The sequence below is a fragment of the Oncorhynchus kisutch genome, linkage group LG13, assembly GCF_002021735.2.
Source record: "Oncorhynchus kisutch isolate 150728-3 linkage group LG13, Okis_V2, whole genome shotgun sequence".
Lineage (NCBI taxonomy): Eukaryota > Metazoa > Chordata > Actinopteri > Salmoniformes > Salmonidae > Oncorhynchus > Oncorhynchus kisutch.
In genome coordinates this window covers 76,246,170-76,382,029 of record NC_034186.2, presented here as the reverse complement: position 1 = coordinate 76,382,029, position 135,860 = coordinate 76,246,170, and the positions used below count along the sequence as shown (strand labels likewise).

At 44.8% G+C, this 135,860-nt stretch overlaps 7 protein-coding genes and 1 pseudogene across 18 annotated transcripts; 1 reads left to right on the top strand and 7 right to left on the bottom strand.

Annotated features, from left to right (window-relative positions):
• Positions 1–4,668: 4,668 nt before the first annotated feature.
• On the bottom strand, positions 4,669–8,561 carry LOC109885769 (protein S100-A1-like). Its single transcript, XM_020477578.2, has 3 exons — positions 8,505–8,561; positions 5,390–5,555; positions 4,669–5,285 (listed from the first exon to the last, which is right to left on the bottom strand). The coding sequence occupies exons 2-3, from the start codon at positions 5,552–5,554 to the stop codon at positions 5,124–5,126; spliced, it is 327 nt and encodes a 108-aa protein (XP_020333167.1). The 5' UTR covers position 5,555; positions 8,505–8,561; the 3' UTR covers positions 4,669–5,123.
• Positions 8,562–18,426: 9,865 nt separating this feature from the next.
• Positions 18,427–26,378, bottom strand: LOC109901781 (protein S100-A16-like). 3 transcript variants are annotated; one of them, XM_031787442.1, is made up of 3 exons: positions 26,145–26,378; positions 19,810–19,934; positions 18,427–19,091 (listed from the first exon to the last, which is right to left on the bottom strand). In XM_031787442.1, exons 2-3 carry the CDS (start codon positions 19,927–19,929, stop codon positions 18,933–18,935), a joined length of 279 nt encoding a protein of 92 aa, XP_031643302.1. In that variant the 5' UTR covers positions 19,930–19,934; positions 26,145–26,378; the 3' UTR covers positions 18,427–18,932. The 3 variants fall into 3 exon arrangements, with proteins under 3 accessions (XP_031643302.1, XP_031643301.1, XP_031643300.1); XM_031787441.1 differs by having other exon boundaries at positions 19,810–19,931; positions 26,145–26,354; XM_031787440.1 differs by lacking the exon at positions 26,145–26,378 and adding an exon at positions 25,462–25,582.
• Positions 26,379–32,304: 5,926 nt separating this feature from the next.
• On the bottom strand, positions 32,305–33,707 carry LOC109901782 (protein S100-A11-like). 3 transcript variants are annotated; one of them, XM_020497736.2, is made up of 3 exons: positions 33,560–33,707; positions 33,133–33,263; positions 32,305–32,593 (listed from the first exon to the last, which is right to left on the bottom strand). In XM_020497736.2, exons 1-3 carry the CDS (start codon positions 33,690–33,692, stop codon positions 32,459–32,461), a joined length of 399 nt encoding a protein of 132 aa, XP_020353325.1. In that variant the 5' UTR covers positions 33,693–33,707; the 3' UTR covers positions 32,305–32,458. The 3 variants fall into 3 exon arrangements, with proteins under 3 accessions (XP_020353325.1, XP_020353326.1, XP_031643299.1); XM_020497737.2 differs by having other exon boundaries at positions 33,133–33,306; positions 33,560–33,661; XM_031787439.1 differs by lacking the exon at positions 33,560–33,707 and adding an exon at positions 33,396–33,484.
• Positions 33,708–35,874: 2,167 nt separating this feature from the next.
• Positions 35,875–42,355, bottom strand: LOC109901646 (toll-like receptor 13; annotated as a pseudogene).
• Positions 42,356–48,297: 5,942 nt separating this feature from the next.
• Positions 48,298–72,153, bottom strand: LOC109901425 (pre-B-cell leukemia transcription factor-interacting protein 1-like). Of its 3 annotated transcripts, XM_031787435.1 has the most exons (11): positions 72,005–72,153; positions 61,709–61,791; positions 61,472–61,562; positions 54,938–54,999; positions 54,396–54,834; positions 54,013–54,255; positions 53,735–53,758; positions 51,447–51,499; positions 51,216–51,332; positions 50,875–51,109; positions 48,298–50,066 (listed from the first exon to the last, which is right to left on the bottom strand). In XM_031787435.1, the coding sequence occupies exons 1-11, from the start codon at positions 72,147–72,149 to the stop codon at positions 48,442–48,444; spliced, it is 3,117 nt and encodes a 1,038-aa protein (XP_031643295.1). In that variant the 5' UTR covers positions 72,150–72,153; the 3' UTR covers positions 48,298–48,441. The 3 variants fall into 3 exon arrangements, with proteins under 3 accessions (XP_031643295.1, XP_031643297.1, XP_031643298.1); XM_031787437.1 differs by lacking the exon at positions 53,735–53,758; XM_031787438.1 differs by lacking the exons at positions 54,938–54,999; positions 72,005–72,153.
• Positions 72,154–72,398: 245 nt separating this feature from the next.
• On the bottom strand, positions 72,399–73,691 carry LOC109901786 (lens epithelial cell protein LEP503-like). Of its 2 annotated transcripts, none has more exons than XR_004212135.1 (2): positions 72,911–73,528; positions 72,399–72,689 (listed from the first exon to the last, which is right to left on the bottom strand). XR_004212135.1 is itself a non-coding variant. In XM_031838063.1 (2 exons), the coding sequence occupies exon 1, from the start codon at positions 73,207–73,209 to the stop codon at positions 73,018–73,020; it is 192 nt and encodes a 63-aa protein (XP_031693923.1). In that variant the 5' UTR covers positions 73,210–73,691; the 3' UTR covers positions 72,399–72,689; positions 72,979–73,017. The 2 variants fall into 2 exon arrangements, 1 of the variants encoding a protein (XP_031693923.1); XM_031838063.1 differs by having other exon boundaries at positions 72,979–73,691.
• A 1,339-nt stretch (positions 73,692–75,030) lies between these two features.
• Positions 75,031–105,326, bottom strand: LOC109901647 (SHC-transforming protein 1-like). Of its 4 annotated transcripts, XM_031787431.1 has the most exons (14): positions 105,053–105,325; positions 97,159–97,205; positions 87,535–87,699; positions 87,139–87,209; positions 84,918–84,981; positions 84,087–84,206; positions 83,747–83,800; positions 82,348–82,399; positions 81,077–81,203; positions 80,803–80,953; positions 80,470–80,527; positions 78,956–79,075; positions 78,439–78,683; positions 75,031–78,314 (listed from the first exon to the last, which is right to left on the bottom strand). In XM_031787431.1, the coding sequence occupies exons 2-14, from the start codon at positions 97,168–97,170 to the stop codon at positions 78,186–78,188; spliced, it is 1,368 nt and encodes a 455-aa protein (XP_031643291.1). In that variant the 5' UTR covers positions 97,171–97,205; positions 105,053–105,325; the 3' UTR covers positions 75,031–78,185. The 4 variants fall into 4 exon arrangements, with proteins under 4 accessions (XP_031643291.1, XP_031643290.1, XP_031643292.1 ...); XM_031787430.1 differs by lacking the exon at positions 97,159–97,205 and having other exon boundaries at positions 87,535–87,880; positions 105,053–105,326; XM_031787432.1 differs by lacking the exon at positions 97,159–97,205.
• On the top strand, positions 104,713–116,327 carry LOC109901649 (FAD synthase-like). Of its 2 annotated transcripts, none has more exons than XM_031787434.1 (10): positions 104,713–104,873; positions 107,729–107,946; positions 108,097–108,474; positions 112,547–112,660; positions 112,939–113,206; positions 113,330–113,477; positions 113,636–113,734; positions 114,385–114,574; positions 115,627–115,700; positions 115,805–116,327. In XM_031787434.1, the coding sequence occupies exons 2-10, from the start codon at positions 107,767–107,769 to the stop codon at positions 115,938–115,940; spliced, it is 1,587 nt and encodes a 528-aa protein (XP_031643294.1). In that variant the 5' UTR covers positions 104,713–104,873; positions 107,729–107,766; the 3' UTR covers positions 115,941–116,327. The 2 variants fall into 2 exon arrangements, with proteins under 2 accessions (XP_031643294.1, XP_031643293.1); XM_031787433.1 differs by lacking the exon at positions 104,713–104,873 and adding an exon at positions 106,330–106,459.
• Positions 116,328–135,860: the final 19,533 nt, after the last annotated feature.

The following is a 135,860-nucleotide window of genomic DNA, read 5'->3' as shown; positions in this document are numbered from 1 at the left end:
GCTGACTCTCTCCTCTCCTCTCCTCCTTCCGCCTCCTGTCCTCCCTCTCTCAGATTGTGTTGTGCTCTGTAGCTGACTCTCCCCAGTGTGTAACGGTGTGTAAGGCTGTATTATTATTATTGTCAGAACACAAGCCACCTATAATTATTACAGTAATGGGCCAGGTTCATTTACTTAATGTCCGATGTGTGTGTGTACTCATTGCCCACTGCATTATCATATCTGTCCGACGCAATGTGCAAGAGAGTTACTTCCCTCGCTGTCTCACCTCTTCCCTCGTTCTCTCTCTCCCTGGACATCTGTAGTATAGACATTGGGGTATGAAATTAGGGTAATGACCAGCCCAACTACACACTGAAGCACCACCTTCCTTCCCTCACTCCTGCTCTCTCAGCCCCCTCCTTTCTTTCTACATCTCCTCCTCTCTTCTCTGTCCATCTCTGAATGACAGATTCCTCATGTTATGTTCCCTCTGTCAATCTCTCTCCATCCCTCTGTTCCTCCTCCCTCTGAATCTGGCTATAACAGGTCCTGGTGGGGTGGGATTTGGACACGCACGCACGCACACACACACACACACACACACACACACACACACACACACACACACACACACACACACACACACACACACACACACACACACACACACACACACACACACACACACACACACACACACACACACACACAGAGCCAGCCAGCCAGCCAGCAAAATATACCTCCAGCTGAGTGTTAACTGCCATCCTGAGTGATCCCCTTCCATGACCTTGCGTCACTCTGTGGGACACAGGCTTTTCACAGTGGGGTAGTCCAGGGTATTCCCAGGTGAACCCCAGGACATCCCCAGGAGAACCCCAGGACATCCCCAAAAGAACCCGAGGACATCCCAAGGAGAGGCCCAGGACATCCCCAGGAGAACCCCAGGACATCCCCAGGAGAGGCCCAGGACATCCCCAGGAGAGGCCCAGGAGAACCCCAGGAGAGGCCAAGGAGAACCCCAGAACAACACCAGGACATCCCCAGGAGAACCCCAGGACATCCCCAGGAGAGGCCCAGGACATCCCCAGGAGAGGGCCAGGAGAACCCCAGGACATCCCCAGGAGAGGCCCAGGACATCCCCAGGAGAGGCCCAGGAGAACCCCAGGACAGGCCCAGGAGAACCCCAGAACAACACCAGGACATCCCCAGGAGAGGCCCAGGAGAACCCTAGGACATCCCCAGGAAAGGCCCAGGACATCCCCAGGAGAGGGCCAGGAGAACCCCAGGACATCCCCAGGAGAGGGCCAGGAGAACCCCAGGACATCCCCAGGACATCCCCAGGAGAACCCTAGGACATCCCCAGGAGAGGGCCAGGATAAGCCCAGGACATCCCCAGAAGAACCCCAGGACATCCCCAGGAAAGGCCCAGGAGTGTGTAAAGCCTATCAGAGAGCTGTGCAATCCTGTGGAGTGGAGTGGAGTCCTCTCTTTCCCTTCAGGACCTGGCTGTAGAGGTGTGATGCAAACAGAGTGCTGTCCATCCACTCCCTCCTCCCCACCTCTCTTTTCTTCCTTCTCCATCCTTCATTCTCTTGTTCTCTCTCTCCTCTGTCCTTTCTTGTTGTCTCTCTCTCCTCTGTCCTTTCTTCTTGTCTCTCTCTCCTCTGTCCCTCTCTCTTTGTCTCTGTGTGTTTCTCCATTCCCCACTCAGAGGAGAGCGTTGTCCTCCAATAACCGCTCACAGTTTTGTTCCTGTCCAATAAAGGTTGTAGGTTCAGTTCAACATTCAGTTTCTGTTGTATGTTCTTCTGACACACACACACACACACACACACACACACACACACACACACACACACACACACACACACACACACACTTGGAACAGTATTGGAATTACCCTGAGTTCACATAAAACACACAAAAGAAAACTTCATTTCCTGTCTTTCTAATATTAATGCTGCTGATGGCCAGTAACCTGATTCAAAGAGCCGTAGCTTTACAGTAAAACAAACATTATGGCCAGTAACCTGATTCAAAGAGCCGTAGCTTTACAGTAAAACAAACATTATGGCCAGTAACCTGATTCAAAGTGCTGTAGCTTTACAGTAAAATAAACATTATGGCCAGTAACCTGATTCAAAGAGCCGTAGCTTTACAGTAAAATAAACATTATGGCCAGTAACCTGATTCAAAGAGCCGTAGCTTTACAGTAAAACAAACATTATGGCCAGTAACCTGATTCAAAGTGCTGTAGCTTTACAGTAAAACAAACATTATGGCCAGTAACCTGATTCAAAGAGCCGTAGCTTTACAGTAAAACAAACATTATGGCCAGTAACCTGATTCAAAGAGCCGTAGCTTTACAGTAAAACAAACATTATGGCCAGTAACCTGATTCAAAGAGCCGTAGCTTTACAGTAAAACAAACATTATGGCCAGTAACCTGATTCAAAGAGCCGTAGCTTTACAGTAAAACAAACATTATGGCCAGTAACCTGATTCAAAGTGCTGTAGCTTTACAGTAAAATAAACATTATGGCCAGTAACCTGATTCAAAGAGCCGTAGCTTTACAGTAAAATAAACATTATGGCCAGTAACCTGATTCAAAGAGCCGTAGCTTTACAGTAAAACAAACATTATGGCCAGTAACCTGATTCAAAGTGCTGTAGCTTTACAGTAAAACAAACATTATGGCCAGTAACCTGATTCAAAGAGCCGTAGCTTTACAGTAAAACAAACATTATGGCCAGTAACCTGATTCAAAGAGCCGTAGCTTTACAGTAAAACAAACATTATGGCCAGTAACCTGATTCAAAGAGCCGTAGCTTTACAGTAAAACAAACATTATGGCCAGTAACCTGATTCAAAGTGCTGTAGCTTTACAGTAAAATAAACATTATGGCCAGTAACCTGATTCAAAGAGCCGTAGCTTTACAGTAAAACAAACATTATGGCCAGTAACCTGATTCAAAGTGCTGTAGCTTTACAGTAAAATAAACATTATGGCCAGTAACCTGATTCAAAGAGCCGTAGCTTTACAGTAAAACAAACATTATGGCCAGTAACCTGATTCAAAGTGCTGTAGCTTTACAGTAAAATAAACATTATGGCCAGTAACCTGATTCAAAGAGCCGTAGCTTTACAGTAAAACAAACATTATGGCCAGTAACCTGATTCAAAGTGCTGTAGCGTTACAGTAAAATAAACTATTACTGTACTAACAGGCCTGTTTCAAGGTAATTTCAAGTTCTTCCTACTGCCAACCAACTGTTGTATGTGCACATTTACAGGATTGTGTGTTTGCATGTGTGTTGTAGTACCATTTGTAATGTTTGATTAATGCATTCCTATCACATTACAATTCTGTACCACATCAGTGTTCATCGATAATGGAAATATGTCATATTTGGTATAGACTACCAACATCCTGAATATCTGTTTCCTGAGGGATTCTGTCTGTTCTGCTAATTCTAAAGGTTTAATATTCAGTAATGTTGGCTTTGGATTCAACTTTAGGAAGAACATCTTAAAAATGAGAGGACAGTCTAAGATGGGTCAGTGTGGAACACAGTTCTGAGATCTGTTGTTGGACAGATTATAGAGCTCATTGTAGAGCTCACAGATCTTCATAAGGTATGGATGAAACTGATCTGTCACTGTCAGGCCATCCAGGTACTATTGGTATCAGTGATAATGTAAAATATCAGGCTATTCAGGTAATATCCTTCAGAATGACCTCGACGGGACCGCAGTGGAGAAGGTGGAAAGCTTCAAGTTCCTCGGCATACACATCACTGACAAACTGAAATGGTCCACCCACACAGACAGTGGTGTGAAGAAGGCGCAACAGCGCCTCTTCAACCTCAGGAGGCTGAAGAAATTTGGCTTGGCACCAAAAACCCTCACAAACTTTTACAGATGCACAATTGAGAGCATCCTGTCGGCTGTATCACTGCCTGGTACGACAACTGCACCGCCCGTGACCGCAGGGCTCTCCAGAGGGTGGTGCGGTCTGCCCGATGCAAACTATCTGCCCTCCAAGACACCTAGAGCACCCAATGTCACAGGAAGGCCAAAAAGGTCATCAAGGCTGGGACCGAGAGACTGAAAAACAGCTTCTGTCTCAAGGCCATCAGATTGTTAAATAGCCATCACTAACACATTAGAGGCTGCTGACTATATACATAGACTTGGAATCACTGGCCACTTTAATAAATGGAATGCTATTCACTTTAATAATTTTTACACATTTTTCATTACTCATCTCGTATGTATATACTGTATTCTATTCTACTGTATATTAGTCTATGCCGCTCTGACATTGCTCATCATATATTTATATATTCTTAATTCCATTCCTTTACTTAGATGTGTGTGTATATGTTGTGAAATACTTGTTAGATATTACTGAACTGTTAGAGCTACAAACACAAGCATTTCGCTACACCTGCAATAACATCTGCTAAACACATGTATGTGACCAATAAAATTGGATTTGATTAAGGTAACGGAAGTACAGCACAGACACAAAAGTCCATCCCTGGAGAGTCTCTCACTCTGCTCCCATCTGGTGGCCAGACTGTGTTACTACTCCTCTCCATCAGAGAGACTGGGTAAAATGAGGAATATCCCAAACATACACACAAAGTATCCAGAAACCACAACAATACTCCACAACAAGCTTTGGTTAAATGTCAGGTTTATTCTATCGAGGAGGAACAGTTTAACAATGAATGAGAAATGAACAGGGAGTTTACAAAACAAATGAAAACATAGAGAAATTATATTCACATATTCAACAATGACTGTTATTAATGATGATTTAAACTCCACATTTTTACTCTGGAATAAACTTCTGTGTGTTGAGTTTGGTTTGGATTAAGATGGCACACACACTAAACACAAAAACACACTGCCCAGTGTGCCACGATGCATCTATGACCATCTCAGAGTGTGTGTGTGCATGTGTGTGGTATGTAATGGTGTGTGTAGGTCTCTGTTATTAAACAGTAGACATTAAGCCTAGCCAAGATTTGAGTGGAGATGTCTCATAAATCGTCCTCCTTTCCTCAGTGAGTGAGAGAGAGAGAGAGAGAGAGAGTATAGATATGTGTGAGTGTACGTGTGTGTGTTGTGTTCACTTCTTCTCCCCCTTGTCATTGTACTCCAGGAAGAAGTCGTTGCAGGCGACGGTGAGCGCCCCCACCAGGATAACAAACTCAGTGAAGTCCACCTCTCCATCATTGTTGGCATCCAGGTCCCCCATCACCTTGTCCACTGCTTCCTTGTCCTGGGCATTCTGGGTAAGGGAGAGAGGAAGACTTTTACGCTGTGTGTCTGTGCGTGTGTGTCTGTGTGTGTGTGTCTGTGCGTGTGTGTCTGTGTGTGTGTGAAGCTCCTTACCCCCAGGTAGTTGCCCAGCTCTGCAGAGAGCATCACTTTGAGCTCTGCTCTGCTCAGGGTGTATTTGTCACCCTCGTCTCCAGAATACTTATGGAAGGTCTGGATCATCAGCTGCATGGCAGTCTCCAAGGTGGACACATTCTCTGTTTTGGTAGGGTTAGACATACTACAGAGGTAGAAAGACAATAGACATGGTTAGGATAATGAGTAGGTGTTTCACATTGTAGTAGGACATCAAGTGATGTAGCCTGTGCAGAGTGTTTGTATTTTGTCATGGAAGCTGAGCCAGGATCAGATGGATCAGTCAAACACACTATAGAGAGCAGTGGAGGCTGGTGAGAGGAGGACATCTCACAATAATGGCTGGAATGGAGTGATATCAAACACATGAAACACTCCCCCAAAAATGTGTTTGATATCATTCCATTCCATTATTATGATCCATCCTCCCCTCAGCAGCCTCCACTGGTACAGTATCAACTGAGTTAGCAATCACCATGTCTGCTGAGCAGGGCAGGACAGATGCTGCTTGTTCCTCAACCCGGTCTAGTTCCTGAATTAGTCACAAGTATAAAGTCATCCTACCCAACACCTGAAGAACTACAAACCCCAAGAGTCCTACTACATTACTAAGGCCCCAGACAGTTAGCCATGGAGTATGATGATGATTGATGATTAGTTTCCCCACTTAAGGATAAGTTGATCCTGGATCTGTGGGGAGCCACATTGAGACACTGTACTGGAAAGGAGAGGTAATAGTGAGCAGGATATGTGAACCCCAGCCTTCTGATAAGAGTGAAACTCACACCAGGTAGAAACACACCTCGCTCTAACTCTAACCCTGTCTTTAACCCTATAGTCCTGTCCTGTCCAAACCAGTACAGGAGGAACTGGGACCATAGGAACCTGAGCTAGTCTCTACCTGAGCTGGACTGGATGGTTGGTAACAGAGGAGACAGGTGTATGTATCCCACCACCCTGCCTCCATCCCACCCCTCTACCTCTCTATCCCACCCCTACATCTCTCCATATCTCTATCCCACTCCTCTACCTCTCTATCCCACCCCTCTACCTCTCTATCCCACCCCTCTACCTCTCTATCCCACCCCACCATCTCTTTATCCCACCCCTACATCTCTCCATATCTCTATCCCACTCCTCTACCTCTCCATCCCACCCCTCTACCTCTCTATCCCACCCCTACATCTTTCCATATCTCTATCCCACCCCTCTACCTCTCTATCCCACCCCTCTACCTCTCTATCCCACCCCTACATCTCTCCATATCTCTATCCCACCCCTCCATATCTCTATCCCACCCCTCTACCTCTCTATCCCACCCCTCTACCTCTCCATCCCACCCCTCTACCTCTCTATCCCACCCCTCTACCTCTCTATCCCACCCCTCTACCTCTCCATCCCACCCCTACATCTCTTTATCCCACCCCTACATCTCTCCATATCTCTATCCCTCCCCTCTACCTCTCCATCCCACCCCTCCATTCCTTTATCCCACCCCTCCATCTCTTTATCCCACCCCTCCATCTCTTTATCCCACCCCTCCATCTCTTTATCCCACCCCTCCATCTCTTTATCCCACCCCTCCATCACTTTATCCCACCCCTCCATCTCTTTATCCCACCCCTCTACCTCTCTATCCCACCCCTCCAACTCTTTATCCCACCCCTCTACCTCTCTATCCCACCCCTCCATCTCTTTATCCCACCCCTCCATCTCTTTATCCCACCCCTCTACCTCTCTATCCCACCCCTCCATCTCTTTATCCCACCCCTCTACCTCTCTATCCCACCCCTCCATCTCTTTATCCCACCCCTCTACCTCTCTATCCCACCCCTCCATCTCTTTATCCCACCCCTCCATCTCTCTATCCCACCCCTCTACCTCTCTATCCCACCCCTCCATCTCTTTATCCCACCCTTACATTTCTCCATATCTCTATCCCACCCCTCCATATCTCTATCCCACCCCTCCATATCTCTATCCCACCCCTCCATCTCTTTATTCCACCCCTCAGCTCTACATCTCTTTATCCCCCCCTCCATCTCTTTATTCCACCCCTCCATCTCTTTATCCCCCCCTCCATCTCTTTATCCCACCCCGCCATCTCTTTATCCCACCCCTGAGCTCTACATCTCTTTATCCCCCCCTCCATCTCTTTATCCCCCCCTCCATCTCTTTATCCCACCCCTCAGCTCTACATCTCTTTATCCCCCCCTACATCTCTTTATCCCCCCCTCCATCTCTTTATCCCACCCCTCAGCTCTACATCTCTTTATCCCCCCCCTCCATCTCTTTATCCCCCCCTCCATCTCTTTATCCCACCCTTCAGCTCTGCATCTCTTTATCCCCCCCTCCATCTCTTTATCCCCCCCTCCATCTCTTTATCCCACCCCTCAGCTCTACATCTCTTTATCCCTCCATCTCTTTATCCCCCCCTCCATCTCTTTATCCCACCCCTCCATCTCTTTATCCCCCCTCCATCTCTTTATCCCCCCCTCCATCTCTTTATTCTACCTCTCTACCTCTCCATCCCACCCCTCCACCTTCCCTTCGCACCCCATCCCTTCCCCACCTCTCCATCTTCCCTGACCACTCTACTTCTTTCCCTACAATTACATTTACACTGTATCAAATTAACTTTATCCCAACAGAAATCTGAGCTCATTCTTGTTTAGGAAGAATCTAGATTTACCTCCTTTGAGCAAGATATTTACATAAACAGAAAAGAAAGAAGAAAGAGAAGAGAGAGGTCAGTCAGGACAGAGGAAACACAACAGGTCAGAAACTCTATAGAGGCTAACATCACACTGGAATAGACCAGGGAATAGACATGAAATCACCAAACACACAGAGTAGTGAAGTCTACAGTACAGGCTGTGTGCTTTCCCCTCTCTGGAAAAGTTATAATGACGTTGTTTAGGGTTACAGCAACGCAAACTTTGTATCATTGTCTCTAGATCACAAACAGCTGAAATATATTTCATCTGCTACACGTTTGACCGTGCTAGACGGAACTACCTCCTGAAGAGCAGAAGGGCTGAATTGTTTTGCCTGTTGCTGAAAAACTGCATTCATTCCAACCTTTCTTCCTTACCTGAGCAAAGGAGGAGTGCTGGCCTGCTGTTGGACACGTAGAGGGAGAGTAACGAAGAACGGTGAGGAGGGGGAGATGGACAGCCTCTTAAATACTTCTCTCCCTCCTCCCACTCTGCCTCTCTCCCTCCTCCCACTCCGCCTCTCTCCCTCCTCCCACTCCGCTTCTCTCCCTCCTCCCACTCCGCTTCTCTCCCTCCTCCCACTCCGCCTCTCTCCCTCCTCCCACTCCGCTTTTCTCCCTCCTCCCACTCCGCCTCTCTCCCTCCTCCCACTCCGCCTCTCTCCCTCCTCCCACTCCGCCTCTCTCCCTCCTCCCACTCCACCTCTCTACCTCCTCCCACTCCGCTTCTCTCCCTCCTCCCACTCTGCCTCTCTCCCTCCTCCCACTCCGCCTCTCTCCCTCCTCCCACTCCGCTTCTCTCCCTCCTCCCACTCCGCCTCTCTCCCCTCCTCCCATTCTGCCTCTCTCCCCCTCCTCAATCCCTCTCTTCTTCCACCTGTTGCTCCTCTTCTCTGTCCCATCCCCCCCGGGGAGCGACGTGGTGTAGCCTATTTATCCACTTGGCCACAATGGAGCCAAGGTGCAGAGAGCCACAATGGAGCCAAGGTGCAGAGAGAGCCACAATGGAGCCAAGGTGCAGAGAGAGCCACAATGGAGCCAAGGTGCAGAGAGAGCCACAATGGAGCCAAGGTACAGAGAGAGCCACAATGGAGCCAAGGTGCAGAGAGAGCCACAATGGAGCCAAGGTGCAGAGAGCCACAATGGAGCCAAGGTACAGAGAGAGCCACAATGGAGCCAAGGTGCAGAGAGAGCCACAATGGAGCCAAGGTACAGAGAGAGCCACAATGGAGCCAAGGTGCAGAGAGAGCCACAATGGAGCCAAGGTACAGAGAGAGCCACAATGGAGCCAAGGTGCAGAGAGCCACAATGGAGCCAAGGTGCAGAGAGAGCCACAATGAAGCCAAGGTGCAGAGAGAGCCACAATGGAGCCAAGGTACAGAGAGAGCCACAATGGAGCCAAGGTGCAGAGAGAGCCACAATGGAGCCAAGGTGCAGAGAGCCACAATGGAGCCAAGGTACAGAGAGAGCCACAATGGAGCCAAGGTGCAGAGAGAGCCACAATGGAGCCAAGGTACAGAGAGAGCCACAATTGAGCCAAGGTGCAGAGAGAGCCACAATGGAGCCAAGGTGCAGAGAGAGCCACAATGGAGCCAAGGTACAGAGAGAGCCACAATGGAGCCAAGGTGCAGAGAGAGCCACAATGGAGCCAAGGTGCAGAGAGCCACAATGGAGCCAAGGTACAGAGAGAGCCACAATGGAGCCAAGGTGCAGAGAGAGCCACAATGGAGCCAAGGTACAGAGAGAGCCACAATGGAGCCAAGGTGCAGAGAGAGCCACAATGGAGCCAAGGTACAGAGAGAGCCACAATGGAGCCAAGGTGCAGAGAGAGCCACAATGGAGCCAAGGTGCAGAGAGCCACAATGGAGCCAAGGTGCAGAGAGCCACAATGGAGCCAAGGTGCAGAGAGAGCCACAATGAAGCCAAGGTGCAGAGAGAGCCACAATGAAGCCAAGGTACAGAGAGAGCCACAATGGAGCCAAAGTGCAGAGAGTCACAGTGGAGCTAAGGTACAGAGAGAGCCACAATGGAGCCAAGGTACAGAGAGAGCCACAATGGAGCCAAGGTGCAGAGAGCCACAATGGAGCCAAGGTGCAGAGAGCCACAATGAAGCCAAGGTGCAGAGAGCCACAATGGAGCCAAGGTGCAGAGAGCCACAATGAAGCCAAGGTGCAGAGAGAGCCACAATGGAGCCAAGGTGCAGAGAGAGCCACAATGGGGTATTACTTACTGTCTCAGTCAGTGTGCTATTGTAGCAGTGGATTACCATGGCCCGGGCCTGTAGCCATATTGTACTGCGTGTCAAAACATAGGCCAGGAGAAGCAGTGAAAGCGTGTTTAGATAAACAGGAGAAGCCCTGGAGGAAGGTGAGAGGCCCTGCTATGGCGCCGACAATATTCTTTCAAAGATGCATGCCATCCACAAGATTAAAATACAGACCATCTCAATACTTATACTCTGAAATGGAAAATATTTCATTTACAGTTTTCCACAATTGTTTCCACATGTTTGCTGAATCATTGGGCCATTTTCCCAAATCTGTAAACACAAAACTCTACAAATCTGTAGCAATAGCAAACACTGCATTCAAAACTGTTATTGCTTTCCATGTTTGTTTTTTTTGCATCAAAATGACACACGTCATATGAATAGATCTGTCTACCAACCAACAACACACTGATGTGCTCAACACAAAACACTGAATATCCCAGCAGTAGGTTTATGATGTGCTCAACACAAAACACTACTATGAATATCCCAGCAGTAGGTTTATGATGTGCTCAACACAAAACACTACTATGAATATCCCAGCAGTAGGTTTATGTTGTGCTCAACACAAAACACTGAATATCCCAGCAGTAGGTTTATGATGTGCTCAACACAAAACACTGAATATCCCAGCAGTAGGTTTATGATGTTCTCAACACAAAACACTGAATATCCCAGCAGTAGGTTTATGATGTGCTCAACACAAAACACTGAATGTCCCAGCAGTAGGTTTATGATGTGCTCAACACAAAACACTACTATGAATATCCCAGCAGTAGGTTTATGTTGTGCTCAACACAAAACACTGAATATCCCAGCAGTATGTTTATGATGTGCTCAACACAAAACACTGAATATCCCAGCAGTAGGTTTATGATGTGCTCAACACAAAACACAAAACACTGAATATCCCGGCAGTAGGTTTATGATGTGCTCAACACAAAACACTACTATGAATATCCCAGCAGTAGGTTTATGATGTGCTCAACACAAAACACTACTGTGAATATCCCAGCAGTATGTTTATGATGTGCTCAACACAAAACACTGAATATCCCAGCAGTAGGTTTATGATGTGCTCAACACAAAACACTGAATATCCCAGCAGTATGTTTCTGATGTGCTCAACACAAAACACTGAATATCCCAGCAGTAGGTTTATGATGTGCTCAACACAAAACACAAAACACTGAATATCCCAGCAGTAGGTTTATGATGTGCTCAACACAAAACACTACTATGAATATCCCAGCAGTAGCTTTATGATGTGCTCAACACAAAACACTTACTATGAATATCCCAGCAGTAGGTTTATGATGTGCTCAACACAAAACACTACTATGAATATCCCAGCAGTAGGTTTATGATGTGCTCAACACAAAACACTACTATGAATATCCCAGCAGTAGGTTTATGATGTGCTCAACACAAAACACTACTATGAATATCCCAGCAGTAGGTTTATGATGTGCTCAACACAAAACACTACTATGAATATCCCAGCAGTAGGTTTATGTTGTGCTCAACACAAAACACTGAATATCCCAGCAGTAGGTTTATGATGTGCTCAACACAAAACACTGAATATCCCAGCAGTAGGTTTAGGATGTGCTCAACACAAAACACTGAATATCCCAGCATTAGGTTTATGATGTGCTCAACACAAAACACTGAATGTCCCAGCAGTAGGTTTATGATGTGCTCAACACAAAAAACTACTATGAATATCCCAGCAGTAGGTTTATGTTGTGCTCAACACAAAACACTGAATATCCCAGCAGTATGTTTATGATGTGCTCAACACAAAACACTGAATATCCCAGCAGTAGGTTTATGATGTGCTCAACACAAAACACTGAATATCCCGGCAGTAGGTTTATGATGTGCTCAACACAAAACACAAAACACTGAATATCCCAGCAGTAGGTTTATGATGTGCTCAACACAAAACACTGAATATCCCGGCAGTAGGTTTATGATGTGCTCAACACAAAACACAAAACACTGAATATCCCAGCAGTAGGTTTATGATGTGCTCAACACAAAACACTACTATGAATATCCCAGCAGTAGGTTTATGATGTGCTCAACACAAAACACTGAATGTCCCAGCAGTAGGTTTATGATGTGCTCAACACAAAACACTACTATGAATATCCCAGCAGTAAGTTTATGATGTGCTCAACACAAAACACTGAATATCCCAGCAGTAGGTTTATGATGTGCTCAACACAAAACACTACTATGAATATCCCAGCAGTAGGTTTATGTTGTGCTCAACACAAAACACTACTATGAATATCACAGCAGTAGGTTTATGTGCTCAACACAAAACACTGAATATCCCAGCAGTAGGTTTATGATGTGCTCAACACAAAACACAAAACACTGAATATCCCAGCAGTAGGTTTATGATGTGCTCAACACAAAACACTACTATGAATATCCCAGCAGTAGGTTTATGATGTGCTCAACACAAAACACTGAATATCCCAGCAGTAGGTTTATGATGTGCTCAACACAAAACACAAAACACTGAATATCCCAGCAGTAGGTTTATGATGTGATCAACACAAAACACTACTATGAATATCCCAGCAGTAGGTTTATGATGTGCTCAACACAAAACACTACTGTGAATATCCCAGCAGTAGGTTTATGATGTGCTCAACACAAAACACTGAATGTCCCAGCAGTAGGTTTATGATGTGCTCAACACAAAACACTACTATGAATATCCCAGCAGTAGGTTTATGATGTGCTCAACACAAAACACTACTATGAATATCCCAGCAGTAGGTTTATGATGTGCTCAACACAAAACACTACTATGAATATCCCAGCAGTAGGTTTATGTTGTGCTCAACACAAAACACTACTATGAATATCCCAGCAGTAGGTTTATGATGTGCTCAACACAAAACACTACTATGAATATCCCAGCAGTAGGTTTATGTTGTGCTCAACACAAAACACTGAATATCCCAGCAGTAGGTTTATGATGTGCTCAACACAAAACACAAAACACTGAATATCCCAGCAGTAGGTTTATGATGTGCTCAACACAAAACACTACTATGAATATCCCAGCAGTAGGTTTATGATGTGCTCAACACAAAACACTACTGTGAATATCCCAGCAGTAGGTTTATGATGTGCTCAACACAAAACACTGAATGTCCCAGCACTAGGTTTATGATGTGCTCAACACAAAACACTACTATGAATATCTCAGCAGTAGGTTTATGATGTGCTCAACACAAAACACTACTATGAATATCCCAGCAGTAGGTTTATGATGTGCTCAACACAAAACACTACTATGAATATCCCAGCAGTAGGTTTATGTTGTGCTCAACACAAAACACTACTATGAATATCCCAGCAGTAGGTTTATGATGTGCTCAACACAAAACACTACTATGAATATCCCAGCAGTAGGTCTATGATGTGCTCAACACAAAACACTACTGTGAATATCCCAGCAGTAGGTTTATGATGTGCTCAACACAAAACACTGAATGTCCCAGCAGTAGGTTTATGATGTGCTCAACACAAAACACTACTATGAATATCCCTGCAGTAGGTTTATGTTGTGCTCAACACAAAACACTACTATGAATATCCCAGCAGTAGGTTTATGATGTGCTCAACACAAAACACTACTATGAATATCCCAGCAGTAGGTTTATGTTGTGCTCAACACAAAACACTACTATGAATATCCCAGCAGTAGGTTTATGATGTGCTCAACACAAAACACTACTATGAATATCCCAGCAGTAGGTTTATGTTGTGCTCAACACAAAACACTGAATATCCCAGCAGTATGTTTATGTTGTGCTCAACACAAAACACTGAATATCCCAGCAGTAGGTTTATGTTGTGCTCAACACAAAACACTGAATATCCCAGCAGTATGTTTCTGATGTGCTCAACACAAAACACTGAATATCCCAGCAGTAGGTTTATGCTTTTTGCATTGTCAGTGTTACACTGTAGCCGGTTGTAAAATATTGTTACAGTAATGTATACGTACTCAAATATACATAAATAAACACATACAAATGCAATACAGTAACAAAAACATTGTCATTTATTTCCAAATTGCAGTATTTTTGAACACTTACTGTATGTAACACTTTCTGTATGTAACACTTTCTGTATGTAACACTTTCTGTATGTAACACTTTCTGTATGTAACAGGAGTAAAACAGGAAAAACATTCAGTAAGATAAAGGGTTTTCTGTACAAAAATGAAAGTGGCTCATTCTTTCAAAACTCTAAAGACAAAAACACATGCAAAATGTAAGAAAGAAAAACATTAGGCTACATCGTGCTGTAATGTCTGCTTCAAACTCACATCCTCAAACACGTAGATCCCCTGAACGCAGCTCACTCTCCAGATTCCAATCACCTGAATTCTAGTCACCTGTATGTCATTATCACACACTATTTAGTTCAGTTCTTTGCACCCCATCACTGTGAGGTATTGTTTGTTTTGTGACACACGGCTTGCAGAGCGCTGTGGTGCCAAAGATCGGCTTCTCCTGTGTATGATAGTTTTTGTCTGCCTCACTAACCACACCTTTTGCCTATTCCCTGCCTATCGGATTTCCTGTTATCTACCTACTGCCTGATCTCCCGGACTATGTTACTAGCCTTTTCCCCTGCCTGTACTGTTGCCCTTTTGGACCCCATGTGTATGACCTTCTGCCTGCCCCTGGACCCAGCTACCTGCCTCCTCCTGTGTGTGACCTTCTGCCTGCCCCTGGACCCAGCTACCTGCCTCCTCCTGTGTATGACCTTCTGCCTGCCCCTGGACCCAGCTACCTGCCTCCTCCTGTGTATGACCTTCTGCCTGCCCCTGGACCCAGCTACCTGCCTCCTCCTGTGGTCCTATGCAATAAACAACGCTTGAAACCAGCGCTGTCTCCCCTCGTGTTCATTACACCTGCCTCCTATTTTGGTCTGGCCACAGCACCTCATCCACATCACAAGCAATGTTCTCCCTGGCTAAACAGCATCTTCTGGAGTGACGGATCCAGCCACCAAAAGCCCCCACATCAACTTCACCACATGCATCATCCATTGCCTGGAGAAGAGGCATGTGAGGGGATGGCGGTCATACACCTTCCACCACCATGCCAAAAAAACCGATTCAATTGTGTTTAGGAATGGGGAATATGGTGGGAGGTATAGAACAAACTGTGGGTGGTCGATGAACCAGAGCAGCCCGGTGGAAACTCACGTTGTCCTAGATGACAACATACCTGGGCTGCTCTGGTCCACCCCTCTGCTCGGCTGGAATGAGGATGCCGTGTAGTGTGTCCAGGAATGTGATGAGAAGGGCGGTGTTGTAGGGACTAAGGTTGGCATGGTGATGGCTGACGCCTTGCTGGCTAACGGCTGCACACATGGTGATATTCCCTCCACGCTGTCCAGGGACATTCACAATTGCACGGTGGCCAATAATGTTCCGTCCCCTTCTTTTGGCTAGCATCCAACTCCATGACTCTCTGAAACAGACAAGACAATGTGACCTAGAGCAGTCAATATGGTGAGGCACAATACACTGGATTACAGTACTGTAATGTGTCTATACAGTGCTGATATGATAGTAAATTCACAGTATAGTACTTACTTGCTCATATTCATAGTGCTGTTCTTTAACCGTCTCTGAGTGTCGCTCAAATGGCGACCTGTAGACCTGTTTCATCAGGATTCAGTTGCACTGTAATACACGGTCCAATGTAGACAAGCCCACCTGGTGAATGTTATTGAATATTGTGTTGTCTGAATTGATGTGGTTCTGGATTTCTCGTAGGCTAATGGTATTGTTTGCCACCACCATGGTCTCTCAGTTCTGGAGTGAACAGCCGGTGTCTTCCACCATGGCCTGGCCGTCTCTCAGTTCTGGTGTGAACAGCCGGTGTCTTCAACCATGGCCTGGCCGTCTCTCAGTTCTGGTGTGAACAGCCGGTGTCTTCCACCATGGCCTGGCCGTCTCTCAGTTCTGGTGTGAACAGCCGGTGTCTTCCACCATGGCCTGGCCGTCTCTCAGTTCTGGTGTGAACAGCCGGTGTCTTCCACCATGGCCTGGCCATCTCTCAGTTCTGGTGTGAACAGCCGGTGTCTTCAACCATGGCCTGGCCGTCTCTCAGTTCTGCAGAAGATCCACAAATATATGATTGGTTACAGTAAGCTAAAATAATCTATTTTATTTCAATATCAAATGACATTACTGTAACGTTGGGTAACAATCACTGAGTAACAGAGGCCTACTGGTATGTCTGACGGCAGTATACATAAAGAGCATAGTGTAGATGGTAGGTAACTTACCGGTTGTTATTTCTGAATGTACGAATGATAGATGCAACCGTGTAGCAGCTCAGGTTGAGCTGAACTCTCTGCCCAGCATCCCTCATACTCAATCCATGGTTGAGCACATGGTCATCCAATGTGGCCCTGATCTCATCTGAGACAAATGTCCTTCCTCGTCCTCTTCTTCTCACTCCTTCAACTCTAGCTCTTGATTCACCATTGACTTCCATTTTCCTCCAAAACAGGAGCTCATCTTTGGCCTTTTATAGTGCTAAAGCTCTGATTTCCAAGTGAACAATTCAGCAACTAGTGTTTACACCTGTGAGGAGTGAGTATTGCCAATTGGTTTATAGAGCTTGGAATTGTTTATAGAGCTGGCAATTTTGCAGACCTGGTTTAAGGATTTGGTACATGAGTTTCAGGTTTTCCGTGATTGTGTTTCAAGTTCCAATTTTAGTTTGTAAACAATTGGGAAAAACGAATCTGTCATTCTCAAGCATCTGCTCAGTGAACTGTGTCTGTTCCCCTCAGGGTGTGTGGTGTGATGACCTTGTTGGCTGGGCCTGGTCCAACAGCTGCCCTGCTTGGCCTGGTAGTGTTTCCAAATGCTGTGTTGGACCCACTGATTGGTAGCAGCCTATTTCAGCTGGTGATTAGGTTAAGGCCTGAAACAATGGTTCTGTCTCCCAGTAGGTTAGATGGTAGTGGTTATTGAAATGAAGTGCAGAACATGTTGGAATGGCTTTAGGGTAATATAGGAGCTCCAGAGGGGGTTTATAATGTAAACAGCTCAGCATACTAGAGGCTGTGGTTAGCCTAGTGGGTGTGTGTCTGGCCTGAGGCTGTTTGAAAGGGAAGCTGGTACCTGATACAGGATCAGAGGGTACTAGCTGAATGGAGACAACACCCTTGACAGGCAGCCATGCATAGTTATCACTTCTGTAACACACACAAACGTAATTACACACAAATCCTACACTCATACAAATGCACAGCTATTGTAATAATGTATATTTTAATGACAACTGCACTCCACAAACCAAAACAGCAAAGTAAATATGTCTCCTTGTTTGTCTGTGCTGTTTCTTTGACCACGCCTCAGGCTTATACAACCACTGAATGTTAATGTAACATACAGTACTTACATCCACTACAGCTCTGAGGCTGCTAGCCCCGGGGGAGTGGAGAGTAGGACTGTAGTGTATAGATCTGCCTGTATTACAGTATAGACTTGTTATCTCTCCCTGGTGCAATGCAGCATTGTATTCTGTTGGCAGAAGATGTGTGTGTATCCTTGCTGTGCACAATAGGTGGTGTTGTATATTGGGTGTCTAATTTCAATATTCTGGTGCATCGTGGGCCACGGAGTGTGACATGACTAAATTTAGAAGGGGCTGCTGGTGGCCATGGAAGCAGGAATCAGCATATTGGTTCTATAAGGTGTGTGTCTTCATCATGACACAGGGCAACCTACAGAATGTTATTTAGAGATAATGTTCCTCATGACACAGGGAAACCTACAGAATGTTATTTAGAGATAATGTTCATCATGACACAGGGCAAACTACAGAATGTCATTTAGAGATAATGTTCATCATGACACAGGGAAACCTACAGAATGTTATTTAGAGATAATGTTCCTCATGACACAGGGCAACCTACAGAATGTTATTTAGAGAATGTTAGAGTAGTGAAAGAAGACATGACTTTAAAACATTGCCATGGCATTTATTTCAACATGATAACAAACCATTTACTGTAGAAGTGTTGATTTAGAGTAGTTATACTAAAACATGTGAACTCTTAAACTTAATGTAAAAAAAAATGCCTTCATAAACTATTTATAAAACCAGTAACATTGTTATATCCGAGATGAAGATTGGTAGTGTAAGCATATAAAATATGTTGAGATGAAGTTAAGTCTGATTATGTAGTGATTATGTAGTGATATACAGCCATGGGAGATCTATGGCCTCTATGAGCCTCTATAGGTACATGGGGCCTTATGGCAGTGTTCTTCAATTCTGGCCCTGTGGTCACACACACTGTAATCAATCCCATCAAAGCCTTCCCTAGTTTCCTCTGGTGTGTCAGTGCTGGAATGGAGCTAAAGCCTGCACACCCTGTGGGTCACTAGGACCAGGATTGAAGAACCCTGCCTTATAGACTGCATAAGACATCTTATAGAGTGTCTATGAAGCCATATGTAGTTCCTATGAGGCAGGTGTGTTGTTGGCTGCAGTCCTCTGCTCGCTGAGGGTGTTTGCAACGTAGCCAATCAGAGTCATGTATTCCTGGAAGCTGACCTTCCCATCTTGGTTCTCGTCCAATCCCTTACGCATCTCCTTCACTGCAGAGGAACTCTCTGTTCCCTATGAGGTGAGAGGGGGAGAGAGGAAGAGAGTGGGGATACAGAGTGAGAGAAAGAGTCTATCATTAAAGATTGCTTCCCCAATAACACCTGGTGCCGATTTGCATTATGACCAGGATTAAGGCTTGGGTTTAACCTGGACGCGGACTCGAACCTAGGGTAGTGGTTGAGGCTTGGGTTTAACCTGGACGCGGACTCGAAACCTAGGGTCGTGGTTGAGGCTCGAGTGTAACCGGGATGCGGACACGAACCTAGGGTCATGGTTGATGCTCGGGTTTAACCTGGACGCGGACTCAAACCTGGGGTCGTGGTTGAGGCTCGAGTGTAACCTGGACGCGGACACGAACCTAGGGTCATGGTTGATGCTCGGGTTTAACCAGGACGCGGACACGAACCTAAGGTCGTGGTTGAGGCTCGGGTTTAACCGAGATGCGGACGCGAACCTAGGGTCGTGGTTGAGGATCGGGCTTAAATCGGGACGTGGACAAGAACCTAGGGTTGAGGCTCGGTTTAACCGGGACGCGGACAAGAACCTAGGGTTGAGGCTCGGTTTAACCGGGACGCGGACACGAATCTAGGGTCAGAGTTGAGGCTCGGGTTTAACCGGGACACGGACACGTATCTAGGGTCAGAGTTGAGGCTCGGGTTTAACCAGGATGTGGACACGAATCTAGGGTCAGAGTTGAGGAGTAGTGATACAAGGATAGGATAGAACTTACAGTCATGACGTTGCCGAGCTGTTTATTGACGAGGCCCTGGAAGTCCTTATCTCCGAGACTGTCCTTCCCTTTGGCAGACTTCAGATACACTCCTACCACTGTCTGGATGGCCGACTCCATAGCTACTGGGAGAGAGGAGAGGATGGGGGGGGTGCAGAAAACTCAAACGTTTAGACAGTTGAATGCAGCAACTGTTTCACTGGAACTGTTAAGACAAGGTACACTCTTAGAAAAAAAGGGTTCCTAAAGAGTTCTTCGGCTGTCCCCATAGGAAAATCCTTTTTGATTCCACATAGAAAACTCTGTGGAAAGGGTCCTGCACGGAACGCAAAAGGGTTCTACCTGGAACCAAATGGTTTCGAACTGGAACAAAAAAAGGGTTATTCAATGGGGAAAGCTGAAGAACCCTTTTAGGTTCTAGATAGTACCTTTTACTCAGAGTGTAGAATAGAGGAAAGAATGGAAGAGGGGGATGGAGGGAGATAAGGAGAGCCTGGTGAGGTAAACAATGGAAACTAAGGAAAGGATGGAGAGAGAGGGGGGGGGTCTGAGGTAAACAATGGAAACTAAGGAAAGGATGGAGAGGGGGGGGGGGGTCTGAGGTAAACAATGGAAACTAAGGAAAGGATGGAGAGAGGGGGGGGGGGTCTGAGGTAAACAATGGAAACTAAGGAAAGGATGGAGAGAAAGGGGGGGGTCTGAGGTAAACAATGGAAACTAAGGAAAGGATGGAGAGAGAGGGGGGGGGGGTCTGAGGTAAACAATGGAAACTAAGGAAAGGATGGAGAGAGGGGGGGGTCTGAGGTGAACAATGGAAACTAAGGAAATGATGGAGAGAGAGGGGGGGAGTCTGAGGTAAACAATGGAAACTAAGGAAAGGATGGAGAGAGGGGGGGGGTCTGAGGTAAACAATGGAAACAAAGGAAAGGATGGAGAGAGAGGGGGGGTCTGAGGTAAACAATGGAAACTAAGGAAAGGATGGAGAGAGGGGGGGGTCTGAGGTAAACAATGGAAACTAAGGAAAGGATGGAGAGAGGGAGAGAGAAGGGGGGGGGGCGGAGGAGTCTGAGGTAAACAATGGGAGCTGTGATGTCTGATGGAGAGAGGGATACCTGATCACCATAAGCCAGCAGAAGGCTATGGGTTCACATTACTACAGCTAAGACCTGTCGGTTACACTCTCTAATATATATATATATTTCGCTACCCTACCCCCTCTACAGTATCTCTAACCCCTTCTCTTTTAACATTAGGGTGATGTCCTGAGGGTAGGTTGGGTGATGTCCTGATGAGGGTAATGATGATGGGTGATGTCCTGATGTGGGTAACCCTAGAGACTCAACCCACAGGTAAATCTCCAATCTGACACTGTCACACCTGAATGCACACACACCAAAATGTATGCACATTCCCACAAACACACACACACCTGTCCCCTGGGCCTAGGCCAATTAGGACTGCTCTTACATTAGCCTAATTAGTGGGTGAGTGAGAGCAGAACACACCCATGGTCTGATGCCAGGTGTAGGATTCTGTTTCATATCCCACCTTGATGCCACACATACACACACTATCCTGTTTGAGTTGCGCTGTAACTAACACATTAGCCAACCACAGACCCACACCGCTGGACATCTGTCATCATCTTCATCCCTCATCACTATTTCACCAGCCTGCGGGTGCCCCGAGCGAGACATCTTCTGCGCACATCGCCCATAATTAGGAGACGCTGTGTGCGGTCCTCTGTAGCTCAGTTGGTAAAGCATGGTGCCAGTAACGCCAGGGTAGTGGGTTTGTATGCACGCATGACTAAGTCGCTTTGGATAAAACAGTGCTAAATGGTATATATTATTATAATCAGGGATGGGCACCTGAACCCCTTTTGTAGGCCCGCGGATCAATTTCCACACACATTTTTCAGGAACTCAGTCAGGGTCTCAACTTACTGTTGAGAGTTACAATAGTAGAACAGACCAGGTGACGTTTCTAAATGTGGTTGTGCATCAGCAGTTTCTCTTGTTATGTCAGTCACTCAATTAGCCATGTCAGCTAAACATGTTATATTGGTCAATGAGTCTAGCGGCCAGCTATCTAAACGTGTAGTAATCATGGTCAAATTACCGACCCGGGACCCCCCCATGTATAATCAGATGAAATTAATATTAAAAACAGAAAACATTGGTCTCATGGCAAGTGTAGAATCGCAGGAAATTCACTCAAAGAATTTTGTTTAGGGCCCCCAAAAGGCTGGCTCTGACTGCATATGGATGTGGATACGCAGACCCGCAAGCTACTGTGGCCCCTCATGATGAGTTCTGATTTTTGGTGGCCCCCACCCCATCAGTTGCCCATCCTTGTTATAGTGTGTGTGTGCATGTGTATGTGTGTGTGAGCCCTTGATCAGAGTGATTGATGAGCAGATCCATCCAGGAGTATCCTTTTAGACCCAAATAGAGGATGTAAAGAGACTAACTGGTGTGAAACCAAGCTGCTGTACAGAATACAGAAACCAAGCTGCACCAGAATACAGAACAAACCCCTGGACAGGACTCGGTCAGCGGGAGGGAGGAGAGGAGATGAGAAGTTCAAAGAAGAGACAACAATAAGGTGACACTAGTTTGGTGTTTTATGTTTGTAGCAATGACTTGGGAAAACCAGGTCAGCTCAGGCTCCAACATAAAATATATATTTTTCAAATTGAACCTCTATTTAACTAGGCAAGTCAGTTAAGAACAAATTATTATTTACAATGACGGTCTACACCGGCCAAACCCGGGCGATGCTGGGCCAATTGTGCACCGCCCTACGGGACTCCCAATCACGAACGGTTGTGATACGGCCTGGAATCAAACCAGGGTGTCTGCAGTGACACCTCAAGCCTTAGACCGCTGTGCCACTCGGGAGACAGACATGTTTAATAAACCACGCTACGAATTTACTTTCACATCCAACTTGGAAGAAAAATTAGGAGTTACTTTCAACTATTCAACACAAATGAGTATGGAAGCTGAATAATGTTTATGTGTGTTGCCATGACATCTCAGTTGAATCTAACAGCTTGTTTCCATAGCTAAGCAGGGTACAATAGAGGTATGCATCTGGATTAGTGGTCGACCGATTAATCAGGGATTTTTTTTACCTTGACAGTTCCGGGATTCAATCTTGCAACCTTACAGTTAACTAGTCCAATGCTCTAACCACCTGCCTCTCATTGCACTCCACGAGGAGACTGCCAGTTACACGAATGCAGTAAGAAGACAAGGTAAGTTGCTAGCTAGCATTAAACTTATCTTATAAAAAACAATCAATCATAATCACTAGTTCACTACACATTGTTGAAGATATTACTAGTTTATCTAGCGTGTCCTGTGTTGCGTATAATCGATGCAACGCTGGGGGATGATTTAGCAAAAGCGCATTTGTGAAAAAAGCACAATCGTTGCACGACTGTACCTAACCATAAACACCAATGCCTTTCTTAAAATCAATACACAGAAGTATAAATGTTTAAACCTGCATATTTAGCTAAAATAAATCCAGGTTAGCAGGCAATATTAGGTGAATACCAGGTGAAATTGTGTCACTTCTCTTGCGTTCATTACACGCAGAGTTAGGGTATATGCAACAGTTTGGGCCGCCTGGCTCGTTGCAAAGTAATCTGCCAGAATTTTACGAAATTATGACATAACATTGAAGGTTGTACAATGTAACAGGAATATATAGACTTAGGGATGCCACCCGTTAGATAAAATACTGAACATTTCTGTATTTCACTGAAATAATAAACTTTTTGTTTTCGAAATGATAGTTTCCGGATTCGACCATATTAATGACCAAAGGCTCGTATTTCTGTGTGTTATTATGTTATAATTAAGTCTGTGATTTGATATTTGATAGAGCAGTCTGACTGAGCGGTGGTAGGCAGAAGCAGGCGCGTAAACATTCATTCAAACAGCACTTTTGTGCGTTTTGCCAGCAGCTCGTCTCTGTGCTTCAAGCATTGCGCTGTTTATGACTTCAAGCCTATCAACTCCCGAGATTAGGCTGGTGTAACCGATGTGAAATGGCTAGCTAGTTAGCGGGGTGCACGCTAATAGTGTTTCAATCGTCACTCACTCTGAGACTTGGAGTAGCTGTTCCCCTTGCTTAGCATGGGCCGCGGCTTTTGTGGAGCGATGGGTAACGACGCTTTGAGGGTGGCTGTTGTCTATGTGTTCCTTATTCGAGACCAGGTAGGGGCGAGGAGAGGGACGGAAGCTATACTGTTACACTGGCAATACTAAAGTGCCTATATGAACATCCAATAGTCAAAGGTATATGAAATACAAATGGTATAGAGAGAAATAGTCCTATAAATACTATATTAACTACAACCTAAAACCTCTTACCTTGGAATATTGAAGTCTCATGTTAAAAGGAACCACCAGCTTTCATATGTTCTCATGTTCTGAGCAAGGAACTTAAACGTTAGCTTTTTTACATGGCACATATTGCACTTTTACTTTCTTCTCCAACACTTTGTTTTTGCATTATTTAAACCAAATTGAACATGTTTCATTATTTATTTGAGGCTAAATCGATTTTTATTGATGTATTAAGTTAAAATAAGTGTTCATTCAGTATTGTTGTAATTGTCATTCTTACAAATAAATAAATACATTTTTTTTAATTGGCTGATTAATCGGTATCGGCTTTTTTTGGTCCTCCAACAATCGGTATCGGCATTGAAAAATCATAATCGGTCGGCCTCTAATCTGGATGGTAGACTTGATCTGACTGAAGTGAATTTCCTCCTGTATTCCACTAGGAGACAATGTTCAGGCAGGAAGTGTAGGACTGTGGCTTCACTTTTTATTTCAATATACCTCTATATTTAGGTTAATGGCATGACGTTGAAACAATGACGGTGTAAAATATGTCCAATCAAATATGAAACTCAACGTAATTTCATCCATATTGAATATGATGAAAACTATTATTTATGTTTTTAAGTGGAATTTAACAGGATTTCAACTTATACATAGTTCTGATTATTATGTTGGAATTAGATTGATGTACTGTAAACAACCTTTGTCAGGTTAAGTCAATGTATTTAGGTTGAAGTTTTATCCACATGTCAATGCTTCCAATGCTGGTTGACTTTTTTCAAAATGTTCCATGTTGATTCACGTCACAATATGTTGGCAAATAATGTTGAAACAACGTTAATTCAACCTGTGTGTGACAAGTGGGTAGTGTGTTCTATAAAGCATTGTGGGTTATACCTGGCTTGACCTGGGATGTCAGGGCTTGCAGGTGATCATCAACCTGAAAATGTAGATATCTTTCTCCTTTCCGAACACATTTAGGGGATAGATACAATCATGTGGCAGCCTGAATATGGCGGAGAACTTGCTTCAGTCTAATTAGGATACTTTACAGAGCGTTGGGTGGGTCACAGCAAAGTTTGAGAACCATTGCTACAGGCCTAACTACATAAATGGGCAGACTTTCACACAATAGCTTATTTAGAGCCACGTCTACTCACTCTCTCCATGCCTATGAACTGTGAGAAGCTCGGTTCAGTGGACTCGTTTCACCTGCATGAGCTTTGATTATTTCGATGGCCAACCAAAATCAATCAGCGGGGTTGTGATGTGTTCAATAACTTACCAGGTGTGACTGGCTCACTTCCGCAACCATACCTGTATGGTGCTGTCAACGCCGTTTGCCACAAGCCATTTCTCCCCGCGCTATTAAATACACTTTGGGTTGTCATTCGACTCACTATACCAACGTCTTACCGTTCGTTAATAATGCAGGGTGAAAAGACTAGAGAGCGAGCTGTTCTAGCTGCTGTTACACAGGGCCACGGTCGGTGTTGAGGTTGTAGACAGACTCGAACGAATGTCATTGTCCACAAGCTTGTAACTACAACTACCGAACCGTTCACTCTTCGGCTCGTGCATAATTTGAGACGATTGTGGGTAGCCTACCCACCGTGGTTTTGAGCCTCCCCCCTCGTCTTTAGCCGAACTAATGCGGTCGATTTGTAGAGTGGTCCGGAGGTAAGACTGACAGGGAAAATAAAGAAATAAAGACGCGCCTTCTGGTTTGTCCTGAATTGTAAAGGGGTTGAGGATTGGGTTACCGACAAGGAGAAGCCGATCCCTGTGCCATCATGCTAGGTGGGTTTCGGACAATAGATCCGCTCGCAAACTACATTATTAATGTTCGAACGGAGGAACATTTTCTGGGAGGCCCATTTGGATCCATCAACGCAATGGCCTGTTTGAATCAACGGAACTTTAGACAAACAGGCTAGGCTACATACTTCAGTTACTTTATCTACTCACCGTTAGATTGTGAATGAGAAAAACACAAATGTGCTCGATGTCAATTATCTTGTCCAGGCTCTCTCTGTGTCTCTCAGGCACTCTTCTCAAGGCTCAAACTTGATCAACTAGTTGCACTCAAAATAATCTCTTCTGTGCTAGAATTTTTCTTCACCAAACTTTTTTGTATTGTGTCACAGAAGGGCGTGTGCCTGGGAAAGGGGGCCGTGTGCCTGGGAAAGAGCAAGGGAGATAGACGAAGGGGGAAGGGCTGCCAACAGATTCATTTTATTGTGTTAATAACTACTCTTTACGAAATGAAACGTTGATTTGAACCTTCTGTACAACTAGTGGGTCAGGCGGCACCCCACGGTCTGATTAATATTGCGTGATTTCTGATGATTTTCTCGATTATATCGACTGATTGGTTCTGAATGGGGTTAATAACTACTCTATAGTTCGCTAGTTATTTTATTTTCATGTTTACAATAGATGGCTTATTGTAGACTATAGCCTATAGTTTGATTCTAAAAACATAATGCAATGTTGTATTTAGAAAAAATTTAACTATTTGTAGCCTTAATGATAAACTTGGGTATGCTATTATGAACCCTCCACAAAACGTTAAGTTACTTAAAAATTACTTTCCACAGATCAATGTTAGGGATGGCTCAAATATTTTAGCCACCACATTGCATCAACACCTTGAGTGAGCAAGTGTGAACAGGCAATAAGGTGTGTGTGTGTCTGTGCATGGTAGTAGACCGAGTCCTATTTCCACCACACCCTTAAAGTCAACATCAGTTCGAGTTTATTCAACCACATTGCTCAGAAACACAAACCATAATGTATAATTATTCACAAAGCAAGAGAAACTTAGTCATGTAGAACTCACAAACAGATTCATTAAGAACATATTCACAGCCATGTTTTTAGTCAGTTTATTTACACGTAGGCTACATTCTCCCGTGGCATTTATTCATGGATGCCAAGGGAAGCCAGGCTTCCCCAAGAAATTGACCAAAAAACAAGATAAAATAATGTATATTTTGTCTCTGTGTTTCATACGTTTTTTTTCTTCAATTCAAATGAGGTTGAATGGATCTCACCGGAGAAAGCAACCAAGCGAGTGAAACAGTGCCCCTCTGTCTCTGTATGTGTAGCCCATATATCTGATGCTGTCTCGTCAAAAAGAGAATATTGTTGCCGCCTGTAGCATTGAATGCAAGGGAAGCCAGTGAGCATTTGGCCTCCCTTGATAAAATTATACGCTGATTGGCTAAGTAAACTCAGCTGTGAATGATCCTGGTCCATCCTGAAAAAGTGTCAAGGGAAGCCAGTTTGGATTTGGCTTCACACCAATCACATCACACCAAAAGCCAAATGTCATTGACAGAAAAAACTTGAATTGTTGCATCTTGTTGTGTTGTTGTCCTCTGGTGGCTAGCTAGCCAGCTAGCTAAAATGGGCACTTTCCTAAAATAGCCATGGATGGAGAGGGATTTGGACTTGTGGTTTTGCTTACAGTGCATTTGGAAAGTATTCAGAACCCTTGACCTTTTGCACATTTTGTTACGTTACAGCCTTATTCTACAAACAGTACTTCATAATGACAAAGCAAAAATAGATTTTTTAAAATGTTTGCAAAAAAAAGATAAAACTGAAATATCACATTTACATAAGTATTCAGACCCTTTACTCAGTACTTAGTTGAAGCACCTTTGGCAGCGATTACAGCCTTGGGTCTTCTTGGGTATGATGTTACAAGCTTGACACACCGGTATTTGGGGAGTTTCTCCCATTTTTCTCTGCAAACCCTCTCAAGCTCTGTCAGATTGAATGGGGAGTGTCGCTGCACAACTATTTTCCGTTCTCTAGAGATGTTAGATCTTGTTCAAGTCCGGTCTCTGGGTGGGCCACTCAAGGACATTCAGAGACTTGTCCTGAAGCCACTCCTGCGTTGTCTTGGCTGTGTGCTTAGGGTAGTTATGCTGTTGGAAGGTGAACCTTTGCCCCAGTCTGAGGTCCTGAGTGCTCTGGAGCAGGTTTTCATCAAGTATCTCTCTGTATTTTGCTCTGTAAATCGTTCCCTCGATCCTGACTAGTCTCCCAGTCCCTGCCGCTGAAAAACATCCCCACAGCAAGATGCTGCCAGCAACATGCTTCACCGTAGGGATGGTGCCAGGTTTCCTACAGACGTGACGCTTGGAATTCAGGTCAAACAGGTCAAACAGTTCAACCTTGGTTTCATCAGACCAGAGTATCTTGTTTCTCATGGTCTGAGAGTCCTTTAGGTGCCTTTTGGCAAACTCCAAGCGGGCTGTCATGTGCCTTTTACTGAGGAGTGGCTTCCATCTGGCCACTCTACAAAAAAGTCCTGATTGGTGGAGTGCTGTAGAGATGGTTGTTCTTCTGGAAGGTTCTACCATCTCCATAGATGAACTCTGGAGCTCTGTCAGAGTTACCATTGAGTTCTTGGTCACCTCTCACAAAGGCCCTTCTCCCCTGATTGCTCAGTTCGCCCAGGCAGCCAGTTCTAGGAATAGTCTTGGTGTTTCCAAATCTTATTTAACCTCTATTTAACTAAGCAAGTCAGTTAAGGACATTCTTGTTTACAATGACGGCCTACCCCGGCCAAACCCGGATGACTTGAACCAGGGACTGTAGAGACGCCTCTTGCACTGAGATGCAGTGCCTTAGTCCGCTGCGCCGCTTGGGAGAACCATTTAAGAATGATGGAGGCCACTGTTCTTGTGGGCCTTCAATGCTGCAGAAATGTTTTGGTACCATTCCCCAGATCTGTGCCTTAACACAATTCTGTCTTGGAGCTCTACGGACAATTCCTATACGACCTCATGGCTTGGTTTTTGCTCTGACATGCACTGTCAACTGTGGGACCACATATAGACAGGTGTGTGCCTTTCCAAATCATGTCCAATCAATTGAATTTACCACACGTGGACTCCAATCAAGTTGTAGAAACATCCCAAAAATTATCAATGGAAACAGGATGCACTTGAACTCAATTTGGAGTCTCATAGCAAAGGGTCTGAATACATATGTAAATAAGATATTTCTGTTTTTGTAATACATTTGCAAAAATGTCTAAACCTGTTTTTGCTTTGTCATTATGCGGTATTGTGTGTAGATTGATGAGGAACGTGTTATTTAACCCATTTTAGAATAAGGCTGTAACGTAACTCTGAATACTTTCAGAATCCACTGTGATTCTGTGTTCTGGCCAATGATTATAATGGCCATTCTGATCCAACCATAAAGTCATACATTGTGCCTCTGGCCTGAGAGGATGGAAGTTCAATGTAGCTAGATGTAGTAGGCTAAAACAAGCTGGCTAATCATTGCCCATGAAGGGAAGTAAGGCTAGCAAGCAAGCATTTTAGCCAGCCTATAGGCCAATATAACTAAAAGCGTATACTGTAAGACAAAGTCATAGACAGTTTCAGCAACATGAGAGGAGGATAGCATTGGTGTGTCTACAAGTAGGGTGAGTCAACATGTTTTTTTCTCCTTACGCACGCACACACGCACACACACACACACAGATGAGGTTGATTAGACTAAATTGTTTTTGGTATCTTTTAGTTGTCACTGTATTAGACTAAGCATATGTGAGTTGATGATGTTAAAATGGTGCTGGAATAGTGGAGGCTCCTGTTTTCTTTGTGATTTGCAGTAACTCTCCGGTGTTCTACAGTGCCTTGCGAAAATATTCGGCCCCCTTGAACTTTGCGACCTTTTGCCACATTTCAGGCTTCAAACATAAAGATATAAAACTGTATTTTTTTGTGAAGAATCAACAACAAGTGGGATACAATCATGAAGTGGAACGACATTTATTGGATATTTCAAACTTTTTTAACAAATCAAAAACTGAAAAATTGGGCGTGCAAAACTATTCAGCCACTTTACTTTCAGTGCAGCAAACGCTCTCCAGAAGTTCAGTGAGGATCTCTGAATGATCCAATGTTGACCTAAATGACTAATGATGATAAATACAATCCACCTGTGTGTAATCAAGTCTCCGTATAAATGCACCTGCACTGTGATAGTCTCAGAGGTCCGTTAAAAGCGCAGAGAGCATCATGAAGAACAAGGAACACACCAGACAGGTCCGAGATACTGTTGTGAAGAAGTTTAAAGCCGGATTTGGATACAAAAAGATTTCCCAAGCTTTAAACATCCCAAGGAGCACTGTGCAAGCGATAATATTGAAATGGAAGGAGTATCAGACCACTGCAAATCTACCAAGACCTGGCCGTCCCTCTAAACTTTCAGCTCATACAAGGAGAAGACTGATCAGAGATGCAGCCAAGAGGCCCATGATCACTCTGGATGAACTGCAGAGATCTACAGCTGAGGTGGGAGACTCTGTCCATAGGACAACAATCAGTCGTATATTGCACAAATCTGGCCTTTATGGAAGAGTGGTAAGAAGAAAGCCATTTCTTAAAGATATCCATAAAAAGTGTTGTTTAATGTTTGCCACAAGCCACCTGGGAGATTACACCAAACATGTGGAAGAAGGTGCTCTGGTCAGATGAAACCAAAATTGAACTTTTTGGCAACAATGCAAAACGTTATGTTTGGCGTAAAAGCAACACAGCTCATCACCCTGAACACACCATCTCCACTGTCAAACATGGTGGTGGCATCATCATGGTTTGGGCCTGCTTTTCTTCAGCAGGGACAGGGAAGATGGTTAAAATTGATGGGAAGATGGATGGAGCCAAATACAGGACCATTCTGGAAGAAAACCTGATGGAGTCTGCAAAAGACCTGAGACTGGGACGGAGATTTGTCTTCCAACAAGACAATGATCCAAAACATAAAGCAAAATCTACAATGGAATGGTTCAAAAATAAACATATCCAGGTGTTAGAATGGCCAAGTCAAAGTCCAGACCTGAATCCAATCGAGAATCTGTGGAAAGAACTGAAAACTGCTGTTCACAAATGCTCTCCATCCAACCTCACTGAGCTCGAGCTGTTTTGCAAGGAGGAATGGGAAAAAATGTCAGTCTCTCGATGTGCAAAACTGATAGACATACCCCAAGCGACTTACAGCTGTAATCGCAGCAAAAGGTGGCGCTACAAAGTATTAACTTAAGGGGGCTGAATAATTTTGCACGCCCAATTTTTCAGTTTTTGATTTGTTAAAAAAGTTTGAAATATCCAATAAATGTCGTTCCACTTCATGATTGTGTCCCACTTGTTGTTGATTCTTCACAAAAAAATACAGTTTTATATCTTTATGTTTGAAGCCTGAAATGTGGCAAAAGGTCGCAAAGTTCAAGGGGGCCGAATACTTTCGCAAGGCACTGTAAATCAATAGTTGTTTAGTACTCCAAAAATGGCTAAAACATTAACTTGCTTTACCATGCTGTAGGTGATGTTACTGTACATGCAATATGCTTTGTGGACTTCACTGGACAGAGGTCGCTATCCGAAAAGAAAAACAAAAGTTTGGTTGAATTTATTCTGCACTGTATCTTCTTATTGTCTCGGCCTAAGGCCTATATATCACTGTGTCAAGGCATATGAACTAACAGGTTACAGAGCAAACAACGCAATTATCACAACACGGGTTGTAATATGGCTTTTATTTTTCTGTCTTGGCTTCCCCATTGATTTTACCCACTCACTGCTACGGATTCTCCCTAGCCTGGGAGCCAGATATTGTGCTGCTTTAGCCAACTCCTTCCCTGCTGCCATACCAAACATCATACCAAACATCATAGCAATCATCATTGGCTGAAGCAGTAAGACTGACATCCAGGCTATGTCCACATTTCTTTACTCCTGCCTAGTGCCTATACACTTAACAATGGTGTTTTTCTCTTTCCGTCCTACAGCCTCCTGTTCATTTGGCAAGAGGTACAACCTCCTGGAAAACACTAGCAGTCTCATTCACAACAGGGCCAGAATAAATTCTGCTTACACACCAAGATTCAAAATTTACACAGACACAGTCCGATGCCATCACTGCTCTGTGTGTGTGTGTGTGTGTGTGTGTGTGCAGTATTAGTTTGGCGAGATATAATTATACTTTCAAAACAAGGAGGGAATTCTGGCAGCGACAAAGGGAGAGAGAGAGAGAAAGAAAGAAAGAAAGAAAGACAGAGGGAGGGAGGAAGGTCAGGTAGTCATAGATACTATAGTTGTATGATTCATCCATGTTTTATTTTGCTGGACCAATCCTCCATAGCTTTAGCAAACACTTGACAATTTAGAAACACAACCTGGGGATAACCATACCACTAGAATAACTTATCATTGTAATCATATGGTAGTAACAGAACAAGACATGGAGACATCCTATTGGATAAAGCCGCCGTGTTGATTTGCTAGTCGCCCAATCAGCTGCCAGAACTCCAGGAAGGTGAGCTCTCCGTCGTTGTTCTCGTCAATTGAGTCCATGAGTCGGTCGATGACAGCTGGGTCATCAGCGTTCTACATGGGGGCAATAAGGGCCGTCAGAATCACTAGTTAAGAGGCTTCCTTTCCTCTTCTCAGATTCAGAACCACACTGACTGATCTGATTGTGCTTGTCAGAAAAGCCATGTGATGAGAAGAAACCTTTCTACCATCTGTGGTCATGAGAAGGGAACAAGGAAATTAAGCTATTTGATGGGTGTCACTATTTGGCCATTCTAGAAAGGATGGCGGTACAGCACTTTACAAGCACAAATGCAAATGTCTAATTTAGCATGGCCATACTGATATACCACAGGAGGCAGAGGTTGGAAGGACGAGAGGCATCTGTGCAGTCTATGTCCCCATCTAGAGGAAATGAAGTGGACCACAAACTGATGTTGTGGCTCACCAACCCTGCTCCTAGAGAGCTAAAGGGTGGATGCTTTTGTTACAGCCCAGCACTAACCATCAAGCTGAATCAGTTGTATTATAGCTGGACTGGAATAAAAGCCTGTGATCACTGGTTATTATAGTATTACTCAAACGTTACCACAGTATAATTAACATGTAATTACCTTAACGAAGTTGGGGAGTTGTGTTTTGACCAGGCTCCGGAACTCATCTCTGCTCAGTGTGTCTGAGGATCCATCACTTCCAGCAAACGCCTTGAACTGGGACACGAGTACACCAATGGCTGACTCCATCACTGACAGAGAGAGAGAGAGGAAGAATGGAGAAGAGGTAGTGTTCTAATGGGACGAAACAGAATACAATACAGACACAGAGGAGAGGTTATTGAACTGAAAAATCATAAATACGTAGATAAAATAATACAGACCAAGTCAGGTCAACGACGGCATTGAGAAAAAACAGCAAGTGTTACAGAGGAGGAGAGAAAGAGACGGGAGGACAGGAGATAGAAACATTAAACAGAGAGGGAGATAAAAGATGTATATTCAACTTATAGAGAAATGTGGAGGTAGATTAGAATGATTAACTCACCTGGACACTGCTGCCGGTAGCTGAGGTGGTACGTGTGAAGGTAAGTTTCTCTCTCTCTCTCTTTCTCACTCTTATACTCACCTCCTCTTCCTAAAATCAAGCCCCCCCCCCATCTCTTGTAAATGTTTCTCATGTCATGGCGTCCATTCTGTCCACTTCAAGGTTAAGGTGTCTGTAATAGTGTAAGCTAAATTACCCCACACTGACCACTGGTTTCTTTCCATGACGTGATTATAGGATTTATACACTGAAAAGCCCTCACCTTCAGACAGGAAACCACACGTGTTCATTTAACCATTTATTATTAAAGATTACAATACGTTAGTCTAGGCGTTATGCTCTGCTCCTTCATGGTAGCTCACTGCTAGAGCATGCATAATGTTAAGCTAATAATAATTACAGGCAGAGAGCAAGGTGTGCTATACCAATCACCCTGCATGAAGGAAACACAGAACCTAACAGGTGGTGGCTGGTGGGTAAGCAGAAAACAGACGTTACAGCAATAACACCAGCGCATAGCTTGTGTGTAGCAGCCATCATGGAAGTGTGTGCAGAACCTGGTGGACTAAATAGACCACCATATTAACGTAGAGTGATGATCTCATTGATGCAATATCAGCTGATGCAACACTCAGGTTTCCTGTCTGGCTGCCATATGAATGTTAAGTCACTATGCTTATACTAAAACCTCTCAGGGCAGCTCTTCTGGTTTACTTAGCTTTGGGCAGATCAAATCAACTTCATCAGCAGCAGAAATGAGGGATTGTGTATTGCATGTTTCACCCTTTGGCTTGCATTTAGAATATTCTATTGATTTGAGCCTGTCTTGATTCAAATCTAACATCAGTGTTATAAAGTCAGTTTTATTGTGAGTGTAGTTACGTGAGTCTTTCATTCTGACCAGAGTCAAAGGGTAGCAAATTATTCCCACCCTCTGGCATGAATGACATCTCCTCTCCTAGTCCAGCTATATCTGACATTAACCACACAACTAATGAGACACAGGAGTCTGAATCCAACTCCACTGAGTGAGGGGTTTGATGTGACTCGATTATCTTTGGATTTGACAATGAAACACACACACACACACACACACACACACACAGGGCTTTGCCTGAAGGTTTAGACTATTCCAAATCTTAAAAAGACACGTCCCCATTTATTCACGCAACACTGTAGAAATGCATCATCAGCATGATTAGTCAGCAGCTCTCACACAGACCAGGATGGCTTATTAACCCTCATCTCTCAGCCTGTAGCAATGGATCTCTAGTGATGACAAGACACTGTCCTTCTGCTGCAGAGGGTTAGAACCAACAGGCCCTGGGACTTACTGAGGAGAGGGCAGGTAGACAGCATACACCACTTTCAAACACACACACAGACAAGGACTCTTGCAAGCATGCACACACACACATTTTAGTCAGTATAGCTGAGACAGCAACTATACTATGTGGGTCTCTGCTTTAGATGGGAGGAGTGTTGCACTATAAAGCTACTGTAAAATCACCTTGCATCAATGAGTTACAGAGTGCAACTGTCACGTTCGTTGTGAGGAGACCAAGGCGCAGCGTGGTAAGTGTACATTCTTCATTTTTTAAAGAAATGCAACACTGAACAAACAAAACATGAAGCTAATCCAAATAGTGCAGACAGGCAACTAAACATAGAATAAGGACCCACAAATACCCAAGCGAACATGTCTACCTAAATATGGTCCCCAATCAGAGACAACGATAAACAGCTGCCTCTGATTGGGAACAAATTCAGGCCACCATAAACCTACATATGCCTAGACTTACAAACACCCCCTGACATACAAAAACCCTAAACACAAAACCTAAATAATAAAGAAAACATAGATAACTAAGGTCAGGGCGTGACAGCAACATGTATTAAAACAAATGGTCATATACAGGAAACAATATCTAACCAATTGAAATGTGTTGTTTCCATGGGAGAATGTTTAGCATATTAATGTTGTCTTTGTGCTAAAATACACACAGCACAGATCCAAGAACAGTTCATTGAACAATCAGTGAATAAACGAAAGAAAGGAAATAAAGCCTAGCGTTTAAGAGCATTGGGCCGACTAAGTGAAACATATGCCGACGTGCCCTTGAGCAAGGCACTTAACCCTGTAAGTCGCTCTGGATAAGAGTGTCTGATAAATGGAAGGCAAAGATATCAACGTCAAAATATTATGCAAAAAAAAAGTCCAGAAAGGAGTCCCTTGACGGCACCCTAATCTGAGATCAGTAGCGAACACTCTCTCTCTCTAAACGTAGAACATCACGTGGAACATGCAGATGACTTCAGGATGCTTCCGGAGGATCATGCTGCAAAATGAACGTAGAATGAAAGGACATTTGAAAACACATACAGTATGTTATATACTGTAACAGTGCTAGGGTCAGGTTGACCTTCTGTGTAACTGAGTTACAAAGTTACTCATTACACTGGAGTAGCTACACTTCAGGTAGATGACTTTCATGAGAGCAGCAGGACAAATGGTGCAATGTCTGATCTGACCCCTTCTCTCACCAGTTCCTCTGTGTCGCTTTCTGCGATGTTTCGTCGTAAACGCTCCCAGAACGTTACCCTCTCGTCCTCATCCTGGGGTCAGTCCAGGTAGGTCCGGGTTCTGGCCAGCTTAGCCAGTCTGCAACACAAACACCCAGTACATCATATCACTACTGTTCATATAATTTCTGTTCATATACAATGTATTCCATTCTAAGTTCAGTCCATTCAAGAGGTGAGTTGGTGTGTAACCTGTGGAAGGCGGACAGCTCGAAGGGGGAGATGTGTTCTAGGAAGATGAGGATGAGTCTGTGGCTGTGCTCAGACAACAGGCGGTGTGTGGCCACTCTCATCTCCAGGCCACACCAGTCACTCCTCAGGTAGCGTCTGGTCAACACACACACCGTCCTCCTGCTGCAGTAGATGTTCTCAGCGATGTTATCCACGATGCCCTTCCCTACCTGGGACAGGACACAACAGGCTAGGTGCTGTTTATCAATGAAATCTAATGTATTTGTGGTTGTACTAATATACACATATTCTCCATTCTCACACACACACATGCATGTCGAAGCACGCACTCGCCCACACACACACACACACCTCAAATTCTCGGTGGTGCAGACACAGTCATAGTCGTGGCTCCCCCTCCTCCTCTAGCATCGGGGCCATCTCTCCCAGTACCCACGCCATGTCACGACTGCTGAGCGACACAAACTCATCATACCTCACCTCCTCTATCAGCTTCTCCCACTGTTCCCCCATCCTCCTCTTCATCCTTCTCCTCTCCCTCTTCCCCCTCTATCAGCTCCTCCCACTGTTCCCCCATCCTCCTCCTCCTCCTTCTCCTCTCCCTCTATCAGCTTCTCCCACTGTTCCCCCATCCTCCTCTTCATCCTTCTCCTCTCCCTCTTCCCCCTCTATCAGCTTCTCCCACTGTTCCCCCATCCTCCTCTTCCTCCTTCTCCTCTCCCTCTATCAGCTCCTCCCACTGTCCCCCCATCCTCCTCCCCACACGTCGCTCCACCCATCCTCTCAGATGAAAGAATAGAACAACACAGGGCCAGCGGAGGAAGCGGTATCCTAGCGCCAAGCACAGGAGGGTGCACACAGTGGCCGTTGTGGAGACGTAGGACAGGATGTCGTCTTCGGTCTGGCAGAGGCGCTCCATGGTGGACAGGAAGTTGAGTCGTTGGTAGTGCCAGATGCACTGCTGTCGCTGCAGGAGCACCACCTGAATCCATAACCAATCAATCATTAATCATCTGTAATCAATATACTGTATCAACCCTAGTCAACACCACCTCAGTCAATTATCAACACTCTATAAATTGTTGTTGAAAGATTCTAATCAATATCATTTGCTGTTCACAGCACCCGTTAAAGACCAGAAATCATCAAACAAATACACAATACCTGGTAAAAACCTGTTTGTTACCTGTTATTGATCAACAATAATCAATATGTTATCAGCAGTCAGCAGATCAGAGCTTTAGTTGGACCGGACTTGTTCTACCTGTGTTTTGCGAGAGTTGTCAGCCCAGTCCAGAAGCCAGCCGTTGGAGCAGTCACAGCGGAAGTCGACCTGGTCAAAGACCAGCGTGGAGAGAGACAGCAGGGGAATGAAGACCCCCTCCAACAGGATCAGAGGGCTCTCACTGTACAGCCTCAAAACACGTAGAGACACCAGGTCTGTAAACATGGACTGGAGAGAGGGAAAGAAAGAGGGAGGAAAAGAGAGAGGGAGAGAGATAAAGAGGGGGTGAAAGAAAGAGAAGGCGAGAAAGAGAGAGACACAGTAATGAGAAGGAGAGAGAGGGAGATACAGTAATGACAATGTGAGGGAGGGAGAGAAAGACAGAGGGAGATACAGTAATGACAATGTGAGGGAGGGAGAGAAAGACAGAGGGAGATACAGTAATGACATTGTGAGGGAGGGAGAGAAAGACAGAGAGAGAGGGAGATACAGTAATGACAATGTGATGGAGGGAGGGAGAGAAAGACAGAGGGAGATAGAGATACAGTAATGACAATGTGAGGGAGGGAGGGAGGGAGAGAAAGACAGAGGGAGATAGAGATACAGTAATGACAATGTGAGGGAGGGAGGGAGAGAAAGAGAGGGAGATAGAGATACAGTAATGACAATGTGAGGGAGGGAGAGAAAGACAGAGAGAGAGGGAGATACAGTAATGACAATGTGAGGGAGGGAGAGAAAGACAGAGGGAGATACAGTAATGACAATGTGAGGGAGGGAGAGAAAGACAGAGAGAGAGGGAGATACAGTAATGACAATGTGAGGGAGGGAGAGAAAGACAGAGGGAGATACAGTAATGACATTGTGAGGGAGGGAGAGAAAGACAGAGGGAGATACAGTAATGACATTGTGAGGAGGGAGAGAAAGACAGAGGGAGATAGAGATACAGTAATGACATTGTGAGGGAGGGAGATAAAGACAGAGAGATCTTAACTCAAATGTTTACTGTTTGCTGATGATCTGGTGCTTCTGTCCCCAACCATGGAGGGCCTACAGCAGCACCTAGATCTTCTGCACAGATTCTGCCAGACATCAAATAATGCATGCAGAGCAGAATTAGGCCGATACCCTGAGGTCACCTGTGAAAAAAGGGGATACACACACATCTAGGATTAAAAATATGGGCTGAATCAATGCATAACAGCTATACACGTGTGCGCGCACACACACGCTCACACCTTTGCCAGGTGTGAGCCATCCAAATAGAGGTGCTCCAGGAGGGGAATGTGAGAGAAGGAGTCTGCAGGCAGGGAGGAGGAGGAGTGAAGGATACAAAGAGAACGCACATCAGGAAACACCTCCTCCAGCCCAGACCTGAGATAAAGATAAGATTAGTGATTGATTCTTATATATATATATATATACACACACACACAGTGGGGCAAAAAAGTATTTAGTCAGTCCCCAATTGTGCAAGTTCTCCCACTTAAAAAGATGAGAGAGGCCTGTAATTTTCATCATAGGTACACTTTAAATATGACAGACAAATGAGGGGAAAAAAATCCAGAAAATCACATTGTAGGATTTTTAATGAATTTATTTGCAAATTATGGTGGAAAATAAGTATTTGGTCACCTGCAAACAAGCAAGATTTCTGGCTCTCACAGACCTGTAACTTCTTCTTTAAGAGGCTCCTCTGTCCTCCACTCGTTACCTGTATTAATGGCACCTGTTTGAACTTGTTTGAAGAAATCAACTGTGGGAGCAATTATTAGGAAATGGAAGACATACAAGACCACTGATAATCTCCCTCGATCTGGGGCTCCACGCAAGATCTCACCCTGTGGGGTCAAAATGATCACAAGAACGGTGAGTAAAAATCCCAGAACCACACGGGGGAACCTAGTGAATGACCTGCAGAGAGCTGGGACCAAAGTAACAAAGTCTACCATCAGTAACACACTACGCAGCCAGGGACTCAAATCCTGCAGTGCCAGGCTTGTCCCCCTGCTTAAGCCAGTACATGTCCAGGCCCGTCTGAAGTTTGCTAGAGAGCATTTGGATGATCCAGAAGAAGATTGGGAGAATGTCATATGGTCAGATGAAACCAAAATATAACGTTTTTGGTAAAAACTCAACTCGTCATGTTTGGAGGACAAAGAATGCTGAGTTGCATCCAAAGAACACCATACCTACTGTGAAGCATGGGGGTGGAAACATCATGCTTTGGGGCTGTTTTTCTGCAAAGGGACCAGGACGACTGATCCGTGTAAAGGAAAGAATGAATGGGGCCATGTATCGTGAGATTTTGAGTGAAAACCTCCTTCCATCAGCAAGGGCATTGAAGATGAAACATGGCTGGGTCTTTCAGCATGACAATGATCCCAAACACATCGCCCGGGCAACGAAGGAGTGGCTTCGTAAGAAGCATTTCAAGGTCCTGGAGTGGCCTAGCCAGTCCCCAGATCTCAACCCCATATAAAATCTTTGGAGGGAGTTGAAAGTCCGTGTTTCCCAGCAACAGCCCCAAAACATCACTGCTCTAGAGGAGATCTGCATGGAGGAATGGGCCAAAATACCAGCAACAGTGTGTGAGAACCTTGTGAAGACTTACAGAAAACATTTGACCTCTGTCATTGCCAACAAAGGGTATATAACATAGTATTGAGATAAACTTTTGTTATTGACCAAATACTTATTTTACACCATAATTTGCAAATAAATTCATAAAAAATCCTACCATGTGATTTTCTGGATTTTTGCTTCTCATTTTGTCTGTCATAATTGAAGTTGAAAATGATGAAAATTACAGGCCTCTCTCATCTTTTTAAGTGGGAGAACTTGCACAATTGGTGGCTGACTAAATACTTTTTTGCCCCACTGTGTGTGTGTGTGTATATGTGTGTGTGTATGTATGTATGTATGTATGTATGTATGTATGTATGTATGTATGTATGTATGTGTGTGTGTGTGTGTATGTGTGTGTGTGTGTATGTATGTATGTGTGTGTGTATGTATGTGTGTGTATGTATGTATATATATATATATATATATATATATACACACAGTACCAGTCTAAAGTTTGAACACACCTACTCATTCAAGGGTTTTTCTTTATTTTTACTATTTTCTTCATTGTTGTAATGAATACGATGGGAGACAGAGAGCTGGTTTCAAGCGCAGGGCGCAGCAGGTGTTAATTTGTAAAGGACCACAGGAGGAGGCAGGTAGCTTGTTCCAGGGGCAGGCAGAAGGTCATACATAGGGGGTCCAAAAAGGCAACAGTACAGGCATGGAGAAGGCTAATGACTTAGTGCAGGAGATCAGGCATACAGTACAAGCAGGGAATAGGCTAAAAGGCGTTGTTCGTGAGGATGGCCAAAACTATGGTACACATGAGGACTAATACGGAAAACACCAGAGCTCCAAATAGAAACATGTATCAAAACAAACAATACCTCACAATGACAAGGTGCAAAGAACTGAACTAAATAGTGTGTGTAAATTACATATATATACACACATATATATACACACACACATATATACACACACACACATACATATATATACACACACACACATACATGGGCTTTTTAAAAACAGGTCTCCCCCTGTCTGTTTGCCCACAGAGCAGATCTGACTACAAACTATTTTGAAACTACAAAAAATATTTTGTATGAGGATGTAATATTGTATAGTGCTGGTCTGTTCTATTGTCCTGGTTGTATGTAACCTACCTGAGGTCAGTGATCTCTGTTCTATTGTCCTGGTTGTATGTAACCTACCTGAGGTCAGTGATCTCTGTTCTATTGTCCAGGTTGTCTGTAACCTACCTGAGGTCAGTGATCTCTGTTCTATTGTCCTGGTTGTCTGTAACCTACCTGAGGTCAGTGATCTCTGTTCTATTGTCCTGGTTGTATGTATCCTACCTGAGGTCAGTGATCTCTGTTCTATTGTCCAGGTTGTATGTAACCTACCTGAGGTCAGTGATCTCTGTTCTATTGTCCAGGTTGTCTGTAACCTACCTGAGGTCAGTGATCTCTGTTCTATTGTCCTGGTTGTATGTAACCTACCTGAGGTCAGTGATCTCTGTTCTATTGTCCAGGTTGTCTGTAACCTACCTGAGGTCAGTGATCTCTGTTCTATTGTCCTGGTTGTATGTATCCTACCTGAGGTCAGTGATCTCTGTTCTATTGTCCTGGTTGTATGTATCCTACCTGAGGTCAGTGATCTCTGTTCTATTGTCCTGGTTGTATGTATCCTACCTGAGGTCAGTGATCTCTGTTCTATTGTCCAGGTTGTATGTAACCTACCTGAGGTCAGTGATCTCTGTTCTATTGTCCTGGTTGTCTGTAACCTACCTGAGGTCAGTGATCTCTGTTCTATTGTCCTGGTTGTCTGTAACCTACCTGAGGTCAGTGATCTCTGTTCTATTGTCCTGGTTGTATGTAACCTACCTGAGGTCAGTGATCTCTGTTCTATTGTCCTGGTTGTCTGTAACCTACCTGAGGTCAATGATCTCTGTTCTATTGTCCAGGTTGTATGTAACCTACCTGAGGTCAGTGATCTCTGTTCTATTGTCCTGGTTGTCTGTAACCTACCTGAGGTCAGTGATCTCTGTGCACTCAGCATAGGGTCCCAGGCCAGGCTTAAGGGAACACTGTATGAACCCTCCGATGTCTTTCTGTACATACATATCCTCCTCATAGCAGTCACAGTGACGCCTGATCACCCTCTCTGCTCCGTCACACACACACACTCGCACCGGGGCTCCGCACCCAAAACACAACCGTCATTCTTGGTGTTAGACCTAAATGAAACACAGAACATTTATGTTACAGCACACTTTTTATTAGAACTACATGGCATACAGTAATTTCATAATCCTCATAACAAACACCTAATTAACAATCTCTAAATTCCAAGTACATACCAGCTGATAGGAAACCAAAATGGACTATACAAGTGAAGTAGGACAGTCAAAGTGAAGAACAGGACAGTCAAAGTGAAGAACAGGACAGTCAAAGTGAAGAACAGGACAGTCAAAGTGAAGCAGGACAGTCAAAGTGAAGCAGGACAGTCAAAGTGAAGCAGGACAGTCAAAGTGAAGCAGGACAGTCAAAGTGAAGCAGGACAGTCAAAGTGAAGAATAGGACAGTCAAAGTGAAGTAGGACAGTCAAAGTGAAGAACAGGACAGTCAAAGTGAAGAACAGGACAGTCAAAGTGAAGAAGGACAGTCAAAGTGAAGAACAGGACAGTCAAAGTGAAGAATAGGACAGTCAAAGTGAAGAATAGGACAGTCAAAGTGAAGAATAGGACAGTCAAAGTGAAGAATAGGACAGTCAAAGTGAAGATTAGGACAGTCAAAGTGAAGAATAGGACAGTCAAAGTGAGGTAGGACAGTCAAAGTGAAGAATAGGACAGTCAAAGTGAAGAATAGGACAGTCAAAGTGAAGTAGGACAGTCAAAGTGAAGTAGGACAGTCAAAGTGAAGAAGGACAGTCAAAGTGAAGAAGGACAGTCAAAGTGAAGTAGTACAGTCAAAGTGAAGATTAGGACAGTCAAAGTGAAGATTAGGACAGTCAAAGTGAAGAATAGGACAGTCAAAGTGAAGTAGGACAGTCAAAGTGAAGAATAGGACAGTCAAAGTGAAGAATAGGACAGTCAAAGTGAGGTAGGACATTCAAAGTGAAGTAGGACAGTCAACGTGAAGTAGGACAGTCAACGTGAAGAACAGGACAGTCAAGGTGAAGAACAGGACAGTCAGAGTGAAGTAGGACAGTCAAAGTGAAGAAGGACAGTCAAAGTGAAGTAGGACAGTCAAAGTGAAGTAGGACAGTCAAAGTGAAGATTAGGACAGTCAAAGTGAAGAATAGGACAGTCAAAGTGAAGAATAGGACAGTCAAAGTGAAGAATAGGACAGTCAACGTGAAGAATAGGACAGTCAACGTGAAGAATAGGACAGTCAACGTGAAGTAGGACAGTCAACGTGAAGAAGGACAGTCAAAGTGAAGCACAGGACAGTCAAAGTGAAGCACAGGACAGTCAAAGTGAAGCACAGGACAGTCAAAGTGAAGAACAGGACAGTCAAAGTGAAGAACAGGACAGTCAAAGTGAAGAACAGGACAGTCAAAGTGAAGTAGGACAGTCAAAGTGAAGAAGGACAGTCAAAGTGAAGTAGTACAGTCAAAGTGAAGATTAGGACAGTCAAAGTGAAGAATAGGACAGTCAAAGTGAAGTAGGACAGTCAAAGTGAAGAATAGGACAGTCAAAGTGAAGAATAGGACAGTCAAAGTGAGGTAGGACATTCAAAGTGAAGTAGGACAGTCAACGTGAAGAACAGGACAGTCAGAGTGAAGTAGGACAGTCAGAGTGAAGTAGGACAGTCAAAGTGAAGAAGGACAGTCAAAGTGAAGTAGGACAGTCAAAGTGAAGAAGGACAGTCAAAGTGAAGAAGGACAGTCAAAGTGAAGTAGGACAGTCAAAGTGAAGATTAGGACAGTCAAAGTGAAGAATAGGACAGTCAAAGTGAAGAATAGGACAGTCAAAGTGAAGAAGGACAGTCAAAGTGAAGAATAGGACAGTCAAAGTGAAGAATAGGACAGTCAAAGTGAAGAATAGGACAGTCAACGTGAAGAATAGGACAGTCAACGTGAAGTAGGACAGTCAACGTGAAGTAGGACAGTCAACGTGAAGAAGGACAGTCAACGTGAAGAAGGACAGTCAAAGTGAAGAAGGACAGTCAAAGTGAAGAACAGGACAGTCAAAGTGAAGAACAGGACAGTCAAAGTGAAGAACAGGACAGTCAAAGTGAAGAACAGGACAGTCAAAGTGAAGAACAGGACAGTCAAAGTGAAGAACAGGACAGTCAAAGGGAAGAACAGGAAAGTCAAAGTGAAGTAGGACAGTCAAAGTGAAGTAGGACAGTCAAAGTGAAGAATAGGACAGTCAAAGTGAAGAACAGGACAGTCAAAGTGAAGAACAGGACAGTCAAAGTGAAGTAGGACAGTCAACGTGAAGTAGGACAGTCAACGTGAAGTAGGACAGTCAAAGTGAAGAAGGACAGTCAAAGTGAAGAATAGGACAGTCAAAGTGAAGAATAGGACAGTCAAAGTGAAGTAGGACAGTCAACGTGAAGTAGGGCAGTCAAAGTGAAGAAGGACAGTCAAAGTGAAGAACAGGACAGTCAAAGTGAAGAACAGGACAGTCAAAGTGAAGAACAGGACAGTCAAAGTGAAGTAGGACAGTCAAAGTGAAGAATAGGACAGTCAAAGTGAAGTAGGACAGTCAACGTGAAGTAGGACAGTCAAAGTGAAGAACAGGACAGTCAAAGTGAAGAACAGGACAGTCAAAGTGAAGAACAGGACAGTCAAAGTGAAGAACAGGACAGTCAAAGTGAAGAACAGGACAGTCAAAGTGAAGTAGGACAGTCAAAGTGAAGTAGGACAGTCAAGGTGAAGTAGGACAGTCAAAGTGAAGTAGGACAGTCAAAGTGAAGTAGGACAGTCAACGTGAAGTAGGACAGTCAACGTGAAGTAGGACAGTCAACGTGAAGTAGGACAGTCAAAGTGAAGAATAGGACAGTCAAAGTGAAGTAGGCCAGTCAAAGTGAAGAATAGGACAAAGTGAAGAATAGGACAGTCAAAGTGAAGAATAGGACAGTCGGTGAAGTAGGACAGTCAAAGTGAAGAATAGGACAGTCAGTGAAGTAGGACAGTCAAAGTGAAGAATATGACAGTCAAAGTGAAGTAGGCCAATCAAAGTGAAGTAGGACAGTCAAAGTGAAGTAGGACAGTCAAAGTGAAGTAGGACAGCTCATCTCAGTGTTCCGTGTTTACAAACTGTCTTCCTTTGCCAGACCTCTGTGCTTCTATGGAGGGAGAGGTCTGTACTTCTGTCGACACCTAGACAGCTACAGTCTCGTGCAGAATACTAGAGAACAACCTTTAAATATGTCTTGAGAAAAGGGACGTGAAAACAATGTCTTTACTGCAAAAGTTGTTATGCAGGTTTAAAATAGTGAGATAGAGGTTCTCTGTGGCTGTGAAGTGCTGAAGGTTAATTACCAGACCTGTAACGGACAGAACAGCAATACTTTTCATTCTCACCACTTATCAGTTGGCATAAAGCTGACATTTTGGACACAACAACATGACAACTGTTCTTTAGAAGGTCAACGCTTCATTTATTAGGTTGCTTTTATCACAATCGTACCATGTTACATTTGCACATTTAAATCACACAAAGTGGAGTTTTCAACGATGCCTCTGTAAGCCCACGTGGTTCAACTTGAATGTCCGTTCAATCAATGTTTTAATGTGTGGATATGGGCTTGTCAATCATCAGATTTACACAGTTACCATCATGTAAACACAGGGCATCAGTCAGACTTGATTTTACAGCCCTGCTTCATCTGGTATCTACCTGGTATTTACTATGAAACTATGGTAACAGTCATACCTTTTGGCACTTATCTCAAAGAATTCAACAGAATTAGAAACTATTACAATGAATATTAAAAAAATTATAATACAAAAGTTGTTATTAGGTGGTTATTGTGATGTAATGATCATTCTACTATTTAAGTAAATACCTGGTAAATACAGGAGTGTAAAGTAAAGTTCAACCACAACATCCAACTGTTTTCTTTCCTGAAGACAATCCTTATCTTAAGTGCCATGAGCATTTATCTTCATAATAACTGTTGCAACATAACCAAAAGGAAAGATGTTTTAGTGTTTTCAATACATTCCCTCTTTATCCAAAAGGATGGATGCATGGTCATCATATTACATTGTCTCCTAAGCAAGTTCATGTGCCTTCTGACATTTATAACATCCTCTATTTCATTTTAAATAGAATATATCATTCAAATGTTTTGTAAGTGTGTGGTGTTTTAGTGCACTATTTTTACAACCTGTTGAACATTGACATGAAAATAAAGACCTGCATCACCATCACGTTACACTCACTCCTCCTCAGTACTTCAGTCACTTTGTAAATCTATCCTTTAATGACTTTTAAAGACCACGTCTCACAAACAAAAATAAAGTTATTAATAAATAACAGAAATGATTGACATGAATGAAAGCTACCAACGCTACATGCCGCCAGTGAAAGGGTTAACTTGGCAGTGCACAACGCATAGTGTAATCTACAGCGGAAACACACTCCTCTTTATGAAACAGACAAGGGTTACACCACTGTTTTCGGCTAGCGATCCTGGGTGGTTTGGTTTCCTATGGGGACAGTAAGAGGTTAGGCGAGGGGTTGATTTGGGATTGGCCATTGAGAGACACGTTCTAGTCCCCTCCGACTAGCTATGTTAAGACTGCTGGATGGACCTCTGTTTCCTCAGTGCCACTAGCCTGCTAGTCTCTCTCTCTACTCCCATCAACAACTTCACAGATCCCTCTGAAATGAATGCCTGAGGTGTGTGTGTTTGTGTGTAATACATTATTCATTCATACTTTTAAACTGTTGAAATGGAAAATAGCATAAGCTTAAAGACATTAATAGATTGTGTGTGTGTGTGTGTGTGTGTGTGTGTGTGTGTGTGTGTGTGTGTGTGTGTGTGTATTTATATATCCGTTCAAAAGTTTGGGGTCACTTAGAAATGTCCTTGTTTTTGAAAGAAAAGCAATTTTTTTGTCCATTAAAATATAAAATTGATTATAAATACAGTGTAGACATTGTTAATGTTGTAAATGACTACTCTAGATGGAAGCGTATAGAGGCCAATTATCAGCAACCATCACTCCTGTGTTCCATCACTCCTGTGTTAGTTAATTCAATTTCAAAAGGCTAATTAATCATTAGAAAACCCTTTTGCAATGATGTTAGCACAGTTGAAAACTGTTGTACTGATTAAAGAAGCAATAAAACTGGCCTTCTTTAGACTACTTGAGTATTTGGAGCATCAGCATTTGTGGGTTCGATTACAGGCTCAAAATGGTCAGAAACAAAGTGCTTTCTTCTGAAACTCGTCAGTCTATTCTTCTTCTGAGAATTGAAGGCTATTCCATGCGAGAAATTGCCAAGAATCTGAAGATCTTGTATCACGCTGTGTACTACTCCCTTCAAAGAACAGCGCAAACTGGCTCTAACTAGAAATAGAAAGAGGAGTGGGAGGCCCTGATGCACAACTGAGCAAGAGGACAAGTACACTAGAGTGTCTAGTTTGACAAACAGACGCCTCACAAGTCCTCAACTGGCAGCTTCATTAAATAGTACCCGCAAAACACCAGTCAACAGTGAAGAGGCGACTCCGGGATGGTGGCCTTCTAGGCCTTCGAATTCCTCTGTCCAGTGTCTGTGTTCTTTTATTGGCCAGTCTGAGATATGGCTTTTTCTTTGCAACTCTGCCTAGAAGGCCAGAATCCCAGAGATGCCTCTTCACTGTTGACGTTGAGACTGGTGTTTTGCGGGTACTATTTAATGAAGCTGCCAGTTGAGGACTTGTGAGGCAATTGTTTCTCAAACTAGACACTAATGTTTTCTAATGATCAATTAGCCTTTTAAAATGATAAACTTGTATTAGCTAACACAACATGCCATTGTAACACAGGAGTGATGGTTGCTGATAACTGGCCTCTGTACGCCTATGTAGATATTCCACAAAAAATCAGCAGTTTCCAGCTACAATAGTAATTTACAACACTAACAATGTCTACATTGTATTTCTGATCAATTTGATTTTAAATGGACCAAAAAATGTGCTTTTCTTTCAAAAACAAGGATATAGATATATATATATATATATATATATGTGTATGTGTGTGTTGCTCCTCCTAAATTCTACCTTGCAGCACATCCATCTATTTTCCTCCTCCTTTATCTTTCCGCTCCTCCTGACATGCATTGACTCCCTTTCTCACTCCATCACACCCGTCCTCTCCCACTATCCTTCTTCCACTTCTCCCTCTCTCCTCCCCCTGGAACTGAAAACCTGTTCATTGCCTCTTCCTCGAAGTCATCAACCTCCTCCTCTACCTCCTCATCCTCCACCATATCCTCTAAGATGTCATCCACATCCTCCACAAAGTCCTTGAAGCTCATCTGGTCGTGAACGAACACTCCGTCACTGAAGAACTCCTTGGTTAGCTTACGGAGCTCCTCCCTCTTGGAGGCCTCCACCCCCACCCTCTCTGCCTTGACCAGGTAACCCAGGAGCAGGGCCTCAAACTCCGGCATGGTGACAGGGAGCAGCCCCTCTGCCTGGGCGCAGGCCTCCACTGAACTGCAGTGGGTTTGAGGGTTGGGTTTGTGCTGCAGTCGTTCTCTCTGGTAACTCCAGTAGTCAGGTTGCTCAAGGGGGGGTCTTCGGTGGGTTTGGGGAGGGCCCTTTTCTCTCCTTCTCCTCTCTTTCTCTTTCTGCCCTTCCTTAGAGTAGTGGTGGTGGTGGTGGTCCTTCTCGTACTTGTCATTCCCCCGGTCCTTTTTCCAGTTCCCACCATTTCTCTCCTCCTTCAATCCTTCCATCTTTCTATTTCCATCCGACCACTCATTTTCTCTCCTGTTGTCCTTACTCTTCCACTCTTTACTGACGTCTTTCTTTCTGTCTTTCTTTGTCCAATCTTTCTGTCCCTTCCACTCCCTTTTCTCTCCTCTCTCCTTCCATCCTTTGCCAAGGTCCTTATAGTCATCCTTGTCTTTCTTCCACTCCTTCTCCCCCTTCCACTCCCTTTTCTCTCCTCTCTCCTTCCATCCTTTGCCAAGGTCCTTATAGTCATCCTTGTCTTTCTTCCACTCCTTCTCTCCCTTCCACTCCTTCTCTCCCTTCCACTCATCCCTGCCCTCATTCCAACCTCCTTTTCTTAGATGTTTCTCCTCTTTCCCATTCTTCTCTCCATTCCACTCCTTGCTATCACTCCATCTTTCAGGGTTTTCCTTTTTCCAATCTTTCTCCACCTTCCAGTCTTTTTTCTCACTCTTCTCCTTCCATTCCATCTTGTTTCCTCTGTCCTTCCATGGTTTGCCCTCATCCCCTCTGCTAGATTTATCTTTCTTCCATTCTCCCTTCTTGTCTTCTTTCTTCTTCCACTCTTTCTCCTCTTTTCCTTCTTTCTCCTGGTCATATTTTCCACTTCTCCACTCTTTTTCAACCTTATAATCCTTCTTCCCTCCCTTATTCCAATCCGTCATCCCTCCCTTATTCCAATCCGTCTTCCCTCCCTTATTCCAATCCGTCTTCCCTCCCTTATTCCAATCCGTCTTCCCTCCCTTATTCCAATCCGTCTTCCCTCCCTTATTCCAATCCGTCTTCCCTCCCTTATTCCAATCCGTCTTCCCTCCCTTATTCCAATTCGTCTTCCCTCCCTTATTCCAATCCGTCTTCCCTCCCTTATTCCAATCCGTCTTCTCTTCCTTCAACTCTGTTTTCTCTCCCTTCCCTGGTTTCTTGACCTTCCTCTCTATTGTTCCGGCTGTGTTCTGGCTGTAATCCCCAGCTTGGCCAGAGGGGGGCGGGACAGAGGCAGAGACTGGAGGTGATGCTGCTTCTTTGGCTAAGGAAAGAATTTAAGAGAATTAGACATTTTTGTGTTTGTGTGTACATATACATGTTGTGTGTGTGTGTGTGTGTGCTAGTTCAGTCACTGTGGCTATTAGTGTCACTAGCTAGTGCTTTCCCCTTGTCCTCTTCCTCCCTCCTACACATTCCCTACTCCTCTCCCTCTCTCCTACACATTCCCTACTCCCCTCCCTCTCTCCTACACATTCCCTACTCCCCTCCCTCTCTCCTACACATTCCCTACTCCCCTCCCTCTCTCCTTCACATTCCCTACTCCCCTCCCTCTCTCCTTCACATTCCCTACTCCCCTCCCTCTCCTTCACATTCCCTACTCCCCTCCCTCTCTCCTTCACATTCCCTACTCCCCTCCCTCTCTCCTTCACATTCCCTACTCCCCTCCTTCACATTCCCTACTCCCCTCCTACACATTCCCTACTCCCCCCCCTCTCTCCTACACAGACCTGTGGGTTCAAATACTACTGGAAATCTTCCAATTACTTTTAGGGATCGCTTTAGCATGCCTGGTGTACCAGGTAGGTGGGGATCGCTTTAGCATGCCTGGTGTACCAGGTAGGTGGGGATCGCTTTAGAATGCCTGGTGTACCAGGTAGGTGGGGATCGCTTTAGCATGCCTGGTGTACCAGGTAGGTGGGGATCGCTTTAGCATGCCTGGTATACCAGGTGGGCGGGGCTTGCAGTTAAGACAATTGTATTGTGCCAGGCATTCTCAATCAAGCCCAGCTAAAGTACAGTATTGTAAATGAATTGAAATAGTATTTGAAGCCAGGTCTACTCCTAAGTACCTGTGCTGTGTTTTAGTTCAGTCACTGTGGCTCTGAGTGTCTCTAGATCCTTCTGTAAGACAGGAACAGACTCCAGCTCTCTCTTCATCCTCTCGTTCTCCTTCTGAAGGACAGGGAGCGACGTCATCTCTTTCTTCAGCCTACCGTGCTCCCTCTCCACCTCCTCCCTCTTCTTTCTCTCCTTCCCTCCATCCTCCGCCTCCTTCTGGGCTACTTTTAGCTCCTCTTTCTGTTCCTGATTTAACAAATAAAAAAAAGAGGATCCTTTGAGAATATAGGCAGCACACACACAGAGAGAGAGGGGGAGAGGAAGAGAGAGAGAGACACAGCGAGGGGCCTACCAGTAGTTGGGCTTGCAGTACAGCTATCCGTGGGTCTTCTTTAGCCAGTTTATTCAGTTGGTCTGTACTGTCAACTTCTACAGGTGGTGGAAGAGGAACCTCAGGATTCAGCCATTCCTTTGATAACACACACATTACACACACACACATTACACACACATTACACACACACACGCACAACCATTTGAATGTTGAAGTTAGAGGGGATAAGATAGAGAGAAAGAGGCTGACCTGTTTTCCCACCACCTCTGTTTCTCTCAGCTCCCTGGCATCATAGTCCCCCTCTGGAAGGACAACAGCTGTTATAACACATCACAAGACTGACACAGAATGTTACAATGCATTATATCACAGTTATAACAAGTATAATGCATCATAAAAGACAATGGAGACAACCACAGACATATCAAATAATATATTGGGGACAATACACATCACTCAAACACTAGGATGCACTATCACCATGACAACAAAACACAAGGATGGAATGCAACACAGTGCATCAGTGCATGTCAGGAGCTTCCTCATCAAAGCATTGAGAAACAACATGATGCATCAAAACACACTCAAATGGTGTCATGAGGATGGGCAGGCAACATTCACCTGCACAAAGCCCCCTCAGCATGCACACACACACACGTTATCATTATCAACGTGCACTTGTCATTTGTAATTGGCTAAGTAACCCTTCAGTTACACAGGGGAAAAAACTAAATCATTAAGCGAATATCAATTTCTAACATTCATTGAATTGTAATATTACAGTGCCTTGCGAAAGTATTCGGCCCCCTTGAGCTTTGCGACCTTTTGCCACATTTCAGGCTTCAAAAATAAGATATAAAACTGTATTTTTTTGTGAAGAATCAACAACATGTGGGACACAATCAGGAAGTGGAACGACATTTATTGGATATTTCAAACTTTTTTTAACAAATCAAAAACTGAAAAATTGGGCGTGCAAAATTATTCAGCCCCCTTAAGTTAATACTTTGTAGCGCCACCTTTTGCTGCGATTACAGCTGTAAGTCGCTTGGGGTATGTCTCTATCAGTTTTGCACATCGAGAGACTGACATTTTTTCCCATTCCTCCTTGCAAAACAGCTCGAGCTCAGTGAGGTTGGATGGAGAGCATTTGTGAACAGCAGTTTTCAGTTCTTTCCACAGATTCTCGATTGGATTCAGGTCTGGACTTTGACTTGGCCATTCTAACACCTGGATATGTTTATTTTTGAACCATTCCATTGTAGATTTTGCTTTATGTTTTGGATCATTGTCTTGTTGGAAGACAAATCTCCGTCCCAGTCTCAGGTCTTTTGCAGACTCCATCAGGTTTTCTTCCAGAATGGTCCTGTATTTGGCTCCATCCATCTTCCCATCAATTTTAACCATCTTCCCTGTCCCTGCTGAAGAAAAGCAGGCCCAAACCATGATGCTGCCACCACCATGTTTGACAGTGGGGATGGTGTGTTCAGGGTGATGAGCTGTGTTGCTTTTACGCCAAACATAACGTTTTGCATTGTTGCCAAAAAGTTCAATTTTGGTTTCATCTGACCAGAGCACCTTCTTCCACATGTTTGGTGTGTCTCCCAGGTGGCTTGTGGCAAACTTTAAACAACACTTTTTATGGATAACTTTAATGGCTTTCTTCTTGCCACTCTTCCATAAAGGCCAGATTTGTGCAATATACGACTGATTGTTGTCCTATGGACAGAGTCTCCCACCTCAGCTGTAGATCTCTGCAGTTCATCCAGAGTGATCATGGGCCTCTTGGCTGCATCTCTAATCAGTCTTCTCCTTGTATGAGCTGAAAGTTTAGAGGGACGGCCAAGTCTTGGTAGATTTGCAGTGGTCTGATACTCCTTCCATTTCAATATTATCGCTTGCACAGTGCTCCTTGGGATGTTTAAAGCTTGGGAAATCTTTTTGTATCCAAATCCGGCTTTAAACTTCTTCACAACAGTATCTCGGACCTGCCTGGTGTGTTCCTTGTTCTTCATGATGCTCTCTGCGCTTTTAACGGACCTCTGAGACTATCACAGTGCAGGTGCATTTATACGGAGACTTGATTACACACAGGTGGATTGTATTTATCGTCATTAGTCGTTTGGGTCAACATTGGATCATTCAGAGATCCTCACTGAACTTCTGGAGAGAGTTTGCTGCACTGAAAGTAAAGGGGCTGAATAATTTTGCACGCCCAATTTTTCAGTTTTTGATTTGTTAAAAAAGTTTGAAATATCTAATAAATGTCGTTCCACTTCATGATTGTGTCCCAGTTGTTGTTGATTCTTCACAAAAAAATACAGTTTTATATCTTTATGTTTGAAGCTTGAAATGTGGCAAAAGGTCGCAAAGTTCAAGGGGGCCGAATACTTTCGCAAGGCACTGTATATACAGTGTAGATCTAGAGAGAGCAGTGCATCTTGGGAAAGCATGGAGAGCACTGTCAACCAAGCATGTGAGTGTAATTGCATAACACTCCTCTTTTCATCTGGTACACACACACACACACAACCTACCACCATCCAGGTCCATGAAGACACCTGTAGACATAATACAGTCTCAGATACACCTTTATCTGCGACCACGACTTCAACCAACACACTACTGACTAGCTGTGATGTGGGGGACAAATCCCTTTAGTCTAATCATTCATCATTATGTGAAGCACATCGTGTTACCGTCAAAGAGAAGAGACAGGCACAGGTGACATACAGGTGTGTGTAAGTTGTACACAGGTCACTTAAAGGTAACAATATTGTATGTTACCATAGTAACAGAAACTGCAGACACACACCTGAGAAGATGATGGTTCCGAGGCCCAGCAGTATGACAGCTCCCAGGATGCACTTGTTGAGAGAGAAACCAGTCTCCTCTTGCTCCCTCTGCTGCGGAATCCGGAACTCATCCTCCTCCTCCTCTTCCTCCTCCCTTCCGATCCGCTCCAGAGCCGCCAGGAGAGACCCCCTCCTCCTCCTCCTCACCCCGGACACCCCTTCCTCCTCCTCCTCCCCCACCACCTCCGCTTCCAGATGGGAGTCTGGCCCAGGGAGAAAGAGAGGAGTTATAGCCACTGAACATTAACGTTAAAGGGACAGTTCACACAAACTACATTTTAAGGAGAAGTGACAGTGAAGCTAATGTTGTTACGGTGCTCCAGACAGATGCCTTGTGTCTCACCTGTCTTGGCCCTGACCTCAGACAGATCAGACTCCTCCTCTTCCTGCCCAAGGCCTTCCTCATAATGATGATGCACATCCTGTACATACCCCTCCGCTTCCTGTACAAGCCCCACCTGCTCAGTGTTGAGCAGCAAGGCAGGGGGCTCTTCAAGGTCGGGGGAGGAGCTAATGTGGGTGTAGGAGTCAGAGAACGAATCAGGGTCAGAGATGGGAGGGGCTGGGTTCCCAGGGAGGCTTCTGGATTGGCTGTGTGTATCTGAGTCAAGCCCTGTGGGGGCGAGGACTTCTAACAGAGAGCTCGGAGGAGCAACACTAGCAGAGGTGGAGTCAAGGGCAGGGGTGGAGTCAGGGGCAGGGTCAAAAGGAAGGTCATGGGTGGGACTCTCTACAACAGGGGTGTAATCCTTGGCTCTCTCTGGTTGTGTTTCCTGGGTCTCCTGGGGATGGATGTGAAACAACTGTTAGTGTCCAAGACCAGTCAGTGTTTCCTCTAGCTAGATATGATCCTAGGTGGGGTGTCAATAGAGATGGATCTCTAACCTGCTGTAGCTTCACAGAGTGAGACTCTTCAGCAGACACGGCATCCTCCCCAGGCCTACTCTCTGATAGACAGACAGACATGTTAGAGGTTAAGTAGTATAACAGTATTAGTGCCTGTAGGTTATACTATTGCAGTTGCTACCGATCGTTCACGGCAGGGGAGAGCCCCACCTGTTTTGTGTGTTATTTGGCATTAATACGTTTCACATATCAGTTTGCAAACAATGAGTTAATAAAGCTGCATACAAACATGGTCTCTTTTTAGATTTCCTGAGTAACGCAGCTCCAAAATGCAGGTGTTTTTGCCAGGCTCAGCGCTTTCTGTGGTGGTGGGGCAGCCAGCGGAAAATACAGAGCGAAGGGGTTGGAAATGTTCTCTAGTTGGGTCGTGATTGGGTCGGTGTTCTGTCACTCATGGGGACACTACGTCAACGCAAAATCTACAGGGAGATTCTGCAGCAATGAAGGTCCACAATAACACATTGGCCTCCATCATTCTTAAATGGAAGAAGTTTGGAAACACCAAGACTATTCCTAGAACTGGCCGCCCGGCCAAACTGAGCAATCGGGGAGAAAGGCCTGGTCAGGGAGGTGACCAAGAACCCTACGGTCACGTTGACAGCGCTCCATAGTTCCTCTGTGGAGATGGGAGATCCTTCCAGAAGGACAACTATCTCTGCAGCACTCCACCAATCAGGCCTTTATAGTAGAGTGGCCAGACGGAAGCCACTGCTCAGTTAAAGGCACATGACAGCCAGCTTGGAGTTTGCCAAAAGGCACCTAAAGGTCTCTCAGACCATGAGAAACAAGATTCTCTGGTCTGATGAAACCAAGATTGAACTCTTTGGCCTGAATACCAAGTGTCACGTCTGGAGGAAACCTTGCACCATCCCTACGGTGAAGCATGGTGGTGGCAGCATCATGCTGTGGTGATGTTTTTCAGCGGCAGGGACTGGGAAACTAGTCAGGCTCGAGGGAAAGATGAACGGGGCAAAGTACAGAGAGAACCTTGATGACAACCTGCTGTAGACCTGCTCATCTTCCAACAGGACAACGACCCTAAGCACACAGCCCGGACAACACAGGAGTGGCTTCAGGACAACTCTCTGAATGTCCTTGAGTGGCCCAGGTAGAGCCTGGACTTGAAACATCTCTGGAGAGACCTGAAGATAGTTGAGCAGCGACACTCCACATCCAACCTGACAGAGCTTGAGAGGATCTGCAGAGAAGAATGGGAGAAACTCCCCAAATTAGTGTCATACCCAAGAAGACTCGAGGCTGTAATCGCTGCCAAATGTGCTTCAACAAAGTACTGAGTAAAGGATCTGAATACTTGTGTAAATGTGACACATACATTTGCTAAAATAAAATAAAAAGTTTTTGATTTGTCATGATGGGGTATTGTGTGTAGATTGGGGGAGCCCGTAGGGCGGCGCACAATTGGCCCTGCGTTGTCAGGGTTTGGCCGGGGTAGGCCGTTATTGTAAATAAGAATTTGTTCTTAACTGATTTTCCTAGTTAAATAAAAGGTTCAATAAAAAAAATGTACAATTTAAAAAAACATTATTTAAAAAAAAAATAAGGCTGTAATGTAACAAAATGTGGAAAAAGTCAATGGGTCTGAATACTTTCCGAATGCCCGGTCTACCGTAGCTTTGATTGGACTGATCATGTCAACATGATACTTTCAAAATCTTAGCTAGCAAACAGTCATCATGAGTCAGGTCGACAATGTACTGGCAAATCATTTTCAATAATTGTCATACGAAGAGAAATTATACAAAATGTATCATTGCTCATCGGCCAAACATTACACAACAAGTTGAAAATCGCAAATTCAACAATGAGTGGTTTGGAAGGAATCAGTGGCTAACTGCAAGCATTGCAAAGCAATCACTAGCCTGCTATTCAGTGGAAAGGGTGTGTGGTCCAAGTCTGGGTTTAAGGGTCTCTTTTCCAAGCTTCAAAGGATAAACTCACTCAAGTCAGATTTCCAAGTTCCCGAAAACTGCCACGTTGTTTTGAACACAGCAGATTTCGGAACTGGGAAATCTCAGACTTGAGTGAGTTCAAGACAAATGGGAACTCTGGAAGAAATAAAAAAGATCCGACTGGGAAAATATGTTTTGAATGGTCATCCAACTCTGAATTCTAATTCGGGAACTCAAGCCTCTTTCTAGAGCTCCGTCCTGAAGATCATGACCTTGTCCCGTCCCGTCCATTCCCCGTCCCCCTCCAGAGTTCCCAGTTGTCTTGAAAGCACCATAAATCCAGCGAATGCCAGGCTTTGATGACTAAATTTGCCCCCAAGATGGACCGCTGCACCACCTTCCTGTTCAAGTGAGCACAACAAGGGGAGTCCAAACATGTCTTGTATGCTGCTGCATAAATTATGTAATATGCCAGGGAGATACAGTAAGCTATTAGTAGCTCCTGTGCCTCACCCTAATAGTTACTCACCCTAATGGTAACTTTCCCCCTCATAATTTAGCCTACTGTTCTGACTTGTAGCCTATAGCCTGTTTTAGAGATGTCATTAATGTCTTAATCAAAATTACAGATTGATTCTTATCCACTCATCGTTCCCTTATTGCACAGGTTTGTACATCTTAATTATCAGTAGAAACCACATTTGTTTAAACAAGTCAGACATATCAGCTATGTTTTTTGAAAGGCAGTAAATGAGGCTGAATGAACTGTGTTGCTGCCAGACAAGGCTCCGCTGATAGCCAGGTGTAGCAGTGGTAAGGATTCACTCCAATGTGCTGAAAATAATGCTTTATGTCGGCCCTAACAGTTTGTGGGCACCGTTTGTCACCGTTATAGTGCAATTCATGTATTGTTTAGTGTTGTTTAGTGGCTTTATTGGCCTAAATCAAACATTTTCGGAGTTTTTCCCCACCAAGATGTACATGCTAAAATCACCACTGTTGCAATATGTGTTGTGTACCTGTAGGCTCTCATGTATTGGGACAGTGAATTTTTTGTCGTTGTTTTGGCTCTGAACTCCGGCACTTTGGATTTGAAATGATACGGTGACTGAGGTTAAAGTACAGACTCAACTTTACTGAGGGTATATTCATCCATACCATTGAGAAATTACAGAACTTTTTGTACATAGTCCTCACATTTTAGGGGACCAAAAGTACTGGGACAAATTCATTTATGTTATGTGTATTAAATTAGTCTAAAGTTTAGTATTTGGTACCATATTCCTAGCACACAATGATTGCAGTAAGCGTGTTACTCTACAAACTTGTTGGATGCATTTGCAGTTTGTTCTGGTTGTGTTTCATATTATGTTGTGCCCAATGGAAATGAATGGTCAATAATGTAGTGTCATTTTGTAGTCACTTGTATTATCAATAAACACTTCTAAACACTTCTACATTAATGTGGATGCTACCATGATTATGGATAGTCCTGAATGAATCGTGAATAAGGATGAGTCAGAAAGTTAGACGCACAAATATCATACCCCCAAGACATGCTAATCTCTCACCATTACAATAACAGGAGAGGTTAGCATTTTATATCATACCCCCAAGACATGCTAATCTCTCACCATTACAATAACAGGAGAGGTTAGCATTTTATATCATACCCCCAAGACATGCTAATCTCTCACCATTACAATAACAGGAGAGGTTAGAATTTTATATCATACCCCCAAGACATGCTAATCTCTCACCATTACAATAACAGGAGAGGTTAGAATTTTATATCATACCCCCAAGACATGCTAATCTCTCACCATTATAATAACAGGAGAGGTTAGAATTTTATATCATACCCCCAGAGCATGCGCAGACCAGCTGGCTGGTGTGTTTATGGACATATTCAATCAATCCTTATCCCAGTCTGCTGTTCCCACATGCTTCAAGAGGGCCACCATTGTTCCTGTTCCCAAGAAAGCTAAGGTAATTGAGTAGCACTCACTTCCGTCATCGTGAAGTGCTTTGAGAGACTAGTCAAGGACCACACCACCTCCACCCTACCTGACACCCTAGACCCACTCCAATTTGCTTACCGCCCAAATAGGTCCACAGACGATGCAATCGCCATCACACTGCACACTGCCCTATCCCATCTGGAGGAATACCTATGTAAGAATGCTGTTCATCGACTACAGCTCAGCATTTAACACCACAGAACCCTCCAAACTCGTCATTAAGCTCGAGACCATGGGTCTCGACCCCACCCTGTGCAACTGGGTCCTGGACTTCCTGACGGGCCGCCCCCAGGTGGTGAGGGTAGGTAACAACATCTCCACCCCTCTGATCCTCAACATTGGGAGCCCACAAGGGTGCGTTCACATCCCTCTCCTGTACTGCCTGTTCACTCATGACTGCGTGGCCATGCACGCCTCCAACTCAATCATCAAGTTTGCAGATGACACTACAGTGGTAGGCTTGATTACCAACAACGACAACAACAGGGAGGAGGTGAGGGCCCTCGGAGTGTGGTGTCAGGAAAATAACCTCACACTCAACGTCAACAAAACAAAAGGAGATGATCGTGGACTTCAGGAAACAGCAGAGGGAGCAGCCCCCTATCCACATCGACGGGACAGTAGTGGAGAAGGTGGGAAGTTAAGTTCCTCAGCGTACACATCACGGACAAACTGAAATGGTCCACCCACACAGACAGTATGGTGAAGAAGGCGCAGCAGCGTCTCTTCAACCTCAGGAGGCTGAAGAAATTTGGCTTGTCACCAAAAACACACAAACTTCTACAGACGCACAATTGAGAGCATCCTGTCGGGCTGTATCACCGCATGGTACGGCAACTGCTCCGCCCACAACCGTAAGGCTCTCCAGAGGGTGGTGAGGTCTGCTCCGCCCACAACCGTAAGGCTCTCCAGAGGGTGGTGAGGTCTGCTCCGCCCACAACCGTAAGGCTCTCCAGAGGGTGGTGAGGTCTGCTCCGCCCACAACCGTAAGGCTCTCCAGAGGGTGGTGAGGTCTGCTCCGCCCACAACCGTAAGGCTCTCCAGAGGGTGGTGAGGTCTGCTCCGCCCACAACCGTAAGGCTCTCCAGAGGGTGGTGAGGTCTGCTCCGCCCACAACCGTAAGGCTCTCCAGAGGGTGGTGAGGTCTGCTCCGCCCACAACCGTAAGGCTCTCCAGAGGGTGGTGAGGTCTGCTCCGCCCACAACCGTAAGGCTCTCCAGAGGGTGGTGAGGTCTGCTCCGCCCACAACCGTAAGGCTCTCCAGAGGGTGGTGAGGTCTGCTCCGCCCACAACCGTAAGGCTCTCCAGAGGGTGGTGAGGTCTGCTCCACCCACAACCGTAAGGCTCTCCAGAGGGTGGTGAGGTCTGCACAACGCATCACCGGGGGCAAACTACCTGCCCTCCAGGACACCTACACCACCCAATGTCACAGGAAGGCCATAAAGATCATCAAGGACAACAACCATCCGAGCCACTGCCTGTTCACCCCGCTATCATCCAGAAGGCGAGGTCAATACATGTACATCAAAGCAGGGACCGAGAGACTGAAAAACAGCTTCTATCTCAAGGCCATCAGACTGTTAAACAGTCACCACTAACATTGAGTGGCTGCTGCCAACACACTGACTCAACTCCAGCCACTTTAATAATGGAAAAATGGATGTAATAAATATATCACTAGTCACTTTAAACAATGCCACTTTATATAATGTTCACATACCCTACATTACTCATCTCATATGTATGTATTGTACTCTATACCATCTACTGCATCTTGCCTATGCCGTTCTGCCATCGCTCATCCATATATTTATATGTACATATTCTTATTCATTCCTTTACACTTGTGTGTATAAGGTAGTTGTTGCGAAATTGTTAGGTTAGATTACCCTTTACATATTATTGCATGGTTGGAACTAGAAACACAAGCATGTTCTACACTCGCATTAACATCTGCTAACCATGTGTACGTGACAAATACATTTTGATTTGAGAAGTGAATTTGTTCCCTATACTAGGGGTACAACAAGTGCTGTTAATTCTACACAGTTCACCCAATATGGATGAAAATACCCTCAAAGCAAAGCTTGAGTCTGCACTTTAACCTCATTTCAAATCCAAAGTGCTGGAGTACAGAGCCAAAACATGTCCAATACTTTTGGTGCTCACTGTATGACTGGGTGTACCTGTAGGTTTCTCTGCAGCAGTATGACTGGGTGTACCTGTAGGTTTCTCTGCAGCAGTATGACTGGGTGTACCTGTAGGTTTCTCTGCAGCAGTATGACTGGGTGTACCTGTAGGTTTCTCCGCAGCAGTATGACTGGGTGTACCTGTAGGTTTCTCCGCAGCAGTATGACTGGGTGTACCTGTAGGTTTCTCCGCAGCAGTATGACTGGGTGTACCTGTAGGTTTCTCCGCAGCAGTATGACTGGGTGTACCTGTAGGTTTCTCCGCAGCAGTATGACTGGGTGTACCTGTAGGTTTCTCCGCAGCAGTATGACTGGGTGTACCTGTAGGTTTCTCCGCAGCAGTATGACTGGGCGTACCTGTAGGTTTCTCTGCAGCAGTATGACTGGGCGTACCTGTAGGTTTCTCTGCAGCAGTATGACTGGGTGTATCTTCATGGTGTTCTGTTCCTTCCGCTACAGGACTCAGTGTCTCAGCAACAGTCTCCTGAGACACACACATTATTTAATTGACCCATATGGTGACACATTAATCTCATTTGAAAAACAAAATGTTCAAAACTCAAACTTTTGTAAACTCTGCAGTTCGCACACACACCCACACACACACACTAAAGTGTAAAGAGAGCGTACCTCAGCTGTGAGGACAGTCCAGCTACTGCTGTTGGCAGCACCACTGTTGTCAGACATTGCCCCCTCGTGGCTCTGACCAGCACCTGCAAGTCAAACACAGTACTTCAGCACAGGCTATAGATAGGCCTACAGTAGGCCAGCAATATTGAAATCCTGGCCTCAAGGTCCACAGTTTAATGGTTTTCATTCTTTCCTTCAACTGATTTAAACCTGGGAAACCAAGTGTGTGCCTGTCATGGGCGATTACATTAGATTGATAGAGTAAGGGCCAGAGGGAGAGGAGAAAGGCAGCAGTACTGCAGAGAGGCCCCCAGGGCCTGAATAGTGTTGTTATAGACTTTATGTACAGATACTAAAAAGACTGTAAAAACACCAGGAAATCAGCTCCAAGAGATTTTAATTCAATAAGTCTGTTGTAAGGATTCCCATGCATAACAGAGAGACATGTGGTTGTACACAAAGGTAAGCAAGGTTTGAAATGATTATTTTAGTCAAACATAGTGGCAAGACAAAGTATGTGAACCCTTTGGAATTACCTGGATTTCTGCACAAATTGGTCATAACATTTGATCTGATCTTCATCTGTCACAACAAGACACAAACAGTGTGCTTAAACTAATAACACAAATTATTGTATTGTTCTTGTCTATATTGAATACATCATTTAAACATTCACAGTGTAGGTTTGAAAAGTATGTGAACCCCTAGGCTAATGACTTCTCCAGCTAATTGGAGTCAGGACTCAGCTGACCTGGAGTCCAGTCAATGAGACGAGATTGGAGATGTTGGTTAGAGCTGCCTTGCCCTATAAAAAAAACCTCACAAAATTTGAGTTTGCTATTCACAAGAAGCATTGCCTGAAGTGAACCATGCATCGAACAAATGAGATCTCAGAAGACCCAAGATTAAGAATTGTTGACTTGCATAAATCTGGAAAGGGTTACAACAATATCTCTAAAAGCTTTGATGTAAATGGAGAAAGTTCAGCAAAGATGACTGCTAGAGCACAGCGCAGAATGCTCAATGGGGGTTAAGAAGAATCCTAGAGTGTCAGCTAAAAACATACAGAAATCTCTGGAACATGCTAACATCTGTTGACGAATCTACGATGCATAAAAGAAGAATGGTGTTCATGGGAGAACACCACGAAAGACGCCACTGCTGTCCCCCCAAAAAATTGCTGCACATCGGAAGTTCGCAAAAGGGCAGCTGGATGTTCCACAGAGCTACTGGCAAAATATTCTGTGGACAGATGAAACTACAGTTGAGTTGTTTGGAAGGAAGGAACACACAACACTATGTGTGGAGAAAAAAGGCACAGCACACAAACATCAAAACATCCTCCCAACTATAAAGAATGGTTTTGTAAAGAGGGATGGTCCAGAATTCCTCATGACTGTTGTGCAGGAGTGCAGGTCTGATATTGCTGCCAAAAGGAGGGTCAACCAGTTATTAAATCCAAGGGTTCACATACTTTTTCCACGGTGTGTTCAATAAAGACATGAAAATGTTATTAGTTTAAGAAGACTTTGTCTATTGTTGTGACCTAGATGAAGATCAGATCAAATTTTATGACCAATTTATGCCGAAATCCAGGTATTTCCAAAGGGATCAGATACAGTGGCAAGATAAAGTATCTGTTTGGGCTTCTTGTTCCGCCCCCCCGACCATCCGCTCAGAGTCAGTATGATACAGTACAGTTCACTGTTCCACTTCTCATTCTGTTACTGAAGGCCTTACAGCATCAGTATGCTACAGTACTGTCCTCATTCTGCTACCGAAGGCCCAACAGCATCAGTATGCTACAGTACTGTCCTCATTCTGCTACTGACGGCCCTACGGCATCAGTATGCTACAGTACTGTCCTCATTCTGCTACTGAAGGCCCTACGGCATCAGTATGCTACAGTACTGTCCTCATTCTGCTACTGAAGGCCCTACGGCATCAGTATGCTACAGTACTGTCCTCATTCTGCTACTGACGGCCCTACAGCATCAGTATGCTATAGTACTGTCCTCATTCTGCTACTGAAGGCCCTACGGCATCAGTATGCTATAGTACTGTTCTACTCCTCATTCTGCTACCGAAGGCCCTACGGCATCAGTATGCTACAGTACTGTCCTCATTCTGCTACTGAAGGCCCTACAGCATCAGTATGCTACAGTACTGTTCCACTCCTCATTCTGCTGCTTAAACTCCTCATTTACATCCTCTGTTTTTACATGCACAGGAAGTGTGTGTGTGTACATGAAGTGCACACTCCTGTGAGTGTATTTAGTCCTTCATTAGTAGTATAGTGTGTGTTGCTAGCATTGTGGCTACCCTGGCTTCTGACTGGCTGACGCATGCGTTGGCAGAAACAGGGGTTACTATGGCTCGGGCCATTGTAGAATTAGAATTAGTAGAACAGACATTCTCAAAGAAGCAGTGGATTGGCCTACACCTGGAGCCACACTAGGTACAGGAAGGCCAGGTATTATTATAATATATTTTTTTAAATGTTCGATTAATTGATGCCAACCACAATCTCTTTTATTGTGCCTTTCTCAAAGTTCTACTACACATGCACAAAATGGCAAATTCTATTGTCATTCGGTGGATGGTGGATTTTAGAGAACTAGTCCATTCTAGTCATTGTGACTCTATGTCTGGCCAGGCAGTGCAGGAGGCACCTCCACTCTGGCTGAAATTACTGGGGCAGAAACCAACTGAATGAAAATACTGGACAGGGTTCTAAAACGACGCAATAAACTGCATACATGCATTAGCACTTTTATTGAAATTAGGGGGAAAAAGTGTCCTGTCTACTTTTAAAAGTATGTTCTTCTATTAAATTGGACTTTCTGGGCTACTTCCAATACGGGTTATTATTGTCATTGTGTCTGACACCATCTTCAATCATGCCACTTCTGTCAGATCACAGCATGACACACTTTAGTCCCCCATGTCTCTTCTCTGTCCCATAGTCATTTAGGTCTTCTAATCAGGCTCTTCCCATGAGAGGCCTGTTGAACGTCGCCTCGGGCCAACGAGCATTGTGGAGCATATCGCGGAATGACTTAAATATAGATATTAGCCTAGCTAAATATAGAGCCAATGAGATAGACTCCAAGACAGAAAGAGTGAACAGTGCCCTGGTGAATCAATCAAACATGCACACGCATTCTGAAGGAGCGCCACTGTCTTAACTGTGGAGCATTTAAAGAGGCAGTGGTGACCCGTCATTCAGGGCAGAGCTAAAAAATATACAAATAACACATGTATATATTTTTTTGCGTGTTATTTTGGCATTAATGTGAGTTTACAAACAATCATTGAGTTAATAAAGCCGCATACAGTCTCTTTTTTGCTTTCTTAAGGCAGCTCCGAAATGCAGGTGTCTCATGGGGACACTAAGTCACCGCAAAATCTACAGGTAGAGCTTGAAAATTCAAGTCCCTTGGGTGCCCATCCAAGAAGGCTCAAGGTCTTTGTCGTCAAATCACATATCTACCGTAGCTTTGATTGGACTGATCATGTCAACATTTCAAAGTCCTAGCTAGCAGTCAAAATCATGAACCAAGTCAACAATCTACTGGCAAATCCTTTCAATACTTGTCATATGAAGAGAAATTATACATAAAATGTATCGTTGCTCATCGGAAATTGGACATAAACATTACACAAGAAGTTGGAAATTTCAAATTCAACAATGAGTGGTTTGGAAGGAATCAGTGGCTAACTGCAAACATTGCAAAGCAATCACTATCCTGCTATTCAGTGGAGGGGGTGTGTAGTCCAAGTCTGGGTTTAAGGGTCTCTTTTCCAAGCTTAAAGGATAAACATTCAACACCATGGGCCATAAAAGGGTGAATACATTAGCCATGCGGTCAACCCAGACTTCTACAGTTTGAGTTTATTTTTACAGGGAGTGTGCACATTTATCAACGTTTCAGTAAAAGTGCCGGTTTTAGCCAGCCGGCTAATTTTCAACCGCAGTCCCTGGGCAGGTTATTAAAAACAATTTGAATACAGCATTCAAAACAACTGGAAACCCGGAACTGGGAAATCTCCGACCTCAGTGAGTTCCAGACAACTGGGAACACGTTAAAAAAAAAGAGCTCGGACTGGGAAAATACGTTTTGAACGGTCATCCAACTCTAAATAACAAGTCGGTACTTGGGCCTCTTTCTAGAGCGCACCTTGTCCCCCCCCCCCCCCCCCCCGAGTTCCCAGTTGTCTTGAAAGCACTATAAATCCAGAGAATGCCAGACTTTGATGCCAAAGTTTGATGCCAGAAATTGCCCACGAAGGACCGCTGCATCACCTTCCTGTTCAAGTGAGCACAACACAACAAGGTGAGTCCAACAATGTATTGTATGCTGCTGCATAAATGTAATATTCCAGGGGGATATGTAGAATATAGCTAAGATGTTTTGTAGTGTAGTAAACTGACTCACCCTAATAATTTGGTCCCTTTCCCCCTCATAATAAAAAAAAATCACTGGTTAGTGAGGAAGATATGAGCCTCCAGCTTCAGGGATTTAAAAATACAAATAAAATTGCAGTTCTTTCCAGTCATTGGCAGCAGAGAAACACTTGGAAGTTTGTGAAAATGTGAATTGGATGTAGGAGAATATAAACACAATAGGATATGGTAGAAGAAAATACAAAGAAAAAACAACAGGTCTTCTACCACCATCTTTGAAATGGAAGAAAAAGGTCACAGTGGTAGCTATCACTGGTTGTAATTCTGATAGTGTCCACAAGATGGCAGCAGTGAATGTGCAATGTTTAAGATGGATAACTTGAAGTATGAGTGAACTACAAGACTTTTAGTGTGAAGTCCCCAGGTATATTTGGGCAAATCATGAAGGAGACATTCGCATTCATATGACATTTTTCTGCAAGGATATCGTCAAATCTGTATACTTGGACTTGATTTAGCTTTCCAAGTATTAGTAGCCATATTATTTATACATTCAACAAAACAACCTACAATATCCTTTTAATTTTTGTCCAAAATGATGTCGTACAAGGTTAGTAGCTACATTTTACAACATATACATGGTTCCCGGATACTCCCGTAAAGCCCAGCTCACTGGCTATCTAGCTAGCTTTGTTTGACCCCGATTGGTGCTTATTTGACAAGATATAGTAGCTCAAGTGATGACCGCCCGCGACATCGGCGTGCCATTAAGGCATCGCACTCGGACCAAATATGGTGTACTACACCCGTAACGATATAGTGAAGTCTTGTTACCTTCTAGGATCTCTGAGGAATACATATGAACATGATTTGACTTGTTAAAACAACGTTTAGGGTGAGATTTTCACAGATTCCTTACTTTGCAAATATAACGAGTGGAAATACAAAATTGATCGTGCATGCCATATGGACCTTTTTAGGATATGACAAAGGATTTTATCTAACAAAACGACACCTCATGTTATCTCTGGGACCCTTCGGATGATAAATCAGAGCAAGATTTCAGAATGAAGTTCACATTTCACCTTCAGAGGTGAATTTTTCAAACCTATCGTGGTGAAAAAAGTGTTATATTGTTAGGAGCTCTCCTCAAACAATAGCATGACATTTTTTTGCATTAATAGTCACTGTAAATTGGACAGTGCAGTTATATTAACAAGAATTTAAGCTTTCAGCCGATATTAGACACTTATTCTGTATACTTCTGGCCCATCTTTGTACACTGTTAACTAACATCTCCTTCCGTGGCCTCCAACTGCTCTTAAATGCAAGTAAAACTAAATGCATGCTTTTCAACCGATCGCTGCCCACACCTGCACGCCTGTCCAGCATCACTACTCTGGACGGTCCTGAATTGGTATTTGTAGTTGTCCACATATTCTGGTTAGACTGTAAACTCTCCTTCCAGACTCACACTAAGCATCTCCAATCCAAAATGATATCTAGAATCCGCTTCCTATTTTGCAAAAAAGCATCTTTCACTCATGCTGCCAAACATATCCTCGTAAAACTGACCATCCTACCAATCCTTGACTTCAGCGAAGTCATTTACAAAATAGCCTCCAACACTCAGCAAATTGGATGCAGTCCATCACAGTGCCATCCGTTTTGTCATCAAAGCCCCAGCTGCTTCAGGCAGAAATTTGCATCCTGTAGCTCTAACGCCAAAAGGTTCTGGGACACTGTAAAGTCCATGGAGAACAAGAGCACCTCCTCCCAGCTGCCCACTGCACTGAGGCTAGGTAACACGGTCACCACCGATAAATCCATGATTATCGAAAACTTCAACAAGCATTTCTCAACGGCTGGCCATGCCTTCCTCCTGGCTACTCCAACCTCGGCCAGCCTCCAACCCCCCCCGCAGCTACACGCCCAAGCCTCTCCAGGTTCTCCTTTACCCAAATCCAGATAGCAGATGTTCTGAAAGAGCTGCAAAACCCGTACAAATCAGCTGGGCTTGACAATCTGGACCCTCTATTTCTGAAACTAACCGCCACCATTGTCGCAACCCCTATTACCAGCCTGTTCAACCTCTCTTTCATATCGTCTGAGATCCCCAAGGATTGGAAAGCTGCCGCAGTCATCCCCCTCTTCAAAGGGGGAGACACCCTGGACCCAAACTGTTACAGACCTATATCCATCCTGCCCTGCCTATCTAAGGTCTTCGAAAGCCAAGTCAACAAACAGGTCTCTGACCATCTCGAATCCCACCGTACCTTCTCCGCTGTGCAATCTGGTTTCCGAGCCGGTCAAGGGTGCACCTCAGCCACGCTCAAGGTACTAAACGATATCATAACCACCATCGATAAAAGACTGTGCAGCCGTCTTCATCGACCTTGCCAAGGCTTTCGACTCTGTCAATCACCATAATCTTATCGGCAGACTCAGTAGCCTCGGTTTTTCTAATGACTGCCCTGCCTGGTTCACCAACTACTTTGCAGACAGAGTTCAGTGTGTCAAATCGGAGGGCATGTTGTCCGGTCCTCTGGCAGTCTCCATGGGGGTGCCACAGGGTTCAATTCTCGGGCCGACTCTTTTCTCTGTATATATCAATGATGTTGCTCTTGCTGCGGGCAATTCCTTGAGCCACCTCTACGCAGACGACACCATTCTGTATACTTCCGGCCCTTCCTTGGACACTGTGCTATCTAACCTCCAAACGAGTTTCAACGCCATACAACACTCCTTCCATGGCCTCCAACTGCTCTTAAACGCTAGTAAAACCAAATGCATACTTTTCAACCATTCACTGCCTGCACCCACACGCCCGACTAGCATCACCACCCTGGATGGTTCCGACCTAGAATATGTGGACATCTGTAAGTACCTAGGTGTCTGGCTAGACTGTAAACTCTCCTTCCAGACTCATATCAAACATCTCCAATCTAAAATCAAATCTAGAGTTGGCTTTCTATTCCGCAACAAAGCCTCCTTCACTCACACCGCCAAACTTACCCTAGTAAAACTGACTATCCTACCGATCCTAGACTTTGGCGATGTCATCGACAAAATAGCTTCCAATACTCTACTCAGCAAACTGGATGCAGTTTATCACAGTGCCATCCGTTTTGTTACTAAAGCACCTTATACCACCCACCACTGCGACCTGTATGCTCTAGTCGGCTGGCCCTCGCTCCATATTCGTCGCCAGACCCACTGGCTCCAGGTCATCTACAAGTCCATGCTAGGTAAAGCTCCGCCTTATCTCAGTTCACTGGTCACGATGGCAACACCCACCCGTAGCACGCGCTCCAGCAGGTGTATCTCACTGATCATCCCTAAAGCCAACACCTCATTTGGCCGCCTTTCGTTCCAGTTCTCTGCTGCCTGTGACTGGAACGAATTGCACAAATCGCTGAAGTTGGAGACTTTTATCTCCCTCACCAACTTCAAACATCTGCTATCTGAGCAGCTAACCGATCGCTGCAGCTGTACATAGTCTATCGGTAAATAGGCCACCCAATTTACCTACCTCATCCCCATACTGTTTATATTTATTTATTTTCTGCTCTTTTGCACACCAATATCTCTACCTGTACATGACCATCTGATCATTTATCACTCCAGTGTTAATCTGCAAAATTGTAATTATTCGCCTACCTCCTCATGCCTGTTGCACACAATGTATATAGACTTTTTTTTCAACTGTGTTATTGACTTGTTAATTGTTTACTCCATGTGTAACTCTGTGTTGTCTGTTCACACTGCTATGCTTTAGCTTGGCCAGGTCGCAGTTGTAAATGATAACTTAGCCTACCTGGTTTAATAAAGGTGAAATAAAAAATAAAAATACTACCCACCACTGCGACCTGTACGCTCTCGTTGGCAGGCCCTCGCTTCATATTCGTCGTCAAACCCACTGGCTCAATGTCATCTATTAGTCTGCTAGGTGAAGCCCCATCTTATCTCAGCTCACTGGTCACCATAGCAGCACCCACCCGTAGCCCCCGCACCATCAGTTATATTTCACCAACCAATTCCTCCTTTCGCCGCCTTTCCTTCCAGTTCTCTGCTGCCAAAGACTGGAATGAACTGCATTTTTTTTTCAACACTGAAGCTGGAAACTCATATCTCCCTCACTAACTTTAAGCACCAGCTGTCAGAGCAGCTCACAGATCACTGCACCAGTACATAGCCCATCTGTAAATAGCCCATCCAACTACCTCAACCCCATACTGTTATTTTATTTATTTCTCTCCTTTGCACCCCAGTATCTCTACTTGCACATTCATCTTCTGCACATCTATCACTCCAGTGTTTAATTGCTATATTGTAATTATTTCACCACTATGGCCTATTTATTGCCTTACCTCCCTTATCCTACCTCATTTGCACACACTGTATATAGACTTTTTCTATTGTATTAGTAACTGTATGTTTGTTTATTCCATGTGTAACTCTGTGTTGTTGTTTGTGTTTCACTGCTATGCTTTATCTTGGCCAGGTCGCAGTTGTAAATGAGAACTTGTTCTCAACTAGCCTACCTGGTTAAATAAGGGTAAAATATGTACAGACATTTGTTTTTTCTCTAAAATCTGCGTTCTTGACATAACCCGCTGCATGATTTACAACTGTCCCATTGACGGGGCACTGATCCTTAAGCAAGTCAGCCAAATCAGCTATGTTTTCATAAAATACAGTAAATGAGGCTGAATTAACTGTCGCTGCCAGACGAGACTCCGCTGATAGCCAGGTGTAGTGTAACGGATGTGAAACGGTTAGCGGTGGTGCGCGCTATATAGCGTTTCAATTTGTGACATCACTTGCTCTGAGACCTAGTAGTCTTTTGTGGAGCGATGGGTAACGATGCTTCGTGGGTGACTGTTGTTGATGTGTGCAGAGGATCCCTGGGTCGCGCCCGGGTATGGGCGAGGAGACGGTCTAAAGTTATACTGTTATATACTCCTAAACTTAACCTAATTCACTTAACCTGCTATTTTCATTCGCCCAACCTGCTGCATAAATTATCTGAAACCTGCTACGAAAAGTCAATTTGAACTAAAACTATCCCTTCTAGACAAAACCTCTGAAGTGGTGTATTAATTTGGCAGCCATGGAGCTCTCGACAGAGTAGCAAACTTCTGAGACGCACACTCTTGACCCATCAACTTCCCAAATTAACAAACGCTTCGGCGCCAGTGGTAGCACACTTGGCCTATACAGGCGTCCACTGCAAACTGCACTTTTGCCTCTTTATATTTGCTTAAATAGGCATGGGTAATAGAGGATGTGCTTTGAAACGAGTTTCTCTCATTCTCTTTCATCTTTAATTACATTTATTTTTGAGTTGTCACATGCTTCTTCCGTCTGTGTGCCAACAGCCTATTATATATATTTATCTGTGTCTCAGGGAAAGAAAATTACCAAAAATGGTCACAACGCTACACTGCTGGCCTTGTTTAAACATTTCCAGCCTAACATCGACTAGATAAGTGTTCAACCTAAGCCTGGCAATGAATCATCGCTCCCTGACACCTAATTTGCATGTTACCCATCTCAGTGTCGACAAAGAAGGTGTGTACTCTAAAATGTCAACTGTCACACGGCATCTCCACTGATGAACCATTTAGAAAAATAAAACATCATAATCGAGTGAAACATTGTGACCATCGGTGGTAACACAATATAGAACTAAATAATACTGAAACTTTACTACATCCGTTATAAAACATGTACTATTCAATTGAAAATAAAACCCGTTTTCTGCCAACCTACTATGAAAAACTTGAATCCCTTCCACCGAAAAATCCAGATAGTTACTTTAACCTCTGTCGAGAACCAGGAAACAGTAACATCTAACGTAACATTACATTTTCTACTGCACTTACCTCTGAACGCGTTGGTTCCCTTATAAATGGAAATTGTGTGTAAATCCCTTTCTGCCAAATTAATTGAATGCACCCAACGTCGGAACTTGGAAGAGTCTTTGACACTTGCGTGAGCCACGCTCTCTTGTCCAAACGGGAAGGGCATTCTCTGACGTCCCACCCCTCCTTTCCCATCTCGCCAATGATAATCGCTCTCTCGTGTCGCTCAATGGGCACACTTTCAAATTGATTGACACTCGCAGGTGATAAGAGTGGGTATGCAAAATATACCATACGCAATGCTTTTCCGCTGTTGAGTGGTGCAACCTGACACTATGATGACATTGGCAGATGTCAGGCTCTACTTTCTTGTTTCTCACACACACAGCACCCGACTCCGGTTAGCACACACAAACAAAATCAGATATAGTTTATTCCTTTCATATTAAGACTGTACAGAAATTAATACAACTTGGAATTAAATGTGACCTAAGCAGCATCAAAAGCCATGTCCATTGCCTCACAGGTTTGGTTTCTCCACAGGTCTAGGATCAGCTGATTGGTGTTAAGACGACGCTTCACACACACTGCAGGTCTCCAGACCGACTGACTCAGGATCAGAGAATAACAGAGATCCTCTGATACACCAGGAAGCACATCAGTTTCCCAAGCCTCCAGACAGGAATACAGAACTGCATCATGGGCACTAAGAGGAGCAAATCCACACACCAGGGCCATATAATACAACATGTAAACCATAACATACTACACAGTCCTACATACTTGGTAGAATATTTTACAGGTAACATGTACCGTAGCTGAAAGGAAATTATGTTGTCAGAAAACAGTTTGGCAAACATCTTCTATTTTGGAGTCAAACTATGTATTCCCGTATCTACTGTATGTAATGACAAGACTCATACTTACACCGCTTCACACTCTGTTTTTCTCTCCCCAGCTAAGATGTTAAACACAGAGGAGAAAGAAAACCTCACCCTCGTGCCCCTGTCTCCCTCTCGTAGTGTCTCAGTCAGTCAGTCCAGTATCTCCTTGATGCACCAGCAGCAGAGTACGAAGTAGAGGCACTCCTTGAGGGACTGGATGAAGCCGTAGGCAATGTTCCCACCAAGGAAGTTCTTCCCTCTGCCTAGGCCCATGGCCATGTCACGCAGGTTCTGCCCGAGGGAGGAGGGCATGGCCTGGGGGAGAGGACGCTGGGGGTGCATGGCTCTGTTGCACTGCTCCACACAGAGGACAGGAGGAAGAAATGATAGAAATAGGAGATGAGAGGAATAAGGGTCAGGTCAATCCCAGAGGAGTAGAGGAGGAAAGGAAGAGAAGACCAGGGTTGGACTGGGTGTGAGTGGACAGAGAGCTCCTGTCCAGAGAGCTCCTCCTATAGTGACATCAACACTACCAACACCAGGGGGTGTTCTCTCAGCTCCTGATCTTTCTCTATTCTATTCTTCTACACTCTGGAACACAGACACACCAGTCACCCCTGGTTATGAAACATTCTGTTCACTGGCTGTGGGTGTGTTCTGCACCCCACCACCCCTCTCTCTCCCTCCCTCCAGCGCTCTCTGCATCTCTAGGGTTTTTGCCAGTCTGGAACAGTCTCTCCCTATGTAAAGCCTAATCTATCCACCACACCTACAGTACACCCCTCAGGATAGTTCCAGTATCACCTGCTCAATGCAGCTCTACTGTAAATACGCACAATATGCCTCCTCTCTTTGTCCAGGACTGTGTGACTGTCTATTGTTCCCCTCTTCTGGTAATCTGTGTTTTGAACAGGTTGAAATAAGTAAGCCCCACTATTCTGATTTCTATATTGTTGGATGACTACGTGGTGGTCATCGTCCAGGTTGAAATGATTCTGAGAATGGCAGCTATAGGACATGTTATCACCAGAGGTCTGAATATAGAACATTTGCTGACATGGACCCTGCACCAATGCACATTCCCTACTGTACACCTTGGCACTTAATGTAGAGGCACAACTAGCCTCTACCTCCCCCCTGTGGTAACTCAACTAGCCTCTACATCCCCCTGCGGTAACTCAACTAGCCTCTACATCCCCCTGCGGTAACTCAACTAGCCTCTACATCCCCTGCGGTAACTCAACTAGCTTCTACCTCCCCCCTGCGGTAACTCAACTAGCCTCTACATCCCCCTGCGGTAACTCAACTAGCCTCTACATCCCCCTGCGGTAACTCAACTAGCCTCTACCTCCTCCCTGCTGTAACTCAACTAGCCTCTACCTCCCCCCTGCAGTAACTCAACTAGCCTCTACCTCCCCCCTGCGGTAACTCAACTAGCCTCTACATCCCCCTGCGGTAACTCAACTAGCCTCTACCTCCCCCTGCGGTAACTCAACTAGCCTCTACCTCCCCCCTGCGGTAACTCAACTAGCCTCTACATCCCCCTGCGGTAACTCAACAACCCTCGTACTCCCCCTGTGGCAACTCAACTAGCCCCGTCCTCCCCCTATGGTATCTCAACAAGCCCCTACCTCCCCACTGTGGTAACTCAACTAGCCTCTACCTCACCCCTGCGGTAACTCAACTAGCCTCTACCTCCCCCCCCGTGGTAACTCAACTAGCCTCTACCTCCCCCCTGCGGCAACTCAACAAGCCTCTACTTCCCCCCTGTGGCAACTCAACTAGCCTCTACCTCCCCCCTGTGGTAACTCAACTAGCCTCTACCTCCCCCCTGTGGCAACTCAACAAGCCTCCCCCTCCCCCCGTGGCAACTCAACAAGCCCCATCCTACCCGTGGCAACTCAACAAGCCTCGTCCTCCCCCTGTGGCAACTCAACAAGCCCCGTCCTACCCCTGTGGCAACACAACAAGCCTCCCCCTCCCCCTGTGGCAACTCAACAAGCCTCGTCCTCCCCCTGTGGCAACTCAAGTAACTTCTTCCTGCCCGATCCTGTCTCTTTCCTTGTCCTGTCCTCTCATAATCTCCTTGGTCGTCTCCTCGAAGTGTAGAACTTCAATTAAAACAATATATAGTCTTCACCTGTATTTAGCAGAATAAATAAGTAAAGGGGATATGTTCTATTTAATAGTTATGAATCAACATTTAAGAAAACACATCACAGGAGACCAAATAGTAAATCCAGAAACTGCATTTTAAAGCCAAACTCACCAAGAAAGATTCATGAAATATGCATTTATATGCAATCTGTGATTTCAGATACAGGTGTAAACAGATGTATTTCCCCCCCAAAAGAACAAGAGTATTACAACAGAACTGTAAAAAGTAAAAAATTAAATCAATATTTGTGAAGGCTAATTGAAAATAACCCTTTGGCTTTCAAAACTCAAATTAAAAAGTACATCAAAACAACAATATAGAAACTTTAAAAAATGATTTCCATGCAACAAAGGCAACTGTGATGAACAATGACAACGCTAGAATGTTTCACAAATTATGTAGAGGATAGATGATTCCTTTTACACACACACCTTAGGGCTTGTATAATTCTTGTTGCCTATCCAGGACCTAGTCACTTAAACAGTCTGTGACTAACACAGCTGTCCCTCCTGTGTGTTTGTGACAGAATGAAGCAAAGGCCTCACACACAGAGCACAAGTGCCACCATGTAAGAACTACACTCCCAATCATAAACTCTGATCATCCACACATCCTCTCTCACAACACACACACACAAGCACGATGAGAAAGATGAAAACAATTACCTGTCCGGGTTCAGAGAGCCCTTTCTCATGACTAGAGTTGCAAAATTCAGATAACTTTCCCCAAATTCCCCGGTTTTCCAGAAATCCTGGTTAAAATAATCCTAGAATTACACGAGCGAATAAACAGGAATTCCGTGAATCCTCCCTCCAACCAAGATTTCTGGAAAACCACAGGATTTTGCAACCCTACTGATGAGACAGAAATATTTTGTACAGCAGGTGGCAGATCCCAGTTTACTCTTCACTTCCACGTTTACAGTTTTGTTTCAGCCTCCCTCAAAAACCTGGATATGGTTCATTGGCTAGAATCAAAATGAATTGGATTCAGAGAGAAAAGTATTCTGTGGGTATTACATGTGAAATACAGTATCTGGTTCTGTCCCACCCATGTTATTAATAACATCTAAACAATAAAGACTTTCATTTCAGAACCAAGAACTCAAACCAACCAATCAGATCTGATGTTATTTACAGGTGGAGTGGAAATCCCTCCAGTGAGAGCTGCGACATCAAACAACCGTGACAACAACAAGTGACAACAGGAAGTAAGAATGAATGTGCAATAGAGGAGCGGATTGGCATCACTGGACCTGGGTGGTGAGAGTCAGTGTCCTTTTTGCAGAGTCTTTGATGGACTGAGAGACCATGTGACAGGATCCAACGGTCCACTACATTTGGATTAAGTACATCAACTGACTGTACAATAAGCACAGTACATTAGGTGACAGACTGGAGTGGAGTGAGGTGACTGCATCGAAGAAACAAGGCACGAGTAAAAGATACAAAACATATCATGAAGAGAAGGAGGGAGAGGATGATTCCTCCACGTTCTCTCCCTCTACTAATTCCAAGGAAAACAACACGTCAAAGTCCAACCTCTGACCAACGTTCCCAGTTTTCCCTGCAGTGAGCTGAGAAGAAACACATCACACACTAATGCTAACGCTAAACGCTAATCTCCTGACCAAGTGTTGCAGCACATTTGGAGAGGAGATAAATTCATTGCTTTGAATGCTCTGGAACGAATGCTTTTGGCATTAAACACACTTCATCCAGTATGCCCCCCATCCTCTCCACTCCCCACCCGTCCAGACAAGAGACATGGCCATAGATTGTCAAGGCAAACAGTTATTAACAACAATTCCATTGAAAAGCAAGAAAATATTGGCATTAATACGAACTACGATTCCAACACAGCACCGATTAAATTGTGACAGCAGCATTTGGGTTGACTGTGACATCGTCGTAGAATTGGTTGTGAGCTCTTTCAGATGACATCGTGTCTAGGTCTGATGACATCTCTAGATGTGGAACCTCCCCCCGGCCTCCTGCCTCTTCCCAGTCTTCTCTCCATCCCTCTCTATGTAAAGACACTATACTCCCAATGAAAGTACACATGACAGATACAGACTAGCACACTGTATGTTGGTGTAGGAGTCATCTCCATGGTTTCTGCTGCCCCAGTCCAACCAAGTCCACTTTCTTTGTCATGATCAGGACAGAAAGGTAAGACCAGTCCCATGCAGACAGACAGGGAGACCAGTCCCATGCAGACAGACAGGGAGACCAGTCCCATGCAGATAGACAGGCGGATGTCAGATGGGCATGAATCACATCCTTTTATCAAACTCCACCTTCAGAGGCCAGAAAGAAACCTTGTCCATATTTGGACAGACGGAGACAATGGTTGTTGGCATAGCAACCCCCTTTTTGCATACAGAGACGTCCTCCGTGACATCACCAGGTATCACTCAGGGGGTCAATGGTCAAAGATGAAAGGTATTTTAATGGAAATGGCTTGAGGGTGAGTGAGGGCCCTGATTGGTGTGGACACAAAAATGTCTATGCATATTAACAGGAGGCCTGATCTCAGTCATGATTGGTTATTTATGTGTTCCACTGATATTTGATTCGCTGTTCCTGTGTTCCACTGATATTTGATTGGAGGGTCCATGTCTGAGCTCTCTGATGAGTCCAATCATCAGACAAGTCTTTGGAGTGCTTCTGTGACAGTGAGAAAAACTGTTTCCTCTGCTATGTCTGGATCAAGACCTCTCCCCCCATCCCTCCATTCCTTTCTCTACGTTTCACTCCTCCCCTCTAAGGTGCATAGTCCTCCTTTACTATGATAGAATCATTCAGAAATGATACAATGGCATGATTGAATTAATAATGCTCAGTTTTTTACTAAATTGTATTAATTTCTGTCCCGATGAGAAGGAAAATAAAGTGTTCCTAGGTGTTACTCCCACGTTCTTTGGAGGGATGGAGGGAGTGGACCTCGATGACGGAAGGATGAACAGAAGGAGGGATCACGGAGGTAACAGTGAGTCGTCCAGGAGGAGAGAAGGGTGTGAGGAAAAGCAGAGAGCAAATGATTTTGGCAGAAAGAGTGATAGAGGTGTTTTTTTTGGCTTTCCTTAATGTTGGCAGCACTGCTTATGTGTGTAGTGTTTCTGAGAGTGTGTGTTGCATTGCTGTATGTGTGTGTGTGTTCAGGGCCTGTGCTCCACTGGTTGTTGCAGACACACTTCACTGCCTGCTGATACGATGGGAAGTCTGTTGTCCATGTGGTAACTGATCAGGTGGCTCACACTCTCAAAGTGGTGGTCTTTGGTACGTACCTGAGTAGGACAACACACACACACACACACACACACACACAGACAGAGATAGAGAGGGTCAACAAAACATATCACAGCTTCGGGTGGCTCGCTCTAACTCAGATACCTCTCCCTCCCAACTCACCACTCCCTCTGGGTCGACCAGTAGTAGGTGTTTGGGCTGACCCCCCTGTTGTCCAGTGAGGACGTACTGTCCAGGGGTGGTGCCTGACTCTCGGACCAGGAAGTCTCCGTCACGGGTCAGCAGTCTCTCAGCCTGCCTGCGACTCAGGCTGCCGTGGAACCAGGCCTCGCACTGCAGCTGTTCCACCAGAGGGGGCGCCGCTGAGACCCCCAGACCTGATACACCCAGGGAATCATCAAATGGCTCTGAGAGGAGAAGGAGAGAGGGCAGAGCGAGAGAGACGTTGTGAGACCATATGACCAGACCAGATTCATTATTGATACATTCAGGATAACAATATTCTAATTTCCCCTATGTCCAAACCCAAATGAAAAAACTAATGACTTCTACTGTAGTGTAATTACTGCAATATAGCTGATCACCATTCTAATTAGTCTTATCTGTGACTGCTATAGACTGCATGGCCAGTTGATGTATTGTATACAGACTCTAGCTGATAGGGCCAACTGGGACTCACTCATGTCGAACGCATCTCTGTGAGCATTGCCATTGGCTGCAGCTGTTGTGGGGCGGGGTTTATCCACATTGACGTATGAAGGGTCATCACACAGGTCCCGCCCTCCCTCCTTTGCTCCCACTGAAACAACCAATCAGAGGAGTTTAATCACATAACTGTTTGTCAGTATCACCTGGGAGGTGTTCGGGGATGGGAAACATTTAGAGCAGAACAGATAAATAGAATATCTGTTCTGCAATGTCACAGATAGAAGAACCCAGATAATTCACAGGATGTATAAATCTGAGGCATCCGTTTAGAAATTCTTCTCACTACAACTACTAAGGACATGGTGATGAGAGGAAGTCCAGTGGGAGGAGATGGAGTTAGATGAAACCTACTACAACTACTAAGGACATGGTGATGAGAGGAAGTCCAGTGGAGGAAGTGGGAGGAGATGGAGTTAGATGAAACCTACTACAACTACTAAGGACATGGTGACCTCTAGTGGACAACCAGAGACCTACACAACCAGAGACTTTCTGTTTCTAACTATTCGTCACAGACGGATCGGGCGATTTCAGCAGAGCGAGTCGACAAAGACATAAAAGCGTAAATATGTACATTGCATTTCTAAATCTGAATGAGCGGGTGTTAGGGTGCTAAATATCCATATTTACGATTAACGTATTATTCAACTGCATGTACGATAGATGAATTCCTCTGTCTCTTTCTCCCGCTCTGTCTTTCCCCAGCCCTTTCACTGTGTAACCAGCCGTCATATCGGGTTAGTCCACTAGGGACTTTTCATTGCATTATGTTAGTAATCAACGTATAATCTACCCTGTGTGTGTGTTAATGTCAATCTGTGTGATTATTTAGTTAGTCAGTAAATAAATAAGCCGGTTTGTGTATCGCTGAATCATCATGCAGACTAGGGTTGGTGCAAGTCAACAAGGTTCAGAATGAGACTGATATGAGGTAATAATAATTCATGGATGACTAATATGATAAAGGTATATTCTGATATTCTTCAGTCAATTCAGGGAAATGGTAACTCATTAAACAAACTTTTTCTGTGGTGCCCCAAGATTGCTAATGAGTTAATTGTTACGTCATTAATTTAATCACATAATCATTTAAACGTAGTAAATGTATTTAATTAAATAATTGTCATAGCATTAATGGTATTCACGTCACAACACCCTATGGGAACACAGAGACCAGTTGACACACACTGGTCTAGAGCAACACACACTGTCCGAGAGCAACACACACTGTCCGAGAGCAACACACACTGTCCTAGAGCAACACACACAGGGTCAATCTGACTCATTTCCTCTCACTGTGTCCGTGTCATTCTCTCACTGAAAGTCATTGTATTGTGTCACCTCATATCCTTTAGCTGTGTGTGTGTGTGTGTGTGTGTGTGTGTGTGTGTGTGTGTGTGTGTGTGTGTGTGTGTGTGTGTGTGTGTGTGTGTGTGTGTGTGTGTGTGTGAGAGAGAGAGAGAGAGAGTGAGAGGGATGGCTCACTTGGTAGAGGGGGAAGCGGCTGCTTGTGAATATCATTCTGACCCGGCTGTCCATAGGGCTGAAAAGACACACCAGAAGCAATTAGGATACAGATGGAAAAACATACATTACACTGACCAACTGATGACACTCACATACACACACACACTGTGAGGTGAATAAGGTGAGAGCCAGAGAGAGTGGAAGACTAAGGCCTGCTGTGATGTGAGAGTGAGACTGGGTCAGATGATTAGCCTACATACTGAACTGCCCTCTCTCCCCTGGAGCTGCAGACTGGATTCAATACAATGGACTAACAATTACTTGATATGTGTGTGTATGTATATATCTCACCAGCGTAGCCCCAGGGCGGGCCCTCATGTCCACCAGTCCCCCAGGAGGAGGTTGTTTCCCGGGGAAGTTATTATAGTACGGAACATCTGCAGGGGGCGGTGCTCCCTCATCTTCCTCTTCCTCCCACGCTGAGCCGTCAAACGGAGCCATCCTGAGAAAGGGGAGAGGAGTTAGAACTCAGGAGTGACACACACACACACACACACACACACACACACACACACACACACACACACACACACACACACACACACACACACACACACACACACACCTGTCATGGGGGGTGACTAGTTTGGGGGGGTTCTTCAGGTACTGTTTGAAGCGTAGTTCGAAGGCCTGCCCTATGGTACTGATGACTTCCTGGGCCAAGCCCTCCGAACACTCCAGGATATGACACGCTGGACAGAAAGGAAGCAGAGAGGAGGGTAAACAGAGGTAAGGAAACAGAATATTGGCACTGCCTCGCTGTCCAAAGAAAGGTACTGAACAGGGATTTGATGTGCTGCTGGATAAATATATTGAGTTTGTGTTTATTTTTACAGGGACAGTGCACATTAATCAATGTTTCAGTAAAAGTGCCAGTTTTAGCCAGCTGGCTAATTTTCAACTGCAGTCCCTGGGCAGGTTATTAAAAACAATTACAATATAGACAATCAATGAGCAGTGAGCACACGCAGAATAATATAGGACAAGCAACACGTAGCATGCAGACAAAGCAATAGCACAAAAAGCAACAAAACAAAATACATAAAAGCAACAAAGTGGAGGGATGACATTGATGTAAGGTACTGAACAAGGACTGGATGTGCTGCTGGATAAATCTATTGGAGGGATGACATTGATGTAAGGTACTGAACAAGGACTGGATGTGCTGCTGGATAAATCTATTGGAGGGATGACATTGATGTAAGGTACTGAACAAGGACTGGATGTGCTGCTGGATAAATCTATTGGAGGGATGACATTGATGTAAGGTACTGAACAAGGACCAGATGTGCTGCTGGATAAATCTATTGGAGGGATGACATTGATGTAAGGTACTGAACAAGGACCGGATGTGCTGCTGGATAAATCTATTGGAGGGATGACATTGATGTAAGGTACTGAACAAGGACTGGATGTGCTGCTGGATAAATCTATTGGAGGGATGACATTGATGTAAGGTACTGAACAAGGACTGGATGTGCTGCTGGATAAATCTATTGGAGGGATGACATTGATATAAGGTACTGAACAAGGACTGGATGTGCTGCTGGATAAATCTAGTGGAGGGATGACATTGATGTAAGGTACTGAACAAGGACCAGATGTGCTGCTGGATAAATCTATTGGAGGGATGACATTGATGTAAGGTACTGAACAAGGACCGGATGTGCTGCTGGATAAATCTATTGGAGGGATGACATTGATGTAAGGTACTGAACAAGGACCAGATGTGCTGCTGGATAAATCTAGTGGAGGGATGACATTGATGTAAGGTACTGAACAAGGACTGGATGTGCTGCTGGATAAATCTACTGGAGGGATGACATTGAGTCTCACCTCTCTGGTTGACTGGGTCTTTGGCCACGTATGCTACATACTCTGCTGTGTCCTGAGGGAGAGAAAAGAGAAGAGGGGGATGGGGAGGAGGAAGAGAGGGTGGGAGGGGTAAATGAGAGGGAAATATGAAGAGGAGGGTGAGGAGAAAAGGGGAGTCAGAATGAAGAGGAGGGTGAGGAGAAAAGGGGAGTCAGAAGAGTGGGTGAGTCAGAAGAGAGAAGGAAGCAAAGACATTTAGTCGGAAGAGCTATTAACACACAATGATCTACAGAGGAGGAAGAGTTATTAACACATAATGATCTAGAGAGGAGGAAGAGTTATTAACACACAATGATCTACAGAGGAGGAAGAGTTATTAACACATAATGATCTAGAGAGGAGGAAGAGTTATTAACACACAATGATCTACAGAGGAGGAAGAGTTGTTAACACACAATGATCTAGAGAGGAGGAAGAGAGGAGGAGGAAGAGCTGGAAAAGAAAGAATACATGTCTGAGGAAGAGAGGTAGGGAGTCCCACTGACGTGGATGAAGAGTAGTAGATGGACAGAGTGAAGCAGGGAGAGAGAGAGGCATAGAGGAGTAGATGGACAGAGTGAAGCAGGGAGAGAGAGAGAGAGGCATAGAGGAGTAGATGGGTAGACAGAGTGAAGCAGGGAGAGAGAGAGGCATAGAGGAGTAGATGGGTGGACAGAGTGAAGCAGGGAGAGAGAGAGAGAGAGGCATAGAGGAGTAGATGGATGGACAGAGTGAAGCAGGGAGAGAGAGAGAGAGGCATAGAGGAGTAGATGGTCAGAGTGAAGCAGGGAGAGAGCGAGAGAGGCATAGAGGAGTAGATGTCAGAGTGAAGCAGGGAGAAAGCGAGAGAGGCATAGAGGAGTAGATGGATGGACAGAGTGAAGCAGGGAGAGAGAGAGAGGGGCATAGAGGAGTAGATGGATGGACAGAGTGAAGCAGGGAGAGAGAGAGAGAGGCATAGAGGAGTAGATGGATGGACAGAGTGAAGCAGGGAGAGAGAGAGGCATAGAGGAGTAGATGGATGGACAGAGTGAAGCAGGGAGAGAGAGAGAGAGGCATAAAGGAGTAGATGGATGGACAGAGTGAAGCAGGGAGAGAGAGAGGCATAGAGGAGTAGATGGGTGGTCAGAGTGAAGCAGGGAGAGAGAGAGAGAGAGAGAGAGAGAGAGAGAGGCATAGAGGAGTAGATGGATGGACAGAGTGAAGCAGGGAGAGAGAGAGAGAGAGAGGCATAGAGGAGTAGATGGGTGGTCATAGGGAAGCAGGGAGAGAGAGAGGGAGGCATAGAGATGTAGATGGGTGGACAGAGGCAGAGCAATGAATAGAGTGGGTATAGAGGATGGATAGTGAGGTGAGCGAGGGAGAGGGCTATATGACTCACTGGGTCTCCTCCAGAAGCGAAAGAGATGGACTGCATGTGATGATTTGCAATTATCTGTGAAAAGAGAGAGAAAGAGAGAGAAGAGAAAGAAAGAAAGATATATTTTAGCATGATAAAGAGTTGAGTTGTAGAGGTGGAGAGATAGAGAGATCATGTTTCTCCATTCAGCAGTATGGGTTGGTTCCATTGACAGTTAGATATAGTGTATACTAAATACCTAACTGACTGGATGATGTAATTAACACCATGTAACAGTCTGTAATAACAAACCCAGATAGCTCAATAACAACAAACACTCATTCAGGATCCATGCCCGAATGTGCTTGTGTGTGTGTGTCACCTGTTTGCAGTCGGAGGCCAGCAGGTTGAGGCTGCTGGTAGAGACCGTCAGGCTGATGGTCATCCCAGCAAACTGCAGGTTACGTTTCCCCAGAATGGACGACATACAGCGAGACGACGGCTGGAGGGGGAGGGGAGGGACATTCATGTTAAACAGAAGGCCAACAGGGAAAGGAAGATCTCACCAATAAGGAAGATTAAACAGAAGATATTCTAAAGGATAACAACAGAGCATAGTAAACGTACTGTACAATATACAGAGAAGAATGTGTGTGTGTGAAGGCAATAGAAAGGGAGAAGCATGTCTGAGCCGTGTGTGTGTGTGTATATGGAAGAACAGCTGCAGGCTGCCAGTGATCCTGTCTGACTCTGCTCTGTTCAATGGTTCATATGGTCAACTGAAGCTTGTCAAGTCTCCCACAGTCCCCCACAGTCTCCCACAGTCTCCCACAGTCTCCCACAGTCTCCCAGGGCCAGACATGCTTTAGCCAAACCAGTCTGTTGGGTATATAGCTGTTTTATGTAGTGTTTGGGTGGATGCTTTAAGTTTTACTGGAATGCCCCCAGAAAGACGGACTGGGCCCGGCCCAGTTGGAGTTGGCTTAGTCTCGGCACACACAACTTAGTCACAAGTCTCCCTCATACAAGGGGCAGTGTGTACATGTGTGAGAGAGACAGTGAGAGAGAAAGAGGGAGACAGAGGTAATTACCTGGAAGTACCACTGACCACAGAGTGGTCAATCCAGCTAAATCCAGATCCAACAACGCCCTGACCACGGCCCTCTACTTAACACATAAATAAATAATACTCTGTGTGCGTATATTGGTGTACCTTTCTCTTGCGTTGGGCTCCTTTGGCTCCAGGCACTGCCTCACACACCACTGAGATAGCCTCTCTGAAACAACAACATGTGTGAGAATCTCTCTGTAACACACTTGTGCGGATTTCACACTGTGCAGCAGATTAGATGAAATCTGGCAACATGTTACAGACTTGATCATCCTGACAACCACACTCATCCTCACCTTGGATACAAACATCACTATAGAAACCAGAAGGAAACCACCAGGATTCCAGAACATGCTAATTTAGAGGTTGTGAGGGCGGTAGGCACACACACACAATACTGTTAAACCTATACAGTCCTTTCAGATTGACCAACACGGAATGGGTAGCGGCTAGGGACCAAAATAGAACAGGGCAAATAAGAGAACTGGGGGATATGAACTGGAGATAAATAATGCATTTGTATGTGAAAAGGAGGTAGCTAGTAAGAGTACATTTTGTGATTTGCAATGTTTTGAACCAGAGCCCTATACAACACTTAGCTCTAACTACATGGCTCTGTTTTGAACCAGAGCCCTATACAACACTTAGCTCTAACTACATGGCTCTGTTTTGAACCAGAGCCCTATACAACACTTAGCTCTAACTACATGGCTCTGTTTTGAACCAGAGCCCTATACAACACTTAGCTCTAACTACATGGCTCTGTTTTGAACCAGAGCCCTATACAACACTTAGCTCTAACTACATGGCTCTGTTTTGTACCAGAGCCCTATACAACACTTAGCTCTAACTACATGGCTCTGTTTTGAACCAGAGCCCTATACAAAACGTAGCTCTAACTACATGGCTCTGTTTTGAACCAGAGCCCTATACAACACTTAGCTCTAACTACATGGCTCTGTTTTGTACCAGAGCCCTATACAAAACTTAGCTCTAACTACATGGCTCTGTTTTGTACCAGAGCCCTATACAACACTTAGCTCTAACTACATGGCTCTGTTTTGTACCAGAGCCCTATACAACACTTAGCTCTAACTACATGGCTCTGTTTTGTACCAGAGCCCTATACAAAACTTAGCTCTAACTACATGGCTCTGTTTTGAACCAGAGCCCTATACAACACTTAGCTCTAACTACATGGCTCTGTTTTGTACCAGAGCCCTATACAACACTTAGCTCTAACTACATGGCTCTGTTTTGTACCAGAGCCCTATACAAAACTTAGCTCTAACTACATGGCTCTGTTTTGAACCAGAGCCCTATACAACACTTAGCTCTAACTACATGGCTCTGTTTTGAACCAGAGCCCTATACAACACTTAGCTCTAACTACATGGCTCTGTTTTGTACCAGAGCCCTATACAACACTTAGCTCTAACTACATGGCTCTGTTTTGAACCAGAGCCCTATACAACACTTAGCTCTAACTACATGGCTCTGTTTTGAACCAGAGCCCTATACAACACTTAGCTCTAACTACATGGCTCTGTTTTGTACCAGAGCCCTATACAACACTTAGCTCTAACTACATGGCTCTGCTTTGTACCAGAGCCCTATACAAAACTTAGCTCTAACTACATGGCTCTGTTTTGAACCAGAGCCCTATACAACACTTAGCTCTAACTACATGGCTCTGTTTTGAACCAGAGCCCTATACAACACTTAGCTCTAACTACATGGCTCTGTTTTGTACCAGAGCCCTATACAAAACTTAGCTCTAACTACATGGCTCTGTTTTGTACCAGAGCCCTATACAACACTTAGCTCTAACTACATGGCTCTGTTTTGAACCAGAGCCCTATACAACACTTAGCTCTAACTACATGGCTCTGTTTTGTACTACCTAACCACAGTACATCTGCGTGCAGTAACTTGATCATTAGCCTTAAACAACAGCTTAAACGGTTAGTTCACCCAAATGACAAAATAACACATTGGTTTCCTTACCCTGTAAGCAGTCTAAGGACAAGGTATGACAGCAATCCATGCCTTGGTTTGGTTTTGCTGGCGCTGTTTCCAAATGCTAACGTTTTAGCAATTGTTGCACAAATCCCATTCAAGTCATGGTACTGCTATTAGCATTTTCCGCGCATCATGTTCAAATCATCTATAAGTGACTTTGTTGAGCTTCACAATACATTTGAGATACTTCCGGGGGATTTTGATTGTCATAATGTTTCCATAGACTGCTTACAGGGTAACGAAACCAATATGACATTTTGTAATTGGTTGAACTATCCCTTGAACAATTGGAGGTTCTCACCTGGTGACCTGAGTTCTGGTGTTGAAGTCCAGCGCCCTCATAGACTGTAGCACCTCCACACAGCCCATATACTACACAGGAAATAAAGAGGAGACGCATATGAACAGGAATGCCACATCCTACAGCACTCCTCTCCACACAGCCTATACACTACACAGGAAACAGGAAAGGAACTCATATGAACTAGGATTCCATTTCCTCCAGAACACCCATATTGACCGGAGGGGAAGATGGAAACAGATAGAGACAGACGGAAAGATGGACAGACAAGAGAATAGATCATTTTGAGAGAGCAACAGAAAAATTGACAGATCTGGAAAGTTAAAGAAATATGCAAGTACTAGCCTATAGGCCTACATCCTACAAACTGAAAAACAGAGAACAACCAACTCTTACCCGTACTGAGTAGGCGACCCCAGTGGTGCTGACCACATGGTCTGAGTGTAGCCATCCTCTGGTGGGCTTGTTGACGAAGGAGCCGTGGCGTGTCCACTCATCTCCCCCCAGCTGCCCCCCCTCCACCCGCGCCCTCCTGGACGCCCCACCCAGCCGGTTCATATCCTGCAGAGGGGGGCGATGGGGGGGAGAGGGGGCTGTTAAACAGGGAGGGGGGTGAGGAGTGGGAGAGCTGGAACTGTTACCCCCTGAAGACCCCATGGGGGCTTGAGCCCGCTGAGGCCTGCTGGAGACCTTGAGGCCTGGGAGTAGAGTAGCAGAGACGCCCAGGCGAAGGGCTCCCATCCTGGGGAAGAAGGAACAGAGCGTGGTGGGGCTGTTCTCAGCCCGGCGGGGGGAGGAAGGGGGGAGGATGGGGGTGAGAGAGGAGGAGGAGAGGGAGGAGGTTAGCCCAGGAGGGGTGAGGGGGGTTGCGGGGGTGGAAGGGGGGAGGGACAAAGGGTTGGAGTTGGTATCGTCATTCGAACTGAGAGATTCACTCCGGAAGTGAGTGTACTTAGTTTTTGGGACCAGCTCCATCATGGATCTAAGATGTTATTTCAGTGTTTCTCTAACAAGTCCACACACTCTGGTGTGATTCAGTCTAAACAACAACGGTGGTTCATTCTCTCTTTCTCTGTATTATCAGTCTCCCGCTCAAAAACTCGCTCGTCTTTCTTTCCCTCTCGGTGACCGTTGTCTCTCTGTCCACCCTGTTTTATATCCTCCCGTCATTGTCAGGCAGTGCGGCAGACACTGCGCAAGAAACACCATCTACAAGAAAGAGGAGAGCAGCAAGAGGAGCGATTGAAGGATCACTCTCTAAGAGTCTAACCCAGCACACTGATGGAGTGATACTCAGTTGTTTGGTGTCTTCGCTGTCAGTCTTACAACATGTTATCACTTTCAATCCACAGAAATGAATGCCACTTTCCAATAGACAGAATCAAAAAGGATTTTCTGAAAAATGCTGTTTGAGCACATCAGCATGTCAACTAATGTAGCATGGCACTTAAGTCCAGTTGTTCATCTTTGAGCACCATGGAGATTCCACATACAACCTCAGAATGTGATTGTCTATTGACAGACACTCAGGTGGTATGAGTTACTGCATCAAGAGGCCTACCCTCATGTGTCTGTGTGTGTTAGCATGTGTTGGAGTAGAAACCTACTCTTCTGCCTGTAAATGGCACAGTGTGTGAGTCTGTGGTGTGTGGTGTGTGTGTGCGCGTTTCAGCGTGTCTGTCGGGGCAGTAGCTGACTAGCCTCTCTTGCCTGACACGGGCCCATAAAAACCCTATTAGCTGCCAATGAGTAGATCAGAAGGGACACACACACACAGTGCTGATACGCACACACACTGCCAAGACACAGCAGTGACGGGTCGATACAACAGAGTAAGATTATCTGCAGAGCTTAATATAGCAAAGTTCTGTTAAGACCTGCTGATCTATGGCCAGACACCAATTCTGGCAGGGAAAATCTCTATCCCTCCTGCTTTTTATTCCTCTCTCTCTTTATCCCTCTTTCTCTCCTGTGAGCAGTTTTGTTTCAGGTTCCAAGGCTGCTGGAGAATACTCCTAAGTAATTTAACTCTTCCTCCTCTGTACTCTTTCACTCTCTCTTTTCCTCACTCCCTCTCTCTCTTCCTCCAGATGGTCTCGTGTCCTCTCTGGATGGCCTTGGCCTTCTCCCTCTCTTTCTCCCCCTCTTCCTCTCTCTTCCTCCAGATCACCTCCTGTACAGTCTCTCTCCCTCTCTCTGCGCTTCTCTCTCCCCTCAGCTTGTCCTCTCCTATCCTCTCCTGGAATCCCTCTCTCCTCCTCCACACTGTTTTCTGTGCCTCCCTCAGTAGCCGCTGCACTTCTTCCTTCTCTCGCTCCACCACTTCCTGCCTTCTCTTCCAAATGATCTCTCGCTCCCCCCCTCCCCCCCCCTCGTCTCCTTTCCCGTTCTCCAGACTGTCCTCTTAAACAGTCCCTCTACTTCAAAGATTGTCTGTCTCTCTCCACACTCACTCTGTAACTACAGCCAGAGTCTATACAATGCACATAACCTAGTAACAGACACCACTAGATAAGAAAAAGACCAGATGCTGGGCTTGTCCCTGACTGAAGTTTCTGATATGGCTAAAACTGTAGGTAGAGCTGTTCTAGAACATTGCTGCCCTGGTTAGAGTGGATACGTTCTGGAGCACCATAGCATCAGAAGTGCTAGAGTTGGAGAAGTTGCCTCTTTCTGGTTACAGAAACAGTGACACACACAGTGGTGATGTAACAAGAGAGAATGTAGGTCATTGGCTGATGACACCATCGGTGCGATTGTTTTGATGATAATGAGACCTGAATGGTACTGGAGGCTTGTTAGAGAACTCAATCACCCAGTCATTACACTTAATTAAACTTCCCCTCCCTCTCTCTCTCCTTATGGATACAACAGAAACAGTCTTGTTTAAACAAGCCACGCCAATAGTCAGTTACCTGAGAGAAGCATGTGTATTTCTTGACACAGCACAGTACGATACAGTACTAGCCTAACTAGAAACACTGAGCTAACTACAGTCCGAACAACTGTATAGTCCATCCAAAGAGAAAACTAAATTTTTCTTACATGAACAGTCTCCAGCCGCAAGACACAGCTCACAGGACTGAATAGTGGAGGTTGAACCAAGAATATAACTCCAGGGGCTTGTCAGCTCACAGGACTGAATAGTGGAGGTTGAACCAAGAATATAACTCCAGGGGCTTGTCAGCTCACAGGACTGAATAGTGGAGGTTGAACCTAGAATATAACTCCAGGGGCTTGTCAGCTCACATATCAGAGTTGTTTCCAGCACTTTACACATGTTCTAACCATTACTCTGCCAGGTTTGACCCACTGAGATAAAACTTTGTAACAGATTGACAATTTGGCACCAAGAGTTACACGATGATACCAGAGAAAGTTGACTTTCAACAACAAGCGCTAATGGCTAAAGCCCTGTATGTTTGGAAGCAGAGGGCTACCAGCTAGCCGTTTGATTTTGGCTGCCTAGCAACAGACAGAGGGACGCTCGCTCGATCACACCAGTCTAGCACCAGAGGGTCTGTCTACAGAGCCTGCCACAGCACTCGCTAGCTGTAGACAACGTGTCCCGTGTGGCTCACCTGGTGGAGCATTAGGCTTGCAACGCCAGGGTTGTGGGTTCGATTCCTACAGGGGACCAGTAAGAACAAGTATGCACTCACAACTCTAAGTCGCTCTGGAAAAAGAGTGTCTACTAAATGACTAAAATATAAATGTCAACACAGATGAACGTATAGAGTTGCGTTCAATTGTGAAACGCTAGCAACAGACAGAACCAGTCGCTAACAGTGACGAGATGTCACAAACATAGGTTAACACTAGTAAATGCTAGTACAGCAGGTTTAACCCTCGCCCTGCCAGATGTTAGTGCACAGAATAAAACACAGTGTAGGTCAGACGAGTGCTGAGTATAGCGCCCTCTACCTGAAGAGATGTCCTGATTCTCCTACACACAGATAGAAAACACACACAAGTAGAGAAAGTCACCACTACACTAACACATAAACAACACACAGTTGATGATACCAGTTAAGACTACACAGTTCCACAGCTGTACAAAGTGAATGATATGTCCACATACAGTATCAGTAGAATCATCTGATTATAATCCAGATTGGTCATTTCTGACATCGGCTTGGTATACCACCTGTCCCGGTAGTTAATATGGCAAAGATGGCACAGCACAAGCTAAAGAGAGAGAACGAGAGATCTACCTCATGGCAAACCAGTAAGAACACTGCATCAAATTAATTCTAGACAGAGCCTACATTTACATAAATAGGTTAGGTTCTAGTCTGGACTGTTTCTCCTGGTTTTCACTACCCCACCAGTTGTCTGGAATGTTTCTCCTGGTTATCACCACCCCACCAGTAGTCTGGACTGTTTCTCCTGGTTATCACCACCCCACCAGTAGTCTGGACTGTTTCTCCTGGTTATCACCACCCCACCAGTAGTCTGGACTGTTTCTCCTGGTTATCACCACCCCACCAGTAGTCTGGACTGTTTCTCCTGGTTATCACCACCCCACCAGTAGTCTGGACTGTTTCTCCTGGTTATCACCACCCCACCAGTAGTCTGGACTGTTTCTCCTGGTTATCACCACCCCACCAGTAGTCTGGACTGTTTCTCCTGGTTATCACCACCCCACCAGTAGTCTGGACTGTTTCTCCTGGTTATCACCACCCCACCAGTAGTCTGGACTGTTTCTCCTGGTTATCACCACCCTAGACAGACCCGTATAGAAAGAACAGCACCAGTGTTTGAAAAAAGACTCAAAAGAACTTTACATCTCAGTCTGTCTCTGACTGAGGCGGATGCAAGTTGCCGTGGCAACAAACATTAAAAGAGAAGCCTGCTCAGGATCTATATTGAGAAATCCTGACAGTGGCAGAAACATCTCAGACAACGAGATAACAGACTGCTTCCACAAATCAGAGCCCAGGAGCAGCTAAGCAGAGCTGAGACTGACCCATTACGGTCTTTAACATCTAACTATAGAAACTACAGCCGGTCGGTCAGCCAGAGACTCCTGGAGGGATCAATACCACTCAGGAAATGATCAAAGTTTGGGCCACGTCGCACCGGCCATAAAACCAAATCAATGTTGACATCCCAACCTGGCTGATTCCAGAATCTGGCTAGGACACATGGATTAACACAACATATATTGCTTCAGAGGATGAAATACTTTCATATATGATAGTCAATATTAATATCAATAAACTTTACTAAATCACAATAGCTAACACTTTAGAAAAAAATTGCATAACAACAACCTGAATGTTTTCCTGTACAGTCCTAACTGTTAGGTAAGTAACGACAAAGGTGGTGATTGTATAATAATCTGCAGAGCAGGAATTTTTCCACCTATAATTGTTTTGAGTTGTGAATAAATTCTTGAGAACTCTTCCTTTGCGTCAAGAGTGAATGAAAAATGTAAAACAATTGTTCCTTATTTTGGGTTAGACAGAGTAGAGGTGATTATCCGTAGCATGGTATTAACAGAGCTCCATATTCACATCAGAACCATATTCATGTTTAAACACCCTCGCTCTCTCCTCTCTTCCACTCGTTTAAATCACTAAGTCATTGCCAGATCTCATATCCTCTCCATCTATCCTCTCCTCAGCTTGTCCTCCTCCTCTCTTCTCCGTCTCAGTAGAATGTGAAACAGCAGAACGGCAGGGCTGAACAACGGCACTCCTTCATTGTCTTCCTCTCCTCCTCTTGCTTCGCTCTCTCATTCCCCTTTGCTTTCCTTCCAGCTCTGTCTGAGTGAGAGACGAGCCCGCTGTCTATCCTCTCCTTCTCCCTCTCTGTCTATCTGTCTGGGTGATGCCGCCTCTCTCTCTCCCTCTCTCACGTGCTGCTGCTTTTTTCCTGTCTCATCCGCTCACCCCTCCTTCCCTTCCCGTTCCATTTCCCTCCCCTCCCCTCCTTCCCATTCCCCTCCCTCCTTTCCTTTCCCTCCCCTCTCTCGTTCCATTTCCCTCCCCGTTCCATTTCCATTCCTCCCTCGCTCCATTTCCCTCCCCCCTTCCCTTTCCATATCCTTCCCTTCCTCGTTCCATTTCCCCCCCTCCTTCCCTTTCTCGTTCCCGTTCCCCCTCTCATTCCATTTCCCTCCATCCTCTCGTTCCATTTCCATCCCTCCCTCCTCCCTCTCTCGTTCCATTTCCCCCTCCCTCCTCCCCCTCCCTCCTTCCCCTTCCTCATTCCATTTCCCTCCCTCGTTCCATTTCCCTCCTTCGTTCCATTTCCCTCCCCCTCCCTCCTCCCCCTCCCTCCTTCCCCTTCCTCATTCCATTTCCCTCCTTCGTTCCATTTCCCTCCCCTTTCCCTCCCTCCCTCGTTCCATTTCCCTCCTTCGTTCCATTTCCCTCCCCCCTCTCGTTCCATTTCCCTCCCCTTTCCCTCCCTCCCTCGTTCCATTTCCCTCCTTCGTTCCATTTCCCTCCCCCCTCTCGTTCCATTTCCCTCCCCCCTCTCGTTCCATTTCCTTCCCCCTCCCTCTCTCTCGTTCCATTTCCCTCCTTCCCCTCTCTCATTCCATTTCCCTCCCTTCCCCTCTCTCGTTCCATTTCCCTCCCTTCCCCTCTCTCCTTCCATTCCCCTCTCTCCTTCCATTTCCCTCCCTCCCCCTCTCCTTCCATTTCCCTCCCTCCCCCTCTCCTTCCATTTCCCTCCCTCCCCCCTCTCCTTCCATTTCCCTCCCTCCCCCCTCTCCTTCCATTTCCCTCCCTTGTTCCATTTCCCTCCTTCGTTCCATTTCCCTCCCCTTTCCCTCCCTCCATTTCCCTCCCTCCCTCCATTTCCCTCCCCTTTCCCTCCCTCGTTCCATTTCCCTCCTTCGTTCCATTTCCCTCCCCCCTCTCGTTCCATTTCCCTCCCCCCTCTCGTTCCATTTCCTTCCCCCTCCCTCTCTCTCGTTCCATTTCCCTCCTTCCCCTCTCTCTCGTTCCATTTCCCTCCCTTCCCCTCTCTCGTTCCATTTCCCTCCCTTCCCCTCTCTCCTTCCATTTCCCTCCCTTCCCCTCTCTCCTTCCATTTCCCTCCCTCCATTTCCCTCCCTCCCCCTCTCCTTCCATTTCCCTCCCTCCTCTCCTTCCATTTCCCTCCCCCCTCTCCTTCCATTTCCGTCCCTCCCTCCTCCCCTTCCATTTCCATCCCTCCCTCCCCCCTTCCATTTCCATCCCTCCCTCCCTCTCTCATTCCATTTCCTTCCCCCTCCCCCCCCCTCGTTCCATTTCCCTCCCTCCTTCCATTTCCCTCCCGCCTTCCCCTCTCGTTCCATTTCCCTCCCGCCTTCCCCTCTCGTTCCATTTCCCTCCCTCCTTCCCCTCTCGTTCCATTTCCCTCCCTCCCTCCATTTCCCTCCCCTTTCCCTCCCTCCCTCGTTCCATTTCCCTCCTTCGTTCCATTTCCCTCCTTCGTTCCATTTCCCTCCCCCCTCTCGTTCCATTTCCTTCCCCCTCCCTCTCTCTCATTCCATTTCCCTCCTTCCATTTCCCTCCCTTCCCCTCCCTTCCCCTCTCTCCTTCCATTTCCCTCCCTTCCCCCCTCTCCTTCCATTTCCCTCCCTCCCCCTCTCCTTCCATTTCCCTCCCTCCCCCCTCTCCTTCCATTTCCCTCCCTCCCCCCCTTCCATTTCCATCCCTCCCTCCCCCCTTCCATTTCCATCCCTCCCTCCCTCTCTCACTCCATTTCCTTCCCCCTCCCCCCCTCGTTCCATTTCCCTCCCTCCTTCCATTTCCCTCCCGCCTTCCCCTCTCGTTCCATTTCCCTCCCGCCTTCCCCTCTCGTTCCATTTCCCTCCCGCCTTCCCCTCTCGTTCCATTTCCCTCCCTCCTTCCCCTCTCGTTCCATTTCCCTCCCTCCCTCCATTTCCCTCCCCTTTCCCTCCCTCCCTCGTTCCATTTCCCTCCTTCGTTCCATTTCCCTCCTTCGTTCCATTTCCCTCCCCCCTCTCGTTCCATTTCCTTCCCCCTCCCTCTCTCTCATTCCATTTCCCTCCTTCTCCTCTCTCTCGTTCCATTTCCCTCCCTTCCCCTCTCTCGTTCCATTTCCCTCCCTTCCCCTCTCTCCTTCCATTTCCCTCCCTTCCCCTCTCTCCTTCCATTTCCCTCCCTCCCCCTCTCCTTCCATTTCCCTCCCTCCCCCTCTCCTTCCATTTCCCTCCCTCCCCCTCTCCTTCCATTTCCCTCCCTCCCCCCTCTCCTTCCATTTCCCTCCCTCCCCCCTCTCCTTCCATTTCCGTCCCTCCCTCCTCCCCTTCCATTTCCATCCCTCCCTCCCCCCTTCCATTTCCATCCCTCCCTCCCTCTCTCACTCCATTTCCTTCCCCCTCCCCCCCCTCGTTCCATTTCCCTCCCTCCTTCCATTTCCCTCCCGCCTTCCCCTCTCGTTCCATTTCCCTCCCGTTCCATTTCCCTCCCTCCTTCCCCTCTCATTCCATTTCCCTCCCTCCATTTCCCTCCCTCCCTCGTTCCATTTCCCTCCTTCCCCTTCCTCGTTCCATTTCCCCTCCCGCCTTCCATTTCCCCTCCCTCGTTCCATTACCCCTCCCTCGTTCCATTTCCATTCCTCCCTCGTTCCATTTCCATTCCTCCCTCCTTCCCTTTCCCTCTCGCTCCATTTCCCCTCTCTCGTTCCATTTCCCCTCTCTCGTTCCATTTCCCCTCTCTCGTTCCATTTCCCCTCTCTCGTTCCATTTCCCCTCTCTCCTTCCTCTCTCGTTCCATTTCCCTCCCTTCCCCTCTCGTTCCATTTCCCCCCTCTCCCACTTTGCAGTCTAAACCATTTAACAGTACATACACGTGTGTGCACTGAGCGTTGCTCTCTCCCTTTCTCAGTCACACACACGGGGAAGGACAAAGGAATGGATGGAGGAGGGGAAGGCGAGAGGGATGGAGATAGTAGAGCGCACATGGGCTGTTTCCCCTCTAAAAGGCTCCTCCCCCTTTTTCCTGTTTGGTAACCTGAGAACCAGAGGGAGAGATGGATTGAATTGATATGGAGGGAAAGAGAAAAAAGGAGGGAAACAGACAGAGGAAGAGAGGGAGAGGAGAGTCTCTCTCTCGACAGACCATACAGACCAGACATGCAGGCTGATTTGAGGGCATTGTGAATAACCTTGATGTATATGGCCAAATATGGACATTTAACCTGGCAATGCCAAGCAGCTACTGTACCACGAGTTCACCGCTGGTAAAGAACAGGTTATTATCTCACAAACAGGACAGTAACAACAGAAACAATACACTTGATGTGGCAGTCAAGATTCATATTCTTCAAGTCTTAAAAAAAAAGAGAAAACCAAAGTGATCAGTGGACCAAGTGAGAACTTCCAGTGATGAGAACCGAGATTCAGACAGAAACACAGAGGATCTAGAACTGCAGAACCGCTAGAGAGACAGAATCAGGGAGAGAAGCTCAGAACCCACGTCAACACCTCAGCGTTGCCCACAGAGAGATTGATTGTTGAACGCACACCCACAGTGTGATGACACCGTTCACCATACAGATCACAGCGGTATACAGAGTGATTGTTGAACGCACACCCACAGTGTGATGACACCGTTCACCATACAGATCACAGCGGTATACAGTGATTGTTGAACGCACACCCACAGTGTGATGACACCGTTCACCATACAGATCACAGCGGTATACAGTGTGATTGTTGAACGCACACCCACAGTGTGATGACACCGTTCACCATACAGATCACAGCGGTATACAGTGTGATTGTTGAACGCACACCCACAGTGTGATGACACCGTTCACCATACAGATCACAGCGGTATACAGAGTGATTGTTGTGCTTGTTGAACACACACCCAACAACCCCACACCAGGCCCTGCACCAGCGTAACACACACACACACACACACACCTCTAAATGGCTTAGATAGACAAATAAACAATGCCCTTTACAGCAGGGAGATACTGACAGTGGGAGGCGCAACCAGCAACCCATATGCCTGTGTGTGTGTGTGTGTGTGTCTCTCAATTTCTTACCACGTATTCCATGGGACAACACTGACTGCCTGTGAGTGTCTGTAACCCTAAAAACACCAAAGCGCACATCAGCACACGGTACACGCACTCTTAGCCAATCACTGAGCGTTGTACATGTAGCGAATCATAGTTCTCCTAAATGATCCCCTCACAAACACTTGGCTTGGAGCATGCATTGCTCCCAGGATCAGCTGTGGAGAGAGTCATGTGACCTCCTTGCTCAGGTGAGCGCAAAGGTATACACACACACACACACACACGTTAGGCAAGCTGTTTTTGTATCATACCAAAGACGGTGTGTGTGTATATTGAGCATGTTCAGACACACATTGTGGAATGAAAGGAATTACTTACAGGGACTAGTCAAATAAATCCAGACAACAGCTTTCCTTTCCAAATATATGTACACACACGCACAACATATAACCTGTCAGGTGTTGTGAATGTGACAGAACAGGTCCAGAAATAGTCAGGTTATAGAGGGTATATCACTGTGATTTGGGGGTGATATGGACATTAGATTAGCCAGGCTTTCAGCAGGCCCAACCAGCCGACCAGACCAGTTAACAGTTCTACATGAGGGAAACAGATAGGAGCAAACAACCTGAAACTCTCTCCCTCTTTTTCGCTCTCCCTTCCTCTCTCCTAATTTTATTCTCACGCTGTCCCTATCCTCGTTTTATTCTCACGCTGTCCCTATCCTCGTTTTATTCTCACGCTGTCCCTATCCTCGTTTTATTCTCACGCTGTCCCTATCCTCGTTTTATTCTCTCTATCCACTCTCCTTCTTTCACTTACTCTTGTCTGTTTCCCTTGTCTGCTCTGTCTCACATTGATTTTCTATTTTCCTCTCAGGTTCTCCAAGTCTGTCCCTTCCTCTATCCTTCAATACCAAATACTGTAAAACTTCCATTAATATCCCAGGTGTTTATTTGCTTTAATCACTGAACACAACCGGCGCTTATTAGAGACAGGCTTTTATTTCAGCCAGGCGTCTACTTCCTTAACGCACACAGCAAAGACTACCACACTGTTTGTGACTAGTATACACATTATTAATAACAAATCCATCACAGATCAGACATGCAAAGACTAGCCTGCCTATCATACACCCCCGATTTCACGTTTCAGCACCATTGTCTCACTCGTTGCACCTCTTGTATCCACCGTAGTTGAGCCGACCATGTCAAACCACACTGCTGTCTCATCCATGACTCGCCTTTATCTTCTTTTGAACAATCTTTACTGTACTCACTGAAGTTCACTCGTAAACAATTACATTTAGACACAGCATTTATTTGAAACAGGTGTTTATTTGCTGGAATGTGTGCCGCTGCCTGGCTATTAAAAAAGGACAGGCAGTCTGAAGGTAGAGTTTTTTTTTTATTGCCTACTAACATACTTAGCTATTCTCAGATACTCAAACACACACACATTCCCATTCTGCCTGCCTCCTGTCCTGACCACACCGGGTTCCACTCCTATCAGCTAAAAACAAGAAGAAGTGGCTCCAGTGGGCACGCGGTCACCAACACTGGACAGTTGAGGAGTGGAAACATCCCCTGGAACATGACAGGCAGTTCAGTTTATTGTTGTGGCCTGGTCAGTCCACAGACCTCAACCCAATAGAACATATTTAGGAGGAGATGGAACGGGCTGTTCACAGCATGTATGTACCACTGTCCAATCTGCAGCAACTGCATGAGCCCATGACGCCAACATGGACCAACATCCCTGTGGAACGTTTCCGACACCTTGTAGTGTGTCACAAAGAATTCAGGCTGTTCTGGAGGCAAAGGGGGTCTGACCCGGTACTATTTTTATTTTTTATTTCACCTTTATTTAACCAGGTAGGCTAGTTGAGAACAAGTTCTCATTTGCAACTGCGACCTGGCCAAGATAAAGCATAGCAGTGTGAACAGACAACACAGAGTTACACATGGAGTAAACAATTAACAAGTCAATAACACAGTAGGAAAAAAAAGAGAGTCTATATACATTGTGTGCAAAAGGCATGAGGAGGTAGGCGAATAATTACAATTTTGCAGATTAACACTGGAGTGATAAATGATCAGATGGTCATGTACAGGTAGAGATATTGGTGTGCAAAAGAGCAGAAAAGTAAATAAATAAAAACAGTATGGGGATGAGGTAGGTAAAAATGGGTGGGCTATTTACCGATAGACTATGTACAGCGGCAGCTGCTCAGATAGCAGATGTTTGAAGTTGGTGAGGGAGATAAAAGTCTCTAACTTCAGCGATTTTTGCAATTCGTTCCAGTCACAGGCAGCAGAGAACTGGAACGAAAGGCGGCCAAATGAGGTGTTGGCTTTACGGATGATCAGAGAGATACACCTGCTGGAGCGCGTACTACGGGTGAGTGTTGCCATCGTGACCAGTGAACTGAGATAAGGCGGAGCTTTACCTAGCATGGACTTGTAGATGACCTGGAGCCAGTGGGTCTGGCGACGAATATGTAGCGAGGGCCAGCCGACTAGAGCATACAGGTCGCAGTGGTGGGTGGTATAAAGTGCTTTAGTGACAAAACGGATGGCACTGTGATAAACTGCATCCAGTTTGCTGAGTAGAGTGTTGGAAGCTATTTTGTAGATGACATCGCCGAAGTTGAGGATCGGTAGGATAGTCAGTTTTACTAGAGTAAGTTTGGTAAGTTTGAAGGAGGCTTTGTTGCGGAATAGAAAGCCAACTCTAGATTTGATTTTGGATTGGAGATGTTTAATATGAGTCTGGAAGGAGAGTTTACAGTCTAGCCAGACACCTAGGTACTTATAGATGTCCACATATTCAAGGTCGGAACCATCCAGGGTGGTGATGCTAGTCAGAGGTGCACCCGTGACCGGCTCGGAAAGCAGACTGCACAGCGGAGAAGGTACGGTGGGATTCGAGATGGTCAGTGACCTGTTTGTTGACTTGGCTTTCGAAGACCTTAGATAGGCAGGGCAGGATGGATATAGGTCTGTAACAGTTTGGGTCCAGGGTGTCTCCCCCTTTGAAGAGGGGGATGACTGCGGCAGGCTTTCCAATCCTTGGGGATCTCAAACGATATGAAAGAGAGGTTCAACAGGCTGGTAATAGGGGTTGCGACAATGGCGGCGGATAGTTTCAGAAATAGAGGGTCCAGATTGTCAAGCTCAGCTGATTTGTACGGGTCCAGGTTTTGCAGCTCTTTCAGAACATCTGCTATCTGGATTTGGGTAAAGGAGAACCCGGAGAGGCTTGGGCGAGTAGCTGCAGGGGGGCGGAGCTGTTGGCCGAGGTTGGAGTAGCCAGGCGGAAGGCATGGCCAGCCGTTGAGAAATGCTTGTTGAAGTTTTCGATAATCATGGATTTATCGGTGGTGACCGTGTTACCTAGCCTCAGTGCAGTGGGCAGCTGGGAGGAGGTGCTCTTGTTCTCCATGGACTTCACAGTGTCCCAGAACTTTTTGGAGTTGGAGCTACAGGATGCAAATTTCTGCCTGAAGAAGCTGGCCTTAGCTTTCCTGATTGGTTCCTGACTTCCCTGAACAGTTGCATATCGCGGGGACTATTCGATGCTATTGCAGTCCGCCACAGGATGTTTTTGTGCTGTTCGAGGGCAGTCAGGTCTGGAGTGAACCAAGGGCTATATCTGTTCTTAGTTCTGCATTTTTTGAACAGAGCATGCTTATCTAAAATGGTGAGGAAGTTACTTTTAAGGAATGACCAGGCATCCTCAACTAGATGGGTGTACCTAATAATCTGTCTGCGGAGTGTTTTAACCTGGGTGTAAAAATGTATATACAGTACCAGTTAATAGTTTGGACACTCCTACTCATTCTTTTCTTTATTTGTACTATTTTCTACATTGTAGAATAATGGTGTTATTTCATAGTTTTGATGTTTTCACTAAGAGTGTGCAAAGCTGTCATATATAAACCAATGATTCTTAGGGCAGTGACTGCTAGACTTGACTGAATAACAAGATATCTCCCATTGGTCTCTCTCCATCTCTTCTCCCCATGTCCCTCTCCCTTCTGTGTTGCTGCTTTGATGAATATTAACCAATTCTACAGGGCCCCAGAAATGCTGTACACACAAACGCACACGCACACACCTCACTGTCCAGAACAACAGGCCTTAACGGAGACCAATACTTTACAACACACAGGACAGGTCTGTCCTGTCCAAATCTATACAGACTCGCTCTGATTCATAGGCTACCCTACACAACTCATGGCCCAAATAAATTGGATAATTCAAGACAACAGCACAAAGACTGAAGAAACTCAAGAGTCGTATCACTTTATTCACAAACATACTGGTATGGTAGACAGAGAACTCCTGACTACAGGCTCAGCCAGCCAGCCAGGGGAACTATTAGTGTGTAACACTACACAGACTGCACACCATAGGGAACTCAGAGTGTAACACTTTACAGAGAAACAATAAGTAATCCCTGGAAACTGTAGCCTCTGGGCCAGAGCAGGATGTGAGACTGAAACAGTTCCCTTTTAACCTCACAAACCTCCCACACAGAGGGCACACCACACAGACCCAATGCCATGAACCTAGGATGGCAGAAAACAGGATTAGGCACAGAGATGTCATAAAGGAGACCAGGAAGTACGGGAGCTAACCATTCTATTCATTTCATTCACTTCCATTCAGTGGACAGGAGTTCCATTCGCTCCCTGTTCATATGTACTCCTGTTAATAACATCAGACATTAGGAATGTCCCTCTCTAAATGTGCTGACCAAATGTGACCGACAGGACCGGCAGGAAGCACCAGTATATTATTGGCCTGAGTATGAAGCATGTGCAACCCTGATAAAGCTCCCTGTTTTGTATCATAAAAAAATCGATCATAATGATTACTTTGGGACTTGATTATTATAGATGCCATTTAGAAGACACTTTTATGCAAAGCGACTTACAGTTATTAAGTGCATCAAGTAAATACTAGTAGGCCTTTAGTTTAAATGGATCTATGTGGGAGTGAATCTGTCTGCAGCTCAGCATGTAGTCTTAAGAGTCTATGTGAAGTGAGTAGGAGGCAGACCAGGGCTGCAGGGCAGGAAGTGGAGCTCAGGCATCACCATCTCTTCCGCTACGTTGTAAGAGATGGACAACCACACACTGAGACACAGATAACTGCTCCTACAGTGTTTCCACACATGCTGAAAACTATTTGGGTCCACAATTAAGTGTTACAGTGAAGGACCCAAATAAGTCAAAGGTCATACATATGAATGTTCTTAAAACCATGGAAACAAAACCTCTTCTTGATGCAGATAAGCTGCTGCTCACAACAGCTGAAACAGTATCTTGCCAGCTAAAACAGAGCAGTATCTAGCCAGCTGCTTGGCTTTTTTCTCTGGCAGTGAGCTACATGTCAGACATAGTCTCATATTGATACACAAACTGACGCTGAGTGAAATCCAAGACTGTTGCCAATTGCAACTTAGGGCTGGCACACGTGTGCACACATGTATATGTAAAAAGTGCTCGCACACACTTATTTTTGAGCAGAGATACACACACCTGTCTGCCAAATCAAAAGGGAGTTAACGAAAGGTGTCACCCAGCCAAGCTTATCACACAGACAGGACTGATTGGTTCTGCTTTTGATTGATAGGGTCTGCATTAGATTAGGCAGACCTTGTTTGATTGAGAGGGTCTGAGGTGAATTGTGAAGCTCTGTGTCAAACAGGATGTATTTGATTGACAGATAGATTAATAGATTAGTTGGTAGTGTGTGTGTGCATGTACATTTCTAACACTGACATTTCAGTCTCTCAGAGTTTATTATCCCCATGCAGCAGTCAGTCAAGCCTTCCTCCTCTTCATCACCATCAGAGAGATAACCCACTGACAGTGAGTTTAAGGAGTGTGGGAGAGTGTGATATGGGAGCTGGGCTTATTATGAAGCAGTCTGTTCAGACACATAAGCCTACCTCTATCCACTCCATCCCTGACTCCTGTCTGTCTGGGGTGTCTCCAAACCATCAGAGTGGTATACTATGATTAAACTTAGATTTACTCAGGGTTTTCTAAAGCTAGCCAGCTTTAGTGACATTCCAGCTCAGGCTTCATCCATACTACAACAGTGGATATTGCTTATATGCCTGCTGCTAACTCTAGCAGGCTTGTAACTGCGCATACATGTCACACGTGTCTGGTGGAACACCAAACTTTTCATTGAGACAAGGCTGAAACATCCATCCATGGGCGAGTCAGTGCCACGTCTTAATTTGTGCAAAATGAAAAGAGTTATGCTGCACATTCAGCAGGCTGTGGTGTAAAATAGGCTTGTTGAAGGGCCATCTATATTTTATTATCCTTAATACCTTCTTTAGTGTGCTTATCAATACACGAGCACCTTTCCCCCACTCCTATCGATATAATTATTGTATTAAGTTATACACACGTTTTACTTGATTTTATTGGTCTTTAACATCATGACACTTCATTCAGGATACATGGAGTTAACTCTGAGTAAGCCTGCCCAGGTGCAGGTTAGTTCTGGATTTGTTGCCATAGAAATGTACCTGGCTAAAAGGTGAGCCACTGTCGTGGTACCAGTTATCCCGAGTTGTAACTTTGGTCAACTCTGAGTTCCTCGCTAACTCCTCAAACCACATACGTAGTATAGGGCTCAGGAACAGGCCAGCTGTCGAACAACAGTAGTCCCATCACAGACTGAGGTGTAGGTAACCATAACAACTGTGTGTGTTTTTATGTATCTGGCCACACCAATACAGCCCGAATCATAGGCTTATGAAGGGCCCAGCATCACAGCTTGTTGTTGAATGTTCTGTATGGCACATATCCTACTACAGAGCACTGTTTTAGTCAGGGCTTGTTACAGATGATTTAAATGATCGTTGTTGTCTGAAACATATAGTTACACTTCCATGACAATATAGAACCTAGACCAATTGAAACATTAAATCATCTCCATGAGAATGCCACCTTGACAATATGCTAAAGATCTATATTGCACATCACAGAAATGTGGTGTAATCCTAACTTCTGATTAGGTCGCTGAAAAAGAACTAGAGCATTTACAGAAAGCCAAAACCAGCCTGTTTAGTCAGACTTTAGATTCAGTTTCTCTAAACCTGTGTGGTAACACTGGGATTCATTTAGTAATTTTCTTGCAGTAACATGTTTTTACATTGTAAGAATGGTAGCGTAGTTTCCATTGCATAGTAGGTATTGTGGAGTTTACATAAGCAGAATAGTGGCCACTTCCTGTTCCACGTGTAGAAAAACAAACAAAACTCCATATTGCTATAGTAGTACGTAAACAACACGTCAATACAAACAATGCGGTTACTTTTCTTGTTACGGTATTAGTACTCATGTAGGTCTATAAAGTGTTACCAGAACAGTTTAAATGACAGAGTTGGACAACTTGTTGTGAGGAAAGTAATGATATCACAGGAACCCAGGCCTACAGAACTGACTATTTCTAGTAGCCTATGCAGCAAACCACTTTTATTTTGAAAACACCCAAAAGTGACAACACGGCTGTTTGCGACTTCTGTTGAATGGATACAATGTTTAATGTGCGGCCTAGGCTAGTTACTTTATATCACTAGGCTATATTTCGCAATGTTACAATAACGACATTTTTCGTAGTACGGCTATACTGAACTCAGCAGTCTTGCTAGAATAGATATCAGCAAAAGATGGTTTCGCCAACATCGAACTGATGGCACAACAAAAAGTAAGGCAGCCTACACTCGGCCTATAGCAAATAATATTCATCTATCAGACAGAATGTTATTGCTTTAGTATTCGAATGTCCTAAAACGTCTCTCTACCACGTTACAACACGCAGCCCTTAAGATTCAAGCCCAAACCATGCCCTGAGAAGTGTGGTGAACTTTTGTCAGGAGAACTTACCAGCTATCTTCCTCCTTGTTCCTTTTGTGCCTCTTGTTTTCTCCCAGCTGTTGTTGTCCCGTAGGCCTACCTCTAACTAAATTACACAAGTGGCTGAATGCGAAGGTTCAAAATGCCAGCTGTCGTACAGTGTGCATATGAATTTCTTTAGAAAGAGTGCTGAAACTTTTCTTCTTTAGTTTCTCTTCCTTTCCTCCCCTTTCTACTAACACAAAAAAGCCACTTCCGCGAACAAACGGTAACGTCATTTGCCACTCAGTTTGTGTGGTTCTCTGCACCTGGGCCGCGGTTGAGCGGCCTTGAAAGAAAGGGATTGCGCAAAACGATAACTTCGCACAATAACAAACCAGCCTACCGTATAACTGAGTAAACTAACATGAAACCACATTGACACAGTCTTTGTTGAATCACACATTATTATTTGCATAGTGCAACTGTAATGCCTATGTTTTAGGCTACAACATTTCTTGACCGAGGAGCACGAGAACAAACCTGAATAGCAGATCATAATGTTTATGATTGGATCACTGAGACCAAATAATGTTCAATAATAGAATAGACCCTTATTGAATAGGTAAAATATGATAAATAGCCTATAGTCTAGATATATCCATGTAGCCCAGTCATTTATGCATAGTGAATACTGTTCACTGGAGTCCTCTGCTGGTAGATACCATATTTACACGCGCACATATTAATAATTGTACTTGACAGTATTAGAAAGTAAAAAATAAAAACATTTACATTTAGCAGACGACCCAGAGCGATTTACAGCAGTGAGTGCATATTTTAATCCTTCTTTGTATTGGTCCAACCTGGGAATCCAACCTACAACCCAAGCGCCATGCTCTACCAATTAACATACAAAGGACAGTCATCTACATTCTACTGCCTACTTATTGTTTTTGTTATGGTTTATCACAAATCATTGTAAGAATTGTAAACTCTGTGACAGATAGGCTTAATCGAGGCTAATATAATAATAATGTTATAATCATAAAATAATATTGTAGGCATACTCTGGGTGGGTGCATGTTATCAGGGTCTTGTCTAGAAGGGATACAGGTTGTGAAATTTCACGTCAAAAGTATGTTTTTTTTTTTTTAGCTAATCCTAACTCTTTTCCTAACCTTGACCTAGTTCTCATAACCTACTGCTCACGTTAGGCTAAACCTACTACGAAGAAAGTTGTATCCCTTCTAGACAGTGCAACACTGCACACCCTGTACTTCCGCTACACAAACAAACACGTGGTAACATTTCGTCCCGCCTTCTCACAGCTCATTGGCTTTCTGGATTCAGAGATGTGAATTTATTGCTCTTGATTGGCCCGCCAGAGCCGCCCAGTCTTTGAAGGACATGCAGTTTTGTCGGCTAATACATTACGAGGACGTATGAGAATTTAGGGTAAGCACTTGTCTGTTGATTACACGGGTTATCAAATACACGATTGTTGCTATCTATTGTCACAGCAGAGATAAATTATGATCTGTAGAAAGGGTATCATGTTGCCATTAAACTAATGATCATGGTTACATACAAACTCATGTGCGCGTTGCGCAGGGGTTAACTAGCTAGCTGTTAGCATATGATGTAGGCTAAATTAAGATATCTTACGCAGGCCGTTTACCTTTGAAAGCAGTTGTCATAGTTCCGGTCTGCTTTAGGGATAGCAGCTGGATCTGGTCTGCTTGGTTCATTGACTTAATATGAACCTGAAAAATATGTGCGAGTGGGATGTCTCGCTTCCTTTTCCGTATCTGGTCCAATGCAATGGTTGTGGCTGGCTTGTTCCTCGCCGAATGACCGTGGCGAGATCGCCCTTTACTTTTGTTTATTTAGCCTTTATTTAACTAGGTAAGTCAGTGAAGAACAAATAGTTATTTACAATGACGGCCTACTCCTGTAGGGACGGGGACCTGGGATTAAACTAATAAATCCTATCTAAATAAAGGACAAAACACACCAAGAGACACAACACTGCATAAAGAGAGACCTAAGACGACAACATAACAAGGCAGCAAAACATGACAACACTGTATGGTACAGTAGCAACACAATGGTAGCAGCACAAAAACACTGTACAAACATTATTGGGAAAAGTCAACAGCACAAAGGTCAAGAAGGTAGAGACAAGGTAGAGAAGGTACATCACACAAAGCAGCCACAACTGTCAGTAAGAGTGTCCATGATTGAGTCTTTGAATGAAGAGATTGAGATAAAACTGTCCAGTTTGAGTGTTTTGTTGCAGCTCGTTCCAGTCACCAGCTGCAGCAAACTGAAAAGAGGAGCGACCCAGGGATGTGTGCGCTTTGGAGACCTTTAACATAATGTGACTGGCAGAACAAGTGGAGAATGAGGGCTGCCACTCTAGATAGGCAGGTGGCTTATAACTACAGCAGACATGTATCTTGAACTTAGACAGCAACACATTTGAGCCACCATAACTTCAAGTTAATGCTTCGATTTCAAATAGAATAAGTAGCTAACTGGACAATAATTTATGGTGAAATCCTGTGTATGTAACACTCCTCCCCTGGTCTACCCTCCCTGCCTTATGTAAATATGATGACAAACTTATTGCTGTCCATTCTCCCATTCTCCCATTTCTCCCTATCTTCTACTCCTCCATAACTCACCCTCCATGTCCATCTCCTTCCCTGCCTCCCTCTCTAGTTGGTTCTCTTCCCCCACTCTTTCTGTCTCAGGTCTGGATGCTGCAGGCTGTGTCCAGGCTGAGTAGAGCAGCGGTGCGTGTGAGGCGAGTGGCCGCCCAGGTCCAGGTCACCACTGTAACCATGGCCCAGAATCACCAGAGCTGCGGTACCTCCTGTCAACAGAAGGGGGGTGCTGTCACAGCAGCCATCCTCATCATCGGGGACGAGATACTCAAGGTGATACTGGAGATGGGGGCTTGGTACTGAGTGGAATATGCCTGATCTCTGACAACAACCTCCTCCTGAAGTCCCTATCTCTTAGGAATTAGCTAATCTAAAGAGTCTCTCTCTCTCTCTCCCTCCCTCTACCCACCCACTCTCTCTCAGGGTCACACAGTGGACACTAACAGTGCCTTCCTGTCTCGAGCGCTGAGGAAGCTGGGAGTGTGTGTCCAGCGTGTCACAGTAATCCCTGACCAGCAGGAGGTCATCTCTAAGGAGGTGGCCCTCCTGGCCCCACAGTACACACACCTGCTTACCTCTGGGGGAATAGGCCCCACCCATGACGACGTCACCTTCGAGAGTGTTGCCATGGCGTTCGAGGAGGAACTGCATGCCCACCCGGAGCTGACCCGTTTGGTGGAGGAGTTTTTTGGGGTGGTGGATAGGGAGAATGCAGCCATGAAGCTAGCCATGGTCCCCCGCTCGGCCAAGCTTAACTACGGCACTGACCCTCAGACTGGAAAGCCACTACGCTACCCACTGGTCAGTGGCTGACTACTGTTAAAAAAAATATGTTTTGGTATTTTCTTTCTCATTAGTCCACTGTTGATACAGTCCCTAAATGTTTTGAATGTTAGCAGTCAAGTCAAGATATTGGACTTTCAGGAAGTAATGCGTCACTTGCCACATCATCATTATGATGCAAAATGAATCATCTGACTCCTTTAACATGTAAGGGATAAACACCCACGTTCTGTACATTACCTTGGAAACAACGGACGGCAGAGTGGCAGGCGGCGCCAACTAGCTACAGCAACACAGTCCCGACCTCTGCAGCCGAATAACAGCAAAGTTTATTTTGTTGCGTTTGTTTGTTGCATTCGTTTATACTACATTTGCCAAAGAAAAAATACTAAGCACACATTTACCGGTAGAAAAGAAAATCCATTGATATTTTCACTCGTATAAGCAAATTCATACTCATATTTTGGTTGCTAAAGACTCGACCCAGGGGTTCATTATGATTAGTTCGATATTTATGGACGTGACCCAGTCGTTTGTTCTTTGTCCCATTGCCATGCGCACTGCCAACATTCTTATCCCTTGCTTGCTAGCTAGCCAGCTAGCTATGGCTAACACAGTCAAACTCTTCAGCAAGATTAACAGCAAAGTAGATGTTTTCTATTGACATTCATTTGAATAAATCGATAACAATGAGCTGATAATGCCCGATTTTGCCTGGTATAGCTAAAAAAGTTTGCCTTCTCATCAGGACAGTCGACACTGTTCATTACGAGGAGATCGCATTGCAGATCAAACACTAGGCTAGAAGCTAGCTAAATAGTTTGTTGCTAGCAAACCTGCCAATATGACAACCAAATGGGGGTAAAAATACAATTGTCTGAAAACAGCTGGTCAAACTAGAAGTATGCGGCAGGATTTGACAGCATGGCGCCACTTGTGTCATGACTGCAAAACATTTTTTGGCACAATTTCAGGTCTGCTGAGCGCAAACTTGAATGTTGTGAAAATTCTGTGCAACTTCCAGCACACATTTACTGAGGCTGTACTTGCATTAAGTTACAGTTTTCAGACAGTGGTCAAGTAGGCTACTGTGCCTATTTGACCTACCAGAGTAGCCTACCACCAAAAACAATGGAGAAAATGCATTCCATAATATTTGTACATGGAAATAGCTGTTCCATCGTCAGCTTACAGTAGCAGCCGAATTGTGGTGCTCGATGTCGGCCTACATTCCATGAGACTTTTGAAAAAACATGCAGGGCTTGACATTAACCTGTTTATCCACTTGTCCTTCAGACGAGGTGACTGAAAATGTTGTTTGATGCAAGAAACCACTTCACAAAATAAAAAGCATTATTATTCCCATACCATTATTACAGAGAAATGATGCTACAATCTGCCTATTGGTTAATTATCTTATTCAAGCCTGTCCCAAAACACAACACTGCCCCTTTTAAGACAAAAAAAGCTCTTTACCTGACTTGCATCTCAAAGATGGCTAGACATGTACACATTTTGTGCTCATGTAGAAAACAACCACTCCCCCATTGCTGACTACAAATTATCTATAACTGGACTAATAACTCACTAAATAGCAGAGAATATGAACAAATGTGCACAAGTGGCTACATGCAGCTCACACTTTTGATCTCAAAACAAGCTCATCTCCTCACGACTGCTAATGCTGTAAACAGTCCAGTTCAAAGTGAATGGCACAGATCCATATATGGAAAACAAAAAGGATAACGCCGCACACTGCTGCTCATGCTCCCAGGTGATTTTATTTAGAACGTTTCGACCCTTCATCGGGCATCCATGTCCCAGGTGGGGGTGGAGGGACCATTATTTTTCTATATATCTATCTATATATATATATATATATCAGCAAACTTAACGTGTAAATATTTGTATGAACATAAGATTCAACAACTGAGACATAAACTGAACAAGTTCCACAGACATGTGACTAACAGAAATGGAATAATGTGTCCCTGAACAAAGGGGGGGGTCAAAATCAAACGTAACAGTCAGTATCTGGTGTGGCCACCAGCTGCATTAAGTGCTGCAGTGCATCTCCTCTTGATGGACTGCACCAGATTTGCCAGTTCTTGCTGTGAGATGTTACCCCACTCTTCCTTCAAGGCACCTGCAAGTTCCTGGACATTTCTGGGGGGAATGGCCCTTGCCCTCACCCTCCGATCCAACAGGTCCCAGACGTGCTCAATGGGATTGAGATCCGGGCTCTTAGCTGGCCATGGCAGAACACTGACATTCCTGTCTTGCAGGAAATCATGCACAGCACATGGAGGGCTGTGCGGCGCCCCAAAGAAATGCCACCCCACACCATGACTGACCCACCGCCAAACCGGTCATGCTGGAGGATGTTGCAGGCAGCAGAACGTCCTCCACGGCATCTCCAGACTGTCACATGTGCTCAGTGTGAACCTGCTTTCATCTGTGAAGAGCACAGGGCGCCAGTGGCGAATTTGCCAATCTTGGTGTTCTCTGGCAAATGCCAAACATCCTGCACGGTGTTGGGCTGTAAGCACAACCCCCACCTGTGGACGTCAGGCCCTCATACACCCTCATGGAGTCTATTTCTGACCGTTTGAGCAGACACATGCACATTTGTGGCCTGCTGGAGGTCATTTTGCAGGGCTCTGGCAGTGCTCCTCCTGCTCCTCCTTGCACAAAGGCGGAGGTAGCGGTCCTGCTGCTGGGTTGCCCTCCTACGGCCTCCTCCACGTCTCCTGATGTACTGGCCTGTCTCCTGGTAGCGCCTCCATGCTCTGGACACTACGCTGACAGACACAGCAAACCCTCTTGCCACAGCTCGCATTGATGTGCCATCCTGGATGAGCTGCACTACCTGAGCCACTTGTGTGGGTTGTAGACTCCGTCTCATGCTACCACTAGAGTGAAAGCACCGCCAGCATTCAAAAGTGACCAAAACATCAGCCAGGAAGCATAGGAACTGAGAAGTGGTCTGTGGTCACCACCTGCAGAACCACTCCTTTATTGGCAGTGTCTTGCTAATTGCCAATAATTTCCACCTGTTGTCTATTCCATTTGCACAATAGCATGTGAAATGTATTGTCAATCAGTGTTGCTTCCTAAGTGGACAGTTTGATTTCACAGAAGTGTGATTGACTTGGAGTTACATTGTGTTTAAGTGTTCCCTTTATTTTTTTGAGCAGTGTATATATATGGGCAGTACTCAGTGATGTCACTTAGTGAAACAGTTTGGGAGCAGTGTGCAGCGCTTTCCATAAATTCACCTGCGAAAAGTACCTGGATGTGCGTATGTTCTTCAGCTTTTGTACAGATCCATATATGGCAATGGTCTATTTGCATGTAGGCTACTGCTGCTCTGATTGGTTATGCCGCACATGTCTGTGAAGAGTAAGGGCTGAACAGAATCCTTCTCCGATGCGTTCTGCCTACCAAAAAATCCCTTGCTTAGTTAGTTTAGGATACTAAGTAGATTGCATTGAAAGTGGCTAATATTGTGTTGATTCGATCACAATTCCCACAGTAAAGGGAAACGTTCAGTGTTAACTAAGGGGCAAAAACTGGAAAGTTAAGTGAATTTCAATCTCATGCTTTTCTTTGCAGGCTGATATTTCTACTGTGTCGTGCCTGTGCACACGCACAGTTTAGAGGGAACATTGGTATTGTCCAGAGAGATTCATGTTCATCACTCACCACGTTAGGTCATCAGATGCTCCAAAACATGTCTCTGCAAAAACAAATAGACGCTAGCTAGATAAGTGTTTTTTTTCTCGTTGGACATGCGTTTACAATTTTCATGATTGCAAGGCGTCCCGATATCTTTTCCAACTGTCCAGTTATCTGGTTTTAATGTCATCCTAGAATGCCCTTCTAGCCAATCAGAAATGAGTATACTTATACGCTGTAGTATAACATGATATCATGTAGAAAACATGAACGTTCTACCTGATGGTCAGTGTCTGAAACCAGGTAAAATATATTTGAATGATAGGAGATATGAGTGCGTTGGAGCCACCGGCTTTAAGAGTCTGGAGATGCTTGCTGGTCGTGGTTCTGACTCCGTCTCTGACATTCCCAGGTGAGTGTGCGTAACGTCTACATCTTCCCTGGGATCCCGTCTCTGTTGGAGAGAGCCTTCAACGGTCTAGAGCACCTGTTCGCTGGCTCAGGGACCACCTTCCACACACGAGAGGTGAGGTGACCAACCGTCTGACTCCACTACAATACAGTCGACAGGAGGTTTTCAACAGACAAATGTCGCTTCACTCCTGGTCCTGGAGACCCACAGGGTGTGCAGGCTTGTGTTCCATCTCAGATTTAACACCTCTGACTCAAGTTATGGACTAATCATCAAGACCTTGATGAGCTGAATCAGCTGTGTTTGTGCTGGGCTGGAGCAAAGCCTGCACAGGACCACTGCTGCAATGGATGCCTACTATAATGTTATGTATTCCCCGTGTTGTGTTGTAGGTGTTTGTGGATGCAGACGAGGCGTTGATCGCCCCGGTGCTGACCCGCCTGCAGGCGGGCTGGGGGAAGAGGGTGGCTCTGGGCTCCTACCCTGACTGGCTCAGTAACTACCACCGGGTCAGGCTGGTGCTGGATTCAGACAGCTCTGAGGAGGTGGAGAAGGCCCGGGCTCAGCTGCTGGAGGAGATGCCCAAAGGCAGTGTGGTTCCCCTGGTCACGGACCCTGTGTCCATCGCTACTGAGGAGGTCTACACCCTGGCCAACAGCGGTGTGTGAGAGACCAAAGGAGGGAGGGGTGGTGGAGGGAGGGACAGGTAGAGTACCCATAAAAAATGACAGTGACAACATTTCCCATGATTCCAACTGTCTGTATGAACTCCATCTCCCATAGGCACACCACTGGGTGATAAAGTGGCAAACGCTCTGAAGACCATAGAGACTGCTCTGGATCAGTATTTGGCAGGGGAGATCTGTGTGGGCTTCAATGGAGGCAAAGACTGCACTGCTCTACTACATCTATATTACGCTGCACTGAAACGGTGAGAGAGAGAAGGCAATACAGTTTTCTGTCTACACAGAATGAAGGAATGAGACGATATGTGACTTTTAACCCATATTGTGTTCTCCTGTCTGAATTGATTGTTTACTGGGAAAATCTACCTCGTATTTATTCTCTCTCTCTCCCCCTCCCTCACAGGCGGTATCCGGAGGGTAAGGACAAGGTAAAGGCTCTGTACATTCGCATAGTCTCTCCCTTCCCAGAGATGGAGAGATTCCTCCAGGACACAATAAAGAGGTAAGCTATCAGTCTCTGTAGTTAGCGTTAGCATCGCTAGGTCGTTTCCTCAATCCCTATATACTGCACCTCTGTTAGCTACAGTGGGGCAAAAGTATTTAGTCAGCCACCAATTGTGCAAGTTCTCCCACTTAAAAAGATGAGGCCTGTAATTTTCATCATAGGTACACTTCAACATGACAGACAAAATGAGAAGAAAAAAATCCGGAAAATCACATTGTAGGATTTTTAATGAATTTATTTGCAAATTATGGTGGAAAACTTTTGTTATTGACCAAATACTTATTTTCCAACATAATTTGCAAATTAATTCATTAGAAATCCTACAATGTGATTTTCTGGATTTTTTTTTCTAATTTTGTCTGTCATAGTTGAAGTGTACCTATGATGAAAATTACAGGCCTCTCTCATCTTAAGTGGGAGAACTTGCACAATTGGTGGATGACTAAATACTTTTTGCTCCACTGTATGTACTTTTTTTCTGTCCCCAACAAGTCTGTGTATGGTTGTAGCTTTATTGTAGCTTGATCTGCATTGCATCTTTTGAGTTTGAGCAAATGAGCAAAACTCTGATAATAAAATGTATTACAGTATTATTATAAAGAGATTTTGGCTCACTATTTAGCAGAGCTCCATCCTGTCTCCCATAGGTATGACCTGGAGATTTTCTCAGTGGAGGGCAGTATTCGGCAGGCGTTGACTGAGGTACAGGAGAGGAGGCCGGAGCTGAGAGCTGTGTGTATGGGCACCAGGAGGAGTGACCCCTACTCACACACACTCACACCCATGTGTCTCACTGACCCTGGATGGCCAGACTACATGAGGGTCAACCCCCTGCTGGTGAGACATGATGCTTGCAATGTTCCCTTTCTGAGGGTGTGTGTGATATACTTTATAATTAAAAAAAAAATCTAAATCAAATGTATTTATATAGCCCTTCTTACATCAGCTGATATCTCAAAGTGCTGTACAGAAACCCAGCCTAAAACCACAAACAGCAAGCAATGCAGGTGTAGAAGCACGGTGGCTAGGAAAACTCCCTAGAAAGCCAAAACCTAGAGAGGAACCAGGCTATGTGGGGTGGCCAGTCCTCTTCTGGCTGTGCCGGGTGGAGATTATAACAGAACATGGCCAAGATGTTCAAATGTTCATAGATGACCAGCATGATCAAATAATAATAATCACAGTAGCTGCAAGTCAGCACCTCAGGAGTAAATGTCAGTTGGCTTTTCATAGCCGATCATTGAGAGCCTACAAAACACTCTACCGCTCCTGCTGTTTCTAGAGAGTTGAAAACAGCAGGTCTGGGACAGGTAGCACGTCCGGTGAACAGGTCAGGGCTCCATAGCCGCAGGCAGAACAATTGAAACTGGTGCAGCAGCACGGCCAGGTGGACTGGGGACAGCAAGGAGTCATCATGCCAGGTAGTCCTGAGGCATGGTCCTAGGGCTTTGGTCCTCCTAGAGAGAATTAGAGAGAGCATACTTAAATTCACACAGGACTCCAGATATAGCAAACTGACACAAACTTAAACGTAAACACAAACTACTGCAGCATAAATACTGGAGGCTGAGACAGGAGGGGTCAGGAGACACTGTGGCCCCACCCGATGATACCCCCGGACAGGGCCAAACAAAGATATAACCCTACCCACTTTGCCAAAGCACAGCCCCCACACCACTAGAGGGATATCTTCAACCACCAACTTACCATCCTGAGACAAGGCCGAGTATAGCCCACAAAGATCTCCGCCACGGCACAACCCAAGGGGGGGCGCCAACCCAGACACGAAGATCGTGCTCTCATGCTCTCTCTTCCTCCCTCTTTCCTTCTCTCTCTGTGTGTCTCTCTCCCCCTTTCTTGGTTTCTCTCCCTCCCTCTGTCTCCATCAGGACTGGACGTATCATGATATCTGGTCATTCCTGAGGACTCTATATGTGCCCTACTGTATTCTATATGATAAAGGGTAAGAAGACATACACACCTTAATCAAGCATGTCCTCTGTTTCCTCTCACTGTCTATTCCCCCGTCCTAGTCTCTGACTGAGTCCTCTGTCCGTCTCCTGACAGGTACACCTCATTGGGCAGCATGGACAACACCTGCCGAAACCCCGCCCTCCAAGTGGTGGATGGGAGGGGCGTGAGCCGCTATAGACCTGCCCACCACTTGGAGAATGAGGAAATGGAACGCGACTCACGTGAATGATGTCTTCCTTGTTTGTAACGTCATGTCCTGATCTTTTATCCGCCCTTCCTTTTTGGGGCTCCAGGTAAGAGATGCTTGTAGGGACAGACCTAGGATCAGCATATCCTCCTCAAATCCCAACCTTAACCATTAGACAAAACTGAACATACAGGAAACTTCTGAAGAGAAGAGGGGAGGAAGGAAGGAAGAGGAGAGTGAAGGAAAGAGGAAACAGATTGAGGAAAGTGGAACAGACAATGAACCAGAGACTGATCGCAGAATGAGTGAATTTTGAAGGAAAGGTGTGTGTTTGACTGGAAAATGTGCATGTGTGTATGTCTGAGTGGCTTAGAATCTAATGATATGGATTTACATGGTTTGTAATAAAATATAAATCTGTCAAGTTTACTTATTGATTAATTATTGGCAAGAGATTGAAGGTGCTGATGAGAAAGGGGGAGGGAGAGTAATTATTCTGTATTCATTTTAACAATGTTCACGATTTTACACGACAAGCTATGTCTTTTAATCTACGCTGAGCCTACAAAACATTAGGAACACCTTCCTAATATTGAGTTGCACCTCCATTTTCCCTAAGATCAGCTGCCATTCGTTGGCATGGACTTTACAAGGTGTCAAGTGTTCCACAGGGATGCTGGCCATGTTGACTCCAGTGCTTCCCACAGTTAAGTTGGCTGGATGTCCTTTGAGTGGTGGACCATTTTTGATACACAGGAAACTGTTGTGTGAAAAACCCAGCAACGTTGCAGTTCTTAACACTCAAACCAGGGCACCTGGCACGTCCTACCATGGCACGTTTAAAGGCACTTCAATATTTACTCTTGCCCATTCACCCTTTGAATGCACACATACACAATATGTCTCAAGGCTTAAAATCCTTCTTTAACCTGTCTCCTCCCCTTCATCTAAACTGATTGAAGTGGATTTAACATGTGACATCAATAAGGGATCATAGCTTTCACCTGGTCATGGAGAGAGCAGGTGTTCTTAATGTTTTGGACACTCAGTGTATATTATAGCATATTTGTATACTGCAGTGGAGGCACGTGGGAAGTGCTATAAGATGGGTTCATTGTAATGGCTGGAATGGAATCAAACATGGAAACTACATTTTTCACCCATTACAATGAGCCGGTTTTCCTATACCTCCTCCCACCAGCCTCCACTGAGATATTGTATATACTGTGCATTATTTTGAGTGGGGTATGAGAGGGAGTGTGAAAGAGACTAGGAACAATGAAGGGAGGGAGAAAAGTTATGAATGTGTTGGAGGCTCACCAGCAGGTCTGGCTGTTCCTCTGAGAACACGTTTTTACATTTCAATCATTTGGTAGATGCTCTAATCCAGAGCGATTTACAATTAGTACATTCATCTTAAAGTAGCTTGGTGATACACATCACAATTGTATCAAATACATTTTCTCTCAACAAAGGATCAGCAAAGTCAGTGCTAGTAGGAAAATACGTGTTTTTTGGGGGCGTCGTGAGCGTTATTTAAGATCCTCTTCAAAGAGGCCCGGTTTCATGATGCGAGCTTCGACTGGAAGTTAGTGGAGTGTGCGGGGGAGCAGGGTGACATGAGAGAACCTGGGAAGGTTGAACACCAGGTGGGCTGCAGCCTTCTGGATAAGTTGCAGGGCTTTGATGGCACAAGCGGGGAGCCCAGCCAACAGCGAGTTGCAGTAGTCCAGATGGGAGAGGACAAGTGGCTGGATTAGGACCTGCGCCGCTTCCTGTGTGAGGAAAGGTCGTACTCTACGGATGTTGTAGAGCATGAACCTGCAGGAGCAAGTCACTGCTTTGATGTTTGCAGAGAATGACAGGGTGTTGTCCAGGGTCACGCCAAGGTTCTTTGCACCCTGGGAGGGGGACACCGTGGAGTTGTAAACCATGATGGAGAGGTCTTGGAGTGGGCAGGCCTTCCCTGGGAGGAGTAGCAGGTCCGTTTTGTTGCGCTTGAGATGTTGAGATGTCTGCCAGGCACACAGAGATGCGTGTCACCACCTGGGTGTCAGAAGGGGGGGAAGGAGAAGTAGTTGAGCAATAAAAGGAGAGCCCGGATATGACGGAGCCGAGTGACTTGGTGTAAAGAGAGAGAGAGTAGAGGGCCTAGAACCGAGTCCCACACAAACCCTCTCTGGTGTGTATGCACTCACACAAACCCTCTCTGGTGTGTATGCACTCACACAAACCCTCTCTGGTGTGTATGCACTCACACAAACCCTCTCTGGTGTGTATGCACTCACACAAACACTCTCTGGTGTGTACACACACCCATATTTAATGAGACTACAGACTTTAGACTGAGATAACATGCCCTATATTCGTGTCTGCGTTGTGTGCTGATCTATACCTTATCTACAGAGTAATACAGGTCATTACAACAGACTTTTTGTTGCAACATTTACACGTCTTTATTATGGTTCTGGCCCAGATTTGGTATACCAATAAAAAACATAGGGCGGCGCAACGGTCTAAGTCACTGCGTTGTCTTAGAACGTTGAGGCGTCACAACAGCACCGAGTTCGATCCCAGGCTGTGTCACAGCTGCCGTGACCGGGAGACGAATGAGGCGGCGCACAATTGGCCCAGCGTCGTCCGGATTAGGGGAGGGTTTGGCCCAGCGTCGTCCGGATTAGGGGAGGGTTTGGCCCAGCGTCGTCCGGATTAGGGGAGGGTTTGGCCCAGCGTCGTCCGAATTAGGGGAGGGTTTGGCCCAGCGTCGTCCGGATTAGGGGAGGGTTTGGCCCAGCGTCGTCCGGATTAGGGGAGGGTTTGGCCCAGCGTCGTCCGGATTAGGGGAGGGTTTGGCCCAGCGTCGTCCGGATTAGGGGAGGGTTTGGCCTAGCGTCGTCCGGATTAGGGGAGGGTTTGGCCCAGCGTCGTCCGGATTAGGGGAGGGTTTGGCCCAGCGTCGTCCGAATTAGGGGAGGGTTTGGCCCAGCGTCGTCCGGATTAGGGGAGGGTTTGGCCCAGCGTCGTCCGGATTAGGGGAGGGTTTGGCCGGCTGGGATGTCCTTGTCCCATCGTGCTCTAGCAACTCCATGTGGTGGGCCGGGTGCCTGCAAGCTGACAACGATCGCCAGTTGGACCGTGCTTCCTCAGACACGTTGGCGCAGCTGGTTTCTGGGCTAACAAGCAGTGTGTCAAGAAGCAGTGTGGCTTGAATTTTGCCACTCCTGTGTCCGTAGTGGAGTCGCAGCGATGGGTCAAGACTAACTATCAATTGGATATCAAAAAAGGGGTCAAATAAAAAACACATAGGGCTCTATTTTATCAGATCCTTTTTAGCCGACATCTGCAAAGCGCTTGTTTTGGCCGTGTCGGCGGTGGAACTGCATTAGGGTGGCAGGTAGCCTAGCAGTTAAAGCATTGGAACAGTCATTGAAAGGTTGTTGGTTCAAATCCCTGAGCCGACAGAAAAATCTGTCTGTGCCCTTGAGTAAAGCGCTTTAACCTTAATTGCTCCTGTAAGTTGCTCTGGATAAGAGCATCAGCTAAATGACTAAAATGTAAATCCACAAGCAGCTCCTGGAATTATACCATTAATAGAAATCCCATGCAGATTTGTTGGAACACTGAGTGTGATATATAGATTAATCTACACCTTGATTAGGATGATAGAAAACCTCATTATTCCATTTAATGATTTTTCAAATTGAGCATGATTATTTCTGTATAGCCTACACTTTCTGGTTCTGAACTTCTAACGTGAGTGGGGCGGAAGTGTGGCTTCGTGACAATGATCGCAAGAGCAGCTGTTCACTGTTTTAACTGGTCCAACCCAGCTCCAACATGCCAAAACATTAGCTATGCAGGTGTCTGCTATCGCTTGATGTGATTTCATCCATATGGGCCTTAATATATATAGTATATGATGCAATCTAAAACGGCATAGACTTAAAGTCCTACAGCTACTGCAAAGTAGTCTAATCTACATTCAAATTCCACCACAAAGACATACAGAGATCCTATTAAATTACAAGAAACCCTTAATATTCACATATAATTATAATTAGGCCTACAGTTTATACACATTCTGTATATCTTCCAGGATGTATGCAAACAGACAAATGTCTCAATGTTTGTTTTCTTGGAAAGCTGTGTGTTATAATATGATGCATTATCCATATTGCTACATTTACAACTTGCCTAAGTCCTAGCATCAACGGATTTCAGCCACTGGATGGCTGTGGATTGATTGCATTTGTTTGTATGGAATGTTAATAATTGATATAACTTTTATAGCGCTTTTCTTTTCAGAAAATGTCAAAGTGCATAAAAAGCAAACAACCAATGTAAACTTAGATGGTAGAGATGGAGATTGAATATTCCTTTGGCTTCGGATGAAAGGCTGGAATTTAAGGCAGTTTGGATTGAAAGGTGGCAGTGTTGCTTCAGGAGAAAGGCTAGGAGATGAGGCAGTTTGGATTGGAAAGGCAGTGTTGCTTCAGGAGAAAGGCTGGGAGATGAGGCAGTTTGGATTGGAAAGGCTGGGAGATGAGGCAGTTTGGATTGGAAAGGCTGGGAGATGAGGCAGTTTGGATTGGAAAGGCAGTGTGGCTTCAGGGGAGGGGGCATCGATGGTAGAGCCAGAGAGAAACAGACAGTCTGACAAACAGGCCCAGAGTGCTTCATCAGTACACCCCATCTGCTTCTCCTACGGTCAGTTCCTCCATAGGACCCACTCCTCCGTAGCTACTGCTCCTCCACTGCCCAACATGTAGCACCCGCCTAGGTGATGCCACATCTGCTTCTCCTATGGTCAGTTCCTCCATAGGACCCACTCTTCTGTAGCTACTGCTCCTCCACTGCCCAACATGTAGCACCCACCTAGGTGATGCCACAGCTGCTTTTTGGGAATATTATTGGCAGTTAATTAGAACAAATATTTGAATAATTTCACTTAAAATGGCTGGCTGTCTAGCTACTAAACATAATGTGCAGATAATCTTCAAATTCATTGTTTTACACTACCTTCACATCACACTGGCTGGACATGGTTGACTGACTCCCTGATCAAAATGGCGTCATAAGACCATGTCCATTCTGGTATTCTAATTCCTAATTATATGGAAATATCTGTGCCATTAAGCAAAACATACAGAAGAAAGGTTTTAACTATGTCTCTCTCTCACAGAATAGTTGATTCAGGATGGGACAGCATTCATTTTACAGTAGGTCTAAGATGCAGTTTCAGTGTCCAACCTCACGGGAGCGTTGTTCTCACGTTTTTCATTTAGCCCTTTGATTACAATAAATGACCCTTTCTGTTTTCAAGCGTGACTGAATCCCGGCGTATCGATTCCCCTCTCCCCGCCAGGAGATTAGTCGATGCTCCGGCAGCAGGGATCGATACAGGCCAATCTAATCAAGCGGGTCGCTTACGAGGCCTCCCCAGGCCTCACACAATGTTACAACATCAATCACCTTCTCTGCTCTGTCTCACTCCCGTGTCCCCCAACTTCACTGGTCTGGGTGTTATGGCGTGATTAGATTATTATTAATAAGAGCGACAATAAGATGAGATATTACAATTATAAAGGTAATGGTGTTAGATTGTGGGACTTGATAGGAGATTGTCTGGAATATGATGTAGGTATATTTGGAGTGATTACTTTATATTGGTTAAGATGCTTGTCAATTACAAATGTAGTGTGTGTGTGTGGCAGGTGTTCACTATGTAATTATTTCAGAGAAGCAGGTGTCCACCTCTTCCCCAAGATCTACCCCATACCCTCTCTCTCTCATCCTCTCCTCTATCCTCATATCCCTTCCTTTCCTTCATCACTCCCTCTCCCCTGCTGACCGTTATTCCCTCTAGTCTTTAATGTTCAACTTTCAAAGTTTACCGTCTCATAAACAGGAGCTAGATGGTACCAATCTTCCCCATTTGTCTGGGATGGAGGTCTGCAGATGACCCATAATGCATATTGCTGAATTTATTTACACAACAGATGCCAAGGAATACAGACACAGCTTGACTTTAGATGTTGATGTCAAAAAGGTGTGAAAACATCTGACAGACTTGGATTTGGTAGAGAGCTATTGCCTTAATGTCCCCAGATATAAGTGTTCTTCAGATAGTGTTCTATAGAAGAACGTCTCTAATCCAATTGCATGCTGGCTCTCTGTGTTAGAGGAGACAGAGGCAGTACGAGACAGCGATTCAACTCCCTGTCCTGAGAGATGCTGAACACTCAGGATGAATGGATTCTCAGTTGTAAGAAATCATCTGGAGAGGAGCGAGAGCTTTGAGTCTATGCAAATCACAAACTGATCAGCATGTAAAGTCGACCAACAGGAACGCAGGAAATGTGATGTTCAGTATCAAAGTGTCACATTTAAAGGGGATGAAAGTTAGAGAATAAAAAGAGGGAGAGAGAGAGAGAGGAAGAGAGAGCTCTTTGAACCGTCTCATGTGAGGTGTGACTGAGTGAGGTGATTTAAATTTGTCTAGCTTTGGTTTCTACACATAATGGTATTCTCATACTCTCAGGTTTGACACAGTTCTGAGTTCACTTAATAAAACCTAGACCCCTGTTTGTATTGGGGTACATGAAGGAGTTTCTGAAAAGACGTTCAAACCAGACATCACAGGGTTCACTCAAAGTAAATGCAGCATGGCTTACAGATTCAATACCAGTTTTCTGAAACTGATGAGAAAATTCAGAGATTGGATTTGTGGGGTTCATGTTTTGTACTGAGAACATTAACACAGCAAAATATATCCAGAAGGGAATTGCAATATCCTTCAGATTGTCACTATTAAAGTAAGGACGTTGTGACTCAGTGAACGGTAGGCCTAGATAAGGCTGAGAAGTATTTGATTGGGCAAGAACGTCTTGACCGATTGGTCAGTTTGTGTGTAACAGTCCATTGTCCCTGTAAAGACTGAACAAACACGAGAGCTTTGAAGTTCTAAAAATAACGTCATGGTAAAAACCACCTTCTCACTTGGTTTTGAACGCAGCATTAGACACTGATCTATACAACTAATTGAAATGTCACTGAACATGTGTTCAAAGAATGTCTTGCCATTTCTCAGTAACCAAAAATGTAATTGAAAATATCACAACACAACTTGTCTGTTAATGAATTAAACATGTTTAATCATATGGTATGTCTGCTCTAAATAAAGTTAAGCTATTCAAAAACCCACTGGAATGTCAAATAAAGGGAAAATGTGTATAAATTCTCCTAATAGGTTTCAGAAACTTAAGCATATAAATTACTGTAATGTGGCTGTTTTTACAGATGCATACAACCTTTATTTAAAGTGACTCACCTGACTATCACCGGTCATGCAGCACGACAGGGATGACACAACATTTCCCCTGTAATTTGTAAAGGGAATCAGAAAAGGACATTTACCACTATGGTGGAAATGACAAGATTGTGTTCTAATGCTGTTATTGCATCAAATGGTTGTTTTATGGAACAGAATAAGGGGGTTGTTAGAACACTCATCTCTGTGTGTTCTACTGAGGATGGGGCCTCTGGAAGATTTACCATGTCTTTGGGTGATAACCCATTCCAGAGCATGAGTTAATGTTTTTGTACTGGAGTACCAGGGGGAGATGGCTCCAGTATGGAGTTGGGGGCTCTACACAATGGTCTCTACACAATGAGAACTTTTTTTACTGTCTGCTGTGAGTTATAAGTATATTTCATACAAATCTTAACCTTGTGACCCATTCCATACATCTGTTGTTTGTCATGTAGACTGAATGGACTTTGCTATAAAATGCTGTGGATGAAACCAGCTGGTTGGTTTCTCAGTGATCACCTCCAGGGGTGATTACTGACCAGCTCCATTACTGCACTAATTAAATACTAAAGTTTGATTGTTTTGAAGAAATCTAAAATTCTCTCCTTTTGATTACAATAATTCCACTACACCACTTAAAACACAGTCCTCCTGTACAGACTGAACAAACACATGAGAACTTAGTGAAGTTACCTCGAGACAATGAATCATAATGAAGACCATAACCCAGTTATCTAGTCACTAAACTTACATGTAAAGAATGTAATTTGTCTCTGAATGTTCACACGCAATTCTCAGACTTTCCTTACCTCTGAAAACAAGTTAAAAATACAACTAAACATAAGAAGATTCACACGCGCCCCCCCCCCCCCCCCAAAAAAAGGTACAGCAATTATATATTACACCTTGCAATGGAAAGTCACATAGAGAGACAAATGTAGCCCAACAGATTGCATTTCCTTTAAAGGTTTAAGAAACATACACGTGAGATGTTTTATAAAATACAATAATGGGACTTTAATAAATAATAATGGTTTGATGACAATTGCAGTAATTCCTACTTCATCAATAACATGTAATTTGCTTGTTATCATTTGCAAAAGGTAGTGATTCAATCTGAATTGGAAATGGAAACTCAAATGAACTTTGTAGCTCTGTTTTACGGGTGGCATCCAATGATAGCTGCTGATGACGCATAGTTAGATGTGGATATTTGTATGGCTGCACGCAACCTTTACATAACTATTTACATAGACTCACCTGAGTTTCAGAGGTCATACAGCACGACAGAGAAGACACACCTGAGTATCAGAGTTCATACAGCACAACAGAGAAGACACACCTGAGTATCAGAGGTCATACAGCACAACAGAGAAGAAACACCTGAGTATCAGAGGTCATACAGCACGACAGAGAAGAAACACCTGAGTATCAGAGGTCATACAGCACGACAGAGAAGAAACACCTGAGTATCAGAGGTCATACAGCACGACAGAGAAGACACACCTGAGTATCAGAGGTCATACAGCACGACAGAGAAGACACACCTGAGTATCAGAGGTCATACAGCACAACAGAGAAGAAACACCTGAGTATCAGAGGTCATACAGCACGACAGAGAAGAAACACCTGAGTATCAGAGGTCATACAGCACGACAGAGAAGAAACACCTGAGTATCAGAGGTCATACAGCACGACAGAGAAGAAACACCTGAGTATCAGAGGTCATACAGCACGACAGAGAAGACACACCTGAGTATCAGAGGTCATACAGCAAAACAGAGAAGAAACACCTGAGTATCAGAGGTCATACAGCACGACAGAGAAGAAACACCTGAGTATCAGAGGTCATACAGCAAAACAGAGAAGAAACACCTGAGTATCAGAGGTCATACAGCACGACAGAGAAGAAACACCTGAGTATCAGAGGTCATACAGCACGACAGAGAAGAAACACCTGAGTATCAGAGGTCATACAGCAAAACAGAGAAGAAACACCTGAGTATCAGAGGTCATACAGCACGACAGAGAAGAAACACCTGAGTATCAGAGGTCATACAGCACAACAGAGAAGAAACACCTGAGTATCAGAGGTCATACAGCACAACAGAGAAGAAACACCTGAGTATCAGAGGTCATACAGCACGACAGAGAAGAAACACCTGAGTATCAGAGGTCATACAGCACAACAGAGAACACACACTTGGATCAGCACTATACCGGTGAGGTTATTATAAAAAATTTTATGTGTTGGTGACTGTAGAACTTCACCATTACTACATTAAAATGGTTATTGGTAGCTAAGCAGAGATTCATCTTTAAGCTTTGTTTTTTAAATTATCCTCTGAAAAGAAAAGATGTGTGAATTGTGTGCTTGTTCAAATACTTGCTGAATCTGGCTGAATCTTTTGGTTAGAAAGAGGAAAGTCTGATTTAAAGCAGCTTATTGTGAACTCAATGATATCTTTATGTTTTAGAATTCAACCTAGAAACAGCAAGAACTATGGAATTATCTACAGGAAATAGTCTCTCTATCATCACCTGGAACACTTGTGGTGTTAAACCAACAAAACGGTACCCAAATAAATGTATTGATATCGTAAACCATCTTGAGAAACAGAAGACTGATATAATCTTTCTTCAAGAAACTCGAATTGGATCAAACTGCTATAAAGAGACTGAAAAAGTGAGATATTGGTTATTTTTCTTTACAGTTTACTCTCCGAGTAGCAAAGGAGTGGCCATACTGGTGAATAAAAAACTAAAACCACACTATGAGTACATCTGCCATGATGAAGATTATGCTGGTGGCTACATTGTCCTGTTCTGTCAGATGTATGGTCAACTCTTCACTCTTGTGAACGTGTACAATCACAAAGAAGACAAGAAAGTACTGGGGAGGTTGTCCCAGTATCTTCAGGAGATGAAGATTGGCACTTTAGTGATTGGAGGGGATTTCAACACAGTCTTGGACCTCGACTTTGACAAGCGTACAGCATCTGAACATAGACGGCACACATCCCTACGACGTCTCCTGCAGAGTTTCATTTCCTCACTGAACCTCCAAGACACATGGGCAAGACTACAACCAACAGAAGAAGCCTTCACTCGTTCTCAGGGCACCAGCCGCTCCCGGATAGATATGTTCTTCATGCAACAGGACAAAGCCACATTTGCTCAGAGCTGTGAGATTCCCACTGACTCAGGGATTTCAGATCACAACCCTGTGTCTCTGAAGATCCTCGTTCCTAAAATAGGAAGCACGTTAACAGATGTTCATGACAAGCTGAGGAAGTTGGGCGATGGTGGACAAAAAGTCAAGAAAAAATTAGATAGAAGAGCAGGAAAAATCAGTGGAGCTGAAGTCCTAGTGGCGATAAAATCCCTCGCTGACTCAACACAATCACCACCATATGAGGTGGTGACTTCAGGGTCAGATGAATATACACGATCCCCATCGAGGTCAGATGATGTCAGACAATCACCATTGAGGTCAGATGACTATAGACAATCAACAAAACATGAACCATATGATAGATGTCTAACTCCATCTCCATATAATGCAAGACTCCAAGTAGTCAGATCACTACAGACAATCCCCATACGGGCGGTCAGATGATTCCAAACAATCACGGTCAGATGGTTCCATCCGATCGCGGTCAGATGATTCCAGACGATCACGGTCAGATGATTCCAGACGATCACGATCAGATGATTCCAGACTATCACGGTCAAGATCAGATGATTCCAGACGATCACGGTCAAGATCAGATGATTCCAGACGATCACGGTCAAGATTAGATGATTCCAGACAATCACCATCAAGGTCAGATGATTCCAGGCGATCACCATCAAGGTCAGATGATTCCAGAATATCACCATCAAGGTGGTCAGATGACTCCAGACAAGCAACACTATATGATTCAAGTTCAAATGACTACAGACAATCACCATCAATGTGGTCAGATGACTATAGACAATCAACAAAACATGATAGATGTCTAACACCGTCTCCACACGATACACGACGCCAGATGGAGTCAGATCATTCCAGACAATCACCATCCATGCGGTCAGATGATTCCAGGCGATCACGATCAGATGATTCCAGACTATCACTGTCAAGATCAGATGATTCCAGACGATCACCATCAAGGTCAGATGATTCTAGGCGATCCCTTTCAAAGTCAGATGATTCCAGAAGATCACCATCAAATCAAATGTATTTATATAGCCCTTCGTACATCAGCTGATATCTCAAAGTGCTGTACAGAAACCCAGCCTAAAACGCCAAACAGCAAGCAATGCAGGTGTAGAAGCACGGTGGCTAGGAAAAACTCCCTAGAAAGGCCAAAACCTAGGAAGAAACCTAGAGAGGAACCAGGCTATGTGGGGTGACCAGTCCTCTTCTGGCTGTGCCGGGTGGAGATTATAACAGAACATGGCCAAGATGTTCAAATGTTCATAAATGACCAGCATGGTCGTATAATAATAAGGCAGAACAGTTGAAACTGGAGCAGCAGCACGGTCAGATGGACTGGGGACAGCAAGGAGTCATCATGTCAGGCAGTCCTGGGGCATGGTCCTAGGGCTCAGGTCCTCCGAGAGAGAGAAAGAAAGAAAGAGAGAAGGAGAGAATTAGAGAACGCACACTTAGATTCACACAGGACACCGAATAGGACAGGAGAAGTACTCCAGATATAACAAACTGACCCTAGCCCCCCCGACACATAAACTACTGCAGCATAAATACTGGAGGCTGAGACAGGAGGGGTCAGGAGACACTGTGGACCCATCCGAGGACACCCCTGGACAGGGCCAAACAGGAAGGATATAACCCCACCCACTTTGCCAAAGTACAGCCCCCACACCACTAGAGGGATATCTTCAACCACCAACTTACCATCCTGAGACAGGATGGTCCTCTTAGCCCACAAAGATCTCCGCCATGGCACAACCCAAGGGGGGGCGCCAACCCAGACAGGATGACCACATCAGTGAATCAACCCACTCAGGTGACGCACCCCTTCCAGAGCCCCAGTAAGCCAGCGACTCAGCCCCTGTAATAGGGTTAGAGGCAGAGAATCCCAGTGGAAAGAGGGGAACCGGCCAGGCAGAGACAGCAAGGGCGGTTCGTTGCTCCAGAGCCTTTCCGTTCACCTTCCCACTCCTGGGCCAGACTACACTCAATCATATGACCCACTGAAGAGATGAGTCTTCAGTAAAGACTTAAAGGTTGAGACCGAGTTTGCGTCTCTGACATGGGTAGGCAGACCGTTCCATAAAAATGGAGCTCTATAGGAGAAAGCCCTGCCTCCAGCTGTTTGCTTAGAAATTCTAGGGACAATTAGGAGGCCTGCGTCTTGTGACCGTAGCGTACGTGTAGGTATGTACGGCAGGACCAAATCAGAGAGATAGGTAGGAGCAAGCCCATGTAATGCTTTGTAGGTTAGCAGTAAAACCTTGAAATCAGCCCTTGCTTTGACAGGAAGCCAGTGTAGAGAGGCTAGCACTGGAGTAATATGATCAAATTTTTTGGTTCTAGTCAGGATTCTAGCAGCCGTATTTAGCACCAACGGAAGTTTATTTAGTGCTTTATCCGGGTAGCCGGAAAGTAGAGCATTGCAGTAGTCTAACCTAGAAGTGACAAAAGCATGGATTAATTTTTCTGCATCATTTTTGGACAGAAAGTTTCTGATTTTTGCAATGTTACGTAGATGGAAAAAAGCTGTCCTTGAAATGGTCTTGATATGTTCTTCAAAAGAGAGATCAGGGTCCAGAGTAATGCCGAGGTCCTTCACAGTTTTATTTGAGACGACTGTACAACCATTAAGATTAATTGTCAGATTCAACAGAAGATCTCTTTGTTTCTTGGGACCTAGAACAAGCATCTCTGTTTTGTCCGAGTTTAAAAGTAGAAAGTTTGCAGCCATCCACTTCCTTATGTCTGAAACACATGCTTCTAGCAAGGGCAATTTTGGGGCTTCACCATGTTTCATTGAAATGTACAGCTGTGTGTCATCTGCATAGCAGTGAAAGTTAACATTATGTTTTCGAATAACATCCCCAAGAGGTAAAATATATAGTGAAAACAATAGTGGTCCTAAAACGGAACCTTGAGGAACACCGAAATGTACAGTTGATTTGTCAGAGGACAAACCATTCACAGAGACAAACTGATATCTTTCCGATATCTTTCACCTGCATTGCTTGCTGTTTGGGGTTTTAGGCTGGGTTTCTGTACAGCACTTTGAGATATCAGCTGATGTACGAAGGGCTATATAAATAAATTTGATTTGATTTGATTTATACCAGGCCAGAACTTGTCCGTGTAGACCAATTTGGGTTTCCAATCTCTCCAAAAAAATGTGGTGATCGATGGTATAAAAAGCAGCACTAAGGACTAGGAGCACGAGGACAGATGCAGAGCCTCGGTCTGATGCCATTTAAAATGTCATTTACCACCTTCACAAGTGCCGTCTCAGTGCTATGATGGGGTCTAAAACCAGACTGAAGCATTCCACATATTTCATTGTGGAGCTAGAGGAGTTAGAGCCCTGTCTATGTTGGTAGATAAGATGAGAGCACCCCTCCAGCTAGGATGGAGTCCGTCACTCCTCAGCAGGTCAGGCTTGGTCCTGTTTGTGGGTGAGTCCCAGAAAGAGGGCCATTTATCTACAAATTCTATCTTTTGGGAGGGGCAGAAAACAGTTTTCAACCAGCGATTGAGTTGTGAGACTCTGCTGTAGAGCTCATCACTCCCCCTAACTGGGAGGGGGCCATTGATGACCAAAGTAACAGTGCAATGTGGACATAGGGGTGTCTTGGTCCTTTCTTTTAATAAAGGTTCCAAGTACTTCTGCAGACGGTTGGCAAGTACTGTTGCAAATATTTTGTGCTCTCACATGGTGGTGATAGTCTGGGGTCATCTAATCTTGAATCATGTGGTTCACATGAGACAATTACTCGATGCCGACACATCTTTCTAGCTGATTTACACGCAGAAGCTATGTTGCGCTTGATGATCTCTGACTGTTTCATCCTAACATCGTTGGTGCCGACGTGGATAACAATATCTCTATACTCTCTACACCCGCCAGTTTTAGCTTTAGCCAGCACCATCTTCAGATTAGCCTTAACGTCGGTAGCCCTGCCCCCCGGTAAACAGTGTATGATCGCTGGATGATTCATTTTAAGTCTAATACTGCGGGTAATGGAGTCGCCAATGACTAGAGTTTTCAATTTGTCAGAGCTAATGGTGGGAAGCTTCGGCGTCTCAGACCCCGTAACGAGAGGAGTAGAGACCAGAGAAGACTCGGCCTCTGACTCCGACTCGCTGCTTAATGGGGAAAACCGGTTGAAAGTTTCTGTCTGCTGAATGAGCGACACCGGTTGAGCGTTCCTACAGCATTTCCTTCCAGAAACCGTGAGAAAGTTGTCCGGCTGCGGGGACTGTGCCAGGGGATTTATACTACTATCTGTACTTACTGGTGGCACAGACGCTGTTTCATCCTTTCCTACACTGAAATTACCCTTGCCTAACGATTGCGTCTGAAGCTGGGCTTGCAGCACAGCTATCCTCGCCGTAAGGCGAGTACAGCGACTGCAATTAGAAGGCATCATGTTAATGTTACTACTTAGCTTCGGCTGTTGGAGGTCCTGACGAATCATGTCCAGATAAAGCGTCCGGAGTGAAAAAGTTGAGGGAAAAAAAACAAAAATATAAACGGTAATTAAAAAGTAAAAACCGTAAAGTTGTCAGGTGGCAAAATAGGTTGGCAACAAAACGCACAGCAACTCGAAAACAAGTCTGCAAGTTGTGACCGGAAATGACGTGGCTCACATGGATGACATGTGTCTCACCTCATCAATGTTGTCAGACGACTCCAGACAATCAACACTGTACGATTCAAGATTAGATGACCCCAGACAATCACCACCATGTGAACCACATGATTCAAGATTAGATGACCCCAGACAATCACCACCATGTGAACCACATGATTCAAGATTAGATGACCCCAGACAATCACCACCATGTGAACCACATGATTCAAGATTAGATGATTCCACACACTCAACACTATATAAATCAGCATTAGATAATCTTATGGAAATAGAAAGATTAAAACACTATTACAATGAAGTACTTAGAGAAAATAAAATAATCCCTAAAGGATTCAACAGAGAGCACAAAATATTTGCAACAGTACTTGCCAACCGTCTGCAGAAGTACTTGGAACCTTTATTAAAAGAAAGGACCAAGACACCCCTATGTCCACATTGCACTGTTACTTTGATCATCAATGGCAAAACACAGATCAATTGGAAGTTCTTAAGCATTGCAATTAAATCAATCTCATTACAGAAAAATCAGAAAGAAGAAATCCTTTTGAAGAAGGTGCTATCCCAGGACTTGGACATCTTGGGAAAGTTGCTTTTTAGGGTTGAACATTCCCGTGTTCATAGGAAACATCTACATCATGACTGTCCCCTCACCCCAGCCCTACTCAGCCTGAGTCTCAAATACATGGAGGACGAGATATCCAGAGTCATCCCCAATGTCACCACTAGCATCAGCTACCAAAGAAGGAGTCTTAAGATCTACATAGACACTCTGGGAGTAAAGTCTGTGCAGGACCACCTCTCCCACATCAGAGTGTTGACATATATAAGGACAAAACTTATTTGGAATATGTTAAAGCACACATTTTGCAGACTGGAAAGAGAACTGCATAGGAAATATATATTAAATTATCCTGATTGCATTTCTTCTATATGTATTAGAAGCATAGACATATACAGCACCAGTCAAAGGTTTGGACACACCTACTCATTCAAGGGTTTTTCTTTATTTGTACTATTTTCTACATTATAGAATAATAGTGAAGACATCAAAACTATGAAATAACACATATGGAATCATGTAGTAACCAAATAAGTGTTAAACAAATATATATTAATATTTGAGATAGCCACCCTTTGCCTTGACAGCTTTGCACACTCTTGGCATTCTCTCAACCAGCTTCATGAGGTAGTCATCTGGAATGCTTTTCAATTAACATGTGTGCCTTGTTAAAGTTAATTGGTGGAATTTCTTTCCTTCTTAATGCGATTGAGCCAATCAGTTGTGTTGTGATAAGGTGGGGGGGGGGGGGTATACAGAATATAGCCCTGTTTGGTAAAAGACCAAGTCCATATTATGGCAAGAACAGCTGAAATAAGCAAAGAGAAAATGACTCAAGTGAAAATTACCCAGTAAAATATTACTTGAGTATGGAAAAAGTTTCTTCAAGTGTAGTTGCAAAAACCATCAAGCGCTATGATGAAACTGGCTCTCATGAGGACCAACACAGGAATGAAGACCCAGGGTTACCTCTGCAGCAGAGGATAAGTTCATTAGAGTTAACAGCCTCAGAAATTGCAGCCCAAATAAATGCTTCAGAGTTCAAGTAACAGACACATCTCAACATCAACTGTTCAGAGGAGACAGTGTGAATCAGGCCTTCATGGTCGAATTGCTGCAAAGAAACCACTACTAAAGGACACCAATAAGAAGAAGAGACTTGCTTGGGCCAAGAAACACGAGCAATGAACATTAGACCGGTGGAAATTTGTCTTTTGGTCTGGAGTCCAAATTGGAGATTTATGGTTCCAACCGCCGTGTCTTTGTGAGACTTGGTGTGGGTGAACGGATGATCTCCGCATGTGTATTTCCCACCATAAAGCTTGGAGGAGGTGATGTGATGGTGTGTGGGGGTGCTTTGCTGGTGACACTGTCTGGGATTTATTTAGTATTCAAGGCACACTTAACCAGCATGGCTACCACAGCATTCTTCAGCGATACGCCATCCCATCTTGTTTGGGCTTAGTGGGACAATAATTTGTTTTTCAACAGGACAATGACCCAACACACCCCCAGACTGTGTAAGGGCTATTTGACCAAGAAGGAGAATGATGGAGTACTGCATCAGATGATCTGGCCTCCACAATCACCTGACCTAATTGAGATGGTTTGGGATGAGTCGGACCGCAGAGTGAAGGAAAACCAGCCAACAAGTGCTCAGCATATGTGGGAAGTTCTTCAAGACTGTTGGAAAAGCATTCCAGGTGAAGCTGGCTGAGAGAATGCCAAGCGTGTGCAAAGCTGTCATCAAGGCAAAGGGTGGCTATTTGAAGAATCTCAAATATAAAATATATTTTGATTTGTTCAACACTTTTTTGGTTAGAAAAGAGAAAATGACTGAAGTAAAAGTGAAAGTTACCCAGTAAAGTACTACTTGAGTAAAAGTCTAAAAGTATCTGGTTTTAAATGTACATAAGTACAGTGGTAGAAAATTACTAAATTGCCATACTTGAGTAAAAGTACAAAGTAAAATATATACATCATACTCCTTATATGAAGCAAACCAGATGGCTCGATTTTCATATTATTTTTAATTACGGACAGAGGGGCACACTTCAAAACTCAGAAATAATTTACAAACAGTATTTGTGACTCGTGAGTCCGCCAGATCAGAGGCAGTAGGGATGACAAAGTGTTCTATTGATAGTTGCCATAATTCTGTCCTGCTTTAGCATTCCAAATGTAACGAGTACTTTTAGGTGTCAGGGAAAATGTATTAAATATTTAAGAGTCTTAGCCACCCTTTGCCATGATGACAGCTTTCCACACTCTTGGTATTCTCTCAACCAACTTCATGAGTAGTCACCTGGAATGCATTTCAATTAACAGATGTGCCTTGTTAAAAGTTAATTTGTGCATTGAGCCAATCATGTGTGTTGTGACAAGGTAAGGTAAAGGTGGTATACAGAAGATAAGGTAAAAGACCAAGTCTATATTATGGAAAGTACAGCTCAAATAAGCAAAGATAAATGACAATTCATCATTACCTTAAAACATGAAGGTCAGTCAATAAGATTAAGAACTTTGAAAGTTTCTTCATGTCCAGACCAAAAACCATCAAGAGCTATGATGAAACTGGCTCTCATGAGGACCGCCACAGGAAAGGAAGACTCAGAGTTACCTCTGCTAAAGAGAATAAGTTCATTAGAGTTAACTGCACCTCAGAAATTGCAGCCCAAATAAATGCTTCAGAGTTAATGTAACAGACACATCTCAACATCAACTGTTCAGAGGAGACTGCGTGAAATCAGGCCATGGATGAATTTCTGCAAAGAAACCACTCCAAAAGGATACCAATATGAAGAAGAGACTTGCTTGGGCCAAGAAACGAGCAATGGACATTCAACCGGTGGAAATCTGTCCTGGTCTGATGAGTCCAAATTTGAGATTTTTGGTTACAACCGAAGTGTCTTTGTGAGACGCAGAGTAGATGAACCAATTCTCTGCATGTGTGGTTCCCACCGTGAAGAATGGAGGAGGAGGTGTGATGGAGTGGGGGTGCTTTGCTGGTGACCTGTCTGATTTATTTAGAATTTAAGGCACACAACCAGCATGGCTACCACAGCATTCTGCAGTGTAACACCTTCATCTAGTTTGCGCTTAGTGGGACTATAATTTGATTGTCAACAGGACAATGACCCTCCAGGCTGTGTAAGGGCTATTTGACCAAGAAGGATAGTGATGGAGTGCCGCATCAGATGACCTGGCCTCCATAATCACCGAACCTCAATCCAATTGAGATGGTTGGGGATGAGTTGGACTGCAGAGTGAAGGAAAAGCAGCCAACAAGTGCTCAGCATATGTGGGAACTCCTTCAAGACTGTTGGAAAAGCCTTCCATGTGAAGCTGGTTGAGAGAACGACAAGAGTGTGCAAAGCTGTCATCAAGGCAAAGGGAGGCTATTTTGAGGAAGGTAAAATCTGAAAACCAGGTATGTATGAAAACAAGACAAGACAAATGGGAATATGAAAAATGGAGTGGCGATGGCTAGAAAACCGGTGACATCGATCACCGAACGCCGCCCGAACAAGGAGAGGAGCCGACTTCGGCGGAATTCATGACAAATCTAAAATATATTTTGATTTGTTAAACACTTTTTTGGTTACTACATGATTCCATGTGTTATTTCATAGTTTTGATGTCTTCACTATTATTCTACAATGTAGAAAATAGTAAAAAGAAAAACCCTTGAATGAGTAGGTGTGGCTATACCTTTGACTTGTACTGCCTGTACCTCTACAAGACGTAAATATTTAACTGAAACACCTAAAGCAGAGTCTTAACTGCGCTAAAACAAAAACATCTATTCAAATTAACACCAGCCTTAAGTCTCTCCTCATTGGTGGAGGGCATCACTTGGTTAAGTACTCAGCAGACAGTCTAAATAACACCTGGTTGGTCAGGAGCATCCAGCAATCAGCCGATGGGTCCCAAGAATCTTTTTGATTGCCTTTTAAGACTGAAGAAGGGGGGGGGGGCAGGGGTACAGGGGGAAGGGGTGGGGTGTGAGAGTCCCCATGCCAAAACAATATAGGAAGGGGGGATAGAAACCTCCCTCCCTCACAACTCAATCTGAGAAGCAAACCACCAGCCACAGTTCCAGGTATTCCCAGATATGGTCAGATTACTCCCACAGAGTAGTGTGGTCTATTCTCCAATCCCAGAGTGTCAGGTGTTACAGCCCAGTTGGACCAGTCTAACCAGTATAAGCGTAGCAGACTAGTCACTGATTTCCATTTCACAT

Excerpts from the sequence above, each read along its gene's own strand:
- LOC109901647 (XM_031787429.1), bottom strand. The coding sequence starts at position 88,116 with ATGATGGAGCTGGTCCCAAAAACTAAGTACACTCACTTCCGGAGTGAA. Across the intron at positions 84,207-84,917 it reads GAGCCCAACGCAAGAGAAAG|CCGTCGTCTCGCTGTATGTC; the intron begins GTACACCAATAT and ends CTCCCCCTCCAG. Across the intron at positions 78,315-78,438 it reads TGGTCGACCCAGAGGGAGTG|GTACGTACCAAAGACCACCA; the intron begins GTGAGTTGGGAG and ends TGTCCTACTCAG.
- LOC109901782 (XM_020497736.2), bottom strand. The coding sequence starts at position 33,692 with ATGAGAAACATTTACAAGAGATGGGGGGGGGGCTTGATTTTAGGAAGA. Across the intron at positions 33,264-33,559 it reads CTACCGGCAGCAGTGTCCAG|TGATGGAGTCAGCCATTGGT; the intron begins GTGAGTTAATCA and ends TCTCTCTGTCAG. Across the intron at positions 32,594-33,132 it reads AACTCCCCAACTTCGTTAAG|AACGCTGATGACCCAGCTGT; the intron begins GTAATTACATGT and ends GCCCCCATGTAG.
- LOC109901786 (XM_031838063.1), bottom strand. The coding sequence starts at position 73,209 with ATGCACCCCCAGCGTCCTCTCCCCCAGGCCATGCCCTCCTCCCTCGGG.
- LOC109901425 (XM_031787435.1), bottom strand. The coding sequence starts at position 72,149 with ATGCCCTTCCCGTTTGGACAAGAGAGCGTGGCTCACGCAAGTGTCAAA. Across the intron at positions 54,835-54,937 it reads ACTCTGTGAAGCTACAGCAG|GAGACCCAGGAAACACAACC; the intron begins GTTAGAGATCCA and ends ATCCATCCCCAG. Across the intron at positions 50,067-50,874 it reads TGAACTAAAACACAGCACAG|CCAAAGAAGCAGCATCACCT; the intron begins GTACTTAGGAGT and ends TTCTTTCCTTAG.
- LOC109885769 (XM_020477578.2), bottom strand. The coding sequence starts at position 5,554 with ATGTCTAACCCTACCAAAACAGAGAATGTGTCCACCTTGGAGACTGCC. Across the intron at positions 5,286-5,389 it reads AGCTGGGCAACTACCTGGGG|AATGCCCAGGACAAGGAAGC; the intron begins GTAAGGAGCTTC and ends TCCCTTACCCAG.
- LOC109901781 (XM_031787440.1), bottom strand. The coding sequence starts at position 25,567 with ATGACAACCCAAAGTGTATTTAATAGCGCGGGGAGAAATGGCTTGTGG. Across the intron at positions 19,935-25,461 it reads AAGTGAGCCAGTCACACCTG|TAGCTATGGAGTCGGCCATC; the intron begins GTAAGTTATTGA and ends CCTCTCTCCCAG. Across the intron at positions 19,092-19,809 it reads AGCTCGGCAACGTCATGACT|GGAACAGAGAGTTCCTCTGC; the intron begins GTAAGTTCTATC and ends CTCACCTCATAG.
- LOC109901649 (XM_031787434.1), top strand. The coding sequence starts at position 107,767 with ATGCTGCAGGCTGTGTCCAGGCTGAGTAGAGCAGCGGTGCGTGTGAGG. Across the intron at positions 107,947-108,096 it reads TCGGGGACGAGATACTCAAG|GGTCACACAGTGGACACTAA; the intron begins GTGATACTGGAG and ends ACTCTCTCTCAG. Across the intron at positions 113,478-113,635 it reads TATTACGCTGCACTGAAACG|GCGGTATCCGGAGGGTAAGG; the intron begins GTGAGAGAGAGA and ends CCTCCCTCACAG.